The 137,996-nt window shown below is 40.3% G+C and overlaps 4 protein-coding genes across 13 annotated transcripts; 2 read left to right on the top strand and 2 right to left on the bottom strand.

Moving 5' to 3' along the window:
- Nucleotides 1-2,105: 2,105 nt before the first annotated feature.
- On the top strand, nucleotides 2,106-16,741 carry LOC134153966 (thioredoxin). 2 transcript variants are annotated; one of them, XR_009961285.1, is made up of 6 exons: nucleotides 2,106-2,374; nucleotides 7,259-7,363; nucleotides 8,063-8,122; nucleotides 8,921-8,986; nucleotides 15,769-15,934; nucleotides 16,421-16,741. XR_009961285.1 is itself a non-coding variant. In XM_062600545.1 (5 exons), exons 1-5 carry the CDS (start codon nucleotides 2,351-2,353, stop codon nucleotides 10,557-10,559), a joined length of 318 nt encoding a protein of 105 aa, XP_062456529.1. In that variant the 5' UTR covers nucleotides 2,116-2,350; the 3' UTR covers nucleotides 10,560-10,717. The 2 variants fall into 2 exon arrangements, 1 of the variants encoding a protein (XP_062456529.1); XM_062600545.1 differs by lacking the exons at nucleotides 15,769-15,934; nucleotides 16,421-16,741 and adding an exon at nucleotides 10,497-10,717 and having other exon boundaries at nucleotides 2,116-2,374.
- Nucleotides 16,742-18,256: 1,515 nt separating this feature from the next.
- PTGR1 (prostaglandin reductase 1) lies at nucleotides 18,257-47,915 on the bottom strand. Of its 4 annotated transcripts, XM_062600540.1 has the most exons (13): nucleotides 47,806-47,915; nucleotides 38,186-38,273; nucleotides 31,433-31,489; nucleotides 29,806-29,905; nucleotides 29,033-29,139; nucleotides 26,990-27,035; nucleotides 26,188-26,247; nucleotides 24,797-24,964; nucleotides 23,243-23,360; nucleotides 22,792-22,947; nucleotides 21,097-21,202; nucleotides 19,931-20,049; nucleotides 18,257-18,977 (listed from the first exon to the last, which is right to left on the bottom strand). In XM_062600540.1, the coding sequence occupies exons 5-13, from the start codon at nucleotides 29,136-29,138 to the stop codon at nucleotides 18,867-18,869; spliced, it is 990 nt and encodes a 329-aa protein (XP_062456524.1). In that variant the 5' UTR covers nucleotide 29,139; nucleotides 29,806-29,905; nucleotides 31,433-31,489; nucleotides 38,186-38,273; nucleotides 47,806-47,915; the 3' UTR covers nucleotides 18,257-18,866. The 4 variants fall into 4 exon arrangements, with proteins under 4 accessions (XP_062456524.1, XP_062456528.1, XP_062456525.1 ...); XM_062600544.1 differs by lacking the exon at nucleotides 31,433-31,489; XM_062600541.1 differs by lacking the exon at nucleotides 38,186-38,273.
- A 1,110-nt stretch (nucleotides 47,916-49,025) lies between these two features.
- Nucleotides 49,026-68,575, top strand: SMC2 (structural maintenance of chromosomes 2). The gene is made up of 24 exons (XM_062599370.1): nucleotides 49,026-49,193; nucleotides 50,089-50,238; nucleotides 50,885-51,007; nucleotides 51,976-52,014; nucleotides 52,197-52,307; nucleotides 52,472-52,516; nucleotides 53,112-53,345; nucleotides 53,978-54,127; nucleotides 54,759-54,992; nucleotides 55,889-56,048; nucleotides 56,598-56,715; nucleotides 58,394-58,532; nucleotides 58,786-58,905; nucleotides 59,202-59,406; nucleotides 59,880-60,015; nucleotides 61,043-61,167; nucleotides 62,184-62,377; nucleotides 62,662-62,805; nucleotides 63,064-63,258; nucleotides 63,792-63,992; nucleotides 64,658-64,774; nucleotides 66,195-66,355; nucleotides 67,296-67,443; nucleotides 68,282-68,575. The coding sequence occupies exons 1-24, from the start codon at nucleotides 49,026-49,028 to the stop codon at nucleotides 68,474-68,476; spliced, it is 3,612 nt and encodes a 1,203-aa protein (XP_062455354.1). The 3' UTR covers nucleotides 68,477-68,575.
- A 4,371-nt stretch (nucleotides 68,576-72,946) lies between these two features.
- On the bottom strand, nucleotides 72,947-137,774 carry ECPAS (Ecm29 proteasome adaptor and scaffold). 6 transcript variants are annotated; one of them, XM_062599220.1, is made up of 49 exons: nucleotides 137,681-137,774; nucleotides 128,491-128,621; nucleotides 123,953-124,069; nucleotides 121,558-121,676; nucleotides 120,234-120,386; nucleotides 117,935-118,106; nucleotides 116,804-116,943; nucleotides 115,063-115,144; nucleotides 114,682-114,801; nucleotides 114,409-114,494; nucleotides 114,068-114,146; nucleotides 112,956-113,005; nucleotides 112,346-112,412; nucleotides 112,115-112,237; nucleotides 110,944-111,047; nucleotides 109,889-110,012; nucleotides 107,440-107,526; nucleotides 106,469-106,697; nucleotides 105,778-105,869; nucleotides 103,975-104,109; nucleotides 101,736-101,901; nucleotides 101,148-101,320; nucleotides 100,525-100,626; nucleotides 98,850-98,973; nucleotides 97,696-97,841; nucleotides 96,581-96,635; nucleotides 95,686-95,800; nucleotides 94,701-94,766; nucleotides 94,345-94,462; nucleotides 92,275-92,442; nucleotides 91,322-91,401; nucleotides 90,485-90,590; nucleotides 89,227-89,274; nucleotides 88,109-88,230; nucleotides 86,806-86,956; nucleotides 85,871-85,936; nucleotides 84,000-84,089; nucleotides 83,422-83,488; nucleotides 82,420-82,511; nucleotides 82,262-82,328; nucleotides 81,834-82,025; nucleotides 80,782-80,990; nucleotides 80,243-80,286; nucleotides 79,513-79,705; nucleotides 78,735-78,876; nucleotides 78,010-78,115; nucleotides 77,727-77,815; nucleotides 76,692-76,763; nucleotides 72,947-75,807 (listed from the first exon to the last, which is right to left on the bottom strand). In XM_062599220.1, the coding sequence occupies exons 1-49, from the start codon at nucleotides 137,700-137,702 to the stop codon at nucleotides 75,668-75,670; spliced, it is 5,541 nt and encodes a 1,846-aa protein (XP_062455204.1). In that variant the 5' UTR covers nucleotides 137,703-137,774; the 3' UTR covers nucleotides 72,947-75,667. The 6 variants fall into 6 exon arrangements, with proteins under 6 accessions (XP_062455204.1, XP_062455205.1, XP_062455206.1 ...); XM_062599221.1 differs by having other exon boundaries at nucleotides 107,446-107,526; XM_062599222.1 differs by lacking the exon at nucleotides 137,681-137,774 and adding an exon at nucleotides 130,844-131,104.
- Nucleotides 137,775-137,996: the final 222 nt, after the last annotated feature.

The raw sequence follows: 137,996 nt of genomic DNA, 5'->3' as shown, positions 1-137,996 counted from the left end.
CACTGCACTGCTCCGAAGGAACTCACACTGAACTTCTCCACATGCTTGTCCACAGAAAGCAGTACTAAGGAATTTCTTATTGCGGAGCGGTACTTTCTTCCCTTTCCTGCCCTATCTTCTGCATGAGCCACGCAAGGCCTTGCTGCACTGTGGTGTTTTGGGAGTGTTTTGAAGGCAGCCCAGGTTCCTGCTTTGTTTTATCCCACCTGGTAGCAGGTATAAAGCAGAGTGCCCTTGGCTGATAATGCGTTCCCTTTTCACCTGCGGGCTTGTAAAACAGTCTCCGCAGCTGCATTCTGCAAAGGAGCACAGGGAAAAATGCACCCAGCCTGGGGCCCCTTTGGCAGCCTTCTAGAGAGCGGGGAGCGCCCTGCAGCAAAGGGGCAGCAGGGCAGCTTCATGAGTGCCACACATGGGCAGGCATAGCCAGGCTCGGAAAGAGCCAGTATGAGCAGGCACCTGCGCCCAAATGCAGGGGAAAAAAACAAGGGGGTGGCACAGGAGTGTTGGAAAAGACAACTGAGAGGTGGTCACAGTTGTACTTCCGTAATAAGCCACTCATTAAATAAACTTCCAACCTAAAAAAAAAAATATCATTCCCAATATAAATTTGTTGTCAGGTTTTCAGTGTCCACAATGCAAATAAGCATACCAAATATTACTGAGATGGGAGGCTGGATCCAAACCAACATTTTCCCCCCCTTTGGATGAAGAAGCATCTTTTTATGCAGGAACTTCTCCTAAGTCTTCCCCTTTTCCACCCAGTCGCATTCCTGAGCAAGTTGTTCATGGACTGCTAACTCCAGTGCTAAAGCCTGCAGAAACACCACAGGCACCATGCGCTCATGCAAGCACTCACCCTGGTAAGGAATGTGACTCTGCCAGTGTGAACCATCCCCTTGAACATCACTTTTCCTGCGTCCTAAGCAGAGAGAGCTGTATTCAGCAATCTGATGTTCAGAAATGAAAAACTACCAGCTCAGCACAAGGAAAGCAGAGTAGTTTCACCCCCATTTTGGCCACTTGCATCCTGGTACTGGGCAGGGTCATTTTTTCTATAGAAAGGCAATCTAGTTAAAAAAAAAAAAAAAAAAAAAAAAAAAGATTATTATCAGAGCTTAGAAGAGGAACATTTGTCCTCTTGACAAGGGAAGAAAATACAAATGGCGCCAGCTCCTCAGCTCCTAGGCGAGCCCTCTAGCCTCCAGCATGTAGCAGAGCAAAGGGAAGATCCCTCTGAAGCACAACACAGACACTGAGCATGAAATAAATGCAAAAAAAAGTTTTCATGACAGAGTCCACTTGGTTCTGAAGCTTAAAGGATCTATCCTGGCAAACCCCTTCCAAGAAAGGAACTACTAAAGATGCCTGGTGTGTCACTAGTGTTGATTATTAGTATTTTAGTACTGACAACAGGGTAAGCACAGCTTATGTAAGTGAACACTTCTGTACTGTGAAAAGCCTGCAACTCAAAATGAAGCAATGCTGTCCTGCTTGACTTTTAGTGCCCTCCCAAAAGAGAAAACAACTTTAATGCTTTTCGTGATCTGATTCTTTCCTGCCTTTTAACTTCCCAAAAATCAGAGCCCTCTCCACCTAATGGGCCGATCCAGTTCCTCCAGTTCCAGTAAGGCACATTTCAACGTCACAGCACAGAATGAGGCTCTGCGAAGGGGGAGGAGGCGGAGGGAATCCGTACGAGTCTGGGTAGGGACGGCGCCTCCGAAATACTTCCTGCTCATCGTTACACAGCACTTTTTCCGAAGTCACACGGGTTTGGGGTTGTGAGTTCTTTTTCCCCCCGCCTTTCCTTCTCGCAGGGGCCAGGCGCGCTGCGAGCCCGGCCCTCTGCACGTACGCCACCGTGACTCAGGCCTCCGCGACGCCCGCCGCCCCCCCCACCCGCGGGCGGCGCGCGCACCAACGGCCGGCCGCGCCCCACCCGCAACGGCCGGCAGGCCCCGCCCCGCGCGGCCCGCCCGGCCGCGCTCGCCGCTGCGCGCCGCGGGCCTGCGCGCGCCCCGTGACGTCACCCCGCCCGGGGAACCCGAGCCGCGCACTGGGCGGGGCTCGGCCGCCACGGGTAGTGGAAGGGGGGGGAGGGGAGGGGGGAGGCGGCTGGCGCGCCTGCGCGTTGGTGCGCGCCGCGCCGGCGGGTATATAAGCGCGGGGCCGGGGCGGCGGCGGGACAGCGCTTTGGTGGCCTGAGGCGGTGAGGAGGTGCCGGGCGTGCCGTGGTAACCGTAGTGCCGTGCCGTGCCGGCCGCGTGCGCGTGGGGACGAAGCCGCTGGAGCCCTTCTCTCCGTTTCGCCGCCGTCGCCCCCCTCCCCCTCGCTCGCCGCCGTCGCCATGGTGAAGATCGTGGGCAGCCTGGTGAGTCCGTTAGGAGGGGGGTGGGGAGGGGGAGGGTGGCTCCTTTCTTCCCTCCTTCTCTCCCCTCCCCCCCCCACACACACACCCCGCAGCTGGGTGCAGGGCGGCTGGCGGGGCGGGGAGGGGGTCAGCCGGGCCGGCGTGGCCCGCTGCGGGGAGAGCCGCTGTCCCTTGCCGGGGTCAGCCCCGGCGGCGCGCCTGCTGGGCGGCGAGGGCAGGGCGGGGGGCCGAAGGCGTCCCCGAGGGAGGGCCGGGGAAGGCGGCTGGTCACCCGTCGCTGAACGGCCCAGCGGCTCCGCTGGCTTCTGACGCTCAGCGGGTGTGTGCGTGTGTGGAGGGGGCAGGGAGCGGCGCGTCTCCAGGCTGCGGTAGGTGATGGCTCTTCTCCCATGGACGTCTCCGCGGAGCGTCATGCTTCTCCTCTTAACGAGCTGCACAGGGGGCTTCTGCACTGTAGAACCCTCGTGTAGGAGTCTCGGCTTGTCTGACACCCTGCCAGCAGGTAGAGGACCAGGTGGCTTCCTTAAGAGGTGGACGTAAAGAAGTCCTGTCCTAGTACTGGATAGGAGTTAATGGAGAACTGCAATCCAGTCTTCTTGAATAGAATTATTAAGAGCCCATTCCTATATTGAAATAACAGGAGTTAGTATCATAAAAGATATTTATCTCCTTTTAGTGCTGTCTGATCTGTTCTGTACACTAACCAGGTGCCTCACGGTTTGGATGATCCTGTGAATAAAAGCTGTGGTTTTTGAGATACAGAATTGTAGTAGAGCCTGCCCTAACACACAGAGAACACTTTACTGATTATGAAATATTATATGCTCTTGTGTACAGCAGCTGACAGACAAGAAAAGAATTTGTTAGCTGTAACTTAGAAACATCTAAATACAATGATTTTTGTTTCAAAAATGCCTTCCATGCAAACTTATGTGAGCTCCCTATTCTAGGAAAAATCTTATTGGGCATAACTTGCCTTTTTGAACTTGAAATTTGGTTGAAACCTCGGCTTCATCTGATTGTGAAGGCCTCTAGGTGGTGTGGTATGGCATCCAAGTTTGAGTGTCTTCTGAAGCTATGCTTTTCTGAAGGCAATTTCCTGTATATAAGAAGTCTGCCATGCTTTTCATCTGGGGACCTCTGAGGCATCTTTGTCTGACCCAGAGCATGCTAATTCTTATGGCCAAAGTTTGAGTACATGTGAAGATGGAAAACTCACTAAAGTTAAGGTGAACTAAATGCCTTACATGGTAGCTCCTGGAGATGGAATGATGTGAGTTCAGCCTAAAATCCTTCTCTTGGTTTGCTCCCTGTCCCCCATGCCCTGTTTGCAGGTGGGCAGAAAGGGTTAACCCTTTAAGTAAGGACTGAGGTTTCTAATAAAGAATGGAATATTTCTAAAGAGTGACTAGACCTGGTTTAGGAGGAAGAGTGCAGCTTGGCCTGACTTAAAGAACTGGAGTAGTTTTCCACTATCCTCCCTTCTGTGAGCATTGAGTAAAGTACTGCATGTACCTAGGGATCTTCGGTAGTTAACATCTTATCTTACCCAGTTTTGTTTCTCTTCTGGTGAGAATGTGTGGCTTCTCTGAACAGACATGCTGGCCAAAAGTAGTTAACATCAACAGTCTTCCATGTTCGTGTGCACTGCAACTGGAATTCCTGAATTAATTCTGTTCTTTAAAGCTGTTTAAAGCTTTGTATTCTGCTCAGATAAGATGAAAGGGAAAAAATGTGATCTTTTGCTTAAAGTCAAAGCTTCTATGAGCGACTTCTTTAAAAGAACGTGACAGCTAACTAAATGTGACCTGTTTCCTACTAGACTTCAGAAACTGACTCATTCCTGAAGAATGACTAGTTTTATTTAGTACTGCTTCTAGGCCATCCCATGCTTCTACTAATGGACAAGTGGAGCAATACTTCTGCAGACTTCTTTATAAGCCTGTGTGTTATGTACGTATGAATGACTTGCATAAATTTTAACATGATTAGGTTATGGAAATTGTATGCCTTTGATAGCTGGTGTTGCAGAAGTCCAGAAGAGCCCTGGAAGTGTTCTTCACACTGACTTTTTTCTCTTATTTGAGGCAAAGATCTTGCAAATCTGCGGCTTCAGATGCAACTTCAGAAATAGTTGCTGCTGTCAGTTCAATCAGTTGAACCTTCAGTCTTTTTGCTAGCTCCCTATTGTTAAACTAAAAATGATGTGTTAGTCAGGTTAGGACTCAGATTATGATTGATGGAATTAAGCTGCCTTGAGCTGGAATTAATGTGTGCTGGAAATCATGTTTACAAGCAAGATGGTTGATTCAAACTGTCCTGGATATTTATTGCTGTAGAGCAATGGACTCCTTACACCATTGCCCTTGTTCAGAAGCCTCCATTTTGAGGTATTACCTGGTGCTGAAGATCTGCCTCTACACAAAGCCTTTTGTCATCTGTTTTCTCCTACTTGGGCCTTAGAAATTGATGTCTACTACCCATGTATTTGCTGAATGCAGGATCTGCTGTTATACTGGAAGACTGGACATGCAAAATGAGAGCCTGCATATGATCAATGATGCTTCAACAATTGTTGAAAAAGTACTGTCCAGAGGCCTCCCCTGATAAGATGCTACTTGAAGGAAATAGTAATAACAGAGCTATGAGTTCTTTGAGCTGTGTGACTAAATGGGCTTGTGGAGTGTAGTTTGATAACAAAGATTTGTTTTCTATGTGAAAACTTGACCATTCACACACATGCTTCCACAGTTTTTTCTGGTAAACCAGAAGGGCCAAGTAGTTTATACTTCTGCCAATTCTGTCTTCCTGTTTCCAGAAATATTAAGCTCTTAGGGAGAAGTGCTGGGACCTTCATGAAGTATGGTATCTCTAACTAGCAAGACTAAGCTTTTGAACCCCGTGTTTCTCTTCAGTCTTACTCCAGCAGTTTTAGCTGATACTAGAGATGGCTCATAGGGTAACACCTGACAGAAATCAATAGAGGCAGCAGCCAGGGGCCTGGTCTCTGGTGTGTGGCTTTTGATAACTTACAGTTACTGTGTCCTCCCACTCTTCCCTTATTTTGTGCAGTAGCAACCTGTGATATGTGGCCACAGCAGCAATGCATTAGAGGGCTGGACTTTCTCTTACAAGATAATGTAGTTTTGCAACTTGACAGAGTATTTTAGAGTAAGAAAAGGACTAATTAATTGATAGGTGCAGGAAACAGCACTAGTGAAGAGCTGATAATGCTAGAATGCAGAGGTATGAGAGGCTGCCCTGGATTTGGGGATTTGATGGTGTGTTGGAGTCAGGCTTGACTCAAGGAGGTGCAGGGAACAGCTTGGATTCCTGCATACTGGCATATTGAATTATACTGGCAAGAATAGGGAACTTCCCAGACAGGGATGCAGGAATGCATAGTATGCCAGTATGATGGGAGATGTGGAGAGGCTGAAGGGAAGACTTGTTTTTCCCCAGTCTTGTAGATGGAGAGTAGGTGATGTAGTAGTTAGCTACTGATCTTACAGCAGAGTAAACACTGACTATCCAAGATGCAAGGTTGGAAAAACTTAATTAGCATACAGAGATTGCACTTAAGATGGTTGCATTGGGGGGGTGGAAATCTTATCTACAGGAGAGGTGTAATGCAGGTTGTATTTACAGTTATAGCAAGATACAAAAGCTATCACACAACTTTATCCAGAAGAATACTGGTGCTCACTGAGGACTCTTTGTTTATTTATTAAACCTGCTTGTGACTAAATTGATTGTATGTACTGTTGGCTCCTTGCCTGTGTAGCATTCTTTAAGGGGAGAATAGCTTACTAGAGTCCGGTTGCAAGTTACTTTGGCCAATAACAGAAGCTGGAATTGGTTAATTCCTGCACTGTAAAACTTACTACTGTTTAGGTGTGGCAGTAACTTTGTAGCTTTCAGCAAAGTATTTTTGACAGAAAACGCCAGTGCTCAACTCTGAAGTTGAGGAGGGCAAAGCAGCTATCTTGTCTGTGTGTAATCTGAAATGGAGCTTAAATTAACAGCTGTCCTGGAGCCTACACTGCCACAAGAAAACTAAGTTAAGTAATATTTGAGTTGGTTGTACTTGCTTTGGAAAAACTGTCAGGAAATAGCTGATAAGTATCTCAGGCAGCAGCAAAAAATGCTAATTTGGATACTTATTTGCATTCTGCTAGAATACAAATGCTTGTTGATTTTAGTGTGTTTCAGTTCTGCTGAAGTGTCCACTGAAAATCTGTGACTAATGAGATATAAGGAGCTCTACATCAGAATGTTGTCTAGATATGACTTGTATGACTTAATTTAGACCTTCAAGTTAGTCATACTGTTAAGTGATGGATGTGTGTACATAGAACACTTGTCTATTCCATGTGTAGTATTGTGTTGTCTACTAAAGTTGTACTCAGATTCACTTGGTAAAATAAAGTGCCTGTCCTAAGAGGTGGTTGCTTTAGAAAACATTTTAGGGTAATATAAAACATGATTTTTTTTTATACTGTGTATTGTTTGGAAAAGACATCAAGCTGGAATAGTGTATGAAGGCTGCTACATTAGACATAATGGTCAAATTCAGAGTAATACAGAGCAGCAGGATTTGAGATCAAAGGCTTGATAAACTTCTAACTTGATCTCATCATGCTACTGTTCAGTGAGGTGGAGTGCTTGAAGACTAGTCTTTCCTAATTAAATAATTGGCTAGAAGACACTTACTGACTGGTAATAATGATGAAGGCAGTCTGCATTGAAGCACTTTGAGATTTGTATCATTACATAAGTGGGGTGTTTAAAAAGATAGCAGAATTGTTAGTGTGTGTGAAGGCTGAGACTAAGCTAGCTGTAGGATTAATAAATCTTTAATGTATTCAATTCTTTTATCTATAGTCAGAATTTGAGACAGAACTGAAATCTGCTGGCGAGAAGCTTGTAGTTGTTGATTTCTCTGCTACCTGGTGTGGACCCTGCAAAATGATCAAACCTTTTTTCCATGTAAGTAGCCTTTATAAAACTGTTTTGTCAGGCAACTGTATTAAAGTATACTCAAATGTTTTTTGTGCTACTTGACAACCATATGGAGATTTCCTTTTGCCATATGATCATGACTGAATTTTCTGAAAGAAATCACATGTGTGTACTTCATGACTGAGTAGAATAGGCTGAGACAAAGTTTTGATTTGGGTGGGAGCTCAAATTAACTTCTGCTGCCCTAATGCTTACTCTGCTTCACTCAGCCTCTAAAGGCCTGTGGTAAGTTGTACTACACTAAAACTGGGGATAACATTGTTTTAACACTGTATCCTCTCTATAAGTGGTTGTCATCCAGTAATAATGCCATCCCCTAGAAAAGGATGGGATTTGTGCTGTAGCATCTTCCTATGTTCTGCTGAAAAATATAGTAGATTTAAACTTCTTTTCACCTGTGTATTGGGATAGCTGAGGGTTTTCTACCAGTGGGGAACACATTTAACATGTGACAACCTTTACTTTGCTGAAGACATGAATTTCAACAGACTCTTCCAGGCATTGAAGCAGAAAATTAAAGCAGCTATTCACTGATCATAACAGTACTTTAAGGTAATAGGGTAAACATCACCATGGGAATGAGAAAGCCTTATACTTTCTACAAATGTCTCTTAAAGAAATGCTTTCCTGGAGCACTGCAACTACAGCTTGTCTCTTTTATTCTAGAGTTTGTGTGAGAAGTTTGCTGATGTGGTGTTCATTGAAATTGATGTGGATGATGCTCAGGTATGGTTATGGGGCAATGCTTAAGGAGGGCAGTTAAGATCCACACAAGTGACAGTGGGAAAACTTCTTAGTTTCTGCAAGGGCAGAGACTCTAGCATAGCTAGAGACTGTTTACCCTCTAAGAAATAGAGATAGGGTTTTCCTTATCTTTACTGGAAAAGGAATGAATATTTAGTGGACACCGCCAACAGCCTGGGGAAGAAACTGCCCTGTGGTATCTGCACACTGGTCTGTGTGGCATGCATTAGGTAACTTGAGCATTGCTGTTTTGAACTCCAGTCTCTAAAGCCTTAAGTTGTCTTGATGAAATCTTCCCTAGAACTACTGTATTAGAAAACAGTCTAAATATTTTAGACTGGTCTCCCTACTGCACTTGTCCCTGTTTCTCCCTTTTGCGTCTTGATTTTTAAGTTGAATAAAATGGCTGCTATATAGCAGTTCTAGCAGCTGGTAGGTACCTGAACAATATCAGGTTGAAAAACAAGAGTTGCTGTAGAACTTAAGCCTTACAAATGGTGATTGGAACACCAGACCTCTGCATCAAAACAGACCACCATTAGATTACAGATCTAGTAAACATGTATTTCAGCTATTGTATGAATTAGATGCTGAAGGGATCTTGCAGACTTCCTTCAAGGAGATGCTTTCTGATACAGGGTGAACAGCCAGAGGTGCTCTGTTTGCTTAATAGCACAGCTTAGCCATTATTGTTGTCGCCTAGTTGAAAGGGAACTAGTGGGTTATAAGTTTAACAGCCTTCAAGACTTTTCAACTGAATTTGTCTTCTGTCTCTTCCAGGATGTTGCTGCACACTGTGATGTCAAGTGCATGCCCACATTCCAGTTCTACAAGAATGGAAAGAAGGTAGGCCCTGCTTTTTTGGGCAGGGAGGATCTCTGTTCTGGAGCAAGCATGAAATTAAGCACCTGAAGGGGAAGATGGGGAGGTTTAGACCACACAGCCTGCTTTCTCTTGGCAGTGTATGAGAGGCACAACTGGCAATAGGGCCCTCCTAAGAGCAGTCATGTTCACTTCCATACTGCAGAAAATGTAGCATGGATCAGTAAGTCGACTGTCAAACTCCTTTAGTCAGAGTGAGCTAGTGTTACAGCTCAGTCTTATAGGCAGAGCTTCATGATATTACTGGGGTTAGACATCTGGGTCAAGCCTGCTGCTGTGTGCTTAGCACTCTGGTTTTACCAGTCTTGGTTACAGTTTGTCCTCTGGATGCATTTCCTATTCATGCAGATTTAACCACATATGTCTGTGGAATCCTAGCTAAATGAGCAGACACTGCAGTCTGGAGTCCTGTCTGTCCTGGTCCTGTCTGTCTCTAAGGTCTGGATACAGCTTCTGTGCCTGCTCTAACTAGAGGTGAACACTGACAGTGTAGTAGGCTGCTTGTACATGGTACTTGGACTGAGTGTCTGCTTGGAGTAAAGACTGATTGTTGAACTAAATGTCAGAGGCTCTTAATTTGCCAACCAAACTGAATGTGTAAACCTTTAGGGTTTTCTGAAGTAAAAACAAAATTTGCCTGGATGCAGGTGTCATGGCTGAAGGCAACAGAATTGCTTCCTTAGAAGTGGATGTCAAATGTTGCATGAGCTGTAGTTCAAGTCAGTACAGGGCCAAATAATGACTAATAATGTACCTATGATAATGTTCTTGGAATAAAGATCTGCTTCCAGCAAAGATAATGCAATCAGAAAAACTGTAATTGAGGTGTGACAATGTATGAAACTGGTATTCTTGACCTTGTTGTATAGCACCTAATTCTGAGCAACCTCTGGACTCATGAATATTAAATATTTTTAAGGCCTGTGGTGTCTTCTCTGTACCTTGTGCCCTCGTAGGTAGTAGAGGACAGGCATGTTTTGTTTTGAGGCAACAGTTGCCTTTGTCTTGCAGTATAAGTTGAAATAAGGACATAAAAAGTGGATGCCAAGCTGTGAGACAGGTCATTCCAAGAGGCAGTTGCCATTTCAAAACTTGATTGGAAAGGGTCCTGAGCAATCTGAGGTAACTTTGAGTTACTTCTGCTGTGAGGTGACTTCCAAATGTCCTTTCATTTTGAGTCTGTTACATGATTGGCTCAAGATCTATTATGTTTATTTCCCCCTCTCTTACCACGCATGTAGGAGGCTCCAGCTATGGTGATCTGGAAGTGATTTTTTTTTGAATAGACTCTTGTCCCAGTCTTTGAGTTGAATGGGAGATAAATGGCTCTTAAACATGAGCTTACTACTCACCTAGGGCTGAATAAACTGATTAGTGAAGCACAGTTGAACAGATACATGTTTCTGGATGATCTCCAAGTAGATGTTATGAAGCATTGTATGCAGCACTTTGTAAAATCATACTCTCTTTACAGGTGCAGGAGTTCTCTGGTGCCAATAAAGAGAAGCTGGAAGAGACCATTAAAAGTCTAGTTTAATCTCCAACAGTGGAGACCTGGGATCATGACTGCTTCAGCTAAATTATAACCTGTAACTTTTCTACTGAAAATCTAACCAAGCTATCTAGAATGAGTCATGGAAACTGTCCTTCTGGTCTATGTAAATGAGTACAATAAAGTGGAAATTCTCTTTTGGATATTGCCTAGTGTTTGAATGACTTTTGAGCAAGTCCTTAGTATCACTGAAGTTGCTGGTGGTAGTAATATACATATTTTTTTAACTTGCTAACAGAGTGCTGTCTAGATACATCAGATTGTATTTGACACAAGAACCTTTGTATTACTGAGCTATTGTTAGGAATGGAAAGCAGTGTTGCATAGGACAGCAGTGATTGCTTTAGGAGAAATACTCTGTCACTGTCCTCTGAAGAGCAGCAGTCTCAATTCCAGATGCTGAAAGGTGAGCTTGGGAGTTGTAGAAAAGACTGGTCTCTGATAAGGGTTTTGTGATCTTTTTAGCCTTTAATCAGCTGTTAAGCTTTGGGTTGAGACTTCAAGGTAAGACTTACCTTAACATCTGAACATAATATACATCATATAGGAAGTATAAGGCAGGACTTGGAGCTTCTACTTTTTTAATTTTGCCTTGCCATTTGCATACCTTCTGGTTCTGTTAATGGCAAAATCTATTTAGTTTCTAAGATGGGCTGCTTTGTTCTCTGGTCAATAAACTAGAACAAATGATTAAAGAGGTAAAGCTCTGTCTTAAATCCAAGACGGCTTACTGATTTTTTTTCTTCTCCTCTCAAACTAAACATAAATATTGATTTGTTAGCTTATTCTGGACACTGCTTGACAGTAAACTGGGCTTTCTAGTCCTCCACACTTGCATCAAGCTGTTTAAATTACTGCTGACCTGCCTACTTCTGCATGCCATTTAGCTACTCTTTCCACAGTTACTAATACTGTTTTGGGTGTAGTCTCCAGGATAAGTATTCAGTGAATAAAGAAACAAGGCTGTAGCTACTAGCTACAGCTAAAGGTGAGCTGTGCTGCTTGAGTATCACAGATGAGGGAAGCACAGCTTCCTGCTGTATCTGCAGACATGGACAATGGTGAGCCTCTAGCCTTTGTGGTATGGAGCTAGTGTGTGACTCACGGCTTGTCATGTGAGTAAGCCTAAGCTTCCTGGTCTGCAAGAGAGACAAGATCTTTAAACAGCTTGCTGTATGAATAAGAAACACTATTTAAAAATAAGATTTATCTAATCTGAGATGCTGACTATCCACTTCATCTGAGGATAAGCCCTTAAGAGCCTTCTCAGGTGGAGGGATTTTGCTTTGACAGTGAAAAGAACATGCAAAATGCTTCCTGTGCAATGCTGGCTATATGACTTAATGAGGAGTGCAGCTGTGTATTAAAGACTGCTCACCCAAGTCAGTGGCATTACTAAGCATAATGGAGTAGTGGGTCAATATCTGGGGAGGGAATATGATGTTGGAGCAAGAATGCACCATTTTCATCTGGAAACAAGCATTACTTCTGAAAGCAGTTTGAGTGGCCTGTTTACTCTTTAGTTGGGAGCAAGGAAGGAGGGAAGGCCAAATTAAAGTTTTAGAGAAAACTTAAGGTGAAGTTCAGTACAAGCCCCTAAAATACAGCTTCTTTTAAGAAAGTATACTAATATGTATTTGAAATTACTAAGATGCATACTATTGCAATTTACAATACTTCTCTTGAGGTAAGATCCTGGTCTGGCCTATTAGAACAGGAGGAATAGTGAAATTAATGGTGGAAATCCTACTTGTTGAATTTGACATAATGCTCTCTTTTTTTTTTTTTTTTTTTTCCCTGTAAGAGGTCAACTCTGCAGCAGCTCTGAGAGGCCCAGGCAAGTAACTGCAGATAGAAATAGGAATGGATGAGAAGGGTTGAAGTAACTTACGTTAAAACTGGAGTGTAAAGAAGTGTTTAAGAGAAGCCCAGCAAGTCTTAGCATTTTTTGCCTGCAGGAATCCTCCAGTTCTGGGAATTGTCATGTAAACATACTGTGACCAAAATACTTGCTTAGCTCTATTTGAAAGCAGGCGGTCTTTTTAAGAGTAGCTCCTTAAGGATGGCATAGAGCTTGGAGGTATCTCACCCTCCTAGAACATGCAGTCAAGAACCAAATGTATTACGTAATTTTTCTTTTGAAAGACCAGACTGAAAAGCTTATTCCCTTCAAAACAAATAATTGTGCCACAGTTTGAATTTGTGCAGGGGCACAAATTAAAGAACAATAGCACTCTCCATTAAAGAACAGTTCATATCTTAGGTATAGCAATGATAAGAATTTCTCATTTCTTCAGAAGCAGTACTTCTCTTGGAAGTGGAGTATCCCACATCAGGACAGGGATTGGGTTGATTTTTTTTTAATCTATTGGGTGATATATGGATTATGACATTTCAGCAAGGACTAGATATCAATTATTTTGAATGAAATGGAGCAGGTGCAAGTAATCATACTAAATTCTGATTGGGGGGGTATCTGCTCTGACATAGGTGATAGTTAGCAAGCAAAAATGCACCTGCTGAGTACTCCAGACAGATCTGCAGCTCAGATGACATTGGGACTGGCATTATCATGCCACAGGAAAATGCAGGAAAGACATATCTCTTGCACAGAACTCTGATTTAGCTCTGGTGAGAACCAGAGGTGACCTGTTCTTTGCAAGAACTGAACTAAGCTGTGTTGTCTTAGATCTCTCCACAAAGGAAATGATAGATGGTCAAGTGACTCGAATGTTTGGGAGAAACTTGGTATATGTGATAGAAAAGAAACAATGTATGAAAATGTTCTTTCTGAGAGTAGGAGCTCCAGGAAGAAGTTATCCTCCCCTCAGGTAATGATTGCAGCCTTTTTCACTTGAATGTGAAATGGCTGATCTCTGTCTTGCTGTCAAACCAGTAGAGCAAGAAGTTTTTCTCTGCTGGCCAGTTACATAGCTTTCTGTCTTACAGAGGACTGGCCAATGATGTAAGTGCAGGAGCACAGCTACTTCCTTGAGCACAGAAATTATCTCAGCTTTATACTCTAATGAAGCTTAATGAGAGGACTATCATGAAAGGGATGGCTAATCCAGTGGGATTGCAGTGAGTGGAAAGGGGACTGTATACAGTAAGACGAAAATGAAGTAGTGAAACCCCTTGGCTTAACTCTGCATGTTCTGAAACTGCTGTAAGAAGACATCTGGGAAAGGATTCTAACCATTTGCCACAGCACTTTCAAATGTTTTTTTTGTAACACTATGTTACTTAATCTCCTGTGAACTGTCAAGTTTTTCACTCTTTGCTTTACCTAATAATATTAGGCTTGGATATTCCCCTCAACACACACCTCTAACTTTGGGGGGGGGGGGAAGTATTGTAATTCTAATGCTTTATCAATATATCTGATGTTCAAAATTTTGATTAGTATTCAACCTAATGACCTTGTGAACACATTCTTAGCAAATGGTTTTGTCCATTAGCCTTTTTACCTGCTTAGTGCTATACTACATGAGCTTTAACAGCTTGCCTAATTTTCTAAGCAGTGGGTGACTTGAAGGAAGCAGATTGCATCCCCCTCTGCAGCTATTGAGCTGTGACTGTTGTAGCTTCCTTGTTACCTCATGCTATGTTGCAGGCAACTTTCAGCCACTCAGCGGGTGCTGTGATCCAGTAGGTGGCAGGGTTGCCCGGCTCAGCTTGGCTGTTATGGTGCAGCTATGCAGCGATGTGTCTGGCAGCCCTGTGATGTTGCCTCAGCTGACCCTTGCCTGTGTGAGAGCCAAAAACGACCACGCAGTGAGAGGTGCCTGATGGTCCGGGCTGCGTCATACCATGGTGGGAAGGGGGGGATGAATTTTGTAGGGTTTCTGGTCTTGCTGAAGAAGATGAGATGTGTTCAGCTTGGCAGGTTCCCTGTGCCTCAGAATACATCATTCAACTTTTTTAAAAAAGCAAAAACTCACTGGCTTCTGTTAAAGCTTTCAAATGCTGCCCAAACTTTGTCTGAGCCTTGTCAGACAAAAAGCACTCCATATCCCCCAGCACCCTGGGGAAACAATGTTTTCCTGTCTTTAGAGAGCTGTGAATTCACTGTCAGTACCACACAGATTCTGTGTAACACACAGATGAAGAGGTTGTGTTAGTCATGGAACTGGGTGCATTCTTTGCATGGGCAGGGGAGCTTCTTGGGCAGAGGAGATATGGATATAGGGAAAGGAGTCTGCAAATGATCTTTGGATTTGAGGGAGAAATGGAAGAAAGGACTCCAAAAGCAGACAGTGATCATGCCAGTGGTGATTATGCACTATAGTGGCTGCAAACATTTGGTAATGGGAAGAGAGACAAGTTAGTTTGGAAGGATAAGTATCATTCTGCTGCAAACTACCTTCTCTGGCATGGAGCTGTTGCTGCAAGCAGCATTTTTGGTAAGGGGTTAAGTTGAGAAGGGAGAGGTAACGGAGCTTACAGAGGACTTACAGAGCTGATACGGTGCAATGAAACCTCCCTGCAGTGAGGTGAAGGGAGAGTAATTGCCTGTCTTGCCTTCAGAAGTTTTTTCCAAGATGTCATTAGCTAGCCAGGGCCCACTGTTATGAAATACTCTGGCTCACCCATGTGACATTGCTGCAGTAAGACAATAAGCTATATATATATGTAAAAAAAAAAAAGGTTTATCAGGTCCCTGGAGCAGTGACAGAAAGATCTGGAGACCTGGGAAAGGCTCTCTTCTTATGCTTTTTCAAAATTTTCACTTAAGCCTGGAAAAACCTCCTGAGTCTGGCTTTCCAAACTCAAAGAGTGGCCATTCGCCCAGATCTGTGTAGGAACAACTGTAGTGACTTACCTCCAGCTACCTGTCTCTACTCCAGCAGCAGCAGCCCCTCTCTGTAAGGCTGTCAGAGCTATTGCTGATGTACAGTGCCAGCATGGGTTCTGTGGTGTTTGCTGCCAACTTTGTGGATGGCTGTGTGCAGAGTTGAGATTGCTTTTGTTAAGCACCTGAAGTCAGAACTGCTGCCCCCATGTGTGTGTGTTTGTGTGGGAGGGTACTGGGCTGAGATGTTCCCATGCCTGCCAGCCACCTGGAGAGAGAAAGCTCACAGTGTTGCATTTGACATGACTGCAAACAGCCCTGGGATGGCTCAAGCCCGTACATGCCCTGCTTGGAAAAATGCTCTATACTGCTGAAATCCTAGTTAGATTAACTCTCTTCTAGCACTGATCCCTGACCCTTGAGGAGTGACTTGAGAAACTGACATGCTGACAACAGGTGGAGCAGCACTGAAGGGAAACCGTATTTAGCAGAAGCCTGGCCATGGCATGGAGTCTCTCTGCTCTTCATCTGAAACAGCTGTGTACTAAAGGACACCTGTGTACCCCAGGTGCTAAAACCTCTCTACATAGGAGCTCCTTGTGATAGAGACCAAGTACAGAATCTTTGCAGCAAACAGGAAAAGTTCAGGTGTTAGCTGCTGGCCATCTTTGCACAACATCAGTAGGTGGCAGGAAGCTGCACTTAGCACAGCTGAGCTGAGAGTGAACTGTATTTCATAGAATCATAGAATTGGTAAGGTTGGAAGGGACCTTTGGAGATCATCCAGCCCAACCCTCAAATGAGTGCCCCATACGGGGATCGAACCCACAACCTTGGCATTATTAGCACCACACTAGCTAACTAACTGAGCTAAACCTAATCACTTCAGTGTGCTTATTCACAGTGGAGGTTTCTTGCAGCCTGGAACTAAGAGGCACAGCAGATCAAAGGCCTCCAGATTCAGTAAGGACTTACTAGGAGCATCCGAGGAACTTGTAGAACTGTTGTGGAAATGTACCTACACACCTATGTCAAAGGCATTTTTCCTTCTCAGGAGAGGAAAAGCAGAGGTGGTCCAGCATGGTACCTAGAGAGGAGGAAGAATGCAGGGTAGCTGGGGAAAGGTATGAAGATCCATTCCCACCTGCAGCTGGCAAATTTGGGACAGATGCAAACTTTCATAAGGTGGAAGTAAGTAAATGATTGACTATATTAACATAAAAAGAAGATTCAAGCAGCTAGATATCCAAATGGCATCACTTGGCCTCTGGGAATTGAAACATCTGGGATGAGCTGGGGCTGAGTGCAACGGACGTATGGATAGGAGGACTCCAGGGGTCAAGGCATTCCCAAAAGTCATCCTGCCATCCAGCTGAGTCAGACTATTAAAAAAGAAAAAATCAAGTTCGGTTTTCACCTTTCTATGTATGCTTTGTTGTTGTTGTTGTTGTGCCATATCCCTTTCTTTGAGAGACGATGCAGCAGGGTGAGAAAGGGCTTGCACAATGAGCAGCTATCTGAACTGTGCAGCCTGCTGGTGAGATGCAATGTTTAGTTTTAATACCACTTAGTAGGATCATTAAGAGTTGGAGGAAGAAGAAACTCTCCTAATGCCTATGGGATGCATCTGTGAATGAGTGATTATCTTTTGACCAAAGGGTCCTTCATATCCTCTCATCAATTTCTATTGCAATTGAACTCTGGCCTTCCAAAGTCTGTCCTTGTATGCTGGGCTACTACTCTGTGTTTCCTGGGTAGTCCATCTTCATTTCCCCTTGTGGACATTTATATACTGTTTGAGCTCAACCTAGTTCTGCTTTCGGTCAAATCAGTCTTGCGTGGCACCAGTTTAGCTCCCTGCACAGCAGAATGGATTGTTGCAGTCAGGGTGATGTTTCAAGGGCGGTGCTGCTGCTCTAGCTACATTGTCTGAGAGTAACAGTCTGCTTGGGGACCCTTTAAGTCATCCAAACCACTTCTCTCAAGATGATCCTAGAAGCTTGTAGTTTACTAGGAAGAAGAGCTCATGTTCAGCTGGTGAGGACAGGGACAGGACGTAACTCCCCATGCTGCAGGTAGCAGCTAGCAGCAAGCTAAGCTATGAGTGATCAGCTTGGAGCAGCTGCAGCCTGGCTGTGGGGATGAGAGATGAACAGAACAGTCAGGGTAATGGGAGCAAGGTAAGAGCAAAATGGTTTGGTCACTCCTACAGAGCATGTATCAGGAAAAGTGGAATTTTGACATCAGATTCATTTGATGAATGAGGCTTGAATGAAAACAGCACTGGAGGATGCAGCAGACCTGTATCTTCTCCTGGGATCAGCAGACAGCAATGAGTCCTGGAGAGCAACAAGCTCTCCAAGAATAGCTTCTAGGTATCAGCAACATACAGCTCTTTGTAGCACTGGTGAACTCCATGGTTCACCATGCACTCCATGTAGCCAAGGTTGGTTGATTCCCAAGGTCAGACAGGTTGTATTCCTAGAAGCTTGCTGGAGGCAGGGTGAGCCTTGGCCATTTGTTCCTCTAGGCTCTCTTCATGCTTCAGAGCAACTTACCTCATAACACATACCTCAAGAACCCCACCTTGTTGGCCCCACAGTTTGATCCTTTAAATCTCTGGTCCTGAACATCTCAATAGTGCTTAATCAGGTGTGTGTCATAGTATTGGGAGTGAGCTCAAAGCAAAGAAACAGAATGATGCTCCTCTCCCTCTGCAAAAAGCAAAATTCCTCAGAAGTAATCTCACTGTTTTCTAGGATTCTAGCTCAATCCACTATGAATGTTAACATAGCTAGGACTCGTAAAAAGGAAGTAAGAATAGAAACATATGAAAGCTCAAGCAAAAACAGCAGAAGTGTTAAAAGAAGAGGAGGACTATAAACACAAGCAAAGCGTCAAATAATAGATTTTTTTTAATTATCATAATCTCAGAGTAGTTTAGATATCTTTTTTTTCCCTGATGAAAGGAAAAAAAAAACAAAACAAAACAAAACTGAATGGGAGGGAAAAAAAGCCAGATATATGACCAAGCTGGGAGCCCTTGCCTGCTATTAGTCTATTCCTTGCTTCTTGCTAGCGGTTACAAATTTAAATCCCTTCTTGCTGAATTCTAGGCAAATCAGTATACTTTAGGCATCAGATGTGCCATCAACAGGCAAAGCCTTTGGAACTGCATTTTCCTTTCCATGAGTTAACTTAAATCCAGTTCAAATCAAATTCGATTTAAACTGTTACAGTTCTGATTTTCTAATGCACAGCAACAGATTCAATAGTTTCAAGGTTTTGTATACAGCTTTGGGAACAATTCTCAAGCTGCTCAAAAGCCAAACCATTTGCATACACCTACATCTATTAGAAAAATTGTTTAAAAAAGTTATCATCATAAAACATCCAGCACAGAGACAGAAATACGCCTTTTGAATAGTGAGACAAAAGCACTTAATCGAGCAGAATCACATCCTCCCGTGCCAGTCTCTTAGGAACAGGATATGTGACCTTCAGACCTTTACAATGGCTTTTCCAAGATTTTCTCCCTTTAACATTCCAAAGAAAGCTGCGGGCATGTTCTCAAATCCTTCAGTGATTTGTTCATGGTACTTAATTTTTCCCTGTGAAATAGAAGAAAACAGATTGCTGAGTCTTCATTTCATCAGCTGCCTACTTTTCACTGTCTTTGAGAGTGAGAATCTGCTACCAGATTCTCTCCAGCTTGTATGTTCTAACTGAAACAAACTTTAGCTGGTGCACATCAGAGTAACTTTGCATAACTAGATGTGCATATGGCTGTTCCATGAAAGGATCTGCTTTTGCATCAAGATCCTCCAGATCTCTGGTTGATGCTCTGTTCCATACCAGAGGAAGTCACTGCTGTTATGACACATTTACTGCAACTAGTCTCCAAAGATAGGAGATAACTTCTTCAAAGACAGGCTCTTATCTATCTATAATTAAGCATGGAATCGCAAATCCAAGTGATCAGAAGTTGAGCATCCCTCAATCTCAGTTTAAAAACCTAGAGCCTTTTAGCTGCTAGTGTTCACACTCATAAGCCTTTCACAGCTACAAATCAAGTGTTAAACTTGGCCTTCATTTAAAAGAAATAAAATTAGAAAAATTCTCTGGCAACTGCCTTCAAAGCTTGCCTCCCAACTCCATGAAAGCATCAATTCTTGCCAGTAATCCTAGCTCAACAGTACAATGGAAATTCTTGCTCATATTACAAATGAAAGTGTGAAGGAAAAATAGATAAATTACTCTAATTAAAACTTAGGAAAGTATTTTGATTAAACTGGAAGGATCCTTTTTCAAAAGCCTGCACATATTCGGTGGTGTATCTAAGTGAGGACCACCAGCTAGTATCACAGGTCTTAACACAGCTGAAAGGATGCAGCATGTTCATCATGGTTTGAGTGTCCCCAAAATGCTCAAAGAGCAAGTCAGGCAGAAGAAAAATACCTCATTGGAACCTCACCATATCAGCTATGGTAAGAGACTCCTTATGAAAAACGAAACTATGGTGTGAGTACCTCTGCTGTATATCTGGAAACAACCACTTTCTTACCTCTAGGACCCATTTTAGCAGTGCCTTTTGACCTTCCTCCCAGCGGCTATTCCAGCGGTGAACAATAAATCCTTGCATTTGAAGCTCGTTGATGATCATTGGAAACTGAATATAAGGTCCTATAAGAAAAGGAACCAGCAAACCACCTTTAACAATAGTTCTATGTAAATTGGAGCCAATGTATAAAGAGAAGCTTTTAGCTAGTAAAGAAAAGCACACCACTTTTTGTTCCAGCCAGAAGCAACTTCTGTCCTTTCCAGACAGAATGTCTAGGACTAAAGACCAAGGATCCACATATAGTGTCACCCTGGAAAACAAAGACTAAATTCCCAAAGCTGAGCTTAAAGGCCCAATACTTCTGAAACAGTGTAATTCAGGAGTCAAGTGGCCTCAGTTTTGGCCAAGGTGCTTCATCCTAAAACTGTCATTTTGCCAGTTTGTGTGATAGCCTGTTTAAAGCTCAAAATCTCACATTACTTTCATGGCAAACTCTCACATTCCTTCCAAATATCAAAAAAAATAGATACATTAAAAACTAGTTTCCTAGGTGTGATAGTCTTTCCACCCTCAAAACCCCAACCCATTTTTAAAGTGACTTCAGAGTCTGAAGCCAGTCAGCTGTCAAAGAGAAATCCACTTCTAAATCCTTTGTTTCTAGAAGACAAATTTTGAAAACTACCTGCTACTGAAAATGGATATGCATTTCAGCTATATTTCCCACCACTTCCACTAGCAGCCAAATTCTTGTGAAATGGATCAATAAATTAAAACTGAGCTGCCTCATCTAAAAAAAAGTGACAGAAAATGCATTCTCTCATCAAAAAGTATGTACTGAGCAAATGTCATCATTCTACTTGCCTTTTTTCTTTACTCATCTGTATCTACTTGGAGCCCAGGGAATCCTACATTAAGTAGTTTAATCCTCACTTCTAATTAGCTGATGCTTACCACTTTTTATGAGTGTGTACAAAGGAAGGTGAATGTATGTATTTATAGGGAGTGTGGCCTCACACCAGTTGTACTACAATCATGGTCAACTGTCTGAATGTACACACACATACACTCAAATCACACATTGAAACAACCAGTAAAAAACTCAAGAGTCTCCAATCACATCTTTCTACCATTGCCAAACTAAATTTAGACAGAAGAAAGCAGGCCCACACCTTTCTGAGGTACTGAGTCATTGTACTGAGAGATAGCTCCACAGACTGCAATCCTTCCAAATTTCTTCATCTGGTGAATGGCAACACTGCTAAATTCTCCACCTACCTACAAGAAATCAGAATAAATGCAGTATTAAATAAAATCCAGTTTTTGGCATTGAATGTCACAGCTCACCAGCCTGAACTTGTTACAACAAGGAGAACAGGCTCAATCAAAGGGAAAAATGCTAAGTTTCACTACTGCAAAGTTTTTGTGACTGCAGAATCCTTTACACTTAGTCAAAGTGTAAGAGAATTCTATGACAGTATTTTTTGAAGAAATAGCTATGAACACAGAAATCAGTTCTAACTCAAATCTCAGCTTCCCTGATGCTTGGCTTGGAAGTGTTGGGCATGATTTACCCTTAGAGAAATCCCTTTAAGGAGTACCTGCCGGTCTACCTCTGCTTTTCCCTGACACCAGCCTGCACTTTTACCTGTTTACACAATTGTGATGACAAGCTTTAAGTTAACGATTTTTTTCTCCCAGTGAATAGTCCCAGTGAAGGAGCCCACAAGAATGTGCTGTACTCAGAAGGGTATAGTTTTTAACAGAGAAAAGTTGTGAAAAAAATTACTGCTGGAGAGACTTCTGCACAAAAATACGAAGTGAGAGGGAAGGGAATAGACATTACTGCTGCTTAAGATATTAATGACATTAAAGTCAGGAGGGAAAGGTAAAGCAACCAAGAACTCTGGCCAAAGTGACAAGTGCTTTGCCCTGACATGGTGCATTTGCAAGGATTCCCATAAAAATGTGGGACACATGCCAGCTCACACAGAATTACAGCACTGTCATCCCTTGATCAGTGTTCAAACTGCTGACAGAAAGACACACTGCAGGAGTAATGATGGCTGCCCCTTACAACACATGGTAACTCAGGGAGTTTTGATATCTTATCTGCTGCTTGTCATTTTAACTGGCCAACCCTGCTGGCATCTAAGCCAGTGCCTCAGCTAATACATCTGTGTAGGTATGCTATTGCTATACACACATGAGATACGCTAGCACTAGAAATTTTAAAAAAGCCAGGGCTGTTTCTCTGGCTCCAGCACCAGCTGACATGGTTTTACTCCCTCCATGCTAGTAAACTCTCTTAGCTTCTAAAACAGCATGGTCACTTTTAAATATAGCCTATCAAGAATGGTTCATAGCCCCTGTTAACTACAATTGCGCCTGCAAGAGGTCAGAAATGCTCTGTAGACCACTCTAGCAATTTTACAAGTAGATCTTGCAACTGTTTTTTTATGCTTGTATATATGTAGTCACCTGGACTGCATTGCAGGACCACTCACTCTTGTTTTGCTTCCAGAAACAGCAGAGAACTGTCTGTGATTCAAGCTGGGGCCAGAAATGAACTGCAGCTCTCTGCCAAGCCTTGGTTAAATGTCTTCTGCTCCCCTCGCTTTCCAAAAATCAGACATATTTTCAAGAGGACTCTCTCTCCCTTCACAAACAACAATAATAATCCAGGTTTCTCCTTCCATATTTGTTTTTTCTATTACTTCCCAAGTTAAGGGAAGATAAGGGAACAGAGAAGCATTAAGCTCTTAAGGACACCATTTCTCAATGGGGTTTACACTGTACCAAGTTCCTGCTACAGTCTAAGAAAAGACAACAGTCTGCCCTCGGCCAGTCCTTCCCTCTGAACTCACATTATCAAAGAAACAGTCGTAGCCTTCAGGAGAGGCTTTACGCAGCGCTTCTTCCAAAGATGTAACTGTCTTGTAATTAAAGGCTTCATCAAAGCCGATTTTTTTCAGATAAGCAACCTTTTCATCTGAGCCAGCACAGCCAACCACTCTGCAACCCTGCAAGTAAAGGAAGAAAATATTTCTAAATCCCCTGGCAATACAGGCTGACATCTACATGGAGCACTGGGCTTAGCTTGAAAGTCAGGCTGTCACAAACATGTCAGTTCCTGAGCTTTAAGAAATTTAAAGTTAGCTCTGCTACATCTTCAACAGCTTTTCTCATCAAGACCGTACTGCAGACACCTTCAGAGACTCTTGCCCTCCCCTCAGCCTCCTAATAATCCATGGCCTTATTCCTCTGTCTTCTAGATTAGTCCTCTGTGCACCAGTACGAGTAGTTCAAGCTACTCACTCCAATTTTAGCGAGCTGTCCCACCACAGAGCCCACAGCCCCAGCTGCAGCATTAACCAGAACTGTCTCTCCTGGCTTCATCTTGCAGACCTCCAACAGACCAAAATATGCAGTGAGTCTGGGAATAAAAAGAAAGAATGTTCTGTGAGGAATAAAAGACACCAAACAAAAAGGTGATTTGACCACATTAAACAAATATCATCATGACCAAAACAAGGTTAATTTTCCCTCATTCTTTATGAAGTATCATTTAATTTGAACAAACATTAGTCCAAATAGCTCCTCAAGTTAGCTTGTGAGCACATCCGCTTATACTAAAATGCACCAGGAAGTCCAGAAAAACAAGAGACACTAGTGGGAAACAGGATGTTGTGGCAGAAGTCTATTTTAGTTGAAGACAGCTTTCCTTGCACTCAGTAGCAAAATGGAAGAATGTAAAGATTCACTTTATAATTTGACAGTCTAGTTATGAGCCAGAAGAGAGAACAATTACAGGCTAGACATGTATTGGTTGCCAGCTAGTTCTGATTAGATCAAGGCAGACATTAGGTCAGTCATCAGAAATCCAGGCTCATAGAAAAAGAAAACTGGTGCAAAACCTTGCTGAACACTGGCCTACAATTTCTGACGACTACTGTGTACAGGTATGGCTACTGAGTAAATAGCAGTCTCTAAGAGCCACTATAGTTTAGCTTAAGCATGCTCTACTGATAGAAACACTAAATGACTATTAGGCTCTGCACTCTTCTTGAAGAAACCTGATCAGTCAGCCCAGAATCCCAACAGTTAACTGGTTCAAACTTCTCTCAGACTTCTCATTTCAGGCCTAAAGCTTCCCAATTAGTGAATTTGTTTAGAAGCTGTATGGAAAAATCTATCTTGCTGAATTTCAGAATGAAATGTAAGCTCTGCATCATATAAAATATACCAATTATTTTGAAAGCCTCCTGTGTCAAAAGGATTCACTGAGGTAATATTTCATGTATAAGCTACAAAAAAAGCAGGCAAGGAATAGGGAAAGGTGTCAAAGAGAATGCAATAATGTTTTTACTGTTTCTCAAGAACAGGAGCTCTGTTTGACTGCTACAGTGAAATTTAAAGATTGTTATTCTACTGCAAACTGCAACAGCTGTGTCCTTCCGATTTTGGGTAGCTCTAGAAATACAGTGACAACAGAAGAGGCTGACAAGTAAAAACAGCCAAGTCCAAATGCCAGTGAAACTTGAGTCTTTCCATTAAGGTTAATTCAGACTAAACTGAGTTCTTTCCAGCTCCTGCTAGAGTCTTTCCCTGCCCTACCATACTTCCTCAAGGTGAGGCACCATAACCTCCAAAGTAAAGTAAAAAAAAGAAAGGAGCATTCGAGTTTTCTTTCCTCTGACCTACAGAATGGGACAAACTTCTGTTCCTCTTTATCGTGAGGGCATCCTTACACACACACATAGGTTTTACTAGAGTATAACAAAATGAAGAGAAAAGGCCATGCAAACATACAGAAACATTCTGCACAGTGAAAAATTCAGAGAATAGCTTCACTTGGATCTCAGTACTCACCCAGGCATGCCAATTGTCCCGAGTGCTAAAGATCTGGGGAATGACTCTGGCCAGCCAGAAGGAAGAAAATGTAGATCTTTCCCATTGGAGATGAAATGAGTTCTCCAGCCACTGTTAGCCACAACAAAGTCTCCTACCACAAAAGCTGTATTCCTGCTTTCTATAATCCTGTTTAAGAGAAGAGAAAGAAACAAAATATATACCCTCTCTGAACCTACTGGCCTTGGAAAGAAACACCAACAGGCCTTCCCTGCTTTACCCCTGTTGCTCTGTAATGCAGAAGAAAAGAAATACTTCATGTCAGGGCAGGTACTTGATGGTGCTGATGGCTTCCAAAACCTTTTCTGAAATGACTACTATCTCTTATTACTGGAGGAATACTGGGCAAGATGAACTCCTAGACTCAATCATACCCAGGCAAGTCTTATGTTCATATGCAGATGCCAATGATTTTGACTAGCACTAATCTGTTAGGAATTCAGACTAAAGGATGGAAAAGCAAGAAGTTGAATCACAGACAGGCTAGAATGAACAGTCTCCTTTCTAGAAAACCTGGACCTCATTCAAAGGTTAGATATCCTGAAGACAGAACATCTTGGCACAACAAAACTCTTCTTAAAACCAATTAGAAAACAGTATATAATAATGGAGAGAAGTTCATACTTCATACTTGGTCTCTATACCAAAATAAAAATCAAACTTCCTTGCCCTAATAAAAAATTACTTTGGGAAAAAGTAGGCAAATAGCCTTGAAACATTGAAATCAGTCTTCTGTCCAGCCAACCTTTTAATTTATCTCCACCCTCTGTGCTTCTACATAAAAACACAAGAGTCAAAGGCCACAAATGTTCTTGGCCAGAAACTTAGCAGCAAAAGAGTGAGCAAGCTGACCAAGAGAAAAACTGGTGCAGCTAAATTACCAGAGAGGACGGGTTTAAGGTCAGGTAACCCTTTCGACTAGGCGTAGAGCTGTATTCTAAGTGACACTGTGGCATTCTCAGCTAGAATAGGTAGCATCAGGTATGCAATTACTGCATATCACATTTTAAAATGTGAAGTTGACATTTCATGTCAGGTACAATAAACATTAGCTTTTCATACTTCTCTTTGTAAAATGTTCCTCTGAATATATCACCCACATAAATAATATATAGACAGCACAAGAGGTATGAATCCTGTCCAAGATGGTAAAAGAGGTTCACAGAGAAAAAACACTGACCAATCAATTATAGACAAAGAATACAGTTGTTACAGTATAGAGCCTCATGTTAAAAAAAGATAGTACAAAGCTGCAAATTCTCAAAGGTCTGTACATTCCTTTATGAACTGGAGTCTGATAGGTGTTGGATAACAAGTAAGAGCATGAAAAAACAAATAGCTGAAGACCTTACCTGGCAACCTGTGTACCTATCATTATGTTCCCTTCTTTCATGTCTCTTTGACTGTAAACTCTGTAACACAGCAGAGAGATGGTTTATTGTAAGCAACTATAATGGCATTCTGGAGTAGATGTTCAGTTCCATGCTGCAGTGCAGTACCTACTAGCTTATCTAGAAACAGTGCATAATCAGTCATGCTCCACAGAATGCAAAAAGCTTATCTCTGTAATGACGTAAATTGAAGTTTTCTATAGCCAGCAACTCAAGCACCTCATCTTGACTGCATATTTGGCTACAGTATCAGAGACAGGATAGCATTAACTTTGCAGGTATGGCCCACTATTGCAAGGCATTATAAGACATCAAACAAATACTTCTGAGACCAGGCTCTGTCAGAGTTCTTCATAGTTCTTGATAAATTACATAGTCTTTCTGTGCCTGTTAAGAGATGGTGATTCAATGGCAACCAGCAATTTTCTATTTAGAATGAGGATCCTTAAGCACAGTGTTGCAGATATTACAAGACTGCAGTCTCATTTGAGCTCACTGCATTCCACAGGAAGAGACAGCACAAAGAATAGCTGCAGAGTCCAAGGAAGTTCTAGGGCTGCAGCAAAATCCTGATGTTCAGCTGAATCTGGCACAGCTTCATACAGGGAGTATCACAATTTACATGCAACATTTGACTGAAAGCAAAGAAAGGCATCTGACATTTTGCTAGTGGAGGATGCTCCCACTGCATGAGCTTTTATGGTTTAACTGGGAGCTCAAACGAGTTAACCTAGCAAGCAACTTAAAAAGAAGAAATGTATACCTCATGTAAGGATCAACACTTAGAAATACTGATTCAAGCAGCACCTCTGCAATAAAAGACAAAGCAAATTCACAAGCATCAACAGTACAGTAAAGCATAGGTTCCACAACTCAGTCTTAACAAAAGCTACAGGAACTATTCTAGCTCACAAGCCTCATATCTCACCAACCTTTATGGATAAACTATTACAAACAACTACTACATTCATTGGCTCCGTCTGGATAAACACTATACCTTTAATGAACACAGAAAGTGTCTTTTTAGAAGACTAGCTTCTTTTCAGTGTTGGATTTTTTTTTATTTACCTCCTCTCTGTATAGAAAGCTCAATAGGCTAGATCCCTAAGCAAAAGACTAGGGTTTTTTGTGACCCATATCTAAAATGTCTTGTTAGGATTCAACCACCAGAGAGTGCAAAGACACTACAATTACCACGAGGACAGATCAACAACCAGCATCACTTTCGTTTCTTAGATGAAAAAAAAACCACATTTTTTCTAGGTAGCTTAGATTCATCTTCTTTGTTGTCTCTAATTTTACTTACGAAGTATATTGTTAAACAAATTTTAAATTAAACGTTCATTTCAGAAGTTTTAGCATTCAATTCTGCATCTAATAATATTTTTTTTTTATTATCTGTGCTGCAGTGGTCTAGCTAATAAAAGCTAAAAACATATTTAGACATAAATCTTTTTCCATTGCTCAGAATAAGCAGAATAATCAAGGCATGTAACATAACAAAGAAGGCCATCACCTTTAAAAGCATTACTCTAGGATGAAGTTATGCCCCTTCTTGCTGCAAGGATTAAAATGGGAAGGAATAAACAGCTGCATGCTCTTAAACACCTGCAGGCATAAAATTCTGCCTCCACATGACCCTCTTCCCCCCACACACACCTTTTTTTTAAGAGGGGCCAGAATGCTATAGAACTACATATGCTAAAAGGATGCTTAAAAGTACATATATAAGAGAAAACTACATTTTAAGCCTTTAATCTGTAAACTACTTGTAAGCTAGCTAAAACTAACACTTCAATATAATTTCTTTGATGCACCTACTAAACTGGAGTAACTTTTGTAAAGGGCAAGAGAAGGGTGTGTGTGGATGTCCATATGAAGCCCAACCAAGGTTCACTTTTTTATTAACATCTCTCGAGTAAAAGAAGTTATTCTATTCCATATCGCTTTCAAAACTGAAAACTTCATCTATTTTAATTTGCTCTGATGTGCTGTAACAGGTTGAATATGATAGACAAACACTGGTAAAGAAACAGATGTTGAATGCAGAGAGAAGTCTTATTGTGTTACTTCTTTATACGAAAGAGCAGCTCCCACTGGCTCCATCCTTAAGGACTCCCAGACAGTAAGAGGAGGACATGGACAATCTCAACCATCTTTCCCTGCCAAATAGCTACAGGCTCACTCCCATCCCAGTCACTCTGCCACCCCTATGACTTTCCCTATCAACCTAAAAAAATCCATTGACAACCCAGGTGTTCCCATAGGTTAACATCTTCTCCAACTTCTTCCTAAGGAATTTGCAAAAACAACAACAACAACAAAAAAAAAAAAACTATGACAACTTTTCACAGGAAGCCATGTTTGGGTTTTGCCAGCATTAACTCATTTGTGTATGTCTCAGTTCATGTCCTCTCTTTCTAAATTAAACAAATTCTGGTTCCTTATTGCAGTTGTTTTTCAGAGCATATCACTTCAGTAATTTTCTCCCATGAGCTTTATTTGCAAACACATTTGGAAAGCTTTGCCATAATGCACTGCATGCAATTAGGCAAGGTGGGAATTTAAAAGGCATGACACAATTGCCTCGCACTGCAGTTAGCAAGAGCTTAACCATCACTTCCAGAGGGACTATGAGAATGTAATACTTCTCAAAACTCACCAAGCCCATCTATACACGTTTCTCAGCAACTGCCCTGCTCTGCCAAGGCACACAGGTTGTCATAACCTTTGCCAAACCACTTTCAAAAATGCAAGGTCAAGAAATGTACCATCTCCAGGAAAAAACATATATGACTCCTCTTACCTCCATCCTTTAGTTTGGGCAGCTCAATCTTTACCAGGTCAAAGTCACTCATTTTGGGGAAACCTTCAAAATGCTTCTTCAGAACCCAAGCCTTGGCAGTCACCATCCTGCACAATAAATAATATATTCAAAGAGTACCTAACAAAAAGTTACTAATGTCAAATGGCATTAAGCTACTAGCAGGGCTGGCTTAGACTTAAGAACCAGAAAAGGTCAAGCATCCTGATTACATCCTGTTAGACATAAAGGTTTCTGCTTGGAAATCCTATCGAAATATCAACTGATCAAGCAAGCATCTGAAAGTGCTCTCACCACCTAAGCAGTCCAGAGCTTCCTGCAGCCTACTAGACTTCTCTGCCTGCTAGGCAGAGAGAGCCCCAACAGAAGCTAGTGGTAAATTCTAAAGAAATTAAAGAGGGAAGATCTGATAGTTTAAGCACTCCAGTCAGAAGGGAGGAAAAAAAACACAATTAAACTCACACTATTGCCCTGACTACATATGATGAGCACTGAATCTAAATTTTCAGATGCTTAAACCCCAATGCAAGTCAGAAATACAGAGGTAAGAAAGACCTCTTCCTTAAATCTAAGTCTTTCAGTGACTCCTCATATGTAGAAAGCATCTCCAGTTGCCAAGCTCCACACTTGAAACAGAAGATAATGTAACCAGCATTTTCCTTAAAACATGACTTGCATTTGTTTTAGCCTCACAGACCCCTTTTCATTCCTCTAAACAAGCATGTAAACAAGCAAAAATAAAAAGAAGTTTATACTTAAGAGCAGGCAGGTGGAAGACTGACTTCTGTTGACAAGACTCGTCAATAAGCTTCTGTGACCAATTCAGTCAGAGGCTGGACTTAAGTCACTTACATTCTGAAAGGCAAAAAAAAAAAAAAAAAAAAAAAAAAAAAAACTGCTTTTATCAGCAAAGAAGGTACCACCTTCAATGCAACTCCTTGGGTGTAACTTAAGCCTTCAGTAAATCTCCGTGCAGGACACACCTAAAATTAATCAACCTTCTCCCATTAAAATTTACAAAAACTTTAACAATCAATTCCAGAGCAGTACCCACTAAAATAGATAGGCATCTTCTAGAATATGCTAAATGAAATAGGCAAAATAATTCTCAAATCTACAAAATTCTGCAGTCTAGAGACTGAAACTTCCAGAGTAGGAAATTTTTTAGACCACTTCTCATTAATCCAGTCCTAAACCCCTTAGAGTTCTGCCACTGGAGAAGAAATATTTAACCGAAAACTGATGAATAAAAATTCATTGCTCAATCCATCCATCAGTTAACAAGGTAAATGATCCATACGTATACCACCACTGCGACAGAAAATTATCATGAGATTTACATAATAAAATGCCTGCATATTGTCTAATGACATTCCTATCCATATGTGTGGTCTCACGTCTCTACTGTTACTAATACCTGCACCAAAGGATTAAGCCTTATGTGATTATGTCCCTGCAAGCTCTAATCTCTGTAAATTGCAGAGGCACCTTAAGAAATGGTGGCAGGTTTTGGCATTTTGCCTCACTGTGCTACTGTAAGGCATACAGCACAGCAAAAATCTTTGTCCAGGAACTTCATTGTCTTCTGTTTTAATTTTTCCTGTGAAAATAACCACACAGGTATGAAGAATGGAAAGAGTGAAAAAACACAATAAATAGCATGTGATTAACTATAATCACCTGAAGGCAGCAGTACTAATTAGGAACAGAGACCTGAGAAAACAAACAAAACTTTTCAAAAGCACATAAGTAAGCACTAGGGAGAACAGGGCAAGCTCTGCCTTATTTAGATCCTCCAAGCACAACACACATGACCCAGAAACTTGTCAGCACTCAGCAGCCCTTTGCAATGAATTGGGAATCTTCTTTTATTTTATAAAATGTCATGTGCACTACACAAATCTTCTGTATGCAGGGTTCTGGCTTATAGCTTTAGAAACTTGCCCCACAGAAACCACACGAAGCAGGACATGTATGTCTTTCAGACAGTGAAAAGCAGTACCATTAAGCTCACTGTAAAAACAATATGCATCATAAAAGCGCATTGCGAAAGTATTTGGCATCAGTAGCCAAAAACATTATTCATAGCCCACATAAAATCACAAGAACAAAGGTCATGGACTTAACTGCAGCAACTGCAATTCTACTGGCAAATAGCTTAAGAAAAGAAGAAAGTCAGGGAAGCACCACTAGCTTGATTTTTCCATCAATGGCTGTACTTGCTTTGATATCAGCAGTGCTTATCTATACTTTTCAATAGCAAATACTGTTGTGACACTACAGCAACATAGCAAACACAGGAAAACACTTGACAAGAAGAAAAGATGAGTTAATTTCAATACAGAACTGATTTCAATTACTCTCCTATACACAGATACTCACAAGCACCAAGATCTGTTTGTCCTAGTGGTCTGTCCAGCATTCACGTGCCCCGTTAGTCTGGCCAGGAATGTGGGGGGAAAAGGGAAACTGGTTAGCTCTCAACACAGGCTCTTGAATTCTTAGGCTGGCAACCATGTGCTGATTCTGGATGTGCCTTTTATACAGTTACGGAGCTAACAGTGATTCAGCAATACTTTGTTTCCACACCCTGTGTCCCAACCCTGCGAATCATTAATACTTGCTGACTATTTTTTGCCTCTTTATCCGAGTGTTTTAAGGCTCCATCTTGTTCTTTATCTTCCCACCACGCTCGCTTAATAACTTGAGACTTTGATTTTGTCCAGGTACAGGTCCCTTGTTTTAGGCTGTTCTTTGTTTTTCTTATCTGGGTGCTCTGAGAAGCTGCACAAAGATATGCTGCCATCTCAACAATCTGCAAATGTAACTGCCATCAATACTTTCAGTATTTGTATCCTTTCTTCTGCTGTTCTTTCTCATGCTTCCACACTCAGATGTTCCCATTCACATCAACACTGTTTTATAAATATTTCCATACTTTTTGTGATACATACATCTTTCAGTAGAGTATTTCAAGCAAGCATTTCATTAGAGCTTCTACAAACAACAAAATTAATTTCATTGAACCATTTTAATTTCTTTTGGCCACTAACACTAGGAATATGATGTATTTTATGCTGATTTCTCAAACCTGGTACTGAAATCTCATTACCATCATCATTTCAAAGCTAGGGAGCTATGCTGCAGCCTGGGAAGAAAACAAAAAAACACACCACAGACATATACTTGATGAGTGGATTCACAACAAAATTTCCAGGTTAGCAATGAGAGATAAAAACTGTAAGAACTAAGCTGCTTACACATTTTAAAGAACTTTGAAGGGTAAAGGACAACAATATAACGATTGTTTAAAATGTTCTAAAAGCACTGCTGGACTAACAAACATGTGGAAACCACCTGCTCAACTCTAAAAGCAGCAGCCATTGTGCTATGGAAGTACTTCATTGTTAAACTCACTGGGTTTGGATAATACATTTATTTGTACATTTTCTGTACATCATGCTTACAGACCACACTATAGCCACCAGTTCAAAAAGGCAACTGTGATTAAAAAAAAAAAAAAAAAAAGCCAATGAGACAGATGAAAGGACTCTTAAAAATAATTAATTTCCAGCAAGTCCCCACAAACAAATTCAGGTGATTAAATTCCAAGTATGGAATTCTTCCAAAAGAATCATTAAAGCTTTCACTGAAATTACAGAATCACAGAATGGGGAAGGTTGGAAGGAACCTCTGGAGATCATCTAGTCCAGTACCCCTTCTCAGCAGGGTCACCTAGAGCATGTTAGACAGGGTTGCATCCAGGCGGGCCTTGAAGATCTCCACAGAAGGAGACTCCACAACCTCTCTGGGCAACCTGTGCCAGTGCTCCGTCACTCTCACAGGGAAGAAATTCCCCCTCACGGTCAGCCAGAACTTATTGTGCTTCAATTTCTGCCCATTGCCTCTTGTCCTGTCATATGGGACAACTGAAAAGAGTTTGGCCCCGTCCCCTTGACACCCTCCCTTCAGGTACTTGTACACATTGATAAGATCCCCCCTCAGTCTTCTCTTCCCCAGGCTGAACAGACTCAGCTCTCGCAGCCGTTCCTCATAGGGCAGGTGCTCCAGCCCTCTGATCATCTTTGTAGCCCTACGCTGGACTCTCTCCAGTAGCTCCATGTCTCTCTTGTCCTGGGGAGCCCACAACTGGACACAGGACTTGCGATGAGGCCTCACCAGGGCTGAGGTGAGGGCCAGGATCACCTCCCTCCACCTGCTGGCAACACTCTTCCTAATGCACCCAAGGACACCATTGGCCTTCTTGGCCATAAGGGCACATTGCTGGCTCATGGTCAACTTGTCATCCACCAGCACTCCCAGGTCCTTCCCTGCAGAGCTGCTCTCCACAAGGTCAGTCCCCAGCTTGTACTGGTGCCTAGGGTTATTTTTCCCTAGGTGCAGGACTCTGCACTTGCCCTTGTTGAACCTCAGGAGGTTCCTCTCTGCCCAACTCTCCAGCCTGTCCAGCTCTCTCTGTATGGCAGCACAGACCTCTGGTGTGTCAGCCACTCCTTCCAGCTTGGTATCACCAGCAAACTTGCTGAGGAGGCACTCTGTCCCCTCATCCAGGTCACTGATGAAGAAGTTAAACAGGATGGGACCCAGTACTGAGCCCTGGGGGATGCTGCTAGCCACAGGCCTCCAACTAGACACCTTAAATGGCCTTGTAAATCTCTGGCCGTAGAGACTATGATCCAGAGGCTACACTGGGATTCCCCAGACATTACCAATTATCTGAGAGTAAATATGGCCTCCTACTGTAAGAGCCTGAAGTCTTAGCAAAAATTATCTCTTCCTCCTCTCTGCTTCAGCTATTACAAAGCTTTGTCACAAAACATTTTTTTTCCTGTGTTAAAAGAAAAAAAAGAAGGCAAGCACCACTCCCAAGCTACTACTGGCAAGACACTGTACTATAAATATCTGAGCAAGCATGACACTGCATTACAGAACAATGAAGCTGCAAATTCACTTCTTCGTGCAAAGCTAACAGTCCCTGGAAGCAGGTCAAAGGCTGGAAGTGAAAAGTCATTGTGTGATTAAAAACTGTGCCACAGAGCACTGTTGCAACTCTGATTCCAACAGAGGTTCAACAGTCCACTGGGTCTGCTGAATAAACTCACCCAGAAAAAAAGGGGAAACTAAGAAATACTGAGAAATAGGTTAGCAGTCCTTCAGCTCCCAGAAATCACACAGAAATCAAGAATCTAAAGAACTGTATCTGGTAAGAAAGTATAACTTGGTAGTCGATGGGCAGAGAGAAAGTCAGAGAACTGGGAGCGACCTGCAACTGGCAAACCAAGCCAAAACTTCTTGAAGCACCGACCATGGTTTCCTGGTAACTGTAGTGCATTCTCATACTCCTTTCCAGGACACTTCTTCAGCTTCCTCTTATTTAAAATGGATGCAGTCTCAGCATATGCTGCAATACCAGTAATCACAAAACTCTAAAAAACTATCAAAACACCCTGCAGCATAAGCTCTTAACAGCTTTGCTTTCCTACATTTGCAAAGACAAGCCTATTAGTACTACACAGTGAGAAATCTTTTGTTTCCTTGATTTTAAAGCTACCAAGGTATTACTTTTTATTTTTTCCAAATAAAAAAGTTCCATTAAGCTTAAGTATCTAGAAAATTCCATTTAATTTAGAGCCCAAACTTCTGGCTATACGTAGCAAGCAATTTTGTTTTTAGAAAATAGAACAGGAAACCTCAGGCTGGTATCTGACATGTAAACACTCAAGAGCTTCAGAGCTTATTAAACCTGCCAGTTGACTGTTCCTTTCCTCATTTCTGTTGCCCATCACTTATGTTTATAAAGATTAAACACCCCAGCCTTTTGTAGTATAATGTAAGATAATGACACAACTCCAACCCTTAATACTGTTCTTTTCTGCCATCTCTTCCTTCAGAGAGGAAGTTACAAACATACTTTTAAGTGCCTGCAGTTCCTCTAAGGCCACCTGCTGAATTTCTGTAATGTTGCAAGTACACATTCAACAGCATAGCTAAAGCACAGCTTCTTCTCTAAATGCGCTTCTTCTCACAATATATGCTACAAAATTTTCCTTCTTCAAGAAGAAAATTCACTGCTCCAACCTATAGTTCATATTGGAGATTTCTCTGTCATCTGCTGGTCTACACACCAGACTAACTCATTATTCTTGCAATATATACATATTTAGGAGACTGAGAGATTGATAAATGGAAAGATAAAAGATAAAAGGAAAAAAAAAAAAAAGGTAGGCCTTAGTGGGAGTCTATAAAGTTAATACGGAACCTGTGAAAACACAGAGCAGTGATCAGCGCATGTTACAACAAAGGCCAGAGGGCCTCCAGGCTTTCTGAACGCATACAAAACAGCTCAGTGCAGTAGTTTAACATTCCAAAGAGAGTACAAATAAATGCATCTATGCAAAATGCTGTTTTAGGTCTCCCAGATGCCACAAAAGACAAATCGTTCTCCCAGTGACGTATAGTCCCTGAAAGATTTCTGTCTCACACAAACCATGAAGACTGGTCATTCACAAGTGATAGGCCTTTCCTAGCTTCTGTAAAGGGCAGTGTGCATCCCTCTCTCCACCCCAGGAAGCATTCACTAATGTCTAATAACATGTGTGTCTTCCCATATTAAGGCATTTTCAAGATTTTTCTCTCCTTCTTTTTGATAAATGTGTCAAATACAGCTTGAAAGCTGGGTCCCCTTAAATAACGTACACTCAAAATGAAACTCATGCACATACAACTTGCACAATATGAGCCCTCATCCTAAAAAAGCCAAATAAAATGGGGTCCTTCTGTCAAATTATACCAAAACTGACATGAACTAACTTGGGAAAGTTAGAGTGAGAATTATATCTGCCACTGAGAGTTGAAAGGATGTAAATCTGCAGATTTGAAAGCAAAATCCTTAATCCCTGCTGTTCTTAGCTTACATACTTGTGGTTCAGCCACTTTGCTATATGAAGATCAGGGCCAGTAAGACTGAGAGTTGTCATAGTGATTCCCCAAGGACTGCATTACAAAAAATTTTTTTTTTAACATAACTGGAGATTCATAAAACACACAACTACAATCATTCTTTGGACTTTGTTTTCTCTGGCAAATGACTTAATTTCACATTTGCAAACTCTGAGTACACACTATTCCACTGTTCTTATGCATTCAGATGGATTGCACTTTATTCAGGGTTTCACTTCCTCCTTCAGAATCCTTTTCTGAAGGGTCTTGAACCTTCATGGGAATATCAGGTCAAGTGAAGTATCAAAGCAGATATAAATCTTCCATCTCAGCAGGAGATTTAGTATGAGAAAGCAAAAAAAACGTAAAATTAACTTTCTTTTCTCCTGCCTGAGATTCTGGAAAATGTGGAAACATTTGTACAGGGAGAAGGAGAGATTTGAATTATTGTGGGAATAGATAGGAGCTTATACTGCACAGAAGGTCAGATGCAAGCTACTATGCACCTCATAAAAACCACTTCTAGATATACATTATTTTCAATGGACAGATTTTGTGGATATTTACGAATTTTTCGGTTCCTTTTCTGGGTTGGTTATAAAGGTGGCCCATCCACCTGAGTCAAGTCCGGTGAAGCGTCATTTGGTGACGAGAGCAACGTCTGCGCTCGGATGGAATTTGGAACCGGGGCGTGGTGCAGCCGATGGTATTTGGGCTGCCCGATCTTAAGCCCCACAGACGTGCCTCATCCCAGCAGGGTCCCTTCAGCACACAGACAAGCAGGCATAGACGGGGTATCAGCGGTTCCAGAAAATAAGCAGACTCACCGTCCATGTGAAGAATTTTGCTCTGCCTTTGAAGCTAAAGGGGTAAGCGGCATGCCTGATCTACTGAGCTAGGTCAGGCGGTAGGCTGCACTACCACTTGGTCCCTGCTGTCTCACGCGAGGCCAGGGGACCTCACAGGACCCCATGTCCTGCTACAATGCCCAGGAGAGCACAGACACTGGCTTGGGGGGGAACCACTGGATAGGTCTCCCCCAGCCATCACTCGCTCGACTAGCCGAAGGGGCAGGCAAGCAAAGCCGATCCTGCTCCAAGTAGGGGCATGCCGTGTCACGTCCGGTAAGGTCTGGATGACCCGTTCCCCAAGCGGGTCAGAGCCAGGTCGGTGACGGTCGTCGGGACCGCCACCGTGCCCAAATTTTGACGAATCGCCACTGGGCCAATGGCTTGGAGGGGGGACCGTGAAACCCGATAAGGCCAATTAGGCCCCCCTTTTACTGCCGAGAATCAACCAATTCTGCGGCAGGGAGGAGGCAACTACGGGTCGCCACCATCACAAACCTGGGACGGCTGTGCACTCGGTTCCCCCAGTAGGGGTATCCGGCGAGACCATGGGGAGGTGGCACAGCCGATTCAAGCCCAGTTAGTAACTAAGAGAGTCATAGTTACTCCCGCCTATAAAATGCTCACCTATGACCCTGCAAATGACCCGATTTATGCAACTCCCCAAGTAATACACAGATTTTGATTTATGTTCCCATTAAAGCAAATTATTGCCTTGATCTCAGTCATGGTGCTACTCTAGCTAAACATTTGCTATAATTTTCCTCTAAATCACTGGATTTACTTCTTTGTTTCCCTTTCGTATGGGCAGATCTGATTTTCCACAGACAACAGGGTACTCAGACCCTTCATCTTCAGCTCGACATCCAGATCTGTAGAATATAGAGTCTATGACTTTCCTACTGAATTGAAAACGTGACAAGCACATTAAAGACCGGAAAGAGTTTAGTTCCTTCAGGAACAAGAGATTAAATAAATAAAGCAGACACACAGCTACCCATTCTATACAGCTTATAGCCACTGTGAGCCAATACTTCTGTAATTTTTGGAGTTCAATAAACCAAAAGGTCTAATAAGTTAAGTTAAAATGATACCTCAAGTGTTCTCAAACCTGATTCATACTTTTCACAGGTTCTCACTCCAGATCATTGACTTTTAGTTGTTATCTTCTCAGTATATCACAGAAAAATCAACATTTAGAAGTGTGTTAATGCAGACCATTGTTCAACAACAAACTATCATCTGTAAACAATTTACTCTAAAAAACAGTCACTCTTATTGCCACATTGTTATAGTGATCAGACTGAAAACACCAAAACTAACTTACAGAGAGGTCTCCCATGGAAGGCTTTCATGTATGTTCCAACCTCTTTTCCGAAGAAAGGAAGGCAGTGACAAAACTCTTTTCTTCAGTGCTTCATATGAAATATGGAGAGATACCTGTATCAGTACACAAGCATTTTCCTTTCCATGTCTGTGTACCATTTATACTCTGATACACACGCATACACAACACAGTAACAAATGAGAAAAGCCCTGCAGCACAGGCAATTCCAACCAATTACCAGTTTGCCCAGCCTCTGTGAAGAAGAAAGGAGACTGAAGAAGAGGAAAAATTTGCATAGCCTAAGGCCTAAAAGATTCCCTATCTCATAGGAACTTGAGATTTGTAACACACATTGTCGTTACAGAGTTACACAGTTGACTAATCTGCCAGCGAGGCACAAAAATCACAGCAGCAGAGAACTAAGCTGTATTTAAAAATAAAATAAAATAAAAGTCTCAGCTGAACACAGATATTTTTGTGTTGCTGAAATCTGACGAAGGGGGGGGGGGAAATCACTGTGCCCACAGTCACCCTTGTTTTCTACCACCTTTAGAATCACAGAATACTTGAGGTCGGAGATTACCTAGTCCAACCCCTACGCTCAAACCTAGTGCAAGTCAGCCACAGTAGGCTGCCCAGGACCATGTTCTGTATGGTTTCCAGTATCTCCAAAGATGGAGACTCCACAACCTGTCTGTGCAACCAGTTCCAGTATCTGATCACTCTTACAGTAAGAAATGTTTTGTTCTCATGTTTAAATGCAATCTCCTGTATTTCAAAAGTTTATGCCCATTGCTTTTTATCCATTCATCAGACAACTAAGAAGAGTTGGGCTCTGTCTTCCTTAGACCTTCTCATCAGGTATTGATAAACATTGGTAAGACTGGCCCCCCTCTCCCTCCGAGCTTCCTCTTCTCCAGGCTGAACAGTCCCAGCTCTCTTCAGCCTTTTCTCATATGGGAGATACTTCAGTCCCCTTAATCTTCTTTGCAGACCTTTGCTGCACTTGCTCCTACCCTTCCCTGTCTGTCTTGTACTGGGGAGCCCAGCACTGGACACAGTGCTCCAGATGTGGCCTCAGCAGCGCTCAGTAGAGAAGATCACCTCCCTCCGCCTAATATTCTTCCTTATGCAGCCCAGGATAAAGTCAGCCTCCTTTACCACAAAGGTACTGTACTAGCTCATGGACAACTAGTAGTCCACCAGGACCCCCAGGTCCTTCTCTGAAAAACTGCTTTGCAGCTGGTTGGCCCCAGCCTGTACTGGTGTGTGTGATTACTCCTCTCTGGGTGCAGGACTTTGCATTTCCCTTTATTGAATTTCATGAGGTTCCTCTCCGCCCAGCTCTCCAGCTTGTTGAGGTCCCCCTGAATGGCAGCACAGACCTCTGGTTTATCAGCCACTCCTCCTACTTCTGTATCATCTGCAAACTTGCTGAGTGTGCACTCTATCCCATCATCTAGTTCATTAATGAAGATGTTGAACAGTACTGGTCTCAGGATCAGCCCCTAGGATAAACAGCTAATGACTGGCCTCCAACTGGATTTCATGATGCTGATCAGAACCCTTTGAGCCTGGCAGTTCAGAGAGTTTTCAGTTCACTTCACTGTCCACTTATCTAATCCATCTTTTTATCAGTTTGTCTAAGAGGATATTATGAGAGATAGTGTTGAAAGCCTTATAAAGTAGATATTCATAACATTTAGTTCTCCTCCCTCCTCCATCAAACCAGTCATTTGGTCATAGAAGTCTATCAGGTTGGTTAAGCATAATTTCTTCTTCATAAATCCATGCTGACTGCTTCTAATCATCTGCTTGTCCTTCAGACTGTTGGAAATGGTCCCCAAGATTAGTTCCTTCATCATCAAATGTGATCAAGGTGAGGCTGACTGGCCTGTAGTTCCTCAAATCCTCCTTTTGCTCTTCTTGAAGACAGGAGTGATTATTTGCACACAACAGTTGGCAGAGTAGGGTGAAAGCCATTTTCCCACCCAAACTGGGATGACTGGAAATCAAAGTATAGCATATGTAAGAGGACATAGGAGGGACACAATATATACTAAGTGATATGCTTGCTGAGGTTTCAGCAAGTAACCTGTTTAATAGGAATTCTTGAACTAGATAACCTTTATACATCAGTATCTATCCTGAAATACTTTTTAAATTGTATGAATACTTCCAAAAATTACTGCTAAATTTGAATGCTGATGCATTAGTCCTTCTGCAAATATTTGTGAATTTGAACTCACTAGATTTTACTTGTTGAATCAGGTAACTGACTTCCAGGCACCTCCAAAACCTTTGAATTTGTTGAGAAATTTCAGTTGAATTTGACAGAGTAGTAGAAATCTTGAAGAGAGAACCTTATCTCCATTAGGAAAACAACAAGCCAGGAGAGCAGAGTGTATTTGTATCTTCAGTGAGGATAAAGTCTCTGGAGTGTCAACAACACTAACTTTCTTTTGGGGAATAATCAGGTTAACAAAAGGTAAGTTGGAAACTGTTGGATCTTGCTGAGATGGGATGGAATCGTAACACCACTCTCTAAAGAAGGACGCACTGAAATATGATAGAGTCATATTTACTGTGGAGATTAGAACTTATAGGTGAGATGGGAACTTAAGAAATGTCTGGGGAACTAAGGTTCATGCAGAGGGATCAGTATACACAGGACAAACAAATCTAAAAGAAATCAGGATTCTCTGGTTGCCTTGATGACATTTTGCCCCATTTTGTAAAACAGTCTTGCTCTTTAAGGTTTCATTTGAAAAAACAGTATGTAAGCCAGGCAAACGTGGCCAGTATTTTCATAATGCTAAAAAAAATTTGAATCCATCAACATAATGATGTAACTACAGAGCTCCACATATAAAATAATGTAATAATATAACATAATACTATAAACATGGCATTACGATTGCTATGGTTCCAAAATGTGAGTGGGAGGCCATGTAACTCTAAAATAGCAACAATGAACAACATATTCCTATGTGGAACTTCATGGAAAACTGCAAAACCTGTCCCTAGCATCCTAGCTAAGGAGCACAGTATATATAACACATATATCAAGAGAAATATCACCTTTGAGATTCACCTCAAAATCGTTAACGGAATAAGAAGACTGTAAGCCAAGAAAGAGATGGAGATTGCATCCCACACACAATTTCTGGCTCCAAGTCTTGGAAATTTTGCCAATACCACTGAAGCTCTCCTTACTTCAAATGGAATATGGCATTTAACATTTAGTCAGCTACAGATTATGAAACCACTTCTTACTCTTTGTCTAATTTTTTTCCAATTTCACTCATACACCTCTGAGCTTAATCATTCCCACAACATTCTTCAGGTTCCCAGAGATTATTATCAAATGGCCAGAGCAAGATTTGCTAGTATGTCATGGGTAATGAGAATTAGGCTGCACAGGAAAAATGAAAGCTTAGCATCTCAGATAATTCATGGGGGGGCAGGGGGGACAGGATGCAGGATTTATGAAACTTAAGAAAAATGCACGCAGAAATAAAGGAGGAGAGAATCATGTAACAGGCTCCAGCAAAGATCCAGAAATTACTCTCTTCTTCATCTTGACTTTTCCTAGTTTTTCTCTTTTTTAATCACATTCTCCCTTCTGCTTTTATCAAGTATTTCTTACTCTACTTGTTTTCACTTCTTGATTCCTGAACTTCTTCCTTTATCATTTATGTCTCTGCCAGGGAGGACTGTGCCTACTACCCAACCCAGAGGCAGCCAGAATGGGCCTAAACCAGTGTGGACAGAGAACAAAAGCTAGGGTGTCCATAGATATGTTTACAAGAGAAAATTAGCTCAAACTAAGCCTGAGCATTTGGTGTGAGCCTTCACTGTCTTCAGTTGCTTCAGGTTAATTTGGGTCACAATGCATTTATAGCATAGGTGAATTGAACTCCGTTTAGACAAAATTAAAATAGAAGCCATTCTTTATCTGCTCACATACTCCAAAGCTACTTAGTTTTTGCGATGAGGAAAGCTCTCCAGCATGTAGCTAACATACAGAAACAATCAAAAGGTTCTACTCGCATGCTTGCAAGACTCCCGAACACGAACTCCAAGAAATGAAAAATATGTCTCTGTTATCCTGTCACTTTGGATCTGACTTTCACTCTTTAATCATCTACATAGCTTTTGTTTTGCTACAGAGTTTGCAAAATGTTGGGCTGTGCCATGAGGTCTGCTCTATAGAGGCTTAACATGCCTCTGTACCATACCTTCACATGCTAAAGAATTACCTAAGGCAGATTACCAAGAACTGAACTGAACCACAGCCAAAAAAATAAGAAGAAAGAATCTCCCTGGGTAATAAACACAGGTTGTGGGCTGCTTCCAGCTAACTTACACTTGGTACTTCAGCAGGAATGCCAATAAGTCCAGCACGTCTAGTCGATACGTCCAGTCCCTGGACTGCTATCACAGAAACTTACTGCTAAGTCTGTGGCCACCCACAACTGAAAAAAATTCTTGTTTCAGATGTCCTACTCTCGTAACCACTTGCAGCCTCATCTCATCTTCTTCGAAGAAAGATGAAACAAGCATAGGAAAAGCTATACACATAGGGAGGGACGTAGCTCGTGGAAAAAAGGAAGCTTACTAAGCACCTCACCAATAAATTGCTAGAATTAGTCTTACAGAGACAGCAAACAATGCTACTGGACTGAGGGTGGGAGGGAGAAGGGGAGATTAACAAGGTCTCCTATGGATCAAGAAGCTGACAGAGAATCAGTGGGATCCACAGAAAGGGTATTTGTAAAATTAAGAAAAGTAAGTGAATACTACAGTGAACACAAGCATAAAAATTACAGGTACAACATTCTCATTTGAGGCATGAAGAAACACACAGCCATACTAAAAGATTAATGGAACACAGATGTAAGACAGTATCTGTCACAACATCTCATTCTGTATAGGAGGAGCAATATATCCTGAGGGATGTTTTACGGATGACCAGATGGCAACCAGAGGCACTCTGCCCAGTCACCTAACATTTAGAAAATGACAAAATGACAGGCCAAAAGCAGGGATGCTCCTACGCATGCGCGCGCTCAGAACCTCTTCTTGGCACTGATGGACTCCAGAACCCCAGTTCACCTAAACTTGCTGGACTGGCCACCCACTGACTTAAGATTTTGTTTCTCTTATGTGCAGAACTCTTGATGTAACCACAGAGCTAACCTTTCCCCTGCAACAATTCAACAATCTGACTTCTACCATTTCAACTTAAATAAATAACATCTAAAATTGCTCCTGGCACCTAGTCTGAATGACTATAGCAGTAACAGATTGTCACAATTTCAGGCGACTCCAGTTCCTCATCATCCCCACAAGGACAGTGAGGAGGCACTTGCTTAGGCCTCTCGTGGGCATGATCTCCTCAGTCTTACTAGGTCAGGATAGTGTATTCCAGGAAGCAAGGCACTGTGTGAGGGAAAGCCTTGGCTGCACTTCCACATACCCCCTAGTGATGCAAGGTGTATGTCATGCCCATCAGCTTGATGCTCCCAACACTCCCTTTTCACTTAGACTAGATTGCTAGACACTGGGACTGAGCCTACCATAGTGGAGGAGGAAGCCATTTGGGAAGAGGTGAAAGTGCTGCTGCTCACTTCCAGATAGGTGAGAAACAGGCAGACTTGAACACCACAGAGTGTCTGTGGGGAGAGCCCAAGGAAAGACAGCAGCTCACCCCATCCCTTACTACAAATCTTGCAAACAGTGGAGAACACAGGTCAAAATCCAAAATGAGAGGTCATGGAAACAGCAGCTAAAGTGCCACAGTTCCACCATCCTACTTTACATCTTGGATAGTTTGGTCCAGAGGTCAGCTGGTCCTGACCGCCCTTGGCATGAGCTCGGCTGCTAAATGGAGCTGCTTACCTCTTCCTCTATAGAGACCTGAAATGTACCGGCTCCAATTGCCACAAACTTCTCTGTACTTTTCCCCAAGGAATCTTTCCTTCTTTCTGCCCTTCTCCACCCTCAGCAGTCTAAGAGAGCAACAAAACAACAAGCAGAAGCAGGCACTACTCCACACCTGTGGAGTCAGCAGCTCTCTCGGGATGCTGACAGATTACAAAATTCTGCCTCATCTAAGCTCTCTCTCTTGCAGCCCTGACACTTCCACTCCTAATTTTTATTGAAAGAAAATCCCGTGCAATGTCATCAAGAGAGCACCCCAAGCACAGCTCCAGCCAAACGCCAGAATATACACACCACCACTCTTTAAGCCCAAGTATCAATAGGACCCATAGCACTTCCTAGGGCTTGTAGCCACCCAGTTTCCAATTGAAAACAGAAGAGGACAAATCCAAACAGGCAGGAACTACTGCATTTTTCATTCTCTGACAATCCAGAGGATCTGAGCAGATGACTACCAGAAAGGGTAGAAAAAAGGAAGGGAAGGTAAAGGTGTTGTAAACCAAGGCACCCATCCCACTACTTCATTCACAGCTAAGAGACAGTCAGCCAAGCCAGAGGGAAATGGAAAACCATGCCACCATCAATAGAAGCCACTTTGTGCATCCTTTCCTTTTCCTTTCAAGGCTTTCGTGGAGGGGAGGAAGAGTAGCAAGGAAGTGAAGCCCACAGGACCATTTCAGAAAGCCAGCCTTCTTGTGTCCACTAACAAAATGTCAGAGCGGCCCTGTTCGACAGAAAAACAACTTGATTCACATAGTTGAAATCAAACAATAGTGAAAGTAGTTTACTGATGCAAGAGCAGCATGGAATTCACTGGTATAATGAAATTCTACCTTCACAAAAAATATGAGAAATGCAACCTTAAACTGTGGAACTGCATTCTGTTGCCAAGGATTCTGCCCTAGCCTCCTCTGCAGCTCTCTTTGGCTCCTAAATCACCTTCCTGCTTTGGAATACATACCTTGCTGCTTTTGAGTATGTGGGTATAAAAGCATAAGTGAAATGTATGAAAGAATGAGTATGAGTTAAATTTAATGAGATTTAGTAAATGATTACCATTTTCCATTTCTCCAAGATCTTACTCAGATTTTTATGCCTGTTTACTAGATACAGTGCTGTCTGATATTTCCCTACCCATTTTTGCATCATGAAACTCCCATTCATACACCTTACTAGAGTTAATACCTAAAAGCATACCTTAATCAAACATTTCAGTATAGGATTTTTTTTTCACTCAGTAGGCCTTTTAGATTGTTGAATACCAGCACTTACACTGAAACTAATTTTCTGCACTCAAAAGTACTACACCAGAGAAACTGCATCAACATACTAGTAGTTACAGAAATTGTTTATACCGTTAAAGGAACCAAAGAGCAATGTTAACTTGTCTTCAGGATTAACAGTATTACCATCTCCCTGCAATATTACTATGGGGAAAAAAAAATAACAAGTATTCACCTTACTTAGATTAGAAATAACCTTTAGTTTCATTTATCTGACAGAAAGGAAGGTCAAAGTTTCTAAATTGCCTGCTTAATGTTTGGTCTAGTATTTGACCCTTGTTCCTGCTTCCACTCTCCCATTGTAAGATTAATGAATTTCTTATCTTTGTAAAATATCAGTTTGTGACTTCAGAGTTAAAAATGGTATCTGTTATGGATTTGGTATAATCCACTTTATATGTCGTAATAAAAACTAAAAAGTCTCTTAGATAAGCAAATGATAAACATTTTTCCTTCCTCAAAGCACATTCTATATTTAAATATGTTAAGCACAAAATTGTAAGTAGCAAGAACACAGTTTTACTTCTTAAAATTGAACACTATCATTAAAATAGCATGTTTTATCTTTACACTAAAACAACATATCCAGCTTTTAGGGCCTCAAAAGCTACCACATAGTCACTTGATGAAGGATGAACCTTTTCCCTTTCAATATTTAATAAGCAAATATATAACATGAGTATTTGTTATTTTACAGAGTAAAGTCTCTCATCTCAGAAATGACTCTTTGTTTCCATTTTCCTTTTTTAGGCTGTAGCTAGCCTGGCATGAGAAAACAGTAGATAGAACAACTAAGGCACTTGTTCCTCAACCAATCAGGGAGACAGCCATAGCTCAGCAATCATTTCTGCCTTTGAAGCACATTCAGGTGCTGCCTGCAGACTAGCCCAGGTACCTACTTCTCACAGTAACTAATCAGGTACTTTGCTTCAGACATCAAATGTGCAAGCCCATTTGCTGCATTTTGGAAATTGGTAACTTTTGCCCTGAGTATGAATGGCTTTCAAATCACCAAATAGAAGTGGTATTTAATGATGACTACACAATCAAAGTACCATTCTGAGTCTTCTCCACACTTAAAACATTTTTTTCGATATCCAGATGTCGGCAAACCACAAGCATCCTTAAGTGCTTCCTAGTTACAGTGCTACCAGAAGCAATGTAATCACAATAATCCTTATATAAGACGAAATAACTAAGCTGCATCAGAAATACTTCTTGAAGTTGAGCAGGTATACAAAGAAAATAACATTTCCCTATAATGAATATGAATATACCCTGCATTTTTTCAATTAACTAAAATAATCTCTGACTACAGATTAGACAATGTACTATAATCACAACAGTTCCCTGGATCTCAATAGTAACACTAAAACCCAGCTGACAGTACAATACATAAATCCTCTGCAAAATACTTATCTAAGAATACAGCATAACTCAGCCATCTCAGGAAAAGGAAAATGCATTCAGTTGGACTAAGAATTCATCTGCTTTGAGCAATGCACCTACCATTCTTTAAATGAAACACATCTTGAAAGATTTTTTTTTTTTGAACAGGCTACTTTCTTCATTCTCCTTAAATGAAAACACCTCTGTTAATTGTAACAAATCAGTTAAATGGGCATTTTCCTTTTTTTGGAGGAACAGAGCTGAACTTCCTTCATTTTGACAGTTTTCAGTTATTCAGGCATCACAACCAACTGCTTCTGCATTAGCCCTGTATGGCAAGTATGGGTTACTGATACCTTCCTTTAAATACAAAAGTTTTGTAACTCTGAAGATTTAAGTATCAGAAATATACATTCAACTGTAATGTAACAGTATATGCTTGGTTTTGCCTTTTTATTGATGCTGGTAAATCAACTACCAGCCTTCTGCGTTCTTGCTAAGTTTCAGTTGAAGAGAGAATAGTTTCTTGAAATTAAGTCCCAAACTTGTTATCTCCCTATTTTAGAGGTTTGCTCTGTGTCTACTTCATTTACGAATCTACCCAAAGTCTCAAAATCTCCATGATGTAGTGAAAATAACAACAACAACAAAAAAATCTTCAGCCAATATTTTTCCTTTTAGGGTCTGCGCAAATGTCTGTCTCATTTTGCTCAGTGGCATCTTTTTACGGTAGAGTACTACTATTTCCATCGCCATAGCTAGAATCACGCCACGGAAGCTGTTCGCCTACTCTGCTTGCATGTTTTTTTTTTTTTTTTTTTTTTCCCCCAATCCAAACAGGCAGATCTGGGGGCGGGGGGGGGAGAAAGGGGAGGGAACGAAGGACAGAAAACACATCACACCTAAAGGTCCTCAAACAAAGACATCACGTTTGAACAAAGAGGCTGGTATCAATTCCTAGGCAGCAGGCCACCCCCGCCACCGCAAGTATTCTTCACTTACCATAAGGCAGCGCCCGCCCATCACGCCCGGAGGGGGCAGAGGGCGCCGCTGGCACCGCCCGCCTCAGGCGCGTAACGGCCGCCGCGCCCCTCCGTCCGGATGGGGCCTTCTCCGTAGAGCTAGATCGCTACCATCTCGACAGGCCCCTCCGCCCGCGAGATCGCCTGCTCTGAGCTGAACGTGCACGCCACCCCCTAAAGCCGAGACCCTCGTTGCTGGAAGCGCTCACTCCTTCTTTGCGGTGTGGATGTGACCTAGTCTATCTGCTTTGCCTTATGGAGAGGGAAGCTGGACAAGCCGGGCCTCTCGAGGCAGGCAGCGCGCGGGGCAGCCGCGAGCTAGCCCATTCTTTAGGCGCCAAAATTCGAAGGTTGGGAGCCGTTGGGAGCCCTGCGAGCCGTTAGGAGCATTGCGTTCGGTGAGCCACCGGAGACCGAGGCAGGCGGGGACCGGCTTCCTCCGGCCGCTAGAGCCGCCAGCGAGGGCCCGCGCGGGAGGGTCTGTGGCGGGGCTGTAGGGAACCCCGGTGCCGCCGGCGAGAGAATGGGAGCAGGCACCGTCGCGTGTTCGGCGGGGCGCGGGGACGGGGTCTCTGTTCGCGGCGCTTCAGAGATGAGGCGGATGTCGTGATCCTCGTTTTTTTTTTTTTTATTTTTTTTTATCTATTGATTTATTCCTGGGTTTCAGTTCTCCGGGCAAGGTGCGGAGAATAGCACAGGAAGCTGCAGCGTAGCTGGTGCTGGCAAGAGCTCTGCAAGCAGCGACCTCAGCGCTGCCCCCTTTAAAAGGGGTGCCCTCGTTCTGTCGGCTTCTGAAAGCTCCTAGCCTTCTCTTTCTCTTCTTTGGCTGGTGAAATAACGAATAAACTCCAGCTTTGCAAGAAAACTCTCATGCCATGGTCTTCATAGAGATACCAAGATGAAAACTGAGTAAAATCATGTTGTTTAGACACTTTAAAGTATAGTTTATTTTAGAGGTGCATCCTGAACTGGAGGTCCAACCTAAAGGAAAAAAAAAAAAAAAAGCATTTATATGCAGAAAATTACATGTCATTTCCAGGCATACTTTTTGCTTAGACATTTAGCTTTTTTTTTTGGCATGCAGTATGATTTGTTTTCTTCTTTTGCTTATTTTGATGTACACAGGATTACAGCGCGGAGATCCCTCTTCATACTTCTTGGAGGAACGTTTGGCCTGGTCCCTTAGGGACATCCTTTAGGATGCACATCAAAACAATTATTATTGAGGGATTTAAGTCCTATGCTCAGAGGACAGAAATCAACGGTTTTGATCCATTATTCAATGCCATTACTGGCTTGAATGGCAGTGGCAAGTCCAACATCTTGGACTCTATCTGTTTCCTACTGGGCATTGCCAACCTATCTCAGGTAAAGAGGCAGTGGTGGGTTTGTCTGTCTTGTGTCAAAGACTTTTCTTACCTTTTCTTATTGTTCTCTTGAATAGTCTCCACTGGAAGACCTGATGTGGTACTTATGTCAAAAAGCTGGGTTTATTTATTCAGGTTTTTCAATACACAAAGCTGAATTTTATTGTCACTGCTCACTCTCGTATTAAGTTTGAACTACAGTTTTGTCAATATAATACAACCGCCTAACAACTTAGAACATTAGTATAAAAACACTCAGTTAAAAGAAAGCAGCCTGAAGATGAAGCTTTTTATAGCTAAAGGCCCAAACTTGTTTATTTGTAATAAACTTTCGTACTTTTCAAGCAGATCTTTAAATTTAATCAACTGCTTCATCAGAAAAAGATAGAAGCAGTTTTTCTTGGAGAACCAAATATTTAAAAGATGGTATGTCTACTTTATTATTTGTATAAGGCTATACTCTGAGGTAAATTTGAACCACTGTTTGGGGGTAATTTTTTTTCCTCTCTTTTTCTCTAGAGTTCTAAGGATATCTAGCAGAACTGCAAGGAACGTTTTCCATTTACTTCTGTGTAAACCTCATTATGAGTAATAAATACTCTTTAAGTAAAGGTACCGGTGACTGAACTAGTCATATGGATATATATATTTTTTCTTAATAGACATTTAAGTTTTTATCAGGGGTCTCATGCAGAAAAAAAATAGCTGATTTATTAAACTAGACTGGCACACTCTGCCTTTGATTTTACAGTACTAGCATCTCATGATCTCCTAAATCTTCAGCATTACAATTCTTCCATTTTTTTCCAGCCATTTCTCTACTAGCACACTGAAGTTTTGTACAATGACTGTGTTTCCAAAAAATAAAAATGCATAGATCTGTTCCATATATTTAGGTGCGAGCTGCCAACTTGCAAGATCTAGTTTATAAAAGCGGGCAAGCTGGAATTACGAAAGCAACTGTTTCCATCACCTTTGATAATTCTGACAAGAAACAAAGTCCCCTAGGATTTGAAGCTAACGATGAGATTACTGTCTCTAGGCAGGTGAGTCTATACTTGTTCAGAAACCTCTATGAGTGATTTTCAAGAAAATTTTTAAGTTCCTGAGTTTTTTGCAATTAAAGCAATGCTTCTAGAGTAAAGTTAGTAACAGAAACTATCAAAGTGGATCCAGTATACTAGGTAATAATATTAATTGCCAGAGTAATTCCAATTTTTAATGTATCAACAATTTTTCCTTGTGCTTGCATAGAAACATAGTAATAATGCAATAAAGTTCCTGAAGCAAGTTATAATCTTCTGTGTATTTTTTTTTTCTCTTCTGCATTCATTCTTTTTTCTCTCAAATTGTGAGCTTTAAGTTAAATTTGTTTTCTAAGATCATAGAAACCGTTTCCTTTCTGATGAAGGTGTCACCCAGGTAAAAAGTTGTGATATTTGGAGTTTATTTTCATTCAAGAATAAAAATAATGACCTTAGTGACTAATCTCTTAAGTCAGGTATTTTAAACATCTCTTCAGACTAATAGAATCTGTTCTCTTCTGCATGGTATGCTTATATATATGTATGTATGTATGTATATGCATAGCTAGGATATGCTCATGTTTGATTCTTGTAATTCGTTACAGCTTTTATTATCTCAGTATCAAGCCATTTTGAATCGCTTCTTTCTTCTCTTATCTCTGTCTAGGTTGTCATTGGAGGTAGAAATAAGTATCTTATCAATGGCGTAAATGCTACAAACACTCGTGTGCAGGATCTCTTCTGTTCTGTTGGACTCAATGTCAATAATCCTCACTTCCTTATTATGCAGGTATTGTACACATCTTTCTGAAATCCCAAGGGAATAGAAATTATACAAAATTTGGGGAGGAGAGATAGTGGGAGAACACTTCATTTCATAATCAGAGAAAAGCAAATTCTGATCATGTGAAAAATGATTCAGTAGTAAAGGTTTGCAGTCCAGCTGAACTAGTTTGACAATAAGTTGGAATTTTCAGCTCTCTTTCCCCCTTCTTTAGATTTTCTTTACAGTGAACTTTTTTAAAATGTACATCTGCATTAATATCATGCATAGCTTATTAGTGTCTAAAGAAGTTTACTCTTTTCTCCTAACCTGTCTTTTGAGGCCCACAGCAACTATATTTCCCTTTTTGCCTCTTAAAGCTACATTTTGCTCTTGTTACTGTATTAAAAGCCGTTTTTTTTTCCATTATGCATGTTCCATGTCAGACAATATTTTGTACAGAGTTGGTATCCATTTTCTTAAGTTGCAGTTAACAAAGAAAGAGCTGGCCAGTTGAAAAGACCCTTATAAACATCAACAGAGGGACAAGGAACTAAAACAGAACAAGATTTACTGTTTCAAACAGAATTGCCCAATTGCATGTAGCAAGAACAGTTCTGCACCCATTTACACAGACTCTTCGCCCTAGTGACATAGGAACTAAGTCTCCAAAAAACAGCCTGCGATAAGAGCTTATTCCAGATGAGCAAGTCAGTAATCACAGTACTGCTTTGTTAGGAAGTAAGCAGGAATTTGGAGTAAGAACTTAAGATCAGCTATACAGGCATTTTAAGCTTACCTGCTGAAGGAGTGTGACTTTTTTTTTTTGGTTGTTTGACTTTTCAAAAACAAAATAACAGAAGCAAAAGTAGATTATCCTTGCAGGAAAAAAAAAAAAAAAAAGTTTGACCTTCTAATAGAGTGTGTAAAAGTGAGTATTTTATATTGTAGCATGGTCCACCAACACCGTTCTTGTTTTCTCTTTTTATCACCAGGGACGAATTACAAAAGTTCTAAATATGAAGCCACCAGAGGTAAGAATGTTGTGGGAGATTTTTCCCTCGAGTGTTAGTGATTTATTTTGGAACAAGAATCAGTATTTTGAAAAAGTTAGGATATAAAAGGGAGCATAAGTTGTTTTACTCAGTTTTGAGCTTATTATATTTTACTTGATGATAAAAAAAAATCAGATTTCTGTCACATTGCTTTATTTCAGATTTTAGCTATGATTGAAGAAGCAGCTGGGACTAGAATGTACGAATGCAAGAAAATAGCTGCCCAGAAAACCATAGAGAAAAAGGAAGCCAAGCTGAAAGAAATTCAAACGGTACCATGTTGAAAGTATAGTGTATTTTACTGTTCTTAAAGATAATAAAATAACTAGTCTGGCATGTTTTTGATTTACAGAATATTTCATTTCTCCATCTGCAACAAGGTATTCATGCTTAAAGATATAATTTGAAAGTAAATGTGTTCTGTCTTCTGTTTCAGATCTTAGAGGAGGAGATCACTCCAACTTTACAGAAACTGAAAGAGGTACTAAAAATTAGAAGTGTGGCAGAGGCCTTAAAGTACTGAAAAAATAGTTTTAATGGCTTTGACCTAGTGTGTAGTGGCTAAAACGATAACATGTTCTCAAGCTTTATGAAATCCTTTAAGTGATCTAAAAAAATTTTATCTTCTAACCAAATACAGAAGATGTGGCATTCAGGGCTTGGAAGAAATTCTGGAAGGGAACGTAGTTAAGAGGAAGAAAACAATGAGAACTAGATAAAAATAGTAAATAAAGTCTTTGTTGCTGAAAAAATGCTTCCAGGCGATATGTCCATGTTTATAGTCAATTTTACGATCATTGTTTTATCCAAGGTCATTCTAAGCAGACCTGTGATGTACAATGCTGTAGATTTTTAAATATATTCTTGAACATGAAGAATCATTCCTTTCTTCCAGTTCCTGATGTACATTCTGTGAAACATGAAAAGTGGTCGTTCATAATTCTCATTCCTGTAACAAATAATGGCATTAGAAGTACTTTGATACAACAAATGATAATGGCAGTAGAATTACTTAGAAGCTTTCTGTAATGGTCCTAGTTAGTATTGTTTTAATTTTATTATTGGTGACTTTTCAGGAACGATCATCCTATCTAGAGTACCAAAAAATAACACGAGCAATAGAGCATTTAAGCCGCCTGTATATTGCTTATCAGTTTGTTCTGGCTGAAGAGATGAAGGTACGCTCTGCCGATTCGTTAAAGGAAATGCAGGCTAATATAGAGAAGCTTCGGCAATCAATAGCTGAAAGCGAAAAGAAAGTGAGACAACTTAATGAAGAAATAGCAGAAATGGAGAAGAAAAGAGATAAGGTATGTGTGAAAGCAGGCATGCACTTGTCAGACTATGTTCAATTCTAGAAATGGTTATTTTTTATTATATTTCTCATACAAAAAAAATTCCTGTTAGCCATTGTCTAAAAATCATCCATTTTTTAGCAATTTCATTTTTGACTGAAATCTTTACTTCCAATTCCTGTAAATAATGAATAATAATAGAAACCATTTTTTTCTCTTGTTTGTACTCCATACATTCAATAATGAACTTTGCCAGAGATTTTTTCCTATACACACACACACACACACACACACACACACACACACACAAATGAAATTTGTTCAACAAGAAATTGATACTGAACTGTACTTTTGGGCAGCAAAATTGTTTGGATACAAGATGGCTAATGGATCTTTAAATGCCTAAAAGCAGCTTTTTTACAGGGGCAGTGTTCAGTGATAGCTGATGTTGTGCTGTCATAATGGCTTCAGATTAATTCAGATTTCCAACTGAGGAAGAGATGCTTTTGACTGGTTTGCCTTGAAATCTGCTGCCTACCCAGCCTCATCATATGTTTATCTTCCTCATAGCTGTGAGCAAGTAGTGAAATTTTACAAGTCAATACTGCTCTTAGGCTAAATTAAATTTCTTTTGCTTCTGATTGTAGGAATTTGGTGGTGCTCTCCGCTCATTAGAAGAGACTCTTTCAGAAATTCAGAGAGCTGATACCAGAGCACAAAGTGCTCTTGATCTCAAGAAGCAGAACTTAAAAAGTGAAGAAAATAAACGCAAAGAATTGTTAAAAAGTATGGAGGAGGTAAGACCTTTGTATATAATTTTTCTCTTTAAATACAAAATCAGTTGTTCAGACTCAAGGGTGGAAAAAAAGTTCTTATCTTACCTTTTCAAAGTTGAACAGCAAGAATGACATCAAGGAAGCAGAAACAAATGGTATAGGCAGTAGATTTCTGTTACGAAAGTGATGTGTATTTGAAGAAAGTACAACTCTAGGTTGTTGTCAGGTTTTTTTCTTAAACTTAGGAAAGATCCCAATAACATGAAAAAGGCTTTGCACTCTGGAAATATGCTGATCTTAATATTAAAGGAAAAAAATTTCACATTTAATATTCTTGAAGTTAATGTTTTTAATGCAAGAGTAACACTAAAGAAAATTTTTCTTGATGGATATTAGGAAGAAGGAGCTTTTTTTTTGCTAGTTTTTGGGCAGTTATCACTTTTTATTTTTTCTCACAAGTCGTCAGTGCGTTGACAGAGCAAGTACATGCTTGAAAATGTGCAAAGACTGATTGTAAAATCAGTCTGGCAAAGCATCATAGAAATCTGGTAGACAAAACTATTCATGACTCCACTTCTAAACAACATAGATTTAATGGGACTCAAGTTGATTCTTCTTTTTTTAATTGTTATTCCTCTCCATTTTGCTAAAGGATTCTAAAGCATTAGTGTCAAAGGAGAAAGAAATAAAGAAAATGCAGGAAGAACTTAATGCTTTACAGGATGCAAGTAAAAAGGATGCAGATGCTTTAGCTGTAGCCCAAAAACGTTTTAATGCTGTGTCTGCTGGGCTGTCCAGCAATGATGATGGTGAAGAAGCTACCCTTGCTGGACAGATGATGACATGCAAAAATGAAATCAGCAAAGCAGTAACAGAGGCCAAACAGGTAAAAATCAAAACTCTGTCTTTCTCAAACAGCCTTTCTGCTTCTCTTGAAATTTGTCCAAAAACCAAATAGAATACTGCTGGAGGAAGACTTATGAAAAAATATTTGCTGAACACTTATACAAGAGACTATGTAGGTTGACATATGCATTAAGATGACTTCTTTGATAAAACAATTTGTGAAAAATTCTCACAAGAATATAGATAAATAGGAAGAGCCATATAGCATTGTCATGAGAAAATTCAGAAACTAGCGTTTGAGATATAAAAGAGGATTCATGTTAGACAAATTACTGACAGTGTTGGATATGAAGAAATTAACCCAACTACTCATGATGTGCATTCATAATAAGTTATTTCTATGGCAAATCTAATGGACTCGGAATAAAGTTGCCTGAGATTCTGAACAGAGTTCAGAAGGAACTGTTTTCTTCTGTTAAATTATGTGCTATTCACACAACCAAAACAGATACTACTTACATTTTTCTCTTTAAGTTACAAAAGTTTTGCTGTAGTAGTTCTCACTGAAGAATTTAAATTTTTAAAGTTAAAAATGAACATTGGTCTCATTTACAAAAAAAAAAAAAAAAAAAAAAAAAAAATCTGGAAAAATAAGGGAAATGGCTGTGTCTCACATTATTTTACCCTGTTTCTTTCCTTCCCTGGACACAATATTCATCTGGTAATATGAGCTGCAGTATCTAAATAAATTATTTATGTTTTTATTTCCAAATCACCCATGCTCTTCTTTTCAAAGGCCAAGGCCATTTTTTGCATTTCTGTAACCAATGGGAAGTTTCACAAACTATGTAAACACCAAATTAGGGCAAGCACTCTCAATATGCACTCACAAATTGTTTGAAGAGCTTCTGTTTCTGTGTTCTTATTCTGTATTAGGCTGAAATGAAGTTGAAATATGCACAAAAAGAATTAAAGACAAAGCAAGCTGAAGTTAAAAAGATGGATGGGGGCTACAAGAAAGACCAAGAAGCATTTGAAGCTGTAAGAAAAATTAAAGAAAAACTTGAAAATGAAATGAAGAAGCTGAACTATGAAGGTTTGTACAGACTTTAGGTGCATAACTTAGGGGGAATCTGGAAAGTAATATACAAGGATGTATAACAGCAGGTATACTGCTTTCATGCCCAGGGAAATTTCTCTGATAAAAGCACTGCAGATCTTTTACCTTCCACAGAAAATAGTTTATAAAATCAAATTAATTTAAGTTTTAGGTCAACAGTTTGAATTTTAAATTTAGAAGAAATTTAGAATTTTAGATTTTTTTTCCCCTTCACTTAAAACACTTAGTAAAGGTTTGTTTCACACTTAATGTTTTTTACAGAAGTTGAAAGTTATCCTTTCCAAAAGTATCACTTGCTTCTCTTAATACCATTTTAGACATCATATGAAAACTTCTCTTTTCTGAACGTTTCAGAACGTGTTAGTGTTAATATTTTGACTAAACTGGAAATCTAAAAATATTTCATCGAAAGAATTTTGAAATTATCTTTTGTATATATGTAATCAGTGTGGCATACCACTTCTTAATCTGCTTCATGTCTGTGATCTGGATACTTAGTGCTCTGTTTTCGCTCAAATCTTTTAGACATAAAAGAAGAAACGCTTTTAGCAAAAAAGAAGGAATTGACTCGTGATATCAGTCGGCTGAGAGAATTATATGAAGGCTTAATGGCCAAGTTTCCCAATCTACATTTTGAGTACAAGTAAGGTCTCAGAATGATCCTAAAACATATTTTAAAATGCTTCTCCAGCATTTTATGCATGGATTGTGTGACTTAAAATAATTCCATTAACCTCTTAGCTTGTTGTTTTGCAAGCCACAGCTCAAGTTCTGTATCTGTAATGAATTATTCTCTTTTTTTCTTTTCTTGAATATAAAACTACAGTATCAGTCTTCATATATAACCATTACTTTTCAGAGAGTGCTCCTTAATGATTATGAATAGACTTACTTTGTGGAACTCAACATTGTATCTTTCTCTGCCAATCAAAAACAAACATATCCCCAAAGTTACATGCTTATGTCAAAATTAGGTTGCATTTGCATGTTCCGGTAATTTTTACTGGCTTATTGTCATAGAATGGGGAAGGATGGAAGGGACCTCTGGAGGTTATCTAGTTCCAAACTCCCTACTCAGCAGGGTCACCTAGAGCATGTTAGACAGGGTTGCATCCAGGTGGGCCTTGAAGATCTCCACAGAAGGAGATTCCACAACCTCTCTGGGCAACCTGTGCCAGTGCTCCGTCACTCTCACAGGGAAGAAATTCCCCCTCACGGTCAGGCGGAACTTCCTGTGCTTCAATTTCTGCCCTTTGCCTCTTGTCCTGTCATATGGGACAACTGAAAAGAGTTTGTCCTCGTCCCCTTGACACCCTCCCTTCAGGTACTTAGACACACTGATAAGACACCCCCCCCTCCCAGGCTTCCCTTCCCCAGGCTGAAGAGGCCCAGCTCTCGCAGCCTTTCCTCATAGGGCAGGTGCTCCAGCCCTCTGATCATCTTTGTAGCCCTACGCTGGACTCTCTCCAGTAGCTCCATGTCTCTCTTGTCCTGGGGAGCCCACAGCTGGACACAGGACTCGAGATGAGGCTTCACCAGGGCTGAGGTGAGGGCCAGGATCACCTCCCTCCACCTGCTGGCAACACTCTTCCTAATGCACCCAAGGACACCATTGGCCTTCTTGGCCATAAGGGCACATTGCTGGCTCATGGTCAACTTGTCATCCACCAGCACTCCCAGGTCCTTCCCTGCAGAGCTGCTCTCCACAAGGTCAGTCCCCAGCTTGTACTGGTGCCTAGGGTTATTCTTCCCTAGGTGCAGGACTCTGCACTTGCCCTTTGTGAACCTCAGGAGGTTCCTCTCTGCCCAACTCTCCAGCCTGTCCAGGTCTCTGAATGGCAGCACAGACCTCTGGTGTGTCAGCCACTCCTTCCAGCTTGGTATCATCAGCAGACTTGCTGAGGAGGCACTCTGTCCCCTCATCCAGGTCACTGATGAAGAAGTTAAACAGGATGGGACCCAGTACTGAGCCCTGGGAGACTCCACTAGCAGGTGGAGCAGGTTAAGCAGGATTTCCCCTTGGTGAATCCATGCTGACTACTCCTGATCACCTTCTTTTCCTCCATATTTCTGGAGATGACACCCATTAAAGGACTGATTGAAAAAATCAAATAGAAAAACCTTTTTCTCTTGACTTCAGCTGACACTTCTTTGATAACTCCTTTGTTCTGAAATACTTATTTTAATCAATTTTTGGTTTTTTTCCTCATAGAACTTTGTTATACCACTGTAATAAGTAGTATGAGTTTTTAATAGCACTTTTTTAAAGAAATGGGGAAGAGGATCATACCTATGATATCATAACTGTAATTTATTTTAAGAGATCCAGAAAAAAATTGGAATCCAAACAATGTAAAAGGCCTTGTTGCATCACTTATCATTGTGAAAGACGTATCCACAGCAAAAGCCCTAGAAGTGGTGGCTGGAGGAAAGCTCTATAACGTCGTTGTGGACTCAGAGGTATGTCTGTTATTTAATACAGAAGTCTAAATATTGAGATTAGGTCATGTGATTCAGTGTTAGAAATCCTGTATTTTGTGACTGATGATTGCTTTAGAGTAGTTTGGGTGAATGTTGATGCTTAAATTAGATCAATAATCACGCATAGTTGTTACCAATGGTAAATTTGTATTATTCCTATTACATCTTCATATTATCTTAATTTTCAAAATCAATTACATATTCATGTGTGCTCTGTAACTCTTCATTCTAGGTTACTGGTAAAAAACTTCTAGAAAAAGGTGAACTAAAGAGACGATATACTATCATTCCACTAAATAGAATTTCGGCTAGGTGTGTTGGACAAGAAACTGTCAAGCTGGCCAAAAGCTTGGTATGTTAATGAAAGTATTATTTTGCTTGGATGCCTTTTATTTATTTATAGCCAAAACCTAGCTTTTTTAATTGTATTTTAAGAAGAATTTCTTTGGCATTTGAGGATATCTTAATTTTATTGTTTCATTTGTAATCCTTAAGCTGTGCAATGTTTAATTGAATTATTATTCCATTTTTAATCCTTTTTTTTAATGACAATGTTCCTAATAAGTGTCTTTATCAAGAGATGCCAAAAACAGAATTATAAAAATTTGTAACTTCAGGCATACTAATTTCATTTCTTTCAATTTTTAGGTTGGCAGGGATAACTTGCATTTGGCCCTTTCTCTGGTTGAGTATGAATCTGAACTGCAGAAGGCCATGGAATATGTGTTTGGAACAACACTGGTTTGTGATAAAATGGACAATGCTAAGAGAGTGACCTTTGACAAAAGGATAATGATAAAAAGTGTTACCCTTGAAGGAGATACATTTGACCCCCAGGGCACTCTAAGCGGAGGCAACTGCTGTTTTATTTATATAATAATATGGTGTTTGTGTTGGATTGCTTACTGCTCTGCATGTTTTTTTTTTTTTTTTTTTTTAAGGGAACAGTGAAATTGTAGTTAGACTCATACTTGGGATAATTTGATCTCTTTGAGCAAAGACATGGTCTGTAATTTTTTTTAAACTGAAATCTGAGTACAGTTAGAATAGAAAAAGGAACGCTAATGACAAACGCTGTGCATAAAGAAGTTTTGATTTAAAATACTTAAACCTTATTTGGCTGTAGAATCTTCTAGGAAGAGTATTGGGGAAATACTTGTGGATTAAGGTAAAAAACTGTCAAGTCATATTAGTTACAAAAGAAAACAGTAAAACAAATATTTCACAATCTGCATCATTATCATTTAGAATTCATTATTTGCCAATGTGAATTCACTAATTCCAACTAGCTTAGCTTTTTTTTTTTTTTTTTTTTTCCATTAACAGGTGCGTGCTCACAGGCTGCACCAATATTGTCTAAACTTCAAGAAATGAAGGATGTTGAAGTAGAACTCAGAGTGAAGGAATCTGAACTTGAAACTGTGGAAAAAGAGCTGGCAAGCTTGAAGAATGTTGCTGAAAAGTAAGAGTTGCCCTATATAAATGTTTGTTATTTCTCTCATGTGACTATAACTTAAATACTTCTAGAGAGCATAGAGGCCAGGGAGAAGTTAATATGCAGAACAGCTGGACTGTTTTCCCAAGAAGTGAAGGAACCAGCAAACATAAAGAATAAATAATAATTTTTTAAAAAATAGTAAATAATGATGTCTATTGGAAATCAGTACAAGGTTACAGATGTTCACTTTAAGTACACCAAAAAACAGATCTGCTTCAGTCCTCTTTTGTAACACCCATTCAGAATTACAGATTAGGATAGCTCTGACTTTTTTCTTCCAAGAATCTATAACGATCCTAAAGGGAAATATCTGACAGATACTGTTGTAAAGATTTAAATTACATAACTATATTTGATCTCAGTTACTTTGATTTCAGCTTTAATCAATTACTGGAGATCTCTCTAAACAGATGGATCATAACATATATTTGATTGGTTCTATAAAATCCCATGAAAAGGTAGTGTTTTATATGAGTTATTTACTTGCTGGATTTATTTTTCAAATTGTTTCAGTTTTTTTCAGTTTGTCGTCATAATTATTTTTCAGAAATATAACAAAAGGAAGGAACTAGTCTCACTTAGTTGTAATTTTTCTTTAATATCTATCTTGCTGCTGGCTGAAGAACATGAGCTCTGAATTGTTGCCATACTTCATTATCTGTTGCATTTTTTCGTTCTTATAGGTCTTTTGGAGGCTACATAACAATGGGTTGCACATATAGTAACTTGAATTGCACATACCTGTAGACTTCATGACAGCCTTTAAAGAAACTGTATCAGACTTTCATCTATGTGGGCTTGTTTGTTTTATAGCCCTTATGGATTGCAAATGAAGTTTGGGATCAGGAAACTGGGTCTTCAGTGGCGTCACTCATCACTGTGTCATTATATCTCACATTAGAATAAGAATATAAATCTTCTATATATGCACAGAAACTGAAGTGCTGGGTATCTTCATAACAACATCCTATATCACTTACTTTCTTCAAAGGTATCGGCAACTGAAGCAGCAGTGGGAGATGAAGTCCGAAGAAGCAGAGCTATTGCAAACCAAGCTTCAGCAAAGTGCTTATCACAAACAAGAAGAAGAACTGAATGCCCTGAAGAAAACCATTGGTGAGACAAATATTCTCATTTTTAACTGAAAGCTAATTGCTGAAAATGAGATAGATATTGTTCAGATGCTTCTGTAGCAAAATATTTGCTTTTAAAAGCATATATGTTCACATATAAAAGTATTAGCTTAATATATTTTGGAATATATAAACACAATCATAATCAATGAGCATATGGGAAGGTTTGGATAAAGTAGCTCCTTCTCTTGCAGTATAGTTCATATACTTATTTGGAGTTGTCTATGTTTATAATAACTAGAAAAATGTCATTACATGTAAGTTTTATAATAGATTTAATCCCAAATCTGAGCTGTGTTTTTTGTGCCCCCCCCCCACCCCATCATTGGTTTTGTATATGTGTACAGTTTGAAGTACAAATAGCTTCACAAGAAAGCCCTGGAAAGAAATGCTGTTCATATAGCTAAGGAAGAACGTAAAAGGAAGGAAATGCAGCAGTATGTAAACGTTTAAAGGGAAAAAAAATGACAGAAGGAATAAAACTGATGCTCTATTAAGGATGAGATATCTTATCTGGTAGCCATTTCACAAACACTTCTTAGTAGAGGCCGAAGTAGCTCAGCTGGGAGAGTGTTAGACTAAAGATCTAAAGGTCCATGGTTCAAGCATGGCCTTCAGCAAGGCCAGGTCGTTGTTGCTGCAACGTTGTCTAACGTGCTCTAGGTGACCCTGTTTGAGCAAGGGGATTGGACTAGATGATCTCCAGAGGTCCCTTCCAACCTTACCAAATCTATGATGGATTGTGTGATATGGCATGTCTTTGCCCCTATGTTTAAAAAAGGCAGGGGGCTTATTTTCAGTAACCTGAATGGTTTTGTTTGCTATCTTACAAATAATTGGTAACAGTAATATACTGTCTTAAAAGAGAAATCATTAAAATAGCTGACTGCAGTAACGGGCAAACTTACTAGTAGAGAATGATTATTTCAGCTGGAGTTTAGTACATAAACTTAAGGATGAGAGCAATGTCCAACTTCAGTACTGTACTTCTTGATTCAGAGCAATGTGAAGAGACGTTAAGGACAACCAAACAGAGTCAAAAGAAAGCAGAAGAAAAATACACGGTATTAGAGAACAAAATGAAAAATGCAGAAGCAGAGCGTGAAAAAGAACTAAAAGATGCCCAGCAGAAACTGGATGACACAAAGAAAAATGCAGATGCTTCAAGCAAAAAAACTAAAGAAAAGCAGCAGGTAAAACCTGTACTCTTTTGACTTTTTGCATTGTGAAATTGCTGTTGCAGTAAGCAGAAGGGGACTGCAAAAGTTTGATTCTCTAAAATTTTTTTATTATGAATTTCAGAAAATATGTTAATTTGTAATTACTGCCATGTAGAAATTTCTGATTCTTTTTTGTGAGATCACTACTGAAGAACAGAGACTGTAATGTCTTCTACAGCTTTTATTACATCAAACAGGATATTACTTCTTTCCATTTAAGTGTAACCACCTTGGTACTTCTGAACATATCTATTTAGGAAGTTGAAGCGTTAGTTCTGGAACTTGAAGAGCTAAAACGAGAACAGTCCTCCTACAAACAACAGGTGGAAGCTGCAGATGAAGCTATCAAATCCTTCGAGGGACAGGTTAATGCTATGGTAGCTGAGGTGTCCAAGACCAAGGTAAAAGTGAATGTGTTATGTTTTCAGTTTTGGTATGACTTAAGATAACATCCTCTAAAGCTTAAGTTACAGCGTGTGTTTTGTTTTGTTTTGCCAGCACTCATTTTATGTTCAGTCTTAAGTAGTTATTTATTTCTGAATTTCCCCCCTTTCTTACTGTCAATTCTCTCTCTCTCTCTTTTTTTTTTTTTTTTTTTCCTTTGCACTAGTTTTTTAAAAGAGGAGGTCTAACACATGGCAGTCCCATTTTTTTTTCAGGAGTCTGTAGAGAAAGCCCAGAAGGAGCTGGCCAAGCAGAAGGAAATAATTGCTGTACATGATAAAGAGATTAAAGCCAAATCTGCAGAGACAGTAATGTATAGAGAACAAAACAATGAATTGCAGCTTAAGGTTAAAGCATTAGAACACAACATCAGCAAACATGAGCAAGAGACTGCCGAAGCTGCTGCTAAGGTATTTCAAAATGCTTTTCTTTGCATCTGGTAAATGAAAGTGCTTATTTCCTTCACTACATGCAAAGGAAGTAGCCTTTTCTTATACTATGCACTGACATTGGCAGGTTTAGAAAAAGTTTTTGTGCAAAAAGAAGGGGCAGGAATTGTAGGAATTGATCTATGTGGTATAATACAGCTTGTGAATGTAGACTAATAGAAAACAATCAGAGTGGGAAGACAGTCAATGAAAAGAAAAATGATCTTTTGGACCAATTAAGTACTAATTATAAAAGCTGATCTAGCAAGTCAATAGCAATATCTTATCCAAAAATGGAAAAAAACAAATGTTTCAAGTAACATGTGAAAGCTTCTCTAAAATTTGGTTCTCCTACAGGCTTGGAAATCACATAAAGCCTTGTAAAGATACCCATCTATGCTGTGTGGGGATAAATAAATTAATGTTGTAGAGGAGTTTTAGAATGTTGGGGGGGTTTTTTGTTGTTTTTGCATATTAAAAATACAGCCTCAGCATGTCTACTTATATATTCGCAGGTGGCCAAAATGTTGAAAGAACATGAATGGATAGCTTCAGAGAAACCACTTTTTGGTCAGCCAAACACAGCCTATGACTTCAAAACTAACAATCCTAAAGAAGCTGGTCAGAAGCTGCAGAAATTGCAGGAGAAAAAAGAGAAACTGGGACGAAATGTGAACATGAGAGCTATGAATATGCTTTCTGAGGCAGAAGAGAGGGTAAATATTCTATGCTTTAACTTTAGAGATTGTTCATGTTGGGTGTATCATATTATGTATAATATAGCCTTATTTTCAGTATGCTCTGTTTCTGAATATCCCCTAAAATAATAGTAAATTTTCAGGTAACAGGACAACCCTTTGTAAAATCTTTGCTACTAATTTTACATGATTGAACTATTTGTGTGCTAGTAATCTAGGTTAGGCATAATCTTTCTTGACTTTGGATGGTAAAAAAACTAATTTCATTCCTTCCCCTATAGTTTTATAGTATCCATTATAGTATTTCAGAATTACATAATTAATGAACTTGTGACATTTTAACCGTACTACTTTTTGATGACTAGAATTTGTCTATTTTCCCTGTTTGTCTGCAGAAGCATCCTTTCCAGTCTAGTCATGCTTTATTATAAAATTTGCTTTCCACAAAAGAAAGGAAGTGCAAATTTCATGAAGTAATGATGGTCTTTATTGCTAGTTGTTAAAAAAACATAAATAATATCCTAAAACATGAATCCTGCTTACAGTTAAATGTATGCTTGTGATTTCAGTTTTGTGAATAATAACTATTTCATATGCACAGTTTAACTGTCTATAATCTTAATGAGATTTGCACAAAATATTGAGTACTGGATTCACTGAAATCACTCTTTTCATTGCACCAGTACAATGACTTAATGAAGAAAAAAAGAATTGTAGAGAATGACAAGTCTAAAATTCTTGCGACTATTGAAGAGCTTGACCAGAAGAAAAATGAAGCTTTGTACATCGCTTGGCAAAAGGTATGTCGCTCAGTTTTCACATTTTAGCACGTATTTTCTTTTGACAATCAAGTTCCTCTTAGTTTAGTATTAGTATAAGCTTGTATGTTTTGAATTGTTTCTATGAAAATATCCTCGTGTCTCATTTCTGAACTAATCTCAATTCCTAGCATTTAAATTACAAAACAGCCGTTTTTTCTCCTGTGTTTGCCTCTACTTTGAGGATAAGGAGTGAATTCTATCTGAGAACTGTAAAGATAACAGACCTGCAAAATTAGTTAACCATTTTCTTTCAGTGCCTGCAAAAATAGAAGTAGGGTTAAGCTACACTTGCATACTGAAATCATTGCTTTTCGCAGACTGATATTCTACTCTTGTTTACTCCAACGTGTGTGTGTGTGTGCGCGCACGTGTGTGTGTATGCGCGCACGTGCGTGTGTGCGCACACTTAGATCTCTGTCTAGAGTTAGTCTTTTTGGTCTCTGACTGTATAGTAGTCCCAAGCAATGTGGCCTTGGCTTAGGGTTCCTGTCCCTGGTGGGCTAGGTAATACTGGAACAGAGCAACAGCTGATTTATACTTCTATTGTCAAAGCATTCTACTTTCTTACTAGTTCTCTCTCTCATTAAGTACAATATCAAAAATACATATTTTTTTCCTGGTATAATATTCTACCTAGGAGGTTTTCTTGATGTATCCTGTTCTGCTGTCACTGTCCTAAGTTCTTGGCCTTTAAGAAGATTTATTAGCATATCCGGTCAAATAACTTAAACTTCTCACAACTGTATCAGAGCGAGAAGTATCAGTTTTAATTATTATTGACTGTACTCAGTAAATCACTAAGACACTCTTAGCTCTTGGTTTACACTGAACAAGATTTTGTAGTCTTTGAATTTCATTTAAAAGCTTCATAAGCTTTTAAGTATAATAATAAGTTCTCAGGTTCACTTCTTGCCCTATGGACTTGTAATCTAGATTTATAAAACTGCATCATATCCACTATTTGGCCATTGTTTAAGTATTTCTGAGAGGAAAAGGTGTGTGAGTGGAAAGGTGTCCATGTGTGCCTCTTACAAGGTGCTTCTACTTTTAATAATTCTTTTAATCCAGATAAATAATAATCTAGTAGTTAATAAATCTGATATAGGGTATTACCATTTCCTGGTTGAAATGCAACACATTCTAATGTTTTTTTTCTGAAATGCTGTCTGAAGTGTCCTACATACATTCCTGAATATTGCTTTTGTTTTCAGTACAGAAAAAAAAAGATTCCTTGTGCTAATGTTTTCTCACTGTCCAATATGCTCTAATCTTCCAAATATGAGAATTAATTGGGTTAAATTGAGCAAAAAGCTAGATCATAATGCAGCTTACCATTTGAAGTATGCAGCAGGTCTTGATTCAAAGCCTTTACAAGTATCTGTGATGGTCTGGCTTTTAGGTGAACAAAGACTTTGGTTCAATTTTCTCAACGCTACTACCAGGAGCCAAAGCTATGCTGGCAGCAGCTAAATGTCAAAATGTGTTAGATGGTCTGGAGTTCAGAGTGGCCTTAGGAAACATGTGGAAGGAAAATTTAACAGAACTTAGTGGAGGTCAAAGGTTGGTAACCTGTATTTGTTTTCCATTGCAATTGTGTATGTTGTAAATCCAACTAACTATACTTTAAAAAAAGGAAATTAGTATTTTTACCTGGAAAGAGATAGTCTCTGATTTGACCAATTTGATTTAATATTCAAAATATTACTAATTTAGTTCAGTTTAAATGCAATAATATCCTTGCCTGTGAAAGACATGCCAAAACAAAAGGAATTTGACTTTAAACATTGTGTTGCTTAATGTGTAACGTATAATAACAGACAAAAATTTCACTCCACTGAGAAGTGGCAAAAATGAATTGATTGATAGGAAAACTGCGTTAACTCCAGGTAATAGGGAGTTAGTGTTGACACTAAATGTTCCCATCTTTGAGCTGTAGTCTCAAAAATCTATGTAGACAAGTTCTTTCTGAATTCAAAAGCTGTATAATGAAAATGTTTTCTTCTCTGTTTTCTCCTCTAGTACCTTTAGGAGGGATTTCAGCTGCTATGTAGGGCATGTGCTCTTTTGTCAGCAGTACAGCAACTTCTAAGGAAAATCTGACAAATTAGAAAGTAAAAATAGAATTTAGGAAGAGGTGAAATAGAGATAAAGAATCCTCTGGCAAACAGAGAAAGAACCTGTACAATCACAAGTTTTAGAAACAGTACTATAAAGCTCACAATTGAAAATAGGCAAAGTAGCAGCATGATCTTAAATACCATAATCTAACCTTGTTTCCTGATAAAAGATAAAAAAGAAAAAGTAACATAAGTCATTTTTGGCAGAAGTCTTCACATTTTGAAATCAGACCTTGTGGCAGAAGTTGTTATTCTGCCTCTCCAGAACTCGCAGCGTGAATCTGCTTCTGAGAGCGTCTTATTATTATCAAATGATTGTTTCTAATAAGAGAAAGTCTTTCAAACTAGAGGGCAAAACATAATTTTCTTGTTCTCTGTACTAGATCATTGGTGGCTTTGTCTTTGATCTTAGCCATGCTTCTCTTCAAACCTGCCCCAATTTATATTCTGGATGAAGTGGATGCAGCTCTTGATCTCTCTCATACCCAGAACATTGGACAGATGCTACACACTCATTTCAGACATTCCCAGGTATGATTTTGAAACTATTCTGACAATCTATATATGCATCACATTATTTTCAAAGACAGTCTGCCATTGGGGAGCCACAGGTGTTTAGATATTTTCTTCCTGATAAGCATTTTGTATTTCTAAGTCTTTCAGCTGTAGGCTGCTCTGATGATATGGCTACAGTCAAACTTCTAAGCATTTCCTTTTAATATAAGCAATTGTGCAGTGAAGAAATGGGTTGTAATACGGAGGAGTATCTGCGATATGACCAATTCAAAGCATGACCTACATTTGGACTTTTTTTTTTTTAATGCTACAAATTTTCAAATTGAATTGAAACTATTTTGTTTTGGGCCCTGTTAAAATAAGTCAGGCACGTCTTTGTAACACTGTGGTGTAAGCATGAAAAATCTACAGAATTGAAGAAATTAATTCCTCTGAATGAAATGTGGTACTTACCTCTATTTAGTGGTAGGAACATTTGTTACCAGGATTGTGAAATAACTTAAAAGATACTTTGGGACTTAAAGGGATCATGCATTCTTATAAAACTGGTGACAGTGTTTTCCAATGACTTGTGTGCCAAGAAAAGGCATTCCATATTTTGTTGTTACTTACTCTGAAATGAAGAGACCAAGATCTGGAGTATGACCACAGACATGCACGATAACCATAGCAAAAGTTAACCTGCTAGCTCAGTGTGATGTTTCAGTTATGTTCAGAATATTGAAGAGCTAGTGCCAACATAACAGCCAAGAAAAGTTACAAGAATCTTTTTCTTTGAAGCCTTTTTGATTGTTGTTTAAAGTCCTCACTTGAATTGTAGCATTTATTCTATTAAAATTTTGTTTGTTTTTAGTTTATCGTGGTATCCTTGAAGGATGGAATGTTTAACAATGCAAACGTCCTCTTCAAAACCAAGTTTGTCGATGGAGTATCCACAGTTGCAAGATACGATCAATCTCAGAGTAGAAATAATGCATCTGCAGGCAGCAAACTCAATAAAACACTGTCAAAAGAGAAGTTTCAAGGACTGGGAAACAGTATCAGATGATGCACCAGGTGCCATAACAATGTTTTACTGTCCTGTGTCTTTTATCTATAGCAAGCCCAGAATGATAAATTCAATTTTTAGTATGAAATTTAATTTTTTAAAAGTTTTAAAAATTTTAGTTCACATCTGCACCTTATTTTCCTATCTCATTGCAGACTGTTACCTATACTATTAGCAAAACTGACCACATTTATTTTTCTTGGTGTCCCACATGTAACTTCAGTTCCCTCTTCAACTGTTTCCAAACAAATGTATATAAACAGTTACTTGCTCTGTAAGATGAACAGGAGTGACTGTAGCCTTTGAACAGATGCAGAATCTGATATGACTTGTAGTATTTTGTGGAGTATATAAAACTTATTCCAAAGTATAAGTACTGCATTCGTTTCCTGTTAAATAATAGAAAAAAGGCTGATATCTTAGCAGTTGTATTTTTTTTTCAAGGAAGGCATTCTTCATTCAGTTAGGTACATTAAACCCAGTTTGCTACATAAATGTTTTTCAATAAATAATTTTAAATACAAAATATGATTCTGTATGTATTTTTCTTAGTTTTTGCTGATGGCATATTATGAGAATTGAACATATTTTCTCAGTTCTGAACTTCTTCTTTCACTTGTTTTATTTAAACTTTAATTATTTAATTCTGTACTCTACATGTTACAGAGTTCATAGAGAATGCAAACATTTTTTGGACACGGATGTCCACAATCAAATTCAAAGAACTCTTCTTGTTTTTCTTCACTACCTTTTTTTCCTCTCCCAATGAACACAATTGACAGTGGTAGGGCTGTTGCAGCTAGGTCTCTGTGATGACTCTCCTGTAGCAAAGTTAACTAGGCCAGATTTAAGTAAGTGAGCAAACACTTAATCTTTGTGTCACTTTTTCTTCCATTTCAAACGGATAAAGTACACAGATAGAAATAATTTCTAAAGCCAAAAGTCTTAGCCTTAGCTATGGGGAAAAACAGGTTAGAATTTGAATTTTATGATTTTGTATGAAAAACTTGAGACATTTTACTGTCTTTGAAAAGTGGTTCATAAAGTTGGAAGTAGTGTTGCTATCATCAGAATTACCTAATGTAAATGAGTGTGTGGTATGGTATTTTTCTTTTTTCTGTAATGGTATTCACAGAATCTCAGGAGCACTGAAGTTGAAAGGGACTGCTGGAGATCATCTAGTCCCATCCTCCCCAAGCAGGGTCATCTAGAGCAGTTTATGAAGGAAAGTGTCCAGATGGTTTTCAAACATCTCTGAAGACAAGGAAGCTACATGCAACATCTCTGGGCAACCTGCTCCAGTGCTCAGTTACCTTCACACTGAAAAAGTGTCTCCTTACGTTCAGGCAGAACTTCCTGTGTTTCAGTTTGTTCCTGTTGCCTTTCATCCTGTCACTGGGCACCACTGAGAAGAGTCTGGCCCATTTCTCTTTAATCCTCCCTTCAGGTATTTAAATGCATTGATAAATTTTCCTCCCTGCTCAGTCTGTGCTCTCTCAGCTTTTCCTCATATGAGAGATGTTGCACTACCTTGATCATCTTAGCCCTTTGCTAGACTTGCTCCAGTAGCTCTGTCTCTCTCTCATACCAGGGAGCTCAGAACTGGACTCAGTACTGTAGATGTGGCCTCCCCAGGGCTAGGTAGAAGGGAAGGATCTCTCCACCTGCTGGCAGTGTTCTTCTGCCTGTAGCTCAGATCCTATTGGCCTCCTTTGCCTCAAGGACGTGTATGTCTCATGGTCAACCCTTTCCAGGGATGGAGGTGAAGCTGACTGTCCTGTAGTTCCCAGGGTCAGTCTTGCCCTTTTTGACTGGAGTGACATTTGCTTTCTTTTAGTCAACCACTTCTCCTGCTTGCAAATATGCTTGAGTGGCCCTGCAGCGACATCCACCAGCTCCCTCAGCACTTGCAGGGGCCTCTGATCAGGACTTATGATCCAGCTTGTTTAAAAATAATTCCCTAACCCAATCTCTCTCCACCAAGGTAAAGTATGTCTTCTGTTCTCCAGACTTTCTCCCTGGTACTCAGGACTGGAGATGCCTGAAGGCTGGTCTCACCAGACTGAGCTGAAGGTAACGTTCAGTATCTGCCTTTTCTGGATCCTTTGTCACCAGGGCCTTGCCCCATCCAGCAGCCATTCCACATTTCCACTTGCCTTCCTTTTGTTAGCGAAGTGTTTAAAGAAGCCCTTCTTGCTGCCCTTGGCATCCTTCACCAGATTAAATTCCAGATGGGTCTTGGCCATCAACCACCTCTCCACTCCAACCACCCTTTGCAGTTATGGCTCTCTCCAACGGGATTCTTCCAAGCAAGTCCCTGAAGAGGTCAAAGCTTGTTCTCCTGAAGTCTAGGGTTGTGATCCTGTTTTTATTTTTTTGCCCTGCTCCCTCTTTGCAGGATCCACCATGATCACTGCATCCAAGATCACCCCTAGCTTTCACATCTCCAAGCAGCCCTTCTTCCTGTTCAAATACAAGGTTCAGCAGAGCACCCCTCCTCAACTATTCCTCTGCATCAGAAAGTTCTCGTTTATGCTCTTCAGGAACCCCCTGGATTTCTTGCCTTGCTGTGTTGTCCCTCCAGATATAAGGGTAGTTCAAATCTCCCATGAGCCCCAGGGCCTGTAAACCTAAGGCTACTTCCTGCTGAAGGCATCATATACTTTTTCCTGATCAGGTGACCTGTAGCAGCCACCAACACTGTCCCCCCTTGCTAGTCTGCCCCTTCAACCCTACCTACAAGCACAGCCAGCGCATTACCCTGCACCAGGCAGAGCTCCGTACATTCCTGCTGCTCTCACGTAAAGGTTTCTTGCCTTCCCAGCCTGTCCTAAAATTTCACAAACCCAGGCTTTAGGTTTTAATTAAATCTACCTCTAGCCAGATAATTATATGTTACCATCATGCATCTTTTTGTCATGAAGTCACTATTTTATGACTGAAGCTACTGTAACTTTGCAAAGGTGCTGACTTTCCCAGCCAGCATTTAGAAGTTGGGCTCATTAGCATCAAATCAGCTTTTTCAATTGAAACAGTGTCCAAACGATACTTCTAGAAATGATTAGGTGCAGTGTTATCACAAGCTGTCTGGTTTAACTCAGACAAATGGCCCTGTAGTCAATTCAGAGCTCTCAGTTGTGACCGCATAGGAACAGTCGCTAGTTGTCACCAAGGAGCCTCAACCGCTCCTGTTTCCGGCAAGGCTTGCACACCCAAAACTCACTTATTTCTGGAGCGGTACACCTCACTATTACTGCATGTCACTCTAGTGAAAATGGGACAGTTTCCTCCCACATTCAGCTGCAGCCTACCTGCTTCAGATGTTCAGGGCAGGTTCAAGGCTTTGGTCTATAGAAAGCTACTACTGGAACCGTAAGAAATTATTAGTTTTAGCTTGTCAGAACAGACTAGAAATAAAAACTAATCTGATACTGAGCAAAAAAGCCCCCAGATGCTTCTGAGTTATCCCATTATCAAGGCAAAAGGCATCTCTTTCTTTGCTTGGATTACTTTGGAATGATTTTAGCATAACTGTGCTGGAATCAGAACTAATTTATGTATTAGAAGCACTGAGACATAGCTATGAACATATATATACACACACACACACACACATATATATAAAAAATATTCTTAAAGCAGGAAAACTACTGTTCCTTTCCCTATTTATTTTGTACAAAATACTATAGTCGACCTGTGCCCCTGTTGATCTGTGCAAATACAGTTTCGTAAACTGAAGTCAGGATTACTACTGGCCAGAAATAAAATATCTGTGCTGCTCTAGTTCTGAAGGCAGAAATCCAGCCTTGCTCAGAGCATGTGAGAAAGCAGGGACCTTACCACAGCAGACAGGAGGGTGGGAAATGGAAGGTGACCCAAAGCTAGAGGCCAGGCCACATTTTTTTTTTTTTTTTTTTTTTTTTTTTTTTTGCTGTGCATGCTGAAAACTGCTTTCTTGCTAGGTGCAGCTTTAACAGGGTGGTATGAAAGTAACCAGCATCAGTGAATTTCATAGTTTTTTTTCCTCTTGACAATTCTAATTGAGACTGAAATGTTTTTTTTTTTTTTCTTGGGGGGGGGGGGGGGGGGAGAAGGCAGGGATATGGATGAATTTCCTTGACTGAAATAGTTTAGAATTGTTACATTCTTGAATAATAGCTATTATTTAAATATTTTCAGTTTTAAACCCCCATCTTCCCTTGAATACAACCTGCTAGGTTGAAAGAGACTGAGCTGTCAGCTTACAAACGACTTTGCAGTGTTGGTCCTCACCAAAGTGAGGACCTCACCAGAGTACTGCTTCCTTTAAATTAGTGGCCTGAGGTATTCATCATGAAGTACAAACACCAACACCAGCTAGGTCAGCTTAGAGCATAACACACAGGCTTGCTTTGAATTTAGAATAGAGAAATACTCACAAGAAATATTGAAACTAGAAATATTCACAAGAAAAAAAAAATCACCAGTTACTTCCAAGAACAGGTCATGCATCTTTATTTAATTTTTACCTTTTTGGTAAGCAAGAGGGTTTTCTTTCAATCAGTCCATTTACATACTTCAACAGCCAAGTACAGATTGCAGGGAATTAGATGGAGAACTTGCAATATTAGAAAACTTTTCTGAATATACATCCATTTAAGCAACAGCTTGTAGGTTAGGAGTGCTAGTGTCAAATCTGCACACCTCACTCCAGGTGTACAAAGCAGCATTGCAGCAGCACAGGAAACACCCACACAGGGCAAAGTAGTACAGTGTGTGTTTTACATAGTGCAATCACTTTTAGAGGAAAAACTCTAAGAAGGCCACTTTTTTTTTTTTTTTTTTTTTAATCTTGTCAAGTTTACAAATAAGAGGGGGTGGAAATCAGACCTCTGGCTGAATTAACTCCTGCAGGTAGGTTTTGTGTATAGGCACATCCTTCAGAGAATCTCTGAATCTATCCTGTAATTATGAAAAAAACATATCGCTTTGTGATTCAGAGAAACCTATCATACCATCTCTAATCTTCCTAACAATCTCAGCCAGAGCTGTTAATTCAGCTGGTTTTAGATTTCCCAGAATATGCTCTTTGATACAGTTTAAATCCCCAGTAGAGAAATACAAGTTGCTATTGACCACTATTAGAGTTATTCTATTCATAGTCATTTGACCATATTAGGCATTGCCTCTGAATACTCCAGTCCACAATGACAAATCAAATTACCAGAGACTCAAAGAGTCTTGCTTTTCTGTAACTGCAATGTTGACCAATACCAAAAAAAACCAAAACAAAACAAAAAACAAGTCAAACTGCTACAGCAAAGCATCACTGGTAATATTGATCTAATACAAAACTGAGCACTCATGACACTACATGTCATGATGACCAAGATTTTAAAGATACCATAAAATGATTTTCCCCAGTAAGATTAAAATTTACAACTGTGCTTAACAGTTCAAACTGCATGTAAACAAAAAACAGCTCCCTGCAACAAGGTGTAAATCAAAATATTATAGCACCATCTCTCAGCACCAAAAGGTTGCTTGCTGACCACTTCTAGTACATGATGCATTGTATCTAGTATATGATGCTGAGGTTTCTGCTACAGAAGTGCCACAGTGGGACAGATCTGCCCATTTTTGCAGAAATTTTCTTACCAGATGTGCACAAATTTACATTCTTCCCATCCATGAATAAAAATCAGACTTCTAAATAATTACAGTACTAGAAACACTGAATGGGAAATGGCATCTGAGGGAAAAGTAGGTACTGTATACCTAATTCTAAACAGGCATGGAGAAAAGGTAACATTACCAGAATAACTCTGTGCCTAACATCAAATTTGAGGGAAACCATCAGAAAAGAAACAAACCCTTTTCTGCTGAAAGCTATGGACATAGTATTCTCAACACTAAACATCTTATTTCACCACCAGCAATTCACCATCAGCAATGCACCTCCAAAAAAAAGCTGTATACATGGGTCAGATTATGGTACAGGGGTAACTTTACACTATTAAAAGTCTGTTGTTATAGTGGTCAGGTCTTGTCTTTTGTCTGAGGAGAGAAAAAAAGGGACAGGCAGCACTCCAAGTTAATGCAGATATGTTTTTTCTTCTTAAATGCAAATTAAAATGTATTTGCTAGAAACCAGCATGAATTGGGCTGCTGTGAAATGACACATGACTCAGTTTGTTACATCTACTGACAAGTCTAAATCATTACAGATTTCCAAAGCAAGAACAGGGTTACAAGCATGAAGAGAGAGGAAAGAAAAAAAAAAAAAAAAAAAAAAGTGTTACTACTATTAAGAAAATGTTTCATTGCAAACTCTGAGCACTCTTCAAAAAAATATCTAGAAAAGACTCCTTAACTTTTTCCAGCAGTTGAGGAGTGTCCATGCAAAACAATTGAGAAGAGCAGTGTTCTACCCAGGCTCCAACAAGACCCAAACCACTTGTCCCATACAGTTCAGTAAAGTGCTCTCTTGTGCAACCTTTTGAGGAAAAATGTCCTCATTTAAAGACTGGGAAGCCAAGAGTGCTATATGGGGAAGTCTCAGACTGCCCATTTTGAGGTTAGAGAAAGAGGGAGAGAAGTTACAGTACTCTGCCTTTCATAACCCAAGGGCAGATGGGCTGCAAGGGAGGAGCAGACAGGACAAGCAGAAGTAGATCTGTCCACTGAAAACGTCTCTGCAAAGCACCAGCACTTTTTTCTTAAAAAAAAAAAAAGAAGACTTCAGCAGAGGCAGCTTTCACTTTTTACAGATAAAAGAAACTAATTATGTTGTAGAGTCAGAAAGATTCAGTATTTAGACACCAAGTAATACATATCCACACACAAAGTGAAAATCAAATATGCCTTTCACTTCCCAGTGCTGGTGGGTTTTCAACAACTTCTTTGAGGGACAAAGGGGATCTGAATAACATTCTTTTTGCCTATTTAAAGAAAAAAAATGCATATTGAACGCTTTATGTTGCACACTTGCGAGCATTCTAGGGCAGATCAGAGGTATTTACAGATATAACAATAACTAACCAGTAGCTTAAAAGAGTAAAAATAACATTAATGGGGAACAGAATTTAAGGCAATTTTTATTTTGGCCAAGAATGATGCGTGCTACAGAGTAACCTTCATTTCCCCACTCAGTTTTCAGACCACTGCACTTTTTTTTGTTTTACATGGCACTTCATAGTTTGTCTTTACAACTTAGTCAAGATTTTCAAGTGTTTTCTTCAATGTAAATGCCTTCTCTCGTAGCTCGGGTCTGCTATCTGATGCCATTGTGGACAATGAACAAATGAGGTGGCTTCTGCTTTCTGGTGTCAGGCTTTCCCACTGTTTAGCTTCTGTGTAGATAAACAGAGAGAGATACTGGACTTGAATACTAGAATGTCAAAAAACCCAACACACTTTCTCCATCCCTGGACAGACTGGACTGCTCCACATTACGCTTTCAAGCCATATTGCTTGAGGAGAAGGCTACCAAAAGAGACAGCCTCCGCTGGGCACACTGGTATAAGCGCCATCTCCTGCACAGGGAGCTGTGCCCATTTAGACCAAGCTGAACTGTATTCTGTAGATCTGGAGCATGCAAAAATTTCGCTTCACAGTTGCTTTGTGTTATGCAAGAGGAATGAGAACCATTTTCTGCTAGAATAAAGGAAACATGCAGGGCAAAACAGATATCCAAAGAAATGCCTGCTACAGAGCAACTGCACATTTATGCTACGAAGACCTAAACAGATTTATTCTCTCAGGTCACTTCTGCAAAAGCTGAGGCTCTAAATTGACAAGGAGGAGCTAGGTTTGGCACAGGAAGAGTAAAAATCTTTTCTGCACAAACAAAAGCTCTCCTCCCTATGAAGCCTCAACATAATGCGAAATCTGACCTTACAAAATGTGAAAGGTTGGAAACAGCCGATCTAACTCAGTCCTATGCGCTCTCTCTGAAACCCTCCTTGCAGGAGCTCTTCCTCACCCAAGTGGGGTTATTAATAGGACTTTAGACCTTGACTTTATCCACAGTTGCTTCAAGCCCTAAGTTTTCCCAGTCCCCAACCACAAAACTCCACACCCCAACCACCTTTCCATAACTACATGCACACAGCACCACCGTCCAGTTGGGCAAATTGGCAGTAATGTCACCTCTTCATGTTTCCAGGTCACACAGCCATGTATCGCCTTTCCCAAACACTAACTTTCCCATGTGGAAAGATGTGAAGATCCTCACCATTCAGTTTGGTGAACAGCAGCTGTATCACAGACAAAGCTTCTGTTCTTATGGATGTGTAGTTTTTGTTTTCTAAGGGAAAAAAAGAACATTCAGAAACAAATGCACACTAACTGCACAAAGAATAGTAACCACTGTGGTCTCAAGACAGCCTTTTTTTCCACTGCTCAGAGTTACTTTGGGCTGTAGTGCTCCCAATTAGTCATATTTATGAGTAGTAAAGAGTGAGCAAATAGAGTTTAACAGGAACATTAAGCCTTGCACATGGTCTCTGCATGCCCGCAGCACTACTGTTCCTTATATTGAAAGCAAAACGTTGGCATAACTGCAGCATGATCACAAAATTTCTGTGCATTTTGACTTTGCTTTTGATAAATTGTAATGGCTATAAACCATCCAGATTTCAGTAAGTAGCACTAAGTGAGGGTATATAAACCCTATACAACCAAGCACCAGGCTAGTCTTTGAAAGTTTTGGTGTCCAGACCTGCAATCTTGTAAATACCTCACTCCATTGCAAGCTTAATAGTCAAAAGAAACTCAACTGTCCTATCTTCCCATGAAAGGGCTCTGGATCTGTAGCTACTTGTAACACAGGTGCTCTTATGGTACCAGAGACAAGAGATGCATGTGGGTATGCAGCAATTTTTGGCACTGTCACAGTCATAGCAGGAAAAGCAGGAAGACTGCCTCAGTAACTGACCCCAGGACTGTCAGCACTGTGTAGGGAGCACTGTGGAACCTGTATGTGCTCTCAGAGAGAGCACAAACTGGCTCAAATTCTTGGAGCTACATGCTTTGGCTGCCTGAGCAAGTTTTGGGTATTTCCAAAGCAATTTACCCAAGAAGTCTGAACTTGGGGAGCAGAAAAATATTGCTACTGCAAAATCAAAATAATCACTGCACAATGCAAAGGAGGATGAGGTATTATCTCTGACAGACCATGTTTATCCTTTCTCTGCCAGCTAGCCTTCAGAAGAAGAATGTATTAACAAGCAATTCATCATCAACCACAAACAGGGAAAAGTCCATTTACCTAAAGAATAGGTGATAGATGAGCAGGTCTCCAGCAATATTCCTGTCAAAGCCACAGGGTCTGAGTGCTCGTCACTGAACAGCAATAACCTGCCAAACACAAAAATGCTGTCAGACACCCTGTGTCATTGTGAACAGAAGCCTTTCTGCATATCTGCTCAGCTTCCTCTCAGAAAACAATAACTATCATTGCCACATCACCACATGTCTGCCACAATTTCACAAAACAGCTTGAAGTGCCAAAGAAAACATACATCAAGCCAGAGTGCAGTTAGAAGAATTACCCTTGAAAGTAGGCATTCATCGCCTGTAGCACTCCAAGCTGCACTTTCCACGTACTGAGTTTCAGACGCTCACACATTAACTTGCAAAATTCTTGTCGATAGCAACCTACAGAGAAGTAAGGACATCATTAGGTTACACAGAAGAAAAGCAGAAAGAAATGTTTCTTGCTCTATCTCAAGTGCTTCCTGTACTGTATTCCAAGTGACATGAAGCCACATCTTCTAACAAGTGACCCTAAAACCCCTCACCCATCTAGGCAGGGCAACCCTCTCATTAACAAATACTGCAAAATGAATAGCTACACAGTACATTTTGACATGTTAAATAAAAGCAGCCTGATTTTTCAGATCTATGTAGTTCCTTCACCTTGTAACCAGCTTTGATGCAAAGTAAATGTAATCAGCAGAATGAGGCTTTTGATAAGTGGGCTACATCAGGCACCCTGCTTTAGAGGACAATGTCCTAAAGGTTTCATCATGTCTCTACAAACTCAGAATAGTTCCATGAAGTGAACAGAAGGGAGTTTACCCAAGGATGGGCTACTCTGTGGGAAAGATTTTGGGGCAGCTTTCTCACTGAAGACCTGAGAGCATGCTGCAAGCTGTAGGCAGTGAAATCCTACAGCTCCTCCCCGTTCTTCCACAAGATTAAGGTTTCCCTCTACTCTGTTTTTATTTTTAGGGGAAGATAGCATGATTCAAGAGAGTTCACTCTGCTGACTTACGCTGTGTCTCTGGGCTCCTGGGCCAGGCTTTACCCAGACTCTCGAAGGCACAGATTAGGGACTCCATCTGCATCTCTTTCTCCCTCAGGTCCTCGCCGTCTTCATCGTGCTTTAGTGAACCTGTGCCCATGCTTTCGGAGTTCTGTGGAGGCCATAGGGGAAGGCATGTTTGACAGTGATGATGGCAGGCTAGCCAAAGAGTTCAGCTTAGTCTTTCCTTGCAGTTAGTGCACACTGATCTTTTACATGTTCAGCATCCTCAGGTCACACAGCACAGGACTCCTTGGCCACTAGCAGCTCTGACACTATTGGCTACCTACAGAAGTGCACACCAGCCTCTATTCTTGCATTCAAACAGCTCCCTCTGTTGTGAATGTCTGATCTGCAGAGCACGGCAGATACTCAATGGAAGCAGACTAACTAACAGCTTTCTAAGAGTCTCCTGCTGTCTCCAGAGCAGACAGGGAATCAAATCTTAATGCAGCACTAGGGTGATGCTTGACACCACAGAAAGGAATCTGCTTAGAGAGCAATTGGGCTAATTCAGAAGCTAATTCAGAATTTAGGTAGTAGTTATAACCCTCCCAGGGTTCACCAACAATCTGGTATCAAACCCCACCTAAGATCTGGTTGAGTGTGGGGTATTCCTCCCATCAGCTTCTCCTTCTGGACAGAAGCATAGAAAACTGAAGATGTGCATCTAACACTATCAGCTGGTTTGTCACTGCTTGGGTGTTTTGTTTTGAAAGAGGGAAAGCCCAAGAAGCTGGACTGTCACCTTCTTTATCATGGGAAAGATGATATCTGCCAGCTCCTGGAACCGGTCTTCCTTTGTTGCCTGCAGCACCGAAGCCACACAGCGCAGTGCCACCATCTTATACTTCAGATTCTCTTTCCGACACTCTTTCAGGACAGCCTGGACAACCTCACTGACAGTGGGCTGGCCAGGCACAGACATCTGCAGCTCTGCACTGAAACACAAGGAGCACAGAGATTCAGACCCCCATTAATCACATCCCAAACATAGCTTTTCCCACAGACAGCAAGCAATCCCCATGCTCAGGCACAGGGCAGTCTACCAACAGCTATAAGTAAACTTAAATTCTGGAGCACTTTTACTACATCTGTTCTCCCCCACTTTTCTTTCCCATTCTTCCTCACATACTTTCAATGCACTCTCCCACCTCACCGGTCTTCCTCCTCTTGCTCTTTCTTCTTAGCAATTTTGGCTTTCATCCTCCTCCTTCTTGCCCTAATTCTACCATTCAGCCCCATAAGTCCATCCATAGCATCTTTTGCTGCTCCCAGTCCTCATCAGTCACCCTCATAGACAACACGAGCAGAGAGGAACAACTCGCTTCCTGATGGGATACCAAGGCAGTGTTAACAACTTTATACTACTTCTTGCCTCCTTGCCAGAGGAGGCAGTCTCCCTAGCACCAGCTAGGGCAAAGAACCTCCTTTCTGGGATCTCACCCTGAAGGTATCGTCTTTTTCAAAGCACTTACTTGCATGTGGAGACAATACTGGCAATGGCCTTTAGCAGCTCCTCCTGCAATCAGTAAAACAGCAAATTAATAAAACACTGAGAAACATTCCCTTGCCAAATGGCACAGCACTGTTCCACAGTAATATACTCTGCACTCTCCTGTGAGGTTGTGAGGAAATATGCCCCTGACACCAGCCAAGAGAAGGAATGTTTTCCTCCTGCCACTTTGGACAGGTTGCTGTTTTCTCCTTTATTCTGAATCAGTCTTGATTTTTCAGCTATGCTGATTGGGAGTGCAAAGGGGCCTTGCACTGCTTCTGAGTGCAAGGTAGCCCTCTTCAAGGCTAGATGACAATCCAGCTCTCAAAGCAATCTAAACTACACCCCGTGCTTATGCTTCCTGGCATTTTTATTTCCATTAAACACAGGGCAAAAGCCAGGCTTCCTAGGTTAGAGTTCCCATCTGCTCTCCTCTGCAGCCCAGAACACTGCATCTTCTGCCTCAGGGACTGAATGCTGGTGCTCAAATCAGTCCTTTAGCACCAAACTATTTTTTACCTTTCCAGTCCATGTTCTCCCTGGCAGGCCTTGCAGCAAGGCAGACAGCACTATTCCTAGGTGCGGCGGTACCAGAGAACCTGTCTGTTTGGCAATTGATGCCATGGCAGCTGCTCCTTGTGCTTTCATCCTCCAAGACTGGGACTGCAACGCTTTCTGGGTAATGAGTATCAACTCCTGCATGTACAGTCTGATACCACCCTGAGTACCTGCAGGACAAACAGAGGAAAACTGCTATCTTACCACAAAAAGGAATAAAACCCTGATCTTACAAAAAAATAAACAACACACCAAAAAAACCCACACAAAACAAAACGGACCTATAGCAGTCAGATTTTTTTTCTTTCTTTTTTTTTCTTTTTTTCTATTTTTTTACTTGGCCAGAAAAAAAAATATATCAGTAGGCCCTTCCACAGGCAAAGAATTCCTCCAAGGCTGACTGAAGATGGGTTCTGTTTTCTAGGTGCTTCTAAAGCACCTGAAGAAAATCTCTAGCATGTCCCTCCATTCTACAGAAACTGGCAATTGTTTTACTCCTTTTCTGAGTAAATACAACCTTTTTATAAGAACAGATCACTGGTAACCTTTTCCGGAAGCTCCTTTTCCACTCCCAGGGAAGCAATCTGATGTCTGGGGACCAGATCCCTTCTCTGGGGTCAGAGAAGGAACTAGCAAAGCCATTTCACTATGCATTCACATTTTTCTCTTCGACAGAAAACATGGCAAGGGAGAGGTCAAAGTCCCCTAAAACCTCAGAGTGTGCTCCCTTTTAAGGCTGCTGCCAACATTTCCAGACATGTCTGGCTACTTGCAGCAGGATATGGCCTGTATTACAGTGACATTAAGTGCCTCTATTTTAAAATACTTATACCCATTGTGTTTGTGTATCCTCACATAAGAAGTCTTTAGCAAGGAAGAAAATGTAAATAGGTTTCTAAAAGTTCTTGCCATGAATATTCTGTATTTCCAAAGTGAACTTCCAGGACATACTTCATATGTGCTTCATACCCTGCATGCCACAGAAAGTTTCTGCCTCCCTTTTGGCAACTTACCAGGCACATTTTCCTGCCAAACTTCAGTCCACAGAGTAGAATCTTCTTTCTCTCCTTTCTCTTCATCAGAGACCTCGTGCATGCCAAGAAAAGCCAATGGCAAGATGTGTTTGGCATGGTTCTTCACTACATCCGGGCTGTAGCGTCCAATAGCATGCACAGTTAATGCACAGCTTGTTCTGTAAACAGGCTCTGAAGAAGCAAAACAATCACATTGTGTGGTGACTGGGAGGCAAGATTTTCATTTCATAGCTTGGTCGGCCTCTTGAGAAGTAGAGGAAAAGCACAGAATTGCATACTGATACATGAGAGTTCTTCAGCTAGCAAAACTAAACATTGCAATACAGAAATATTTCTTTATCAGTTTCTGCCATGACCTCTCTTTTCTGCACCATACGCCATAACTAAATATTCACAAAGCCACATACCTTCCTTCTCCATGTACCAACTGCCCAGTTTGTGCAGCAATTTCTCAGTGCTACTGTCCCGGGAAGTCTGTAAAAGGGAAGAGATTCAAATCATTCAAGCACTTGTTAAAAAATAAATAAAAAGATAATAATTAAAATCATCTTTAATCCCTACTCACCCGGACTAGATGCCCCACAGCAAAGGCAAAAGACTTCTGTACCACACTGTTACGATCAGCCAAACCACTGAGCAGAGCACTCATAAGTTTGCCTGTTGGAAGAAGGAACCCAGACTTCGCTTTGTCTGCAACAGGGTTTTATTGCTGTGACAAGAACTAACAGCCTGCATTTTAACAGACTTATGCATTTATACATGCTCTTTTCTCATGTTTGCTGGGTCTGTCTGGTCCTTATTCTTAATAAGTGCACATCATAACATAGCTCATAGTGGCAAGAAACCTCAGTCTGCACACCTCAACCAGTGACATTCCTCTGATATGGGCATCCCTAGCTGTAGTGTTTTCAGCTGTATTTGTTTTGCAACAGAAAGAGGATCTTCTCTATAAAGAAGAGACTAAGATTACACTGATTGTCAACTAAATCCAAATACAAGAACTAAGGTGTAAGAGTGAGGACCTTCCTGCCCATGACAGAATAGCTCCATTAGTGTTGAGAGAAAGCAAATTTCTTATACGTACTTATTTTTAAATGATCCACCCATTGGAATGGGACAAGCAATAGGTATCCTGGCTTATGCTTTTAAACAAAGGTTGACACACTGAGAAAGCCACAAAAAAAGGTTCTATACACTGGGTCAGAAGTGCACTCCCTGCTTATGCTGGGTAGCACAAGTTGAAGGACATGCGCTTATTACAACACTGCACCAGCACAGGCATTGCTAGCCTCTTCCAGTAAGATCTAAAGAGAGATTTCAGCCTGTATGTCTTAAGGTGTGCTAGGGAATTCCCTCAGCTTTTCCCTCGGTTCCTTCAAGTTTGATGGAGGCATTTACCATTACAAGGATTTACCCCCAAAGCATGCACAAGGCAACTTCAAACAGCTCTGAGAGAAATACACACAAAGATCATTACTGTGAAATGAGGAGCCAACAGGGAGGAAATGCTACCTATAAAAGAACAACAAAATCCACTTTAATGCTTTATGCTAGAAGTGAGCCTTACCTGAATAAGGTGTTAAATCCTGGGGACACTGTGTGGTTAATGACACAATTACACTGGCACAGCCTCCCTGGAAGATTACAAGGGGAAACAAATACAAGAAAAAGCAACATTAGCCCCTGGTACTACTATTAATACTTGCTGTGGTGCTAGATGCCCTTGTGTGATACTCTAGATCAACCCACCTTCTGCGTAGATATAAACAGAGCCAGTGTTAGAAGTGGCTGAATAGTTTATAACAAATGAATTATAAGAATTGAATTAGGAGTAAAAATCTATCAGGACCACACTCAGGACGGATGGTCTTGGGTGATTCAGAGACATCAAGGAAAACATTCTGCATGCTGCTTCCTGGGAATCTGTCTCAGAATAGGCATGTAGCCAAGAGAAGGTTGATGTGGCACAAGTGTAAAAAGCAGCACGTAGTGCAGATGAACTGAGACTCAGGCCTAAAATAACTATAGTCTGAATGAGTTAAGCTGTCACTTCAAAAGAGAAAGTGAAAGGAAACATATTTAACTTGAAACTTCATTGTTTTTCCCTTTCCATTTCCAAGCAATTCATTAAAATCACAGGCATACCTTTGTGCCAAGGCCTACTCCACTTTTGATCAGTTCACAGAGCCGAGGAACCAGCTCACCTAGGATGGATGCATCCAAGTACTGTAAGCTCTAGAGAAAGCCAAAGGACAGAAAAAAATGGTAAAGCTGAAACACAAAAGCTAATCTGCTTCCAGTTGTGGGCTACCTCTATTTCTGCATGCTAGTGTTTGTTGTGAGAGTTTGTGCGGTAAGAAGGGGACCATGAGGTAGCTTATACGACGTGCCACTTCCCTTGTCTCACTTCTCTGCCGGATGATCTGCTGAAATTCAGCAGTTGCATTGTTGGAATGGACATATTTCACCTTTCTAGAAAAGTGAAGTAATACACTAGCAAAAACTCCTTTTTGGGGGGAGGAAAAGCAGAGATGCAGAGGTGCAGAAGTTTTAGGACAAAACCCAACATTTCCTGTTTCTGACTGCAGTAACCTAATGTAGTTGAAGTGAAACTACTCAGACTGTTTTTAAACAGGTCAAGGCAAACAAATGGCAAAAAATGAAATAATGTACAGCAGAAATGTTATCGGTATGGTTTCTAATCTCCTGCACCAAAGATGCTAGTGGGCAAAACAAAAAGCCTCAGATTACCAGCCATCTGTGTAGTACTACCTGCAGACTGGAGCTCCATTCTCTAGCAAAGCCAAAGATTACACATCAGGTGAAGGTAACTCCTTCTGAGCTAACCCTCTGAAGTCAGCTCTCCTGCTACATCCCCCTCCTGCACTGGTAAGGCAAAAGGAGAAGGAAATAGATTATAACCCAGAGGTTGTAATCTACTCCCATCTCCCAGGCAGTCCCCAGATGTACAAGAATAGAGGGGAGGGTGCTTGTGAACCAGAACATCTTCATGCTGCTCTAAGGAACTGTAAAATCTCTCCCCTTCCATGGGAAATCTCAAGCAGTGATGGTCAGGGCAGCACATCTGTCCCCTGTGGCTGGGAGCAGGAGAGGTATGGCCAGCACGAGGGACAGCAGCAGCTGCTCTGGCCTGCAGCAGGTTAGTGAGGACATTTTTACACAGAGCCTTTCACCCACACGTGCTTTACAGACTATTTATAGAGAGCTCTCCATGTGATGCCAAAACACAGCTCCCTCTGGCACAGGGAGTCCTAGCAGCTCCAAATCCTGTTAGACATGGAAGGGCTTTTGCTGTTACTTTTCTGTAAGTACAGGAAATGAACTGCTCTTGTGGCTGTGCTTCACCCAGAAATGCTCAGGAGCTTACACATCACACCTGTTCCCATGTCTCTGGCTGCTGAAAAGGGGAAAGGTAAAGGATAGGTTCTTACACATAGCTGTGAGCTCTGCAGTACAGTCTGGACATCAGCAACCCCACCACTGGCAGAAAACTACAGTGCCAAGTACTAGCTGCTGACAGGATTTTCAGTGAAATTGGAGTTTTCTCAAAAGTCACCATGTGAAACACTGGCAAGACTCAAGTGGTGATGTCTAAGGCACTAGGAACCAAGGCCTGAACAGCACCTGTCCTAAGAACAATGGCTTTATTATTATTTTTTGTGGAGTAACAGGGCCAAAGATGAGAAGTGGCAGCTAGCATAACTCAGAACCAGCTGGGTTATCCAGAGAAGAGCACTTGAAAGATGCCCTGTTCTTCAGATAAGGCAGGTTCTCAGGTGGAGAAACAACTCCAAATGGAGTCACTCATTTACGACTGATGTGAGGGACAAGCTGCACGGGCAGGGTGAGAAAACTCAGTATCTGAAAGATGGACAGACATCAACAGGGAGATGTGACAATAAAATAGGGTTTGAAGAGGAATCTGGTTAAGGCTTTACTTTGATTCCTGCTATCCTACAGGAAACAATAAACAGGAACCCTCCTGAATTACTTACCATGTTAATCGTTTCCATCATGGGAGATGACTTCACAGCACTAAGTCGGGCACTATCCATTGCAGTCTAAATAAAATAGGAAGATGATCAAGGACAAAAGTCAACCTGAAGTCAGTGGAAACGTCAACATGAGTTACAGCTAACTTTCTCACAAATTCAAACCAGAACCCGTTTCAGACATACAAAAACAAGGCATCATTACTCCTACAGACTATGAATGTTTCCCTTCTACAGAGGGATGGAAGTTGTAGGTGCACAGGAGCTGAATCGCACACTCCTGCCATCATGAAAACGAAAACAAATGAGAACAAAAAAAAAAAAAATGAAGTTAGCTCATTTTGCTTGTGAGGGGGATTTCAGTCACTTTCCTGGAAAACTGCAACCAATTAACACCTTTAACATCTTTTAACAGGTTAAAGGATGCAGTAGTGAGAACACCTCACTCCAGCCCATACTGCTAATGCATATCTTCTAATTTATGTCATAAGAAGTCCTGCAGCTAAATCCCTTGGAAGAACAGAGCAAAGTTTGATAATACAGGTGCAGTACAAATAATAATTACAGACCAACTCTTCACTTCTTCCATAGTTGTGTTTGGAGCTCAAATGGTATTTAGCAACAGTTCTTACTGCTATTACTCTTAACTTTCTGAAATACATGGATGTGTAATGTATAAAGAAAAAAAATTCCCGAGCCTCCCCATAAAACAATTCATCCAGTCATATTCCAATGACTATATCTCACTTTTTACAGAATTGTAAAAGATAAACTTTTCAGTGACTTTTAAAGTGACTCAGCTATTTCTTCTCACACCTTTGAACATTTCTGAGCTATATTTGCTTTTTTCTGTACATGCCTACAGAGTGAACATATGAAGCTCTAAAAATCTTTGTCTCTCCCCTCTGCTGATACTTTTCCATAATAATTGCACTTACTTTCTCCTGATCTGTTGCACAAAGACTCAAATAATTGAGAACCTGAGGCTCCAGCACACTCAAGGACTCCAGCAGGGCTGGGATAAGTTTTGGTGTATGAGGTTTCAGCAGAGACCCAGCACTTTTACTGATCTTCACAAGAGTGTTAATGCTGTAAGGAGAGCAAAGAGGTCACCATCAAAACCTACAGACTTAGCTGAAAGATCTTTTTGCTCCAATTCAGTACCAACAGAAAAAACAATTTAGATGTCCATTACACCAGGACAGATTTTCTTGAAAACAGAAGTCACCGTATATTTTTCTGCTTAAGCAAGATCATATCTAGACTCCTGAGCCTGCATGGGAACTATTCTTGGCACAGAAATTGCTTAGTTTGGCAAGAATGTAACAAAGGGAGTGGCCAAAGAGAAAGATGCAAGAAGAAATAACGTTTCTTCATGTTTTAAAGTAGTTTCAGGCAAAGTCACCTCAGAAATAAGTCTCTACCCAAGAAAAACAAAATTACAACAATCTGTTCAAATCTCACTATTTAGGTTCAGACTAACTGCATCTCTCTGGCCGCAGTGTTTTGACAGCATTTCCAAACATTCAAGAGGAATGAAACGATTCAAGAAATACATACTGGTTTGTTGGAAGTATTTTATAATTCCTGAATAATCATGTTCAATAAGAGAAAATTATTTTTGCATGGACCAGCTATACTTCAGGTCTGAATCTTGCAGCTTTCTGTCCATCAAGTAAAGGAAGTTATAAGCAAGGTTGCAAATTGACAAGCATATAAAGATCCTAAATGTCAAGGGACCTCAAACTGTTACATAATATAAAACTTATTTGAACTGTATGACCAAGTGACCTCTGGAATTTGAACTGTTGTTACTCAGAACCAGTTGTGAAATAAGACATGACTCTTCCATTTACAAAATGAAGGAGAGCCTTAAGCACAGAAATCTCCTTGCAGATCAGTTTACCAATTGTATAAAGCCAAGAGAATTTCCTGCTGAGATTCAAATCCGGGCATTTGCAAAGAGGTCAGATACTACAAGGTAAAAAATTTAAGACTAGTTAACCTTGCTGCCTTTTTTTTTTTTTAACCAGACTTTCTGGAGAGAGAGCTGAGGTTCTCAGCACTGCCGTTTGAACGCAGTAAGAAAAGGAAAAGAACAGCTGGAAGGCTGTTTGGGGGAAGAACTTCTGACTTAAAAACACAAAGCACATTCTGTGATTCAAACAAATAAACTGGGTTCCCTCATGACAAACCGTGTGCTCATCACCAGCTAATTTACCAGACCCATGCAAAACTAACCTGAGAGATCGGACTTCAGTGACCGTGCTTACTATTCCTTTGTCTAAGAGGCAAGGGAGCAATACAGCTACAGTCTTCTGACCTGCTGCTCCTTTAGATGGATCACACATTTTCACACAGACCTGGCAAGAGATGAGAATCAGTGTTGCATGCATATCCAAACTCCTCTCATATTACATTAAAGTACCTTCTGTCAGACAGAAAAAAGTCATAGCAAATATAGGAACCTCTCACAGCCAAACTCGGCTACACCATCATTCTCTTCTCCAAGAATCATCAAAACATTGAGCCAAGTTCCTAAAAGGAACTTCACAGCTATGGTCAGCTTCCCAAGAAGGCAAATTCAGACCAAACAGGTAAGAGAAACTGATTCACAACTTGATCAAGAGATGGACCACATGATCTTCCAGGTGAGAGACAGCCTGTCTCAGCCACACGGATTCAACTGTTCAAGGTAGAGCTGCCGGCTCAGATCAGAACAGACTGATATCAGCAGCAATGTTTTGGAACTGGATCACCACTTCTGCAACTGACATTTTATACAGCATGTATTGCCAAAACTGTGACTTCAAACACAGCTCTTCAGATGTGTTTGTTTCCACTGAAATAACTTTTTCAGAGGAATACCAAACAAAACATGAAGCAATGTGTGTACTACACCCAAAAAATCTTGTGGCGGCAACAGCATCAGAGAAAACAGTCCAGACTGGATTACTGAGTTTCAGACTAGTGAGGTTCCACTGTGTTTGGTTAACTGCACTCTGTTCCAGTTTATATAAAGTTTCCTTAAATCTCATGCCCAGCAGAAAAAATAAGGACATCAAGGACCCATAAAAGCACATCAACAATTCAGTATCTCCCTCTTGGGATTGCACAGAATGTAACATCAGAGTTGCCTCAAGCACCAGAACTCCACCAATACCAAAAGTACGGAAGTGTATGGGGTCAAGCCTATTACAAATGCTTTCTAGTGGACTGTTCTGTTCATCACTGCATCTCATACCAGAAATCTTTTCAAGACAACAGAAATGTCACTCCTGCAGAGATGAAAGTGAATGATTATCTGATACCACACACACCAAACTCTCCATGCACAAGCTTTGAAGTTATATTTTTACCTTACTTAATGTTTTTAGAGCTAGTTCTGCTGCTTTTCGTACAGACTCCTAAAAAAAAAAAGTCAATAATCCATTGTTAACATTGTTAGATCTTCTGTGTAACAATTCTAATTTATAGACAGATAGTACTGACAAAACTACATTCATGGCTAACACACAATACCTTCTAAACAAGTCTAGTCTTTAGCCCACCTAGTATGAGGTCTGTTCAATGCCCAATCCATTAAAAGTGCTGCCTGACACAATGAGGCTGTCCTCACTTTCATTTACATTTGCCTCTGCGGCGTTATTTTTGGTTATCCTCCCTGCTCCCTCCTCCAGTCCAAGAACTACACAGCCTTCTACTACAAAAGGAAGTACATAATCCTTTGTGTATACTTTGTCTCAGTAAACTGCTTTTTGCTTAGCGGTGCTTTACTTTACTGAATATCTAAGGATCAGAAAGAGACTAAAAGCAAACACCAAAATCTGTGCTGGTTTAGCAGCACGTGACAGCAACAGCATCCAGTCACCAGACTAACTAAGGCAAAGTTAGCAATATTCCTAAATGCTAGAACATAGTCCCCTAGACTGCTGCCTTCTTAGATGGCTCTGAGCACAATTCTAATTTGCCCCAAGTACACTATCCCAAGCCATTTCCAGGTAAAATTCAGGAATTACTGTCCCAGGGACTTTTCCCTATATGCAGTCTACAGGCAGCTGCTCTGTTTTGGAGGGTAATATATTTTACTAGCACAGCATCAGGATATTCTGTGCCAGCTGGCTTCTGTGTTCAGGAACATTTACGTACACTAAGTTTACTAATATGGAATCAGCTGTGTTGTATACAGTGTGCTTTACAAACAGCTCAGCACTGCTTAAGCTTGAGCTGGAAAGTCTGATTCCAGGGAGAACATGGTTCAAACCTGGAAGGACCTAAGGACTCCGATTTCATTCCTGCAATGCTTTTAATAACACAAACAGTCCAAAATAAATACTTCTGTCCTTACAGTTAAGCATATACTTAAGAATTCTTTCATATCCAGGAAAGTGCTGAATGTGCAAGAACAAACATGTTAAGGATGAAAACTAGGACTTAAAGGGCAAGGAAAGGCAAACTATAAGAGGCCTGAGCTTGTAGTCTGCTTAATAACCAAAACTCTAACTGGCTTCAACTTGGCTTCTCAGAGAATCTCTTTTCAGTGATCATTTTTAAACCTCTTAAAATACGTGAGTCTGATTTTGTTGGCAGTTTCTGTTGAATTATCACTTCTTTTACCTTAATGTCATCTTGCACTCTAAACAGGATTTCCCAGATCTCTGGAAGTTTGTCTATAATGTCATCCAAAGGTCTTCCTCTTAGTAAGTCATTCAGTGCTAGACAACTGCAAATAAGAAAATTTTATTTCCATTAAGTAGTGTATTTATTTGATCTCAGGTATACATAAATAGATTTTTTTTAATATAAGAGTAAATGGTTTTAAAAAACCTTGAGAAATGCATTTTACATTCCTTATTTTCACCAAACAATAAACCTACTGCTATAAGAACGCCTCCTTTAGAAGAGGAAAAAAAACATTCAGCCAGACAGGTGAAATCCAGAAAGTCATTCTAATGGAAATTCCAGCTAACACAAATATCCAGTTATGATACTGTTTCAGATTTATTTTCTGTAAAGCACATAAGAAAAGCACAACAGTCTAAAATCTGCAACTAAGATTAGAACAAATATTTTCAATACAGCATAACTATAAACTAAAACAAACAAACCATGAACAATGTCATACTAAAAGGCATCCTACTGCCAAGTAAGTACATATGCAGCCACATCAATTCTAACTGCAACATTAGCAATTCTTTGGGTTCAAAGATAGCCAAGAACTTTATGACCAGAAAACTCCTCCCTCAGGGGATGTTGTTTCATATTACATTCAAGTTGCACGTAGTAAAAAAATCTTTAGTTTCAGTGAAGTAAATAGCTTCAGGACTGTATTGCACTTCAGGTGCAGACTGCAGGACTGGGCTCCGTCCTGATGAAAGGACAGGAAGTGATACGTGATAAGTGGGGTGTTTTTTTTTTTTTTTTTTTTTTTTTTTTTACTTTTCCAAGCAATACCTGGATTCTCTGATCCTCCACAGATTGCTGGTTAGGTTGCTGATTAAGTCTTCAAGAATTTCCTTCATATACTTATCAACCTATTAGGAGAAAAGAGTATAATCATAAAACAGGTATGGATGACATGTCCCAGTCCTGCACCACAAGGAAGAAAAGCATGTTGTTCAAAATGGCATTGAGTTACCAGTGACATCAAAGCTGACCCTGCACAAGCTTATTCTGTCTCTGTTTTAGAAGTGCCTTTCTCTCTACTGCTTCAAGCTTAGAGTGTGAGAGAATACATGGAAAGACTATGGTCCTTTCAGTTCTTTTTCAGCAGAAGGGTTTAGAAGCAGTAGCAAATGATGTATCTCATAAGAAAAGCAGTTGCTCTTTGATGAGGAATCAGAGTCAAGGACTTCATGCTAAGACTGGCCTTGCTAGGAAAGAAGATTTGCAAATTCAGTTCCAGACTTTTCAAAGCCAGAGGAAGGGAAAGTCCTGAAAACCATTTATTCCTGAAACTTGTATTGGAGCAGCTGTTCTCAAACTGATGGGACAGCTTCTTCCCATGAGCTTCTTCCCACCTAAAACCTGAAAAAACAGATTTAGATGGTCCTGCTCTGGAAACAGCATCTTCAGCTATAAAGATTTCTAAGAAACTGCTCATAATCATTATCACAAGTGCAGAAGACTCCACTTTCAGCTCAGTATTAAGTTAAGCTTGAACATCAGCTACACAAAAAAGCTCTGGAATATCCTGTCACATACAAGAGGCAACACAGTTTCTGCACATCCTCCACCTTGTCCTTTGATTCCAGCATCTCTTGCTCTGCAGGACAATGTCTCATCCCTTTCTGCAAAACCCTTCCTTTCACTAGGTAAAGTAGATACTGCCTTCCCATGACAATCTCTGTGAGGCTAACAGCAAGTCCATAACTTTTGCACTCTAGTAAGGCTTGATATTCGCTCACCATTGACTTGTCAGTGACCAAGGCGTTCCATATGCTGGTCATTGCCTGTCGAATGCCAAGGTTGGGGTCAAACTGGTAACGGTAGAGCCGTGGAAGAAGTTGGGGCAAAAACGGAGCCAGCTGTTCTCCTGCCTTGGTAGCTATCACATTGAAACCAAAAGCTGCTCCCTGAAATGACAAAAGAACTTAAATAGAAACAATCTAGTCACTCTAGTGTTGTTCCTGGGCACACCACAGTCAGTAGCAAAGCTCACTGACAGTTTAGGTACTAAGATAAAAGAGACTTAAAGGGTTAAAGTGATACCAGAATTAGCCCTAGTCAGTGCTACAGTGCCACAGTAATTTCAAACATACTATCACACAGAGAAGAATATACTGCTCTCATATTTCCCTTTCTTATTTCAAGACGTCTAGTTTGATACCTTTTGCAAAAGAGGTGGTAGAGAATTAAGACTTGGATTTGAGTAGGTTTTTACAAAAATAGTTTAAGAGACTAGTAAGAGCCAACCACTGGTTCCCTACAACTCATCTGCATTTAGAAGAACTGGATACTTTAGGAATAATTTAGAAACTTAAAAATTAAAAGTAAAAAAGTAAAATGCACATTCTCTAAGTTCTGGGAATTATTATTTTGCAAGTGTCCATAGTTGCTTTAAATTCAAACATTCATTTATATCTTTTTCTACAACAGGGCCCCACTGTTAACGCAATGGGATAAATACTTGCCCATGGAATCCTATGGGAATTGGCAGGATAACACAAGAGGAATTGCTCAGTGGCAGCAGCACAGAGATTGCCTCTAGGGACTTCATCCACACTGCTTGACTTGCAGTGTCAGAGCTGCCACTCAAATCCCACTTTAGGGATTCACAGGACAGGATGTACTTTCTGGGTCACAGTCTAGAAAATGAAGACTAAAAAAGACAAATTCTACCTTTACTTCCAGTGACCACCACTGTTGTGAAGACTGAGAGGCTGCAGAAAGTGCAAGGAAAAGAGAGTAGCCCTGTAACTGACTGCCTTGCACGAAGGGTCGGACCACAGACCTCCAGATATTCCTTCCAAACTAGACATTCTACAGTTCATTCAAAAGTTGAAGCTCATCCTATACTTGCTGAGTGAATTTTCCTGACACATCCTGGCTTGTGAAATCCTGTATAATTAGGAGGGACTCAGCTGCACACTATGCCTCTTGGAGTCCCAATGCAGAGAGAGGGACGTCTTAAGAGACAAGCTGACTTGTTAGACTTTGGACAAAAGTTAAAATTGAGATTTGCTTTTTGCACTAAGTCTCATTGCCAGAAACTCAAAATCTCAGGTAGGGCGAATGAATGCTACAATATAGAAGATATAGCCTACCAGGATCTTGCATGAAAAGTGCACTGCTTGATTACAGAAACAAAACAAGTTCTTGTACACTTAGAAAATAAAACCAATGAAAAAAAATGGCTGGCCCCAAGTTAGATATCTGCAATTGTACATAAATTTTAAAATTTATGATGCTACATTTTTGCAGGAAATGGATGCAATAGTATATTGGTTTTGGAAAAGATTCCAGCAGCTTAAAAAAAAAAAAAAGACTTGAGCCATCTGATAAGTTAAAAAAAGGACACTATTTGGACAACAGTGGTTAAACTGGCGTCTTGGGAACTGGGCTTCTAACCGCTTGCTCCTGATTACTTAGTGCTCTGACTTCTTATGTAAGAAAGCTCATTTTTTCTTGCATCTGAAAATTCACCCAATTTTTAAAATACTAACTTACTGTGTGAACACACCAGGACCTGGCCTCTGAACATTCCCAGAAGCAACAGGAAATGATCACAGTAGATTCAAAATGGAATGTAGGATGATTTGAACAGTGTAATAGCAACGTTTTGTTGCAAGAATTTCAAGTGATCTTAAAGCTGCTTCTTAGACTGGTGAACTTGCATTAGATCTGAAACCAAAGTATCAACACAGAAAAGCCTTCACAGACAGTTATACATGGCCCATACAGGCAGAGTTAGAGAAATGCGGTTTGTTTTCAGAGTTGACAGAGGGAACAGAAGGGGTATGAAAGCAACAAATTACCTTCCGAGAATTCCACATGGCATGATGGTTGGCCAGGTTCATGAATTTGTACACCAGATCTGGCTGATTAAGATCACTAGCCAGTGAACAAAGCTCCTTGTACGTAGAAAGACCTTGACTTTGGAAAACAGAAGGAAAGTTATCACTATTTTTAGCTACGGAAGTGCCATAATATCTGCAGCTATAGTCAAATCACAGCCTAAAGTGAACAGAGAGAAGTATTTTATCTGTGCTGCAAGAAAACAGTTCAGGTAATTTAGAAAACAAGCAGTGATGACTGCTCATGGACTTGATCTGTATGAAAGGGAACACTGTTTCAGGATGTGTGCTGACATTGAGACTGCCAGTAAACTTACCCATCTGGAGTTTTGCTCAGGCCACCCTGAAACACCACAGTTTCTCCAGTCACCTCATGTTTGGCTCTGGTGGTAAAAGAGATCCAGTATTAGCTTTGCCAAATCCTCTCTGAGAATGGACTGCACACTATAGAACATGTAAATTTGTTTTGCTCTATTAATTCAGTAACCTACTGTTCTTTAGGTTCCAGTCCTGCAAAAAAACATATAGGTGTGCAAAACCACACACACTGCTAGGAATCTCATTAACCCTTACCATATGTATTATTAAGGAGAAGCTGCAGAAAGATAGGGTTTTGCTGTGCAATGAGAAAGCAAAAGTTAAAACACAGATAGGTACAAAGAGAGCACATCCCTACTTTAACAGGAAAAAAAAATAATTTCTATTCATCTCTTCCTTTTTGTACCACTAGAGCCCCCCACACTCCTATTATAGATTTTTGTCATTCACAGTGGCCACACCCACACTGGGTTAGCCAGGAGTAGGCTGTAGGAGTAGGATTTTCAGCACTCATCCAACATGATTACTAGCCATCAGTCTTTTAAGACCAGCATCTTTGTCACTAAAACAGATGAGTGACTTAACACTTCCTCAGCAAAAGATACATTTCAGACACAAGGCAAATCCCCAGTTCTGGGGCACTCACATCGTTTAGACACGTTGTTGCAAAAGGCCACTGACCTTTGCAATCACACAAGGTAGCAAATAGGGAATCCATCCAAAACAAAACCAATTTGAACTGCTTGAACAGGAACAAATCATTACTTAGAAGGTTTGCTGAACTCAAAATGGAATAAAATTTGGAGTAACTTTAGTCACAACAAACCCTAATCTAAACTGAGAAACATCCCAGTTCATTCATCCATGTGGATATTGGTTTCCCCTGCCACATAATCTCTCTCTCTGCACAAGACAGAAGTACATTTCTGTTCCCATCAGACACACAGATCAAAGTACTCTTACTACGTTCTGAGCTTACCATACCTTTTCCCAGTCATAAGGTTATCAACAAGTGTGGTGACTAGCTCTTGCTGATCCTGTTCGCTTCCTAGTTCATATACCAGCCCAAGACCTTTTGAAGCAATGTCTTGACTAAGTTCTGCAAGAGATTTTTAAAAAGTTGAAGAACATGTAGGTAGTAATAAACAGATTCCAACAAGATCCAACTAAAGTAACAATCTAGGAAGTGGGAGCTCTGTGCTGCAGTTCAGTTGTCCATTTTAGAGCTGATCTATTCTGGCAAGAGACAGGCTCTGGATTCTGAAGCAGTAATTTGTTCTGAAAGCACACACTTCCCTCACCCCCACAATATTAAGTGATACCTTTTTGTTAATATTATCACTGCTCACTTTGAAATAGCAGAGAGCATCCAAAGTGCTATAAATACTCTGCTGAAACACTGCTGGCCTCTGAACAAAATCCAGTGAAGGTAATGCTAATATCCTCTTCTTTGACTTCCATGAGCTCTAATTAGGCCATCAGATGCCACCTCTTCCACGAGCTGCCATGGGTGGATTTTTGAGATTTTTTTTTATAAAGAGGGCTGAGAGTTCCTGTCTATGTGGAACTCCATCAATATGCACACCGCTGCCTAACGCAGAGAAGAGGCATTGAACAGTTTGTTACTACAGTCTGCAGGGGCAAATGCAGGAAAAGATTTCTGCTACAGTAGCTGAGAACAGAGAAAAGCTTTGCTTCTTGTTTCTGCGTGTAACAGTACAAAAGGAAGCATTCCTTTTATTGCAGATGTGGATGCTTCTACAGACATCTTTTAATCTTGGCTGACAGAGGGTGTGTGCATGACTGGCTGTTAACAATTCCCTCCAGTCTGTTAGGATCCTACAAAAAGATAAAACTCCTAAAATACAATAGTACTTACCATCACTATCTGACAGAATTGAAACAAATGCACCTTGAATATCCTTGAGATGAGACTGAAAGATGAGAAAAAGGACATTATTTCTATTTCAGCTTTTGCATCTTTCGTCTGGTCTCAAGGCAGGTCTCTAACAGACAGACAGAGGTTATTATATCAGAGGAGTTGCCTATCTGAGCTACACCTAAGATAAGAACTATCTTCCATTCACAGAGGCAAGCAACAGCCTGACGGCAGCTGACAAAACATTAAGTTACTGGCCCAGATTCTACAGCTCCCATGCCATTTACAGATTATACACTTTATTTTTGTCATCTAATACATGTCAGTAACACACAGATCATAAATCTGGCTTACAGCCAGACTGGGCAATCCTCTACTTGAAGACACCTTTCCTCCATGCCCAGACTAGAGGTTTTGGCTACCTCCTGCAAGATTAATCATTTAGACAAGCATAATACATGGCAAGGTTTACACAGAACACTAATTTGCAAAGTATCTATCTTCTCAAAGCTCTTTATCAACTACTTGCAGAGCACTGCCAGAAAGTGGTTACGTGGCCCCATCACAGACTATAGTACCTCTGTACTGGGAGATGACATTTTAGTTGGGAGTACTTGATTAAATCTCTGCATAAGACCTTTCACATTTCAGAGTCTCATCACAGACAAGCACCCTAACTATAAAGTTTCATCAAAGCACACCAAAAATATTAAGTTCAAGAAGGACTTAAGAGCAGAGCTGTGGAAGGACTTAAGAGCAGAGCTGTGGAAGGACTTAAGAGCAGAGCTGTGATAAACTCTGAAGCAAATGACCTCTTCTTCACAAGGAAAGATGTACTAGCATTTCATCTTATAACAGTTATTTATACCAACATCAGACTGGCCTGAATGTAAGTCAGATGTTTACAAATGTGGCAAACAGCCCTACTCATCTGCCAACAAATATGCTCCCCTAGAACCATAAGCCAAGTCACATCGCAAAGGACCTCAGCAAGGACTGAAGCAGCACGGGGAAAAGGGGGAAATGGAAGTGAAGGGTACAGAAGGTACTTAAAGGAAGTGAGGAGCAAGAGCAGGGACGAGGAACCAGTGGTTGGAATAAGGCATATTTCTTACCTTAATTGCTTTGTGGGTGCTCAGCTTCTTCACCATTGACAGAAGCCAGATGCAGGCTGCCTGTCTTACATGCGGATTGGGGCTGATAATGTGCTTGTTCAAAACAAGGTCTAGAACCCAGGGAACCACATCATTCACTTTCAAATCTGTATGAAAGAAAAGGGGTAGGGGAAAGAAGGAGCTGTCACTCTCCACACACAGCCACACTCATTTTTAATTTCAATATAATGTGCAAAAGCAATGGAAACCTAATCGGCACACAAGTACTCAAGTGCCTCATGAGTGCTCAGGTGACATCTTCACCTCTACTTATTCAGGAAAAGCCTTCTCTAGAGTCACTGGAAAAAAAATTGTCCTGGGAAGGAAAAAAAAAAAAACACTGAATAGCAGCTTCCTAACCCTTCATTAAAGTGTTTCAGAACATATGGCCAAGAAGCACTATTTGGACTATGTAAGATTCACTGGACAACATTTTATTGCTGGGAAGACTCAAAATTTCAAAAGCAAATGCAAACTCTGAGTTCTAAACGTGGTCAGGTTTGTATACACTTGAGATTTAAGATCATTCTCACTTAAAATGCTAAGCATCTGTTTCCCAAGCTGAGGCCGATATCTACATCTGTCTATTTTGGAGCTAGCATTTTTATCATGCTCATATTTTAATGGGGTCAGAATCTCAGTCCATAAACAGGTTACCCAGAGTCAGATAGATGTGCAGAACAGTGAACTTCATGTAAGTTCTATTAATCATATCAATCCAAGTTGCTGGAAAAAGACTTGAAATTTAATCTTACCACCCTATTTTCCAATTCAGGCTTCAAAATGTTTAAAATTTGTGTGTTAAATTTGAAACTAACTCAACACTGGAAGCTACAATGAAAAAATTAAACAAATGCAGTGTCAAAGAGACAAAGTGACGAGATTTCATCAAGAAACTATTTAAACAGCAAGTGAAATAAAGTATTCTACCCTTTGACTAGATGGACTTGAAGCAGTAAAAAGATGCATAAATAACCCAGCACTGCAAAACACAGAGCATTGCATTAACAAATGCAAAGCATTTCTTACTTCCACTATTATGAACCAGCCCAGTGCTGAGCCAGAACAGTAAGATTTTGTTTCTCATTCCAGCCTTCTGTATTAGGATGGCCTACCTGGAGGAGGGATATATTCCTCCTCTGTGACTGTCCATGCATCACGTGCAGCCACCGAGCTGGTTCCTACAGCAGCACTGGTAATAGCTTCACCAACAGCGAACTGCAGTTCTATTTGTTTGGCCTGAAAAAAACACAAGAGAACCTCAATGACTGACAGTACTTATTTAATAAACAGTAAAACTTCATATTTCACAAGACTGCAGTATCTTCCCTCTGCCCTGTTTTTCAGCACCCCTTTGCAGTAAGGTCACATTGATGCTGAGCTTTTGAAACTACATAGCAGCCCAGTCCCACTGAAATTGATGTAAACCATCCAACCCTTCAAAATACCTCGTGAGAGCCCAAACCCCACATCTGTTTTTACAACACTGCTCCTACAAAGCATCTGACAGTCTCTCTGCAAGCTCAAGTTAGAGAACAGAAGGAATTGGGGAGACAAGATCAAAGGAATACAAACAAAAATAGAAGTGATAACAGGACTGCCAGTTATCAACAAAAATTACTGTGACCTTGTTGTAGTAACCAGTAGTACAAGATCCTCTGGCAATTTTATCCAGAAGCAGATCATTGCTAGGAGAGGAAAAGATTTGTTTTCCATAGAAGAAAAGATAAAGCAAAAATTTTGCTTTGTTTCTATTCTCTTTACATTATTGCCCAAGACCCTCAGGAACAGAATGTGCAGAATTCTGGTACCTCCTGCCATTATTTATGACGACTCTAACCATATAAACTGGTTTTCACATCAGCTGAGCACCTTCTAGATTGTTTTTGCTTTTTGTGGAAGCAGAAAATGCTCAGGCATTTAGAGAAGTAGGCCCAAAACCTCCAGCGGTCTAAGATCAATTTTTTTTTTTCCAGGTATACATTCTATAAAGAAAGCTGCAATACCCTTGAGCTGTTCCAGGAGATAAGCACAGCACTTAAACATCATTTTGTAGATGTGTACACAGTGTTCTTACTATTTTTGTTTGATTACACCAGGCTGGATGACTCAGCAATGTAATCTGTCTAGTCTGTCTGATACTCAATAGCTGCCTCTATAACACTGAATCCTATGTCAGTGTGATTAAGGAAGAAAGGTAAAACCAAGCTGTAAATGAAGAACACTAAATAAAACTCCCTGACTATTTAATTTTGCTATCTTGCATGCCGCAATACGTGAAGCAGCTCTTCAGTATTATGAAGGAACACAGTGTAGTACAAACACTAGTGCATGTAGACTAACAAAATAAAGCTTCCTATGAAGAAGCAAAGCTCCTAATTCAAGTGAAGTACATCAGTAAATATCATTCTAATAAGAAAAGTTGTATTTAAATCATCTATTTCTAGGGAACTTTTGAAGGCCCAAGTATAGACCTAGGCTTTATTAATACAAGTTCTTATAATTTAACATGTACTTTTCTAAACAGGAAGACACATTCATGTCAGAGACTGGGCAAAGACCTCAAGTGGCAAGTTTTTAAAATTCAGAAATATTTTATGTCCACAGTTTACAAGCCCCAAACCTCTCTCTGCTCTCTATTTTAAGCCAGCCCTAAAAAACCCAGGTGCATTATTACAAAAGGATATGTCCCCAGACATTGTCCCCTTGCAAACTTGGCCCTGGTTTAAACAGCATTCAAATGGGAACACACAGTGCAGTATAAGGAACAATACCTAACTAGCACCTTACCTCCACAGAATCCATTAAACCTTGCAACAGTAGCTTCTGGTGGGGAAAATCCTCATCTCCCACTGGAAGGTAACCTAATGTTTGTATTGCTCGTTCCTTCATCTTAAATATAAACAGAACAAACGCATCAATCACAATTCTCCTGCAAGTTCAGGAGATATATTTTAAACATACTCCTTCTCACCTCCATACTGAACTTTGACTTAAGGTACCAGAAATTAGACAAGTGACTTATCAGATTAATCACTGCACTTCTCTTCCAAAGCACAACTTTTTCATATGACACAGAAAGGTCTTTCTCCCTTTGAGAATTATTCTCCAGGCTAGTTTATTCCACTGCAGAAGATATTCCTTCTTTTTATATTATTATTTTCAGCTTTTATAATTTCCATCCTGTGAGCTGCTACTTACAGAGATACAAAGTACACACTATCAAGAGTTAGATAACAGCAATTCTCTGAAAGCTTTTAGCCCAATTTTGACTCACTAAAGCTAATGATAATTCTAACTAGGTTTAGTAAGAGCTCCTTTAAAAATTAAGGATGAGTTTGGCAGATAATACGTGAATTTGGGATGTAGGATTCCAGAAAGGAACAAGAATCATAACATCACAGAAATCTTGCCTTATTTGTTTCCTTGCTGGAAGGGATTCGAGCCAATAAGCTTTCAACAAGTTGCAGCTTTGTAAACCCTGTGCCTTCACTGGGGAGTGGCAAGGGGCCATTCCTGCCAATCTCCCCCAGAGCCGTGCAAGCAGCCACCACGAGGAAGGGTGAGGTACTGTCCAAAAAAGAACCTAAAGAAAAAAGCAAACAGTATGACTTGGATTTTGTATTGTTACTTAGCAGGGGGAAAGCAGGCAGGCACTTACATTTTACCCAAGCAAGAAGCTAAGTACTTATCTCCTCTACAGCTGGTAGGAAGTGTTATGCTCAAACAAAAACAAACTGACAGAAGTCACTGAGATGAGTCTAGGCAGTGGCACCATACTTATATGTGCTATGCTGGTCTGTGACCTAAAAGTCTTAATTCTTGTTGAGATGGCCTGCATTCATACTTCCAATCAGATCACATTTTTTAAAGACTAAATGCTATTAGGCAAGTGAATTCAAGATGACATATCTATGGACTGACTATTGTAGAAGTGTCTCGAGCCATGGGCAACCGATAAACAACCGTCACATGCAGCAAAGTGTCAGGCGGGAAGTTACCTATTGTCTCTGTTGTTGACTTTATGAGCTGTTCTTGTTCCGGCATGACAGTAGTGTTTGGCAGGTCTACGTCATGTAGCTCTATTGTTCTGACCTTCCTTTTGGCCAAGTACCTTCCTACTGTAAATCCCAAAGCCAACAAGGAGCCATGTTGGACCTCCGGGCTCTACAGACAACATCAACAGTGCAGAAGATCTCATTTTCAAAGTAGTTAACACGTTGCAAATAGCACTGATTTAAGAGCACATATGGAAAACCCAGCTGGAAAGGCATCTTGAAGAGTGTGGAGTTCTGTCTTACAATGCAACAAGAGACTGTTTTGTACTGCTAGTGCTTTCTGATGAATGGAGTCCTTTAAGGAAAATTTTAAAAATTCCTAAGAGATTTAGGAAGACTTATTAAAACCCTACAGTCAGAACTCACAAAGTCTTCCTGTTGGTGGCTACAGCAAAAAACTCCCCTCAGATCTCATCTAAAGACAGCATTTTGGAGATGAAACAAGATATTACTACACTGTCTCTACTTAAAAATTGGAGACACTCACATTAAGGGGACAGAATCTACTCTTGAATAAGAAGCAGTGCTGCAGCAGAACTACTCAGAATTTGCATTATTCAGTGTGAAAATGCTTGATGTACTAACACTGAAGACAACGCCTCCACACAGTTCAGTAGGCCACAAACTGAAACCTAATTATCACAATTAGATATCAAGAGCATTAATTTCTCCAGTGCTGATATGACAATAAGAATATTTAATAATGGTGTTTTTTTTTTTCCTACAGGTGAATTCTAGTAAAAGGATTTAGTGTAGAAATAAGATGGTGAGACTGAAATGCAACCTTAATTTAAAAAAACAGGAGGTTACATGCAGATTAGTTCAGTGATTGGTTTTTACCACAGCCCTACAAAAATCTGCATCAGTGCACCTGTGCTGCCAGGATGAGAACCTCAAACTTGCTTTGCCATGAATAAGTGGCCCCTTGCTGTGGTCTCACAAGCAGCAAAGCCTGCTGAAGATGGGCCCTTTACTCCTTCAGCTACCCATTTCCACCATTGTCTTTACAGAGCCACCAGAAATCACTGCCCTACACTCCTAGTCATACCAGTTTATCTGACTAAGTTCATGTTGAATCAGAGCACTAGCTGACTCAAATTCAAAAAAAACATTTTTTCCCTTCAGTTTTCACTTTCCTTTCTATTTTAAGGTACACACTACTAAAGGTCAAGCATTGTTTCATGGACCAGTAAAGTCCATAAGCAGGACCGATAGGGCAAAAAGTAACTGCCAGGGACCAAGACCCTTCTCTACTGGCCTTTTAACTGCAGAAGCTCTACCCTAAGTAAAATCAAACACTGACATGGTTTGGGCTCCCAGATTCAACTTTCACAGAATCAAAGTAATCAATGTTAGAAAAGTAATAGACAAAATGATCACAACTTCTCAATATTTGAGTATGTCATCTGAAATGAAAAATGGGGGGCCCATTAAGTCCTTTAAAGAACCTGACATAAAGAAGTTTTGGGAAAATGCAGTTTAAAATGCTAATAGTTTCCCTAGCTTTCAGAATTTAAGACCTATCAGGAAAGAAATATGCACAACTTCTTTTCAGAAAGGAAGTCTTCATGACTTCAGTTCTAGCAGTGGTAAAATCCAGAGATAAAAATAAGGTGAGGGGGAAGGAGCGCCAGAAAGAGGGAAGGAAGACCCACCTTGTAGTGTTACAGTTACAGGAGGTGGAGAGTTGCTGACTAATCCATTGTGGGGGTGGGAAAAAGGCTGGCCTCCTCTAGCAAAGGCCTTGAGGCAACGGGAAGCCATGAGGGAGCTATGGCTTAGCTAGGGGAGGAGGATGAGTAACAAGTTAAACATTTTCTTAATTCTGTGGATATCTTAATTGTTCATGAACATGGATTCAAAGTGTCTGAGTAATAAGACCCTTTACCAATCAATGGGACAAAAGAAACATTTGCTGACTAAAGCTGGTGAACACATGACAGCTGTGCTTATGAGCACTGTCTCCAAAAAACCCTCTTACTAACCTTAATAGCTTCAGAGATTTTTTTAAAGATCTGTTCCATTCACTTACAACAAAACTCCTTCCCATCATCCAGCTAGAAGCCACGTAATTAGTTTTATACAATAGGCTATTATATCCTCCACAATGGCAAGAATCAGGTTTTCTATTAGTGAAATGACACTAAAAATCAACAGAAAGTGGACAGAGAAAGGTAGTTACACGATTGTCTTTTGTCATCTTGATCAGCTGTTCTACTGAGGCCCTAAGCTCATCCCCAGACATCGTAGACAACACTACAGAATAAAAAAAGGCTGCAAGCTCACGCATTTCTTCTTTGTTTGTGTTCATCAGGCTCTGGAAATTTTCAAAAAGAAACAAGAAATACGGAATCAGCTTCTTAAACAGTCTGTTCATACAGTGTTGCCATATACAAGCACAACTGTCATGTAACTACATAAATATTACTTAATTCTGAAATCTTTAAAAGAACAAACATTATCAGCAAGTAGCAAACTAAGCACTCAATTCAATAAGCACCTGCTTATTTTTCCAATGAACATTACCACTGGCCACAATTAAATGCCAACTGAATGCTTTGCTGAGTTTTGTCTTCAAAGAAGACCTTCCACATTTCACATCTAAACTGAGATAAAATAAAAAACTTACAGAACTGCAAAGAACTACTTTTCCTGAGTTACAAGAGGCTTCAATTTCTTTTTATTAATCAAAGAAAAAAATGAAGAGAGTAAACAAGTTTAATTCAATGGCAATACAAGAAATGTGGTGAGGAATCAGTTCAATATGAATTCATCGACTTTGTATGCAGAACCTTTTAACAACTAGGCTGTCAAAAAGTTAAATTTAGGAAGCCTTGTGCCACTTTTAATATATAATCTTACCTCTGCTATTAATTTGATGTATAATACAACACATTAACATGAAAAATTCATACTCAAGGCTTTGAATGACTTGGGTCACTTGGAATTAAAAAAAAAAAAAAGGCACACCAAACTAATGAGATATGACAGGCTCTTGAAAACAGAACTCCAATTTCAACCTGCATCAGATCATGTAGCTGACTTCTGACAAGCCACTAGGCCTGTTCCTTCATTACTACCACTTGGCCAAGTAAAGTTACACGAGGCTTGATTTATGATATTTCTGGAACTAACTAGTATCAGTTACCATTCCTGCAAGTGTAACATAGCAAATGAATACTATGCCAAAGAAAAAAATTTCTCTGCAAACAATAAGCAACACTGAGGGGGAGGGGAAGTATTTTAACTTCTCTCCTTTGAAACTCAATAACACATCTATTCAGATGAATGTAAGTCATGTGCATCGGCACATACAACAGCAAGACAATTTATCAGAACACGTTCTGATTCTTCTTCTGCTTCACTATTTTTTTCATGGCAGATCCTTTATTGAAAACAAAGGCACTGCAATCTGTAAGAGGTTAGCAAACTCTGGATGCTTAAAGAGAACCATAAAAAAAGGCATCTGCTTGAGAAAAGAATCCAAGGAAAGCTGAATGCTCTTTGGCTTATCCCCCAGTGGGCTCTAGTTTATCTGGTTTTCATTTGAGAGAAAAAAAAGCACAGAAAGCACTCAGACAATTAATTGTCTAATTCTTCTGTTTTTCTGGGAAGCAGCTCACTCATATCTCCCAAATGGAACACCTCAATTTTTAAACAATTTGCTGAATTTTGTTTTCATTTTTGTTTTGCTACTTAATAGACCTTCAGATCAAGAGCAAAACTGACTATTTCAAGGGAATCGGTGAGACAGGCTGCCCAGAACATGTTGGTCAGTCTACAAAAGTAAAAATATTAAGGAACGAAAAAACACTTTTCATACATCATCTCATGAGTTGTTGACCATAGGTAGAAATATCAGATTTCAAGTTAAGTGCATGTTTTACAAATAAATCTCCATTCCACCTTGAGAAAATGCCAGATTTTGCTAATGCCAAGCTTATTCCACGCCATTCCAAAAAACAAACGAAAATTTTCAACATACCTTTATCCAGTCCATTTTATCTACAAATCTGGTGGCCAGTTTTTCTGGATATACTGAAACAACTTCCAGGAGACAATACATGACTGGCAAACCTGAACAGTCATTGAAGAATGAAGTTATTTCAAAAAGCACAGTATTTACAACAATGTAAGAATCAGTTATAAAAAGAGGTAAGAAAGAGCAAGCATTTTAAAGCAGTGATTTGCATTTTACTAGAAATACAAAATCATATGGAAAAGTAGGACTTCGTATTTTTTAGAGACACTACACAAACTAACAGAAGCAAATATTCCAGTAGCAATTTGTTCTAAAGGTATGCAAGTACTTTAAAACTACACTTGTCTCAGATATGCTATGATCAAAATAAGGAAGTCAGAACATAGGAAGCATTCATCGGTGAGAAGGCTACTAAAAATACAGACACATAGCGTCACAATTTTCAAGCACTATCTTAATCAATGGTACAATTTTACTGTGTTACTTCCTCCAACCTACAGAGTATAGAAGGGCAGTACAGAGTATGGAAGTGCAGAGTATAGAAGTGAACACTTCAAACTGAAGAAGATGTATCTATGTCATTATTTTGTGATTTCTGAAGCCAAATCCAAAGTACTGGGTGCAAGAGCTCATTTCTAATGAATGACTTTTCTTTCTTAAATATGTTGTTGCACATAGCTTCTCAGCTTCTCACCTCCAATACCAGATAACAGCTGCTGCAGAAGGCCAACATATATCTGTACAGGGTTGGCTTCTCCAATTTTTGAAGAGGAGGAGGAAGAGAAAGATATGTGGTCACCAGACATGAGGTTTCTGATATAACGTCCAATGGCTGGAGCATGATCTTGCATATCTGCCAAGCTCTGTGAAGTTGGTACCACACCTGCACTGTGAGCAAGACACATCCGTAGATACAGGACTATCTAAACAGAGAAGAGAAAAACACAGGCTTCTCATGAGTGCACAATCACCTGGAAAATCATGCAGGCATCAAAGTGAAAGAACAAGAAATATGCTGTACTTAAGTCAACCAAAACAAGACAGTTCCCTCTGACCAAATTTAGACAGAACAGGCAGTGATGAGATAAGGATATATGTTAAGTGCAACCAATCTTAGGAACCGTTTCTGCAATATGCTTGCATAAGCAGAAAGCCCCACACTGCTTACAACATATTTAAAGAGGTTAAATCATAAACAGACTTTTGGTTTATCATAAGCTGATGCAACCTTCTTTCAGGTAGTTCAGCCCAGACTTTAATCCAGCTTGGCAGGCCTCATTCCAGTGCATTACTAATACAGATCTTGCATCACATCTGAATTTGTGTCTACAGGCCAGTGAAGCCAGGAAATCTGCTAGGAGAAGAACAGCCTCAAGGAGAGCACAGTGGAAATTACACAGGATTGCCAGTTCCTTATTTTGGGAAGCTATTATGTTGGATACGCTTCAGAAAGAAGCCCTCTCTGAAGCATAAGCCCCAACCCCTGTGAAAATCCTGTTCAGACCTGTTTAAGGACAGAAAAACAAAATAGGCAGAGTTTCTTCCAAAATTTGTTTATTAGATAAACTTCAGTAGGCAGGGTGACTTATTATAACCCTCAATTAGCCCCTCTACCATGCACTAAACAAACAGTGGTACACTTAACCAAAGAAGCAAAATACTGACACTTACCTCCCCAAATGTGGCAGGATTGAAAGGCAAGGCTGCAGTTCCAATCATATATTTAGCTGGAGTTTTCATTCGCTGAGAAGCCTAAACAGCAGAATATATCAAGAGTGGAATATTCAGTCACATGAAGAGCAGAGATACTACTACGAAGGTCACCAAGATTTTGCTGATGCACTTGGATGTTTATCCTCCACTCATCCTATGAAAATGTACAACAGCTCTATAACAGAGGCACATTTAATAAAATGACTTCAAGTGCACCGTTGATCCATCAATTTTACCTCTGTATTAGAACCAGAAAATGTCAGTTCTGAGTTCATGAAAGGGAAATGCAGACAGCCTGGAGGAGGAGTAACATTCTTCCCCCTCCCTCAAGAAAAAAAAAAAAAAAAAGTTTTTGAATTAAAAAAAAAAAAAGAAATACTTCCAGCTTCGGAGTCTCCCCAGCTAAGTAGCAGTCAAGCAACTCTAGAAATTGTAGCTGAGTGGTGAGGCTGCTGAGTAGCCAGGACTCCCCAGCCCTAGGAGGTGGGCACACTGTGCTACACCTACCAAGAACCAGAGAGACTTAAGACCCTGCTGCCTGGCAGCCTTCCAGGTGATAGATTGGTTGCAGCAGGTGAGCAACTCACTTTCCCTGAAATACTAGCTTTGACATGCAGGAATATGACAACAGGAAAACATGCAAACTGAAAGCTTCCAACAGCATCCAGTGCAAGCGCAGAGAGCCATGTCAGTATTCTCTAGACAATACGCAGATTAGTGCTAGGGCTGGTTTCACTAACACAGCCTCACACATGAGTAGACACATATGTTTGCTGCACAGAAATTAAGTGGTGATCACATCTCAATCTTTTTAGATCCTTTGCTGAGCTAGGACCTCAACGATATCCAGAACTATAACTGAAGGCCCTAAATAATGAATCAAAAAACGACTTCCTGGAAGAGCAAGCTGGTTCCATTTTACGTTCAGCAAACTCAGTCCTACTCTTTAAATATTCTTCCCTGTAGAGGGAGAGAAAGTCATTTCGCGTCTTGTTCTGCTGTACTAAGCAATACATATGAACTTCTGAAAAACCTCCAACAATTGCAGATATTTCACGATACACATGAGTAAATCAACGTTTCAAGACAACTAACCAAAAAATTCTTCAGGTAAATTCCTTTATGTGCCTTGAGGACATGTAAAGAAGATTAAGAGCTCAAAAAACCTTTTTTCAGTATCTACGAGAGCAAGGATATCTTGTTTACCCTCAGTAACGACTCAGACCAAGCTGTTTCCTAAAAATTTAGTAACATTACAAAAGTTAAGGGAATTCTAAAAAATAAACTGAGAGGGGACAACCATTTCTTACTTAAAACTCTCAATTTGGGGTTATTTTTTCCACATCTGAGTAACCAGTATTTTGGACAAAAGGAGGTTTTCCCTAAAGCTTCAAATACTTCAAACACTAGTAAAATAGAGCATGAGTAAAGTATATCGTTTATAGTTGAGATTTTTCGTGAAGAGTTCAAAGACAGCTCACAAAACCAAATGTGCTCCAGTCTGATACATCCCTTATTTCTTTAAAGAAATTTATCAGAGGAAAAAATAATTTATATATATATAATTATATATATACACACACACACAAATGATATATTTTTTATTTTTTTAAAAAAATATTATATGTATTATTAAATTGATCTTTCAGGTCTTCTTTGTAGCTAAGTCAGTCCCTAGAAGTGTGTAACACCCACGAATTTTAACTCCTTTCTAGGAAATCTCTCAGTGCAAACAATGAAGGAAAAAATGAATATGGCTTTGGGCATTTCATGCACAGGTAGAATCACACACAGAGCTGGGATTGGAAGTGACCTCTGGAGATCACCCCCTGCTCAAGCATAATACTAGACTCTTGAAAGGTTACTTATATGGCCCTCATTTACGCAGGCAGCAATGAAGATACATAATTAAAGCCTCTGAGTTAGCAAACCAGATTTTGTCAGTTGTTCCAGTATCTCCTTTCTCACCTGAAACTTTTACTGCTTTATGCAAAAGTACTATTTTTCAATGGCCTATCAAGGAAGCAATCTACCTATCCCTTTAAGAACCTGTTTGATTAAACTATTTTTGTGAAATATGCTGGACTGTGAGCATTGCAGACTGGATTCCTCCCTCCACACATCTACACAAACTGTACTGGTGCAAAATAATCCCTTGGAAACTAATCCTTTAGCCAAGAATTATTTAGCACTTGGATCCTTTGGGATTATTGCCAGCAGAAAATAACTATGAGTGCTAATCCTGACAGTGTAGTTCTGACATGTTATACGTGGTCTTCATTTTGATTTTAGCTAATTCTGCTTCTTTGGGGAGGAAGGAGAACTGGACAGGAAAACAAGACAATCTTTAATTGTAGGCCGAGCATCAACTTTCTTAATCACTGGGACAGAAGCACTGTACCTTATCTTGGATGTAATGGACCATTTCAGGGAAGGAAGGCATTTGCTTCCCAGCACTCTCCTTTTCATTTTTACCAGGAAGTGTTCTCAGTACTCGCTGAGCCTCCCCATGCACCTCTTCCCGCCTTTTAGGAAAAAGAAAGGAGAAATAGACATTTGTACAGAACAAATGGCCTTTTACAAGCAATAAGGTTTCTTGCGCAGCTCGAAGAGAAAACAGTTTTTAATAGAAAGTGTTTTTTTTAAAAAAAAAGGAGAAAGAAAAAAGCTCAAAAGCTATTTCAAAAAATTTGTTTCTTCTAGAGAAGGGGAAGAAAAAAGGCTGGTGATGAGTGGCCTTTGCAGAACAGTCTAGAGTAGCTCATTTCTGTATCTCTTACATCCTGCTGAGGTTCAACAGCAGCTTCTGGTTCCCACATCCTTCTTTTCCTCCTCCTCCCATCACTTCACATATTCAAGCTTTAGCTCATTCCTACCAAGTTTACTGCTATTTGCTCAGCCGAAGAACAGCTTTTGAAAAAGTGCCAGTTCTACAATGATAGAGGTTCATTGCAAGAGATATGTTTAGCCATTTCTAGTTATACAACAGCTACACAGATCAAAACTTGAGCACTTTAAGTTAATAAGAAAAACCACCTGAATGGCAAGGACAAATGAAATGATTATTACAGCTTAATGAGTCACCTACTTCTCAGCAGAGGATGACAACTTTCACATGTTCATGATCCTAACTCTTGGCAAATACAAGTTAAAAACAGATTGCCACAATTCACCAGGAAAAAAAAAGAATTTCTAAGCACTGTAAAAATGATCTAAGTTAATGCATTTTACTTTGCAATTGATCATTAGCAAGCACTGTTTTAGTGACTGCAGTTCACTGGAAACAAGAGTCATGAAAAAGAATCCAAGCCATAGGCTGCCGTAAGGCACAGTAATATTACCCCATAGGACTGTCAAGAATGCCACTAGGTAAAGTCCAATTTCCCAACTGCCATGTTGGATTTTCAGTATGTTACCTTACACATACATTTGGATGAAAAATCAATCAACACTTACGGGTCTCCAGCAGCTAACAGTAGTAAGTATCTGGAAGGGATATGATCTGGAGGGAATACTGTGCTAGCAAATTTCACAGCCACTTGACGTACTTGAACTTCAGGCTGAGAGAGAGTAAACAAATACATGTTTGAGTTTAAATGAACACTAATGACAGGTACTCACACCTTGTAACTTGCCATTTCAGCTCTATTCTCCTCAGATACCACCATGACTGAAACAGGATAGAGAGAAGAAAAGCAGCTAGCTTCTCACAAATATACAAGTGGAGAATTAAATGTTTAGTTACATATATACATACTTCTGAAGAAGTAGGTAGCTCTAATTCTTACACATCTGAACTGCCCACCACAAAGCAACTTTGAAATGAAGACTGACACACAGAAGCTGTCCACAGAAAAGAAAACTACATAGAGGAGCAGCATAATCAGAGATAGAGAAAAAAATAGCTTATGAAGGTCATTTCCTCTGCTGAGTTCAGAAAGTCGTAAAGTGATACTGCCTTAAGATACAGATCAATTGAGTGCACAGCCAAAGCAGTCACCAATATGAAAACACTGCTTACATGGCTAATGGTGAACCACTAGAAATACATATACCTCTGTGGTCACCTTGGATGCCCATATAAACATGCAACATAGAAGAGCCACTGATTCCGAAAACCCAGGCCCACACCCCTTAAAAGTTCTTATACAAAAGTAGGATATAAGTAAGAAAGTCAGTGAAATTATTTTCCTGTGGTAGTCAGTGTTTTCCTGATTTCTACAATGGTAGATATCATACTCCTTACTGTAATCTCCATTTGGTAGTGAATGATCCTTTCTACTAAACTCCTAGTTTCACAAAGCTTTTCACCATATATTGTACTTGAAGTAGTTACTCCTCCATCAAGTTCTCTTAGAAGAAAACTACTAGACACCCAGTGCACTGCAGAAGACTTGTTTCTTTTGAAAATAAATCAGAAATAGAAAACTGCACTGTTATTATTCCAGCCACTGCATCTCATTAAAAATATTTCACCTCACCATACAGAATCCCCCAACAAAGATACAGCAATACGCTCAATAGGAAAAGGGAAACCAGCTCCAAAAAGCATACACCAGTGTCAGAAAACAGGAAAGAGAGCAGTAATGCTCTTTAAGCTACTTAATTTTGATTCCACTGAAAATACCTTTATTAGATAAGAAGCCACAAGAGCTTCCATCAGAGTACACTGGGCTCCTTCCAAGTTACTATATGCTCCAACCATCATAGATAAGGCCTCCTGAATAGCAAGCCTGGTATCAGCTTCTTCCTGCAATACAAAACGAAAAGTTTTGTTACTTATCAGTGCACAGCGACACAAACAAAGAAAAAACAGCTCGAAGTACTAAACTTTTCCCAAAGCCAAATCAGCACCTACCTTGCATAAAGCTTCAAAAAACTGTTGCACCAGTGCTATATCCTTGGTAAAGAGCTGAGGCATTCGGCTGAAACAAGACCATTTCTTTCATGAAATTATTTGTTTTTTACTTGAAATGTTTCATATTTCATTGGTCTTCCCCTCATCCCACCTCTTAACTGCCAGATATGGCCAGCACAGATAGTTTACTCTACCTCATCTACTTACACTATAGTGCAGAGCAGCTCTCAGTACAGTTCAGAAATCAAGATATTCTACAGACAATTACTTAGTCACCAGCACACCAGTCTGTTTCTGGACATACCACTTGCCTATCTTCATGCTCTCTAGTCTCTGCTGTACATTCCTCAAACTTATGTTTCTGGCAATCCAGAAAGTGAAGCCATTTCTTAAATTCTGTGCATAATTCATAAGCTGCTATTAATCCCTGCAAGCAAAGCCATCAGCCAACGATGTATTTCATTATGGAGACATCAGAGGAAGAATGCTTTTCTCTGCAGTGTACATTTAGTTGCAAAATTGCCACGTGGCACAAGGCTTTCTGCTGAAAAATTAATAGATTGTTCTGGAAAAACTATTTGACATCCTGTTACCTAAGCTCTTCAGTTACCTGGAAAGTTTTCCAACTGCAGAATATGCCATTGATAGCAGTTTGGAATCCTTGAATGAAAAAACAACAAACATAAGTCAAAAAAGAAATATATAAAAGTACACCTATTCTTTATAACTAATCATTTAAACATTTACTTCAAATCGCATCTCCATAGCTTTTAAACAGACTTTTAAGAACAAAGCATCCTGGGGAAAAAAAAAGGTCACATTGCAATGTATAAGCATAACATAGGAACAGAGAGACTGTACTTTTCCAAACATAACAGAAAATTACAAATGGCAATAAGATGTAATTCTTCTGGTCTCAGTTAATTGCATTTTCTAATGCAGAACAACTAAGAAGATTTGGTATATATATGAAACAGGAACAAAGAAACAAATACCTTTCACTGACCCTAATCAGCAGTTTTAGGCAACGGAAGCTGCCTGTGCAGTGTATCCTGAACATGACCATGGCTGAAAATATACACAGGCATTTACCCTCTCCTAAACACTCCCCTTCCATGCCTTCTTCAATGGCAAGGGACTCCTACACCTGCAAACACCAGCTCAGGCCATAAAGTCACATACAGAGATTTCAGTGAGCCAGAAAGAGGACCAAATATGCACGAGAGGAAGCTGGCAAAAATAAGCCCTTGACAGGATATTTAAGGAAGTATCTTGGGGAATTTGCTTTCTGCAACAGCATTGGAAATACCAAATATTCTTTTGGCCAGATTGAAGTTGCTCATTGTGTAAAAAGGGGCAAGATATTACAAGCAGGCCTTGCATCACTGCAGTATATGTGTGGGGTTGAGGTCTCCTTGTTTAGTAACTAGTTACACCAGCTGGATGCTGCTGTGGCCTCACTCTTTAAATTTAACATCACTACATCCTAAGACTCTGCAAATGCTGTTCAAACACCTACGCACAGCTGTTAGATAAATATAACATAGTTTTTCTATAATACCCTGTCAATATATTAGTGTCTTCCTCTCCTAAAAACTTCCCATACAGTGTTGCCCTTTGATGGCAATTTCAGACAACTATAGAGACTTATCCAAGATCTTTGTCTTTTGCTTGCATGTACAGAAAGAAACATAAATATAAGGTTAAATCCTTTCAACTCACCTCTTTGTATTCATTGATCAGCTTTGTAAGTCCATTTAAAAGCATTGGGCCTAAGGGCTTTATTTTACTTTCTGGACAACTGAAATACAACAAAGAAAACATTATTTTTTGTATCTCTTAAGGATTTCTTCCATCAGTATAATTTTTCTCAGCTTTGCTATATTGAGAAATCGCAGCTTAATATGTGCAAGAACACCCATGCAAACTCCAAAATTATTTTCAAGATTAAGAAAAACATAATTTTAAATATCCTCTGCCCTTAAGTAAGTTTTATGTTTAGTAAACAGGGCAACTTCCAAGCACACAGTTTGAAAACACTGTGCCCATTCTCAGTTACTTACATGATACAAATATGATGCACAAACTGCAATGATAGACTTCTCAGTTTGGTATTGGTGTTTGCACCAAAGAGTCCATCGTAGACCACCTGGTCAGAAGGAAGAAAAGAGTAGATCAGAGAGTAGCTTGCCTCAGTTTCAGGAGTTTTTTGATCCCCCTTACTCAAGGGGAATCAAAACCTTCATCCATAACTAAGTTTCAATTCATTCCCTAAGTATGGGGGGAACTGAATTATCAGGTCATTCATACAAGTAGCTACAGACCATAATCACTACCTGAATGTTTGCTGGGAATGTTTCTGCAGCTTGTCTAGATCGCAGAAGATGAGGAACAATCTTTAATTTAACTCGAGTACTGACCGATTCTCGTTTCATTTCCGGCTTCGGAACAGTTCCCTGTCAGAAACAGAGTCGAAGTAACACAGTACATCTTTGGGTGTAAGTGCTTCTAAGTTGGCTAAATTATCTTCAGCAAATTAGTATGTATTGAGACAAAAAAAAAAAGTATTTAGTAGCAAAAATGTTCAGTAAAAGCCGAGTTCAAAGGAAATGACAAATTTAAGAAATATATCCACTTTCTCCAGCAAATAAATTAAGGCAGCTAAAATAAAGCCTTTTGATATTAAGCAAGTACACAACTCTGAAAGCAAGTCTTACCTCCTTGGTTTTCAGTGGTATATCCCCAAGATACACTTTAAACATTTTGTTGACAATAGCAGGATTATTCCAGTCAATTAAACTAAAGGAGGAAAAAAATAAATAAATTTCAAACACCAATTTGTTAGACCCTTATCTTAGATTACTTTTCAAAATATATACATATTTTACAGCATTTTTCATCGTATTCTCTGCCTTGTCTGAAATTTATTAGGTCTAGCTTGAATTCTAATCACTCTTCCCACATTCAGATAATAGATAATCACAAAATAAAGGATGAGAAGTGATTCCAAATCACATTCATAAATAAGATGATCCCAAATAGTTCATGAGAAACCTACAAGATCACGTTTCTTCCACTGAAGCAAGATATGTAAACTGTCTCATCCATGGAATGAACACAGAATGGTCACCTTTTAACAAACTTCTCCACTTTCTTCAGCTGCAGTGCTTTGACATTTCAGTATAGAAGAGGATTTTTTTTTTTTTTTTTTAATCTTCAGGACTATTTTGTTTTCGCCCTCAGACAAACCTGTCAGTCTCCACAGTAACCACTGTTTTGAGTCTGCCAGTAGAAATCCATTTACAGGAAGAAAATGATTCAGTCTAAATCCAATTCACACGGAGAACCTAGCAGCTAGCAAATCAGAACACAGTTCCTTCAAAAACCTCGTGTAGTTTGAACTCTGACCTGAGAGTTTCTCCAGAATGCTGGACACTAGCAACTAACAGAACTGTTCAGAATACAAAAAGGAAAAGCATTCATGTTTCAGAGGGGAAGTGGGGTGACAAAAGAGCCTCTTTCTTTCATTAAAGTTACTGATTTCCAAATAAGTGGGCAGTAGAGTACCACGTATTTCTCACACAAGACATTTAGCATTGCATATCTAACTGCATTTTGTGCAAACATACTTTATTCTCCAGGCACAGAATACTACCACAAAGGGAAATAAGAGACAAGCAGTAAAGAACAGACTAACATCAATACCCACACTGTCATTACTTAGTAAAACTGTTCCCCTGTCACAACTGAGATGCACAAATAAACTTGAGCAGAGAAGGTTTCACACAGCACTTACGACATGTTTGACTCAAAATTAGTTAGTCCTACACTTCAAAATACAAAAGCCACCTACACATTTCAAAGGCAGGCTTATCCCATTCCAAATTTCTGACATGGGCCAATGAACCTCACATGGTCAGGAAATAGTACCAGTAGCCATTATAGCAACTATACCGGCCTCATGTATCAGAGGACAAAAGGTGGCTGCAGAAAGGCTGGAAACTTTACTGCTGTGGGTAACAGCAGCTGTTCTCGACTATGGTCCACTGTCAATCTTCACTATTTCCTTTACTCCTTTTCTAAATTAAATGAAAAAACATTTTTCCATGGAAGACTACATAGTCATGTCAATGTGGATCACATATTAAGGCCTTATACACTACCAGTGATCTACAGAGGGCAATTTGGAAACCAAGGAGTAAGAAAATGGTACAAAAGCAATGCCAAAGATGACTGAAAACAGACAGCTAAACAAACTTCAGAGCTGATTTTCCCAGCTGCAAGACAGCTACCTAGACTACCAGCTCTGTGTGAATACACATATGGTGACAGATTCACAGCCATTCAGGGGACTGCAGCCTCCTTCCTTCCAGAGTACGTTTCCAGAGCACTACATTAACTGCCATTAGCATTGTTAGAAACACTAATACCATCTCTCCTAAACACCCAAGCCCGTACCTTTGTTTGCTTTTCAATTCAAGGTCTGCTGCAGTGGCAACACTGTGTCTTGTGTCACTGGAGGCTACAACCAGATGTATAACAGCTTCAAGCTCTGGCACCTGCTCGGCTTCAATGAACTTCACGATCCCCAGCTTACACTATTTAGTAATGTGGAAAGTAAAGGCAGTATTACTTGCAAGAAAGCATGTGTCATAGTAACTATAGGAATTCAACTGTCTGAAATATCAGCTTTTGCTTGCTAAATTATCGCTAAAGAAGTGGAGAGCATGTCAGCTTTTCTCTCCTCTTGCCTTCTGTCAAAGCAGTCACCTGTAGTTGAGTATTAGCATAGCAGCTTGGGAGTGGGCTACTTCTCTGCAGTGGGCCACTTCTCTTCCCTTTCAGTGAAGGGCTGCTAAGATGACTAAGCGATTGAAGCATATCTCATACGAGGAAAGGCAGAGAGAGCTTGGACTGTTCAGCCTGGAGAAGATGACTAAGGGAGGCTTTCATCAATGTGTATAAATAACTGAAGTGAGGGTGTAAAGAGGATGGGGCCAGACCCTTTTCAGTGGTACCCAGTCTCAGGACAAAAGGAACAGGCACAAACTGAAACGCAAGAAGTTCTGTCTGAAGGTTAGGGAAAAATTCTTCACTGTGAGAGTGGCTGAGCACTGGAACAGGTTGCCCAGAGAGGTTGTGGAGTCTCCATCCTTGGGAGATATTCGAAAGCAGTCTGGCCAAGGTCCTGGGCAACTTGCTATAGGTGATCTTGCTTGAGAAGGGGAGTCAGACTAGATCTCCAAGATCCCTTCCAACGTCAACCATTCTGTGATTCTTCTAAAAAAACTGCAATTTTGTCAACATAAGGTAGTTTTGCAACCTTATTACCTCTAAGAAAACACAGGAGTGTAGTTGTGTGTGCTCCCAAACTACCTTTGAGACAGACTGAGGGAGGCATCTTCAGCCTCCATCTCGTTCTAAACTTCCTAACACATCAGGTGAGAGTTTCTCAGTAAATTCTTTCAAGACAACTAAACACCTTATCAGAATTATTTATTTTTCTTCAAGCCTTTCTTCTCCCTATGTGTAGCTGCCTTTGTTACTACCGCCATTCCACCAAGGATCAGCCGCTGTGACTGCAGGTACCTGTTCCAGCTGTTCTGGTGTCCATGGGCTATCTCCAATTACCCTTTTGGCTGCATAAAAGCTCATCCCTGGAGGAGGTTGAGGGATTCCAGGACCTCCCGGGCTACTAGTGGATGACGAGCCCTGTGTGGAGGGCAGGTTTTGTCGAGTCTGAGATTCATTCAATACAAACCTAAAAAGATAGAAAAGGAGCTTCATTAAAGGCTTTATCAATCCACATTGCCAGCTGAATTAGATGCTGGTATGGAGCAATCAACCTAGCCTGTGCAGCTTCATATATTATTCTTTAATCCCATGATTCTGGCATTCATCTGAGACTAAACTGCCAGTTATCCCAGTACCTACTGCAACAGCAATAAAGATTTCATTGTAACTGTTTGAAAATAAGTCTTTGCTTAGAAAGAGAAGCATTCGCTGGCACTTCTGAGAAGAGTTATGGGGTTATAAGCCACCAAAAATTCTCTCTGCTATACTCAAAGTCAATACTTAAGCAATACCAGATTTAACAAATTTATATTCAAAGATCCAGCAACATTTGGATGATTTTTTTTCAAAGACTGGAACTTAGCAAAGGAAATAAAGCACAGAGTGAAACACCAGGAAAATCCTTCATATATAAAAATACATAACAATCACATCTCAGAAACAGCTCACTGTTTTCATGCTGAGAAGGCAGAAAAGAAAAAAAACACTAAGACTGAATTCACACACCTGAGCCTTTTTGGAGGTTGGCTAGTTCAGCCACCCTGTGCACATGTATATACTCTTTCAAAAGCCACTCTCCCAGTCTTGATAAATGCAAAAACGCACCAAAATTGTAGCACAGCAAGAATTATTTTGCTCCAGAACATCATAATCTATTCTGCTTTCAGCACAGAGCAGCAAAAGGAAGCAAGTCTCAGCACTGAAGATAAATGTTCATCTCAAGTCTCCAAAAGAAATTTTTTAGATAGTCAAAACTTTGAACAGCTGAACTTGATTTTGAGCTTTAAGCCCTGCAGTTAATTTTAGTGGTTGTTTAACCATGCAGACTACTGGGACTAATTCAAAACTAGGTAATGACTGAGCACATTCTACCAGGCACAAATTAGCTGTAAACAGCTGTAAACCATTTCACTTCAGGGACTAAGACTTAAAGAGACAGGCATCCAGAGCCAGAGGCTAGCTGAAAACATTGAGTGCTTTCTGGACAGAAAATGAAACCAGAAAAAAAAATAGTGTTGCTCCATCATCACAGTTTAAGTATTCAAAAATCAGTTGTCATGCTCTGCCAGGGTACACAAACACCTAAAGAACAAAAGCCTCACTAGGGAGCCAGAGAACTTCACATCCTGAAGCTAAAGCTACAACAGTGTTGAGGTGAAACTAACAGCATAAACTTGGGGCAAACTGCAGCCTGTGAGTTGTGAAGAGCAGGCTGTGCATTTTGAATTACAAGCTACAATAGGCTACACACTCAGTGAGTAAAGAAGTGGCCCCCAAAAAATCTGACAGGAACATGACCTCTGGCAGAGGTATAGTTTTTAAGAGATAAGTCATATGCTTACTATCTTAAAAGTGATTCTTTTGGGTTAATCCACTTGGTAAACTAGAGTTAGGTGATTAAAAGAAATCCTACTGGAATCAAGGCACTATAAGAAAAAGAAGTGTTCTACTGTAAATTTTTCTTCAAAGCAAAAATTCCCCAGGCAATAAAGACACAAAACCCAATGGAAAGTGGCTTTTGAGAAAGCACTAACCTTATTAGACACCAGGATACTTCTAACAAGCACAGAACAGTAATTCAAATTGCTTTGCAAACAATTGTTGCTCTCAGAACTAGTGTTCATGCCAACACTAGCCATTACTACTAAAGCTTTCTCATTGCAAGACCAACCTTCCCACTAAATGTTCTGTTTTGGAAAGCAAAAGTTTTCGAAGGTTATACTTATGACTTTGGAGGACTAAGCCTCAGAACTCAGCTACAGGAAGACGAGCACACAGTTTGATTCTTCCTATTTTAAAAGTTTGGTTATGTGAAGCACAGCTCACACTTCTCACAGATTCCCTTTGATGTCAAAGGATGTGAACTTCAAAACAGTGTAACATCTAATTATGCAGAAAAAAGATGTTAAGAACGAGATCAACACCCTCCTCTAGAATTACGATCCTGCTTTGTACCTTATTGAAATATGTAACTGATTTCCTTTGACCTAGACAATAAAAGCGTATTTTAAATGATTTTCCCAATGCAGCTGTAATGTTTCACACATGAAGAACATGTCATCACGTGACAAGGCTGCTACTTACTCTCACTTACCCGTAAGGCATAAGAAGGACATCCAACATAAAGTCCAAAAGCAGCTGTACAGTCTTTGGTTTTTCAGCAAGATTAAATGGAGAAGCTGCTGCTTTCAATGGTTCAACAGGATATTTCATGTGAAAAAGGGTTGGTATTAAAAGATGCATTAGGCTGAAAAACAATTACATTTACTGCAACCATTCAAAAAAACACGTGTTTTTACATAACATTAAAAGAGAAATGTTTAAGAACACCTCTGGTCTTTTAAATAGCAAAGATTCATAAAACTTACACAGATTCATAACTGAGGCCTCTGTTGCCTTCCAAAATACTTTACAAAGGAAGGCAGAAGATAAACTAGGATATGCACTTAAAATACTTAAGTATGTGCACACCTGTGAACATATACACACACAAGTCTACACAAGTCATTGCCTGTATCCACACTTTGGATGTTTTATGTCACAAATTTAGCTTTATAAACCACAGTCTAGGACTGTCTCATCTGCAAGACTTTTAAAGTTTTAGAACTGAGTCTGCCTAGAGCAGAAGGTAATCCACGCTGTCTAGATTCACTGATCAAGTGTGCACCAACAAATGTATTACACACCAGTACAGCTGGACTTCCCAAAGCCACCTTCATCCATTTACTTGTTTCTGAGCCAGGGTAAATCATGGCCCCAGAGAAGACAAAGGTTTTTCTCACTGACATCAAGAATAGGTAAGAAAGATTTTACTGCAGAATCTTTCAGTAAGGTCATTTGAAAATATCTTTATACTGTAATGGTGCTGTGAAATGAATGAAGATGATTTTCATGTCTCTTTCCATCACCAACATGATGGAAATCAGCCTCATGTAAGTAAGAATCAAGACATTATTAATTATGCAGTTTCTAGAAGTGCTCGGTACACAGAATTTTCAAACCTTTGTCCTGCAACATTTCTCCCCCCACCAGTGTCTGAAGTCAACAGGGATTTGGGGGTTTTCACAATTTAGAGTGGCTTGCCTGGGACACTTACAGCTGTTCCTGTTGCTAGACAGAACATATTTTCTGTAGGATAAGCCCTAAGCTGGAAACCCAAACCCATAATTTCATGAAAATGTGGGACAGACAGGCATAAACATCATATCACAGGCCCCTTATCATATAAGAAGTCTGCTGGAGTGGATGCTGTGTATTATTACAGTATTAGATTATCTCACTTTGTACCAAACTTAGAATTGTTGATCTAAATTGTGTAAACCAAGAACATCCTAAGCAACCAAGCTTCAAACAAGAAGAAAAATCTTGTTTTACTAAAATGATACAAACAGGATTCACTCCTGAATAAGCAGTTATACCTATCTTGCTGAGGTTGAGGTTTCCCTTCCATTGCAGTGAGGAGAGTTGGAGCCAATTCACATTGTTTTTCCACAGACAAACGAGGGTATCCCATCTTAACATAAATTATGGTAAAATTCTAAAAGGGTAGAAAAAAAAAAAACATAGTACTGCAACAGCACAGAGAAATTATCTATTCTTTAAACTCTTATGCTGTGTTGCTGAACTGATGTTGGAAACAACTGATGTTTTGGAAGATCCAATTCCTTAATTCTAAGGCTCACTTGGAATGACAGCTTTCAAAGGGGAGGTGGTTCAGCAAGACCTACGCAGAAGCAGCTGGAAAACAATCACAGAAAAAACATCTGATTTTTACTCACTAGCAGTTTCACCAAAAGGACCATTACCTGAGCAACAGCTTCAAGTAGGGCAAATCTAACATTCTCATTTCCTTTTCTAAAAAAATAAAATAGTAGGTACTACTGAGTAAGTAGAGAAATTAGCAATACAGGAAGGGTTCTCTTGAAATGTATTTGTAAAGCATCATATTTAAAAGTGGCAAATGCAATACAGAGTCCAGCAAAAGGAGCACTGGACAGCAACACTAAATACCTAAATCTCTTTAACCACTGTTTTGATGCAAATCCAGCTAAGAACTGGAGAGCTGTGCATTCAATGGCCTGGTTGAAATAAACATGTAAGTTCAACTCCAATTAAAAATTCTATCTAAAACTATTAAAGATGGAAAAACTGATGACAACAAGGACATACCTAGTCTTCAACTCTTCCGATAGTGCCTCTGATTTAAAATATATTTTAAAAAAGCATATTAACAAAGGTAGAAAATGCAGTTGGTGGTTGCATAAAGTCTTTAGCTTGCCCTGACAAAATGTGAGCCCTAGTTACTACCTCATGCTCCAAAGTACTGCTTTGGACAAACTGAACTTAAACTTTTTTTGTCGTTAAAAAAATAACCATTTAGAACTTATTCCATTTGTAAGATGTAAACCACAAGACTGATTAATATTAACCTTTTCAGCAATTAATGGTAATTTTTCCTCAGGTGAGCACACATATTTGAGTCACTCCCACCTAATGTCTGTACCTGAAGAAACTAACTCACTTCCCTAGCGACACTAGCAGAGACTGTTTGGTGCAAACTGTGCCTTCAGGGCACAGAGAGGGCAGAGGGTGGACACAGGTGTGCAACCAGGCAGACCGCAGTATGCAGGAAGAGGTGAGGGGACAGATAGATGCAGGCAAAGGGCTGACAACCATAACACGCTGTTGCAATTCAGACACTGCAAACTTAAGCTGTGCACTTTGTTGACATTTATTTGGGGAAAAAGTGCAAAAACCATGTCACAGCAGGAAAGCTTCAAACTACTGAGACAGACCTAGCACAGTATTGCAGTGGGAAGCACTATACTTCCTCAAAGATGGCACTTGTTATAGGAAGCCTACTATCTCACAGCACAAAACAACAAGCATCACTTGGGTACACTAAATGAGTTAACTTAGATTTTTGATATGTCCAGGCAAAAGCATATATGTATTTCAAGTCTGTCATCAAACAAGACGTTTCTTTTACAACTCCACAGAACACATGCAGTTTAAAAACCCTTTGCCATTTCCAAAAGGTGAACTCTGGAAAATCTCATTGCTGAAAAGCAATCTGAGATTAGTTCTACATGACTGCAGTTTAACTGTCCGAGCATTTTTCCTTCTATGAGGTGATATTTTCCATTAAGGCTATGTATGACTTGATAGCCAAATGAGAAAGTCAGAAAATTTCCATATGATTTTATTGCCTTTTTCACACTAGTGATTTGCAATAGACATACTGCAGCTGAAATAAAAATTGCCTTCATTAGTTTCACAAAAACACTTTAAGCTATTTTCACTTTTAAATTATACTGAATGAAATTATCACTCAGTTTTCCCCCTCTATAAAACAGATATTTTTCTCTTAGTTTCTTGCTCAGTAGAGGTTCTGACTGTACAAACACATAAAAACATAGGTTCTTACAGGTTCAGAGAAATGCAAATGTTTCTAATTTAAGACCTTGACCTGCACATAATAGGATAAGGACTGGTTCTCAATAGCTGCTTACACAATAAGACCTCTACAATAAATAAGGCCTGTACAATACAAGTAATTACAATCCATACATTCATAAAAGATCAAGAGTAATTATCTGTAATTTAACAAAGTCAGTGGTATAGCATCTTTCTGAAAGTAAGTTTCACCCACAAGAGACTATAAAATTCTGTTTTAAAAAAAAAATCACTTAAAACAAACTTTTACAATAGCATGCTTCTAAGGAAAACTGCCACCTTGATACAAGAGCTTTGAAGAATAATCTGCTTGTTACAAGTAAGTCAGCAACCAGTCTTGGAAGAACAGGTACTTACGGTGACAAAAGACACTGCAGAAGGATCTTGATATTGAACTAGTAGTGTTTCTACTGGAAGCTGGATTTTTGGACGACTTTTGATGCGCTTGTTCAGATGAACCAGCAGCTCCATAACCTAAGAGGAAGAAAAACTTGAAAGAATCACCATTATTTTTAAGAATTTGGGCTCAAGACATTCCCAGTACATTACATGAACCTATTAAATACAGATGAGTCTGGAAATCATCTGATGAACTCCCTAGAGACAATGGCAGCAATCACTTATCATATAATCTCAGAGCCACTCTGACATGTCTCAAGTCACTATCAGACACATATCAACATCCCCAAATCCATGCCATGACCAACAACTTCCATCAGCAGAAATGCCAGGAAGCACTGATTATTGAAAACAACCAGTTCATTCTGCGCAGGCTTAGGAATTTTGCATCGCTGCTGTCTGCTCTCTCTTGCAGCTGTATGGTAACTCCAATTCATGACATAGAACAGAAACTCATGAAAAAACTACCCATAAAGTTCTTCAATGAGTGTATGAAAGATGATACTTAGTGCTAAACAAGACAGAAATGAAGTATTTCAGACGTGAAAAAGGGGCTGACAGGGACCCCATGACATCTGGCATGGTAAAGAACTCACCCCGCCCCAGGACAGCACAGCACTATCTGTGACACCAGCTGGGGCCAGGAGCAGCTCTACAAAGAAGCCCTGGCCCCAGCAGCAGTGAGCAGAGCAAGGGCAGTCATACACCCACAAATCCTGAGGGTAGCAGTGTCCTGGGTGAGCAGGGGCATGGCCCAGAACAAGGGCAGGGCAGGGACAGTCCCCTCTGCTCAGCTTTGTCACACTCTGGCCAGACGTTGCAGGAGAGAGATCCACAACTCTGAGCATCCAAGAAGCACCCAAAGCTTTTGGGACCTGCCAAGATCCCCTTCATGCTATATTATCCTGTGAGTCTACAGTCCTATGAAATAATTTCTTAGCACCAAGTCCACTTAATGAGATACAAGCAAATAGAGGAACCTAAGAAATTACAGACAATGGGACAAAACTGTTAAGAATCTCCATTACCTGCAGCAATAGTACTGAGAAATCGCACTGAATGCCTCCAGCTTCCAGATAATAACCTGATTCTCAAGCACAGGGGTGCAAAAATACAGTTACATTAAATGGAATCTGCTCAGTTCCACTAAAATTAGAGACAGCCCTAACGAATCCAAGATGTATATTGACCCTAAGCAACTCAAGTAAAAAATCCAGGGTGCCACCCTGCCCTCTGCTTTCAGTGACTCACCAGCTTGACTATACTATGGTGAAAAAGCAGCTACTTACTGTCACTGAAGGTGACCAAGGCAAGCAGATCCGTATCTGTTCAGATACAATCCTTGCATCCACTTTATGACTAGACTTCAACCAAAATAATGGCTAAATATAACCCAGATAAACTGCATAGTTGAGCACAAACATGTGATGAAGCCTAGAGGTTAGCTGACAACCTAAGTAAAGCTGAGCTAACAATTTTTACTAGACTTCTTGCAACTATAGTGACACATTTCTATTGTTTTATATGTAAGAAATATTGTCTGCACAATTTTTCATTGTAAGGCCAGAAAAGCATACACATGCAACTATAGCAGAATTTGAGGAACCTGCTCACATTATCCAAAGTAGCTATAAAAAAAAATGGTTGGATTGGAGTATGTATGAGGCTTGGCTCATATCATCCTCCTCTAGTCATTAACATCACATTGGTGCACTAAGCAACTCATCCAGTAGTACGTATTTGACCTTGACATGTCTACACTTCTGTGGAATTCATTAGAGCCTGATTACTTCTTATGTTTTTGTCAGCTTCATACAGGTTGCAAGAAGAGGGATGGTATCTGATCTGGTAGAAATGCTGTTGTACAGTCAGTACATCAAATTTTTTTCAAGCACCTCTGAACCAGCAGAGCTCACACTGGTTTACCTCTTTGGGCCACATGACTGATATAGCAAATCCTAGCACTACATTTATACAAGTGTCAATCTGTGGCCTGAAAAGGGATTACCTTTTCAGAGTAAATTGATTAAGAAGATATAGGTGTTGTAAGCTTATCTATATAACTAGACTAGACTATAGTCTAACTAGACTATATCCTAGACCTGAAAACTTCCACACAATGTGTTAAAGGAAAAGCAATGTGTTTTTCCTTTTCTGCTCTAACACCACAAGCTTAAGAAAAAAAGTCAGGATGTGATTTCAAAGTTAAATTACAGCATAAGCAACCTGTCTGATATATTAAACTACACCGTACTCCTGAAGTTGGGTGAAAGCAAGTACTGAAACTGTACTGGTCTTAGCAATGCAGAGATGTTATTTTTTGCTCCTATAGTTACACTACTAACAGCTACACTATAGATGAAATTACAGTGGCATGAATTTTCAAACTTCACACTTTTTTTTTTTTTAAACCGGCAAAATAATCACAAGAGAGAAATGCCATGGTATGTCACTTTGCTTATAGTCAGTCCCTGGGTGAATAAAGAGTTTGTCCTTCTCCTTCCATTCTATTTTATATGCTTTATTAGCCTTCATTTTCCAAGGCTCTGGGTGGTTCTGAAAAAATGTTAAGCCTCTCACTTATTTCCATTGTCTCCACATGATCTGGAGTTAAAAAAATAGGGACATTCTTTGTTGTCCACTGGTTAAAGTTAGCAAAGGACAGATAGATATTTGTATTTTAAAATACTAATGACTTTGAAACACAATAGAGTTTTTAGACTTTCTTCTACCAACTTAAAGAGCAGAATAAGAGCAGCAGACTGAAAAGTTGAACTTTGATGTAACAGGAAAAAGGCAATGTGCATGTTAAACAGATTTACCTACAAGATACACACTGACCAGTCAATCTTCACTGATGCTTATCAGAAAAAGAAAATCCCTGTCAGTTTTTCCTTTACCTGTTTCACCGATAATTTAAATCACTTCACTGACAATGTAAAAAGCCCAACAACTGAATAGGTTTTTGTTCAGCTTTGAATTTATTCTGAAAACAGAATACTAAGAATCAACTTCAGTGATATGTCAGAAGCAGAATTCTAGGTAATTTCCTTCATTACAATGGAGCTGACAGACAGTAGAAAGAATAGGAAATTGTTCTAAGTGCTTATGATACTATCATCACCTTGTAATGATACTCTGCAGTTTAAGTGCTCAGGAGGAGGAAGAAGAAACAAGTTTTATTTAATTTTTCTTTCTAACACAAACTACAATTCACCACCAGGGGACTGACATGTGTTTTTGAGAGGCCTCTAAGAATTTCATTTTCAAAGTGTCATAGTCTTCTCCCTTTCCTGAATTGCACAACACTCCAGAGAAACAGCCAACATATTCCAATTTACTAATCGAAAAAAAAAATACCATACACAAATACCTTAAGGAAGCTAGTTGGATGCCTTTCTTCACTGCTTCCAGTGCAGATAAGCATGTGCTCAGAAGAACCTTCCTTCCGAGGAAAAAAAAGATCTGTCCTTCAGCACAGTGGAACGGTTCTACATGTAGGGACCCTTTTTCATGTGACCACTGTTGAGACCATGTTTTGCTTAGAAAATCCATGTTCTAGTTATATGAAGGTTCTGAAATCTACTGAAAAAGCCAATCACAGTACAGTCATTTTGCTATTTCTACAAGACGAAAAGATTTTTTTTTCTCCCTGAAGTCTGTCATCAGGTAGCTTTCTGATGAAGGGTTGCAGATTCATCCTCTGCTTTCCGATTCCACTGCTCTAAACCTGGTCAGATATCTTATAGTCAGCTTCTGCCTTGTGGGTCTCTTCTGGTCACATCCTCCTGGCAGAGCACTAAACACAAGTGGATGTTCCGCTGCCAAAATCCAAATCAGGTCATATCTCTTCTGCCTGAACACTGGTTTTAGCAATCCTTTCACACACTAACACAACTGCTGTTCCACAATACTTTTGTAAAACTATTGTCCTGGAAAAAACTGCTAGTAAAGACAATTCAGTTCCCTGCTACAGAATGCAACTACATCACAGAATTCCTTCAGATACATATTAAATTCCATCTTCAAAACTGGTCAGTCCTTGCTCCTATTCCTAAAACTAGGCAAGCAAAAAACATCATTAAGTATACCTTCATGGTCTTCAGTAGGCAGAAGCAAGCTTGCTATACATGTGCTGTGATTCAGTTGAATGCAAAATGGCCTTAACTTGGAAGTCAGATAGTTATAGCTTGATTAGTGCTGTCCCTCTGCCAAAAATCTTGATCTCAGGCTAACCCACAGTTAGCTGGCTTCAAGTTAAAACAAGTGCAATCTCCATACATCTGCAAAAGACCTTGCTGATATAACAATGACTCAGGTTTTCTTTAAACCTTGGCAGTTTTAATAGCCCCCTTCTGCCCATCAGGCTCATGACATTTCCTCAAAGAAAATACCTCCTCATGGAGAACAAAAAGAGCAGTAAATCATGCTGCATCTAGGACATTTATTTCTCCCCAGTCACAACAACTTACCACTATGGTAAACTGCACCCTTACCTTTTTACGAACTCCTTCCTGTGTGCTGGACAGCTTGAGGAGAACAGGGGGTAGAAATTTGGAAATAATGTTCTGTAACTGCTCATCTGTTTCTGCATGGCCAAGACGCAAGAATACACGTTCAAGTTGATCTGCAATTAAAAAAAAAAAAAAAAAAAAAAAAAAAAGTTGAAAATCAAATTTGTTTTCTTACTCATGCAGTAAGAAAACAACTTTTCCTGAAAATCCCTTAATGGGTCTGTAAGCGAGGCTATATACAATTCTTAAAGTACTTCCAGCTCAACAGCACTCAGCACAGATCTACTTTTAACACTCACTGAGCAAACTGTTGATGGCAGAAACCAGTCTGATGGCTTCCAGTACTAGACTACAGTTATGTACAGACCAGTCCTATCAAAGACAGAAGCAACTAAGATTTCCTTGACGCTGCTCCATGCCATGCTTCAACTAAAAGCCTGAAGATCTCTAAAGGGGAAAAGAAAAGTTATCATCTCTAATCATTCTGTGCTGTTTCTGCTCTGACTGCAAAGGTGAGGGTTGTGAGGCTGCTAGTTTTTAAATGATGTTCCTGCTGTATTACGCATTCAGACCACAACATTCCATATATTCTACTAGATAGTTAGAAGGCAAAAAGATGTGGCCAATTCTTGTTATATCTAGGGTTCCAGTCATGCAGGACCTCATTGTTGTAACTGCTGTGCAAATAGAACAAAAACATTAAACACGTATAATATGTCCAAGAGCACAGCTAATATCATAGAAAGAAAAGAGACTCAGCAAGGTATAAGCTATAAACTTGAGGCAAGCAGGACCACGGTAGCTGCATACAAACAAACAGGTTGTGCACCTGAAAGCACAAGAAATAAGTTGCATAGGCTAGTGACTATTGTTCCAGAGTAAATTTGCTACTGATGGAGCAAGATTAAATCACATCGAAATGCTGGCCATATATTCATAGAACATCTTGAAAAACATTACCGGTTTTCCAACTAGCTCTGTTAAGCCACAGATCTCCTAGAAAGACTTTTATGAAGCTGTACAAATTCTGACTGAATCAATTAATGATTTGTTCCAATTTGTTACTCTTGCTTTTAAAAGACATCATTATCACCAGCAAGAATGAGACAGCAATTGTGAAACGCAGGATGTGTTCCCGTAACTTAAAAGACAGAGCTCCTATTATTGCTCTGTAAAGCTGCCAGAACTTGGTAATGAATCCATTTATCTTCTTCCCACCAGCAAGTCTTCACCCCAAACTGAGGAAGGAACTTTAAAAAGCCTGAATGTCAATAAAGAGGTAGAAGTTGCAATTTTTACAAGATGAAGAGAGGAAGAATACAGAAAAAAATATAAGAAATATTTGCCTAAATAAGGTAACGAGATCATTTCAGGAAAACAGATGAGGTCAAAATCTTCTGTCAGCAGCTCAAGTACAAGGACTTTGGACCATCTGTCTTTAAACTAAAGAATGGGAGAGCCACTATTTTAGGCACAAGAATGCAGCTGCCCTGACAGTTAAGCTAGAGGCAAAGCAAAACACCGGTGGCACAGCAACACTCCCAATGGCTGGGCTGAGGAGAGTGCTCCTACACAAAACTGTGAATGCCTTTCTTTTCTGCACTGTAGCAATGCAGGCCAGATTCACAGAAAGCAAGGAAATCAAGTGTTTCTGAAAGGACTAGAGGTCTTAAGACATCCTGCAGGGAGGAAAGCACTCCTCCATAAATGGATCAGAAGCGACATGCTGCAAGCTGAGATCAGAGGGAGACCACAGCATACACCTCCTCTGGGAGGGAGAGGTCACTGGACAGGCTGTGAAGAACCCCAGTAGCAGAAAAGGGAAAAAGTACTAGCTGGGGCTAGTTAGGGCAGAGTTAAACAGACAAGATGCAGGTGATTATATCAGTCAGGGCATACAGTTAGGCCTTCAGTGGACAAAAAGGATGTTCAAATTCCAACACAGCTCTAGCTACAAACTTCCCACTATGTAGCTGCAAAAGCCTTTACTGTTCTATTTTTTAATCTGTCCTATCTCTATATTAAGCATCTTCACAGCATCACTCCTCCTCTACTGGCTGCAGTCTAAGCAGAAGCATATCACTTCTAACATTTTATTTTCTGCTGAACAAACACGGTAGGCACTTGGAAAGACAGAACTATGACATTTTGCTGTAAGACAAATTACAGGTCAAAACCATGCAGCACCTATAATGCAAAATAATTTGCTAGTCAATCTTGTTTCAGGCAGATTTCATGAAATATTTGTGTGGTCAAGTACTCAACAACTTTGTGGGTTTTTTTGTTTGTTTGTTTTTAGTTAAAGTCCTAACAATTCCTTTCTTTCTCCACCTACCTTTTTGTGGCGTATTTCACTTTCCTATTTCCTCCATTCAGTAACTCCATGATGTCAGACAATTAAAAGCCTGCCTGGGACATTCCAAGCAGCTGAAATAATCCATATCATTAATATAACCTTTAACTCTTTCCCTTCAGACCTGGAATACCACTAAATTCCATCATCCTCAAACCAACTTGCTGAGGAACTTTCCCAGGAATATGTTTCTTCACCTGGCAAACAACCATACTTGAATGCAGGGAAATACAAGTCAAAATATTTCCAAAGCCATTTATTTATAAATTCTAGACAATATACGCCTTCCAAGAGGCATAGAAACATTTACATCTCTGTCCACAGGAAATGCAAAAATGTACTAAATTGTAAGCATCTACTTCCTTCACAGCTTCCTCCAGCTTTCCATTGTCATAAGCAGCATAACAACAGATTAAGAGAGAAAAAAAAAGCTATTCCCTTGTTCACTGTGGCTGTGAAGTATGTTTAGTACTTCCCAGACCTCTGTCCAGTCAGTTAAGTCCTAATACCACAAGCAGGTATCCTTCTCTTAAATGTAAGCATGAGAGAACTTGTTGGCAAATTCAAGGAGACTAGTCACCTGGCTGTAGCAAAAAAGTTGGTCAGGAATCTGTTGGATCAATGCCAAGTCACTCACCCATGCCGCTGATGCAGGCTGTATCCATAGCCGGAGGACCAGAAAACGAAGAAGAGGAATGTGACGACAGAACCACACACCTTCACTAGTATAGTACATCAACCAAATTTTATCCAACTAACAGTTAAGATTATCTCTCAAACTCATAGTCTTCATTACTGAAGAGCATAAACCCTAAAAGACTAAAGGACCACATCTGCTGGTCCAGGACAGCAGACAGCAGACCAGGACTCAGATGCTGAGTCCCACTTCCACTGCAGACCAGAGGTGGTGTGGGGCAAATGCCTTTCTCTGAGCATTTAGGTCTCAAGATCTATCCTCCCTGTTCATGCCTGCAAAAGTGAATGGAACACTGTGCATTTAAAACAGGCATCAAACAAGATGGAAGATTTGCTCAGTCTATCTCACATGACTACAGCACACATTTTACAACTTTAAGAATGAAGCCAAAACCTTCTCTATCTAGTTTTACAGTCCCTAACATACCAGGGTTGTAAATATACTTTGGGCCACTAGGTTCTATTATAATAATTAAAGCAAGAGGCCTAACTTGCTTTGCTACATACCACAGAAAAGATAACATAATCCCACTTTGAATAAACCTTAGCATCCAAAATTACTACTACAGCAAGCTCATTCGAGCTTGACAGTAAGCACATTCCATTTAAAAACATAAAGTCATTGCACCTCTCAAACTTCATCTTTGCTAGAAACACTGAACGTGAAATGTCATTCAAATGACACACACAAATCTTTTCCCTTCATAAGTTGATTAATGCAGTGTTTTGTTAACAAAGATAATTTGCAGAGGTTTTTTTGAAGCTTTTGATGGAAGTAGTAAGAGATATGAGATACAGTAAGGCAGAATTTTACCCCAATCTATAATATTGCTGTTAGAGATTTGAGATTTAACAAAAGGCTTCTACTTCCTAAACCTCACCTTAAACTCTTATCCCAAACTTAAGACTAGTATTTCTTTAGTACTGCTTCCCAGTTATAGTGCTCACTGTACACAAAATCATATAAATTCATGACATTATCTGCACAGTCAAAATCTATTGCAGTTTAACTCTGGCAAACATGGTGGGCAGTGCATGCTCTTAGAGACTAAGGACCAACTCTTAATACAATCCAGAGAACTAAAAAACTATCATGTTTATTCTATTTACTCTGTCAAGAAAGTCAGAATGAAGGAGAGAAAGGTAGGAAAGCAAGGAGACTTCACTGGAAGCACAGACTGAAAGCTTGCTGAGATCCTAGTCATGCAGAGCTCTAAATAAATCACCCCCAAGAACAGTCTTGCACTCTAGCACTACTAGAAGCATTAGAAAAGAGCAGGGCTCATGCTGATCACTGCAGGCTTCTAGGTCACTTCACAGTAGAGAGAGATCCCCTTGCTCTGTCATTCTGTTTTAGAAAAAACAACCAAGATAAGATTAATTCAATACTACCACTCAGCTTATCACCGAATTCATTACTTTGGGATATTCTTGCAAGTTTCCTTTTATCAAGTATGAAAGCCAGATAAAATTTGTTTCAAGAAATATGATCAGTACATCACCTAAAATTTGGTTATGAGGTATATGCAACCATAGTCCCAGGAAAGTTTTCCCATTGTATTATACTGCACATGATTGGTTTAACAGATGCAGTCTTAGAAAGATGATAAATACACCACAGCTACAGTATTTAATATTTACTAAGCTAATTAACATTTACTAAGCATTAAAAAATAACAATGAACTGCATGAGTATAAGAATAAAATTATTTTAAATATCCTTATAGTTAAGTTCATGCATAATTTTGAACAGGTATTTATGTATCTTGGTACCATCACAGTTCTTTCCTTGGTGCTGTGCAGTGTTCTTCACACAACAGAAAGAAAAGTTGTCTTTACTGTTTTTTTTTTTTTTTTTTTTTTTTTTTTTTTTTTAAAGAGAGTGTGTTCTCAAAAGGATGAGTATAAAAAGATAAATATGGAGAATTTAAAAATAGGCATTATACATGAAGGGACCTTTCATTTCACTATATGTGAAAGAACTAAAATGGCAAGAAAACAAGATACATATTTGTATCACTGCTTCCAGCACCACTGTCCAATTTGTGTCTACAGACAGGGTGTGTTTGGAATTAGAAATCCTCAAGTTACCATGGCAATGCAGTTACCTGTTTGTGAGAAAACTTCTGTTTCTTTGCAGTCTTTGTTCAAAATTACAAGGATGAATACTGGTTTCAAGTACTTAAGACCAGTCCTCTTGCAAAAACAGAAGGACAGATTTCAAAATGTATAGTACACAGTTTTACAAGAAAGTGACCTTAACAGCAGGGCTTTAACTTGCGCTTTATAAACTTTCAGATCCTGTGACACTGGTTACAATGGGTCAGATTTATTCCTATGTCCCACAACTTCAGAACTGATCCTGCAGGCACTCACGCCAACAGCAAAACTTCATCCTGCTCACTGCATGCCCCTTCTTCTGGCTCTGCCATTTGGTAGCTTGCCAAAGGGGACAACAGAAAGGAAGATAAAGAAAGGAGAAGTAAATAAATAAATAGCTTAAGGTTTTCCATTCTTTAGCAAGGGAGTTTCTCTGTCCGCTTCCTTTTTAATAAAAAAATAAAAAATAAAAACAAAACCCAAGGAAATTAAGTCTTTCAATACTTGGCTTTACTAAGGTAGTTAGCTCACCATTTTTCCACCTTTTTAATCAAAAAAAAAAAAAAAAATCTGCTGTCAGTTCAGCTGAGCTCAGTTCCATTTCAGGTGTCCAGCTTCTCCTCCCTGCCTTTACATAAGATAAGGAATTAGCTCCCCATGGCATTTATAGATGTTCTGTGTACCAAGTCAGTCATTCTGCACTGACTGCTCAGCAATGCTTATTTGGTAATTGAGTATTACATAAAATTCACCATTCTTTTTACACAAACAGACTCAAGGAACTGTGAAGCTGGGACATGTCACGTTAACTATATATCATGGTTTAACTAATTGACACCAGAGTATCCTAGGAACTCTAAAGACAGTCTGGGCCCTCAGCAAAACAGAGTAGGACAGAAAAGTTCAGTGCATACAGTGGGAATTTATTTTCCCTTTCCTTGGAAACTACATTGTATTTGACAGAAAAATGCAGCAGGACTGCTATATTAAAGTATTTCTAGAAGTACGCTTTATAAAAACAAACAATCCCACAAAACCCTTCCCAATTACTTTAATTCTGCAAACCCAACATTTTCTCCAGAACATCCTACACTAAATAAAGAGCACCAGATACCAGAGTGTTTCAACTTCACTGCCTAAATGACAGAGGAGTTTAAGGGACAGATATGTATTAACACAAAAGCCCTACTATAGTTTTCAGTTCCTCCAGAGTTAAGCAATTGTTTCTGCACTATTCTGGTCGCAGAAGAAAGGATCAAGTTAGGAAATCAAACTGATTCTTATTTATTGGTCCACTACTAAAATAGGACTTAAGTTCTTGTTCAAACATTATCAGACTCTGGGAGAAACTGTATATAGTATGCTTATAGCAGCAGACAGGAAATCAAGATTTGCTGGTACTATCACTGGTTCTACTAGTAATTCATTACGTGCCTACAGGCAAATCACTTAACTAACGGAGCATTTATAGAAGCTGGCTAATCACCAGGTTATTTTACAAAAGCTGAGCGGGAAGGTTGATAAGGGGGAAGTGTTTCTCTTTTTTCATCCTATTCTTTCTTCCTCCTGTTCTCCCATTTTATACAAAAGCTAATAAAAAAGTTCAAATAGCTTACTGAAATCCAAAATTCTCACAGTATGTCAGATTCAGACTCTCCATTCAAATGGCTAGCTCTATTTGCTGAAGATCTATTCTCTTACATCTGAACTCTTAAAGCTTTAGGGCCAGTTTGCTGAACTGGCATTCATTTCTAAACTGTCGTACATTCATTTTTACACTGCTTTCAAATAATTTGTCCTCTAAGTGGTAAACATCTTCAAGGAAGTTTAAGCAGACAGTAAAAAGCTTATCTTTTTTGACTGGAGCAACAGATCAAAGTTTCCTATAGCAATGGTATACATAAAACAGGGAAAAGTGGTTGTCCAATTTAAAACTAATAATTATTGTTATTGCTATTTGAGGAATATTCCTCATCCTAAAGAGGATGAAGTTTATTTGCATTATTATACAATTTGATTATTTAATGTGTCTCAAACACAGGACAGTACAAACAAGGTCTACAAAAAGATGGTTCAATCATACACTCCTTTACCTGAGCAACTTTTCTTCATTAGCTTTAATTATTACCTAAAACTACAGCACTTTTCACCCATTCACAGAGGCAGTACTAGGAAAAAGCTTTCCTCTCCCTTCAAAAGAAAAAAAAGAACTATTTGAATAAAAACTCTTCTGAAGTACAGTTCTTTACAGTGTGTATGGATGCAATGGACAACTAACCAGAATGATATTATTTAATTATTATCAGGAATCTTCATTTAAGGTCACTCTTCCTTTCAGAGCAGTTTAACACCAATGGCTACACAGCAACAGATACATGCTTGAGAACTGTTTTTTTTGCAAGGTCAGATGTGGGGGCTGGGAAGCTAGATGCCACACAGATAAATACCAAGGATCTACATGCAAGTGCTCTTAAGTGACCAGTTTCATCAAGTGGAAACACGCCAGCATCGTAAAAGGGACAGACGAATTTCTTGGATCACAGCAGGTGTGAGGCCTGTTGTGGTCATGACTGCACTTTATCTCAGTTGTCAGTGGAATAAATAGCTTGGGATTTGTGTCCTCAGATATAAGGATCAGTGTAACTTAAAAACCCTTCTAACTCCACCTTGAGATCCTCTCTCTCTCTTTTCGGTGACATAAGGCATATCTCCCCCACTGCCGTATCCCATACTGCACACAGCTGAGCTCCAGGCACATCTGACCCAAAGAGCGGAACAGGAACATTATCCTCGTGGATGTGAGCAAAAGACAAAAGGAGCAAGTTATGCAGCGCACAGCAGTGCCCAAGATCTGAAGGCCAAGACCTCGGAAACATGCTCCAACTATTTCTTCTGCCCTTCATCTCTGGTGATAGCATTAAGCTCATTGCCAAATCCACTATTTCAAAACAGCCACGGGTCTTTTCACTTGGCTGGCTCGTACGTTATCTTATTATTTATTCCTCAAGGACGGGAGAAGCAGGAAGAGACAGGCAGGTCTCCACAATTTCGCAGGCTTCTCCCGCGGCCCACCCGCCACTTAGCGCGCCAGGCGGCCACGCAGCTCTGCAGGCGAGCACCGGCCCCGGCCGGTCTCCCCGCCGCGCCGGCCATGTGCGCCCAGAGGCGGGTGGCTCGGGTCGGCGGCCGAGGCCGCGCCCAGGCAGCTCCTGCGGGCCGCCGCGGCGGGAGCTGCCGTCCCGCCGCACCGGCGACGCATGAGCGCAACGCCCCGGGATCCTGGGGCGGCGGAAGGGGGCTGTTCACCACGGGGTGCCCCGACGACGAGGCGCCCCGCGGGCCGCGGCGCGGGCCGGGCCGGGCAGGGCAGCCGCCGCCGGGACTACACGTCCCAGCCTGCCGCGGAGGGAGGGAGGGAGCCCCCCGCCGCGCCGCCGTTCCCGGGCCGGTATGACGGCGCACGGCAGCGGCCTGCGCCTGCCCCTGCCAGCTGGCGCCTCGCCTCGCCTCCCCCCGCCCAACGGCCGCGCGAGCCCCAACGGCCGCGCGAGCCCCAACGGCCGCGCGAGCCCCAACGGCCGCGCGAGCCCCAACGGCCGCGCGAGCCCCAACGGCCGCGCGAGCCCCAACGGCCGCGCCGCCACTCACTGAGCTCGTCCAGGGCGGCCGCAGCCATGTTGCCGGCTGGGCAGGGAGGAGGCGGCGGCGGCGGGCGCTGCGGGGAGCACCGCGCTGCCCGCCCCCGCTGCGCGGCCGGCGGCGGGGAGCTGCGGGGAGGCCGCGGGCCGCGCTCCCTCTTCCCGCTGCTGCTCCCTGTGGCTCCGCGACGCCATGAGGGACAACGAGCGGGCGAGCGCCCGCCCTCCTGCCGCCGCCTTATATTTAGGGAGAGCTGAGGCACGGTCCCGCCGCCGCCCCTGTGGCTGCCCGCCCGCCGCCGGCCCCGCGGCCCGCCAGCTCCGCGCGGAGCGGCGGCTCCTCTCCGCCGCCCTCGCACACACCGCGCCGGGCGAGAGCACTGACCCGAGTCCATGCTGACCTCCATGTCGGCCGGGCACCGGTCTGCGGCTCTCAGGAAAGCGGTTGAGGAGGAAAATGGGTCAGCGAGCGAGGACGGCTGAGTTCCTCCCCCTATCTGCGGTAGGTGCTCCTAGCAGCCTCAGCGTTGCACGGCCCGGAGGGTGTGTTGCGCGGCGAGCCGGCAGCCGGCACAGCCCTGCCCCCGCCTGGCACCGGCCCGACGGGCTGGCCACAGCCCTGCGGCGTGGCACAGCCCTGCCCGCGGCAGGCACAGCCCTGCGGCGGGGCACTGCCCTCCCTGCGGCGTGGCACTGTCCTC

This window comes from Rhea pennata, chromosome Z (assembly GCF_028389875.1).
Source record: "Rhea pennata isolate bPtePen1 chromosome Z, bPtePen1.pri, whole genome shotgun sequence".
Lineage (NCBI taxonomy): Eukaryota > Metazoa > Chordata > Aves > Rheiformes > Rheidae > Rhea > Rhea pennata.
The sequence above is the reverse complement of the archived record's forward strand: the minus strand, read 5'-3'. Positions and strand labels throughout refer to the sequence as shown.

What these genes read in the sequence shown, in the direction of transcription:
- LOC134153966 (XM_062600545.1), top strand. Translation starts at nt 2,351, where the DNA reads ATGGTGAAGATCGTGGGCAGCCTG. An exon ending in TGAAGATCGTGGGCAGCCTG is followed by an intron (nt 2,375 to 7,258) that starts GTGAGTCCGTTA and finishes TTTTATCTATAG; the next exon opens with TCAGAATTTGAGACAGAACT. An exon ending in TTGATGTGGATGATGCTCAG is followed by an intron (nt 8,123 to 8,920) that starts GTATGGTTATGG and finishes TGTCTCTTCCAG; the next exon opens with GATGTTGCTGCACACTGTGA.
- ECPAS (XM_062599220.1), bottom strand. Translation starts at nt 137,702, where the DNA reads ATGGAGGTCAGCATGGACTCGG. An exon ending in CTGCAGTGTCTTTTGTCACC is followed by an intron (nt 121,677 to 123,952) that starts GTAAGTACCTGT and finishes CTACCCTTTTAG; the next exon opens with AATTTTACCATAATTTATGT. An exon ending in AATTCTGTCAGATAGTGATG is followed by an intron (nt 95,801 to 96,580) that starts GTAAGTACTATT and finishes AATCTCTTGCAG; the next exon opens with AACTTAGTCAAGACATTGCT.
- SMC2 (XM_062599370.1), top strand. Translation starts at nt 49,026, where the DNA reads ATGCACATCAAAACAATTATTATTGAGGGATTTAAGTCCTATGCTCAG. An exon ending in TTGAAGAATGTTGCTGAAAA is followed by an intron (nt 60,016 to 61,042) that starts GTAAGAGTTGCC and finishes CTTTCTTCAAAG; the next exon opens with GTATCGGCAACTGAAGCAGC. An exon ending in CTCATTTCAGACATTCCCAG is followed by an intron (nt 67,444 to 68,281) that starts GTATGATTTTGA and finishes GTTTGTTTTTAG; the next exon opens with TTTATCGTGGTATCCTTGAA.
- PTGR1 (XM_062600540.1), bottom strand. Translation starts at nt 29,138, where the DNA reads ATGGTGACTGCCAAGGCTTGGGTTCTGAAGAAGCATTTTGAAGGTTTC. An exon ending in GGGACAATTGGCATGCCTGG is followed by an intron (nt 23,361 to 24,796) that starts GTGAGTACTGAG and finishes TTTTATTCCCAG; the next exon opens with ACTCACTGCATATTTTGGTC. An exon ending in GACAGCTCGCTAAAATTGGA is followed by an intron (nt 22,948 to 23,242) that starts GTGAGTAGCTTG and finishes CTTTACTTGCAG; the next exon opens with GGTTGCAGAGTGGTTGGCTG.